General features: G+C 35.9%; 6 protein-coding genes, 1 long non-coding RNA gene and 3 pseudogenes across 9 annotated transcripts; 7 read left to right on the top strand and 3 right to left on the bottom strand.

Moving 5' to 3' along the window:
• The first annotated feature begins 34,378 nt into the window (after nt 1-34,378).
• Nucleotides 34,379-36,318, top strand: LOC120165085 (V-type proton ATPase subunit G1-like). The gene is made up of 4 exons (XM_039174674.1): nt 34,379-34,410; nt 35,326-35,433; nt 35,661-35,761; nt 35,988-36,318. Exons 2-4 carry the CDS (start codon nt 35,352-35,354, stop codon nt 36,129-36,131), a joined length of 327 nt encoding a protein of 108 aa, XP_039030605.1. The 5' UTR covers nt 34,379-34,410; nt 35,326-35,351; the 3' UTR covers nt 36,132-36,318.
• Nucleotides 36,319-37,524: 1,206 nt separating this feature from the next.
• LOC120165086 lies at nt 37,525-38,855 on the bottom strand (annotated as a pseudogene).
• Nucleotides 38,856-61,732: 22,877 nt separating this feature from the next.
• On the bottom strand, nt 61,733-64,028 carry LOC120165088. Its single transcript, XM_039174676.1, has 4 exons — nt 63,914-64,028; nt 63,144-63,290; nt 62,750-63,043; nt 61,733-62,598 (listed from the first exon to the last, which is right to left on the bottom strand). The coding sequence occupies exons 2-4, from the start codon at nt 63,276-63,278 to the stop codon at nt 61,966-61,968; spliced, it is 1,062 nt and encodes a 353-aa protein (XP_039030607.1). The 5' UTR covers nt 63,279-63,290; nt 63,914-64,028; the 3' UTR covers nt 61,733-61,965.
• A 12,458-nt stretch (nt 64,029-76,486) lies between these two features.
• LOC120165104 (serine/arginine-rich splicing factor RS2Z32-like) lies at nt 76,487-79,239 on the top strand. Of its 2 annotated transcripts, none has more exons than XM_039174686.1 (7): nt 76,487-76,567; nt 77,036-77,153; nt 77,683-77,722; nt 77,865-77,960; nt 78,199-78,398; nt 78,481-78,567; nt 78,773-79,239. In XM_039174686.1, exons 2-7 carry the CDS (start codon nt 77,047-77,049, stop codon nt 79,155-79,157), a joined length of 915 nt encoding a protein of 304 aa, XP_039030617.1. In that variant the 5' UTR covers nt 76,487-76,567; nt 77,036-77,046; the 3' UTR covers nt 79,158-79,239. The 2 variants fall into 2 exon arrangements, with proteins under 2 accessions (XP_039030617.1, XP_039030618.1); XM_039174687.1 differs by having other exon boundaries at nt 76,554-76,567; nt 77,467-77,722.
• A 3,345-nt stretch (nt 79,240-82,584) lies between these two features.
• On the top strand, nt 82,585-91,302 carry LOC120165083 (annotated as a pseudogene).
• On the top strand, nt 89,524-96,995 carry LOC120165084. The gene is made up of 9 exons (XM_039174672.1): nt 89,524-89,528; nt 91,945-92,118; nt 92,329-92,437; nt 94,167-94,326; nt 94,737-94,885; nt 95,046-95,197; nt 95,392-95,506; nt 95,662-95,804; nt 96,709-96,995. Exons 2-8 carry the CDS (start codon nt 91,997-91,999, stop codon nt 95,788-95,790), a joined length of 936 nt encoding a protein of 311 aa, XP_039030603.1. The 5' UTR covers nt 89,524-89,528; nt 91,945-91,996; the 3' UTR covers nt 95,791-95,804; nt 96,709-96,995.
• A 5,397-nt stretch (nt 96,996-102,392) lies between these two features.
• LOC120165089 lies at nt 102,393-123,206 on the top strand. Its single transcript, XM_039174677.1, has 8 exons — nt 102,393-102,484; nt 102,932-103,624; nt 103,737-103,795; nt 103,875-103,968; nt 117,477-120,849; nt 120,904-121,238; nt 121,275-121,604; nt 122,737-123,206. Exons 2-7 carry the CDS (start codon nt 103,042-103,044, stop codon nt 121,568-121,570), a joined length of 4,740 nt encoding a protein of 1,579 aa, XP_039030608.1. The 5' UTR covers nt 102,393-102,484; nt 102,932-103,041; the 3' UTR covers nt 121,571-121,604; nt 122,737-123,206.
• A 2,271-nt stretch (nt 123,207-125,477) lies between these two features.
• On the top strand, nt 125,478-126,163 carry LOC120165101. The gene is made up of 3 exons (XR_005519783.1): nt 125,478-125,530; nt 125,648-125,815; nt 126,032-126,163. It is a non-coding gene; the product is annotated as an uncharacterized LOC120165101 (long non-coding RNA).
• A 672-nt stretch (nt 126,164-126,835) lies between these two features.
• Nucleotides 126,836-128,427, top strand: LOC120165103 (ATP synthase subunit d, mitochondrial-like). 2 transcript variants are annotated; one of them, XM_039174684.1, is made up of 3 exons: nt 126,836-127,120; nt 127,356-127,437; nt 128,282-128,427. In XM_039174684.1, exons 1-3 carry the CDS (start codon nt 126,950-126,952, stop codon nt 128,410-128,412), a joined length of 384 nt encoding a protein of 127 aa, XP_039030615.1. In that variant the 5' UTR covers nt 126,836-126,949; the 3' UTR covers nt 128,413-128,427. The 2 variants fall into 2 exon arrangements, with proteins under 2 accessions (XP_039030615.1, XP_039030616.1); XM_039174685.1 differs by having other exon boundaries at nt 128,238-128,366.
• A 110-nt stretch (nt 128,428-128,537) lies between these two features.
• LOC120165102 lies at nt 128,538-135,066 on the bottom strand (annotated as a pseudogene).
• Nucleotides 135,067-144,179: the final 9,113 nt, after the last annotated feature.

The raw sequence follows: 144,179 nt of genomic DNA, 5'->3' as shown, positions 1-144,179 counted from the left end.
ATTATCATTCACGACTAATGACGCCTTGCACATCTCACGATACAAGAATGCCAATATCGCCGAACCCCAGCTATATTGCCTACAATTCTCAAAATTTGTTAAAAAAAGAAGATACTGAGTGTGAACATAACTACCGGATTTATCAGGCATCAAAATTCCCCCAATCAATTGTAATATATATGCTCGTGTTGCATATATAATTTCGTGCTCCGTACTATTTGATTGAAGTTGAAATTCATTCTTCAACCATGACAACCTCACCCGCCACCCTTTACACTCTGGTGGTACGGGAGCTTTCCCAAGAAACAAGTTGCAAAGTTGTTCCACCTTATTAAACTCATGTGACATTACCACCGGCATCCCATTAGTTTGGACCCCGAGTTGCATTGCCACATCCTCCAAAGTTATAGTGCATTCGCCACACGGCAAATGAAACGTGTGCGTTTCTGGTCTCCAACGTTCAATCAACGCACTGATCAAACCTTGGACCAACTTGTAATCTCGCACAAATGTTATATACCAAAATCCAGCCTCTTGCAAATTTTCTTCTATCAGTGGGTGTGGCTTGGGCACTTTATGTAGTCGAAGACGAATGACTCGCTGCTCGTCCTCCTACAATTAAATATTTCAAAAAAATTATCACAATCATAAAATAATATTCAAATATTTATTAATTATAATTCATTAAACAAATATTTTATTCACCATTATTCCCAAATGACTTGAAATATGTTCATTGTCAAGCCTCAACCGTGGAATTTGGTCAGCCATTGGAATGAATCTGTAAAAAAAATTAAACAACAATATTTAAAAAATCATTTAATATAATCTAATATAAACTAACTAACTAATTTACAACACTAAACTTTAATATAATAACTTATAATATAATAAACTAATAAACTAACAAACTAAACTTTTTAAAATATAAGTTAAACGTAAACACTAAACCCTTAAACAACTAATAAAATATTTTTTTATATAACTAAAACTAACTAATAAACTATTTTTTCATTATAACATACTACTAATAAACTTACTAACTAATTTTTTATATAATATATATTCAACAAACAAATATAACTTAACTATTTAACTAACACAAACTAATTAAATAATTTTTTTATATAACTAACTATTAACAAAACAAACTAATTAATTATTTTTTAACTATATAACTATCAAACATATACTAATTAAATAATTTTTAATTTATGTATACTATAACTTAAACTAACAATCATATAACCCTAAACTAATAAACTAATTAACATTTATAATAATAAACTAATTTAAATATAAAAAAAATTTACCTTATCTCCCTTTCTTCTTCTTACTTTCCTTTCTCCCTTTCTTTCTTTCTCGGCTGCAATCTCTTCTCCCTTTCTTTCTTTCTTTTATGTGAGATCTTTCTTTTATGTTCTTGCGATTTGCACACCCCATATATAACCGGCTGCCTCAATTATTTCACCAACAGCAATGGTTCAATTATTGTACCAATCACGGCTCAAATGGTTCACATGCATGCATCAATAGCTGTAGGCATGCAGCGGGGAGCAGGAGGGGAGCACGTGAAGGAATCTTGGCTGCATGTGCATGCATGGTCTCGTGAGCTAGGACTACATGGCGACCTAAGGTCGCCGGGACTACATGGCGACCTACAAGGTCGCCGGGACTACATAGCGACCTACAACTACAAGGTCGCCCAGACTGCATGGCGACCTCTCGATCTCTCCATTGGCTCGCATGGCTCGTATATGCCTTGTATGGCTCGTATGTCACCCCTCCATTGGCTCGCATGGTTCGTATATGCCTTGTATGGCTCGTATGTCACCAGTATGGCTCGTATGTCACCCCGTATGTCACCTGGATTGCATGGCGTCCTACAAGATCGCCTGGATTGCATGGCGTCCTACGAGATCACTGTAGAATTCACCTCATTTCAACAATTAATCTGGGATGTGCATTATATCGTGAATAAAAAAGTTCGAGAAGATTATCTCGTGAATTCAGCAGCTTCTTCCTCCACCTTTTTCTTCTTCTTCTTCTACAAACTTTTTTCTATAACTCTCTCTTATAATTTTAACTTCAATCTCTCCTATTTAACACAAAATTTTTGGATTTCAACCACATATTTATCCACCAATCCACAACATTCAATCCACAATTTTTAAAATTTTCAATGATTCATGCATGGCTCCTGCACCCATTGTTGTTGTTGCCTACACCTGCTGCACCACTGTTGCTGCTGCTTGCACCCGTTTGGCCCTTACCTATCTCTGTGTATATCTGCACCTGTCTCGCCCCTACTCCCATACTGGTATTGATAAACAGCCCAAGAAGCATACACAATGACCCAAGCAATGTCAACAATGTGAACCCTGAGTCCCTGACCTCCTTGCAGTTTTTATCCGGATACCGTGATTCTGTTCGGCTTCCTCATCGGTTTTAGAGGTATCAGTTGATTTCTTGGCGTATGTATCAGGCGAAATCGATGAGGTTTGAGGCCGCCTTCGCATTTTTTAACTGATAAACCTGCTCAAAATACGATCAAAAGGTCAGTTTCTTAAAATGCTAAATTTTGAAAGGAGAAAAAAATTCCCCATGTCACTGTAAAACACAAATCAGCATTTTTTTAACACTTCTAACCATTTGCTTAACAATTAGATGTACGAGAACCAAACTGCTCACTTTCATAATACACAGACTAATTCTTGTTTATCCAGAGTACAGTTTGAAACTCTCCATCAATTAAAATCCATGAGATCATTGCTTCCAATCTCAAAAACCATAAACAAACAGAATCAGGGCATAAAAAGAAAAGGGTATTTACAGATAACTAGAATTATAAGTTTTAAAACTATATATGAATCCAAGTCAATGAAACTACACGATTACATGAATATAAGGCCAATCTAAAAGCAAAAGATTTGAAGTGGGATGTCATAAAAAAAAGTTTGAAACAAAGAAAGAAGAGAATTTGTTAAAACAAAAAACAATATTTTTTTAGGAAAAGGAAAGAGGATAGACTTACGATGGAGATTTGATGCAGAAAAAACAAGGCTTCGGTTCAAAGACGAAGCTTTCTTTTTAAGTACCGCGAAAGCTGGAGGTTGGGATTGGGTGCTGTTTGGAGCCTACTGTTTTATAACATCTACTCGTGGCCGTAACACGTGATACTAACAATCAATGATTTATAGTCGTTGTGCATTGTCAACTCTATTTACTACCGAAATCATGATTAGATTTTTATAAATTATACACTAGATTAATTTATTTTAATATTATTAATAATAAATTAGTACAGTACGATCGTATGGTAGATTTTTTTAAGTAATAACATAAGTTTGAGACTTGATGATTACAAATAGAGTAAACTAGATTAAAAAAATCGTCTTTTGTAAAATTCGATATATGATTTGTCAATCAATATATTAGATACTAATGGTTAAATTAAAAAATTATGAACAAACATATTTGACTGGTTGACTAAACTACTCATATGTATTCTTCATATTATTTATTTCTCCTCGTATTATGATTATATATAAAATTTGTCAAAAATATATATTTTTTAGTATTAGAATTTTGATGCCTATAAAAGTTGTATTATATATATTTTTATTGATAAAATATTAGATATATTTTTTATAAAAAAATACACATTTCTTCTTTGTTCTCGTATGTTTGGTTTTTCTTTTGCTTTTTATAATAATCATTATATTTTTTAATAAACTAAATTAGTTAGAAATGTTTGTGGATCATATTGAACATTTTTTTCGAAATATAAATATCAAATATGATAAAATATAAATATATGATCAAAGTATAGGAACACTTTATAAATTTTAAGATCGTTTGTGAAATTATTTTTGATATATCAAATATTTATACTTGAATTATTATAATTTAAATATTGTTTTTATTAAAACTTGAATTATGTTTTCTATAATTAAATAAATAATACAAATGGAACCAAGTCATTAAATTTTTAAAATGTTATGCACATGAAATCATCAAATGCAATTATTGAAAGCTGAGAGGTTGGTTAAGATGAAGGGTAATAAATAATAATAAAAGTAGGACAATGGAAGGTGAGGTTTTTAGGTTTAATTTTATATATAAGTTTTAGTTGAAACAATATTTTATTATTTAGAATTTTATTTTAACTACTATACTATATAATTATTTTAGATAATTTGTTTTATTTATTTTTTAAGATTTTAGAACTATATTTATTTTCGTTTAACTAATCGTTTTAGTTGTTGAATTGTATTTAAATAATAGTTTTAGACACAAAATCTTTCTTAATCATTGACAACACATTTTATAAACGCAACTAATCGAACTCGGAATCTCAAAGGAGAATAATAGTCTCGTCTACTACTGAGATCACTTAATAGGTTTGACTCTTTTACGTTAATTTCAAGAATTTTTGTCCTCGTTATTTTTGAGATTGTATCATGTAATGTCGCTTTGTTTTTACGCATTTGAATTGTATCTTTATGGTACCTTTATGTTAATTTTAACGCTGTTAACGCACTTTATGTATGAATTCATGCAAGCGTATAAGCATTTACCTTTAAACGATTGAGAATCTCTAAATAGATGTTATCTTATATTCATCTCATAATTGTAAAAAAAAATATCCATGAATTCATGCCTGTGAATGGAAAGTTTGCACATGTTTAGACATAAACCCATCTTTTTAAATCGATTGAACAATTAATTTAAATTAAATATTATAAAAAATTATAATTCAATTGTAGAAATAGAATTTTTGAACTTACTTAAAATATATTCTATTATTGGTATAATGTTAAAATTAGCCCCCAATGTTTACTAAAATGATCATTTTACCTCATATTCTATTTTTTTGGAGCACTTTGGCCCCTAACGTTTAATTTTAGGGCAAAAAGGCTCCTGACATTTGATAGAATAATCACTTTGTCCCTTGTTATTTTTTTTTTGGCATTTTAGCCCTCAATGTTTCATTTTAGGTTAAAAGGATTCTTATTTTGGAGCATTAATTGTGTGTCAACTAATGATTTTCATCTATAGGAGTTTTTTGCCCCAAAACAAAACAATGTGGGCTAAAATGCTCAAAAAAAAGAATAAGAGCTAAAATGACTATTTTCATAATATTGGGGGCTAGTTTTGGTATTATGCCTTTATTATTTAGAGAGAATGACATAAAATTTGTTGGAAACATGGAACTTTCTCAGCATCTTCGTGCCAAGACATGACATTGACATTACTGGAGCTTGATTGGATAACTTACAAAACCAGAAACTACCCTCCCATTCCATTGCATTATACGAAATTTGTCCATTGCGCATAATATCCCCCATCAACTTTATTATTTTACAGAACTACCACTTCCAAGGCCTACAAGAAAAACCCAAAGAGCATGCAAGCTAGAGAGAGAATTTCTTGAAAAAAATGGTACCCATCACTACCATCTTCTCCTTCTTCCTCGATGCTTTCTCTTCCTTCTCACCCCTGCTCCGGTTCCGCAAATGTCGGGGTCCGAACTCGATTTCTTCCATCCCGATTTCTCGACTTTTCAGCCGTTGCAATTCGGGTATGCATGTTCATGAGAGGTGGAATTCACACCCTTTTCTTCTTTTAGTTTAGAGCAAGATATATCAAGAAGTTTGAGAATGTAAAAATGGTTATAATCCATGTTTTCAATACGAATATTTACTATACGATATATTCCGAAATATTGCAATTCTACTTTGACGTCCACATGTTAATCTATTGTTGCGACTTGCGTATATATATATATATATTTGGGTAAACTACGTTTAGTCCTAAACTGTTACTTTTGTTCTGTTATAATACATAAATTTTATTTTTTTTTAAATTATTCCTGACGTTTAGTTTAGATTTTATTTTGATACATCATTGTTAAAAAGTTAACCGTGATGATGACGTGTCACCGTAAGATATTATCATGTCATCATTAAACAAATTAAAAATGTCATATTAGCAGTTCAGTTAATCTTTTAACGGCAGAGTACCAAATTAAAACCTAAACTAAACGTTATGTATAATTTTGAAAAAAATAAAGTTTACATATCAAAATAGAGCAAAAATAATATTTCAGATACTAAACATGTAATTTATCCTATATATTTTACTTTCAATTTGATGTCATCAATAAATAATATTTATTTTTATTAAAATACTTGAAAAATAATAATAAAAGTGATTATTCAATCAAACATTAAGAATAAATTTTAATATTATGTTTTGAAACAAAGAATAAAATTTGAAGACTAATTTATTATTATATTAATTTTATTAATTGTTACATCATTTATCATTCATTTTTACTAGAAAAGATAAAATTATTTTTTAAAGTTGAACAATCATTTTATAATTTTTATAGTAGAGGACCTACCCAAAAAATACCTTACAATTAAAAGACTATTTTTATATTTTAACCAATAAAAACAAAATATATATTTTTAATTAATCATTGATATCTGATTATTAATCAATTAATTTAATAATATTGAAAAACAAAAGCGACCTTCTCAACTCAATTTATTTTATTCGCAAATATAAGGTTCGTAATCGACTAATCCGATCTTAAGTCGTGGATTAGAAGTATCTTATCGATTTTCATTTCAAGCAATAATCAATCTATCAAAACATAAAGATGATGTGTGCGATCGTGATATAGAGAAAAATGCATATTCAAAAAATGTTTTTTTGGAAAATATTTACTGAAAAATATTTTATGATGTTTGAAGATGTTGTGTAAATCAATTTTCACTAGTTGATAAATTAGAAATTATTTATTGCAAATATAAAATATAATAAATAATATTATTTATTATAAAAACTTAATATTATTATTTTAAAAATATTAGAATAATTTATTTAATACTATTTATGCCAATATTATTATTAAAATATTATTTCTATAATTTTATAAATAAAAATATTAACTCTAGTATATTCTATTAAAATAAAAATATGATAACTTATATTGAATATATATAAAAATAAAAATATTATATTATATTTTAAAATTATTAATAAATATATTTTAAGGAATTTTTATAATATTATTAAACTATTATATTAATAGTGAATACATATATATAATATTAAATACATAAATAAAAGTATTCACTATTAATAATTCAATAATATTATTTTTAAGAAATTAATAAATAATATAACTTTTATTAATAATTTATTATATATTATTAAAATAAGAATATAATAGTATCATATATTATTATAATATAATTGAGTATATTATTGTAATAATAATATTATTATATTATTAAAATATTAATAAATTTATTTTAAATATGTTAATAATTAATATTTTTATTAAAATAATATTAAAATATCATATTAATATTAAATTTTAAAAAAATATTATTTTAAATATTTATATTTTAAAGTGAAAAATTTTAAAAATGAGTTACGGACCAAAAATTTATTAAATAGAAAAATATTTTACATTAATTAATCTGTAAAAAAAAAATTCTAATAAATATTTTAAGTAAAACAAATGCACCCGAGATTCATTCAAAATCGCTTATTTAAGAAGGCTAGAATGGAACCTCTATAGAATGAAATCGGAGAAACAATCTTCTTCCCCAAAGACTCCAAGCAACCAACAAAGTCTCTTAAATGAACAAGAACCTGCCCACTCGAACTTTTCTTCTTCCAAATGCTGTGCTAGTTTTGTTGTGATCTGTAGAGAGATTTTCATGGTCATTTCTTGCTGTTATTGTTGCTTCTGCTGTGGAGATAACTCTAAATTCCCCCCTTTTGATTTTTTCCTGGAAAAAATGGTCGAAATCTTAATTCTTAATATGAGTTTTAGATTTTATGTTGGTTTATGGTGTTTCTAGACTTGGGCTATTAATAATCTGATTTTGCTCTTGGAATTTTGTAAATTCATTTAGTTTAGAATTTTAGAAGTTCTCCACAAAACATAAAATACTGAATCGTTTCCTACTTGTTGCTTGTGGTATGTGATCATTCTTGTTAATTTGCTCAGTTTAATTTATGCTTTCTTATATAACTTTTTTTTTAATTTTATGTGACTTTAATGTTTTCTTGGGCTCTTTGGAAATGGGATCTTTGAATTCAGAGCATTTTCTTTGTATTAAGTTTATTTTTTGTCTCTGAAGTAAACTGCAATCCAAAGCAACTAAATAGCAGTATATTAACAAATGCTTTTGGAACTTTATTGATCAAGGAAAACTTTCAATCCATTTCATAAGCAAGAAATAGGAATAATCTTTGCATAAACCAGAAAGTTAGGAAAGTCAGAAAGGATGAGGAAAATAGATAAGAAGTTCAATAGAAATTGCAACAATCAGCCTGCCCTTCTTCTCTTGGAATTTGTTTTATTCTCTCTCTAGTCTCTCCAAGCTTCTTTGAACGAACGGCTCTCTTCAAGCCAACTTTGCTCAATTGTACGGTCTTCCCCTGCTTGCTGATCTTGTTGATGCTGCAGAATTTGCATCATTCATAACAGTCTCTTTACTTGATTGTTGTTTAGTTTATAGGTTGAATGATCAGGCTTTTATTGTTGTAACAACCCGGAAATTTGAAAAAAAATATATAATTGTAATTTGAGGTTTTAATTAAGTAATTTGGTAAAATTTGGGGACTAAATTAAAATATTTTAAAAATTTGTAGCTTATTTTAGAGTCAAATAAAATTTAGATACCACACCTTGAATTTACCCAAGCAAAATTGGTGAAGTTTGGTATTATATACGGTCAGAAACCAATTGCTCCTAAATTGAGCCTAAACTTCATTCCCCAACGTCAACTTCCGACAACGATCCCGACGCCGTCCGATTTCGATCGTCGTTTTGAAACCACCGTCATGTTCATCATCGAGCGAGGAACAAGCCCCTTAAATTAATTGAAGCGAAACAGTGCCAAACGCCGGGAATTTTCAGTCAAAGTCTCGACCTTTTTTTTAGCTCAATCGCAGAGAAAATCTTAAATTCATCGCCGATCGTTGCTCCGTTTACGACACCTCCAACACCATTGTGTTCCTTGTGCCGTTTCGAATCTGCCGGTGTCATCCACAGTCTCCGTCATGGCGGCGCGTAGGGAGGTGAAGCGGTCAAAGTTTCCAATTTGATGAAATCGAGCTCTCCACCGTTCAAAAATTTGAACCGATCATTGTAAGTATCTCGAAATCGCTCAAAATAATTTTTAGAAATTTTTCCGTGAATTTTACGCTGCCATAAACGATCCACGCGCCACCACTGCGCGTGGGGAATATCAAAATGACCGGTTTGACCGTTATTTTCAATATTTGACCGGTTTTGACCCGACACGACCCGTTGACCCGACCCGTTGACTGTTGACCATTGATCGTTGATCGGGTGACATTTTATTAATTATTTTGAAATTGGTGACATATTGGAAATTAATTCGAAACTATGCTATTTTTGTAATTTTTGAAAAATGACATTTTAGTAAATATTTGGAAAATGGTGCTATAATGATAATTAATTTTAAAATGGTGCTATTTTCGTAATTTTGAAAAAATATTAATTTCGTTGACCACTTTTGACCAGAACTTTGACCGGCTATTAAACAACCGGTAATCTTTTCCGAGAATACCTATCTTGACATTTTTCGACGTTCCGAATCCGTTTTTGCGATCCGTTTTACAAAATTCAAACCTGAAAGTATTCGAATCGTTAGTCAAACCCATTGACTTTGATTTTGACCTAGAATTCAGAATTTCGGAAGGTCATACTTTATGTTTTTCGACGTCCTGAATCTGATTCTGAAGTCCGTTTTGTCAAATTCTGACAAAATCCCTGAATCAAGCATGTGAACCCAAGGCTTAATATTTTAGTATTTGGATTATTTATTTGAGAATTGATTAAGGAATTGATTCAATAAAACATTTTATGAAGGTACTCGTGTTTCACCTGAACGAGGATCAGTTAGGTGTGGAGTTGTTCATTCGTTAGATCAGCCTGAACCGCGTACTACGAGAATTACCCATAGGTTTCCGTATATTATTTAAATAATATTTAGATTATTTATATTAGTATTCCAATATTGATTTTTCCAATTCGTAGGATCTACGCTGCAGCAGAGCGTGATCAACAAACCCAGTAATAAGCTTTCCTATATGATTTCTCAGACTGTTACAGGTGTGTTTCATGACAGTGTTATTTTACTATTTTAAAAATATTATTTGAATTGTTTTAGATTGGTGATAATTCATAATATTGTTATGACATGATACATGATACTTGATTCCTGAATATTGATTTCCTGATATCTGATTTCTGTATTTCGGTATATGTTTTTTTTAAAAGCATGAATTATTCACCAATTTTACTTGAATACATACTTGTTTATTACTGACATTGGGGGAAATATTGTTGGAGGAAGAATACTTGCAGGCTCCTCGGCTTTGTGCTCAGGGCCTTACTGGACGTGACGGGGTGTATGGTTCTGGGGAACCTACACATTTTGTTCGTGACAGATGGGGGTAGTGTTCGTATTTTAAATAAACAAACATGTTTGATAAAATGATTTTACTGAAATATTTTATTAGTATGTTTTTATACATTGTTTGAAGCACACTGGGCTTTTTAGCTCATTCTATAGTTTTTACCCTTTTTCAGATAACAGTAGACCGTAAGCTAGCAGATTTGGCATCAGAGAAGATAAACTACTTATTTTGTACGAACATATATCTCTATATATTTTTCGGTTATATTTGGTGACATGTATTTGCTATCATTTTGGATATATTTGTATTATTAATACATTTTTTCTGTATTATATCTAATGTATTGTAAGATATTTAAAAAAAACCTCTGAATGGGACATGTGACCACTTAGGTTTGGGTCTAACTTACAGACCGGGTCTGGGGGTTACATTTAGTGGTATCAGAGCCTTCGGTTTTAAACACTCGGACTGTATATGAGTCCTAAATTTTAGATTTTTAAGAAATAAAAAAAATGTCACCTTATTTTATAATTTAAAATTTTCTCGAGATCCCTGATGCTAATCTGACATATGTTTTAAACTCTTTCTGTAGAGCCTTATAGATCCAACGATGAGTGCTGCTAGATGTCGTAGGACAGGACGTGGTCGTGGTCGAGGGCGAGTCGCTCGACATTCTGTTACGATCGACGATCCGATGTCTCCACGTGATCCTCATGTTCCTTATGTAGATCCAACCCTCTCTCATGATGACCAGTTTACTCCTGTGAGAGATCCTCCTGTCACTGGAGATGAGGATACTGACGTGAATGAAGACGTCATTAATAGAGCTATATTTGATGTTTCAGAGAGCTGCCAGAGCCCCTAGTAATATGATTGCGGTTGAGATTTCAAATTATTTGGTTGTTGCTGGTGTAGTTCTATTCGAGGGTATTACTGGTGGACCTCCGACAAACGTTGAGTATTGGCTGGAGGACACAGAGAGGATTATGGATGAGATGGACCTCAGACCTAAGCAAAAGTTAAAAGGGGCCCTAACTATGTTGAAGAAAGAAAGCTTCAGATGGTGGCAATCCATTTCTAGTAGTGAAAAATAATATTAAAAATGATATTAAAATATCATATTAATATTAAATTTTAAAAATAATATTATTTTAAATATTTATATTTTAAAGTGAAAAGTTTGAAAAATGAGTTACGGACTAAAAAATTTATTAAATAGAAAATATTTTACATTAATTAATCAGTAAAAAAAATTTCTAATAAATATTTTAAGTAAAACAAATGCACCCGAGATTCATTCAAAATCGCTTATTTAAGAAGGCTAGAATGGAACCTCTATAGAATGAAATCGGAGAAACAATCTTCTTCTTCCCCAAAGACTCCAAGCAACCAACAAAGTCTCTTAAATGAACAAGAACCTGCCCACTCGAACTTTGCTTCTTTCAAATGCTGTGCTAGTTTTGTTGTGATGTAGAGAGATTTCATGGTCATTTCTTGCTGTTACTGTTGCTTCTGCTGTGGAGATAACTCTAAATTCCCCCCTTTTGATTTTTTCCTGGAAAAAATGGTCGAAATCTTAATTCTTAGTATGAGTTTTAGATTTTATGTTGGTTTATGGTGTTTCTAGACTTGGGCTATTAATAATCTGATTTTGCTCTTGGAATTTTGTAAATTCATTTAGTTTAGAATTTTAGAAGTTCTCCACAAAACATAAAATACTGAATCGTTTCCTACTTGTTGCTTGTGGTATGTGATCATTCTTGTTAATTTGCTCGTTTAATTTATGCTTTCTTACATAACTTTTTTTTTTAATTTTATGTGACTTTAGTGTTTTCTTGGGCTCTTTGGAGATGAGATCTTTGAATTCAGAGCATTTTCTTTGTATTAAGTTTATTTTTTGTCTCTGAAGTAAACTGCAATCCAAAGCAACTAAATAGCAGTATATTAGCAAATGCTTTTGGAACTTTATTGATCAAGGAAAACTTTCAATCCATTTCATAAGCAAGAAATAGGAATAATCTTTGCATAAACCAGAAAGTTAGGAAAGTCAGAAAGGATGAGGAAAATAGATAAGAAGTTCAATAGAAATTGCAACAATCAGCCTGCCCTTCTTCTCTTGGAATTTGTTTTATTCTCTCTCTAGTCTCTCCAAGCTTCTTTGAACGAACGGCTCTCTTCAAGCCAACTTTGCTCAATTGTACGGTCTTCCCCTGCTTGCTGATCTTGTTGATGCTGCAGAATTTGCATCATTCATAACAGTCTCTTTACTTGATTGTTGTTTAGTTTATAGGTTGAATGATCAGGCTTTTATTGTTGTAACAACCCGGAAATTTGAAAAAAATATATAATTGTAATTTGAGGTTTTAATTAAGTAATTTGGTAAAATTTGGGGACTAAATTAAAATATTTTAAAAATTTGTAGCTTATTTTAGAGTCAAATAAAATTTAGATACCACACCTTGAATTTACCCAAGAAAAATTAGTGAAGTTTGGTATTATATACAGTCAGAAACCAATTGCTCCTAAATTGAGCCTAAACTTCATTCCCCAACGTCAACTTTCGACAACGATCCCGACGCCGTCTGAATTCCGATCGTCGTTTTGAAACCACCATCATGTTCATCATCGAGCGAGGAACAAGCCCCTTAAATTAATTGAAGCGAAACAGTGCCAAACGCCGGGAATTTTCAGTCAAAGTCTCGACGTTTTTTTTATCTCAATCGCCGAGAAAATCATAAATTCATCGCCGATCGTTGCTCCGTTTACGACACCTCCCGCACCATTGTGTTCCTTGTGCCGTTTCGAGTCTGCCGGTGTCATCCACAGTCTCCGTCGATGGCGGCGCGTGGGGAGGTGAAGCGGTCAAAGTTTCCAATTTGATGAAATCGAGCTCTCCACCGTTCAAAAATTGAACCGATCATTGTAAGTATCTCGAAATCGCTCAAAATAATTTTTAAAATTTTTCCGTGAATTTTACGCTGCCATAAACGATCCCACGCGCCACCACTACGCGTGGGGAATATCAAAATGACCGGTTTGACCGTTATTTTCAATATTTGATCGGTTTTGACCCGACACGACCTGTTGACTATTGACCGTTGATCGTTGATCGGGTGACATTTTATTAATTATTTTGAAATTGGTGACATATTGGGAATTAATTCGAAACTGATATTATTTTTGTAATTTTTTAAAATGCTATTTTTGTAATTTTTGAAAAAAAATGACATTTTAGTAAATATTTTGAAAATGGTTCTATAATGAAATTAATTTTAAAATGGTACTATTTTCGTAATTTTAAAAAAATATTAATTTCGTTGACCACTTTTGACCGGCTTTGACCGGCTATTAAACAACCGGTAATCTTTTCCGAGAATACCTATCTTGACATTTTTCGACGTTCCGAATCCGTTTTTGCGATCCGTTTTACAAAATTCAAACCTGAAAGTCTCCGAATCGTTAGTCAAACCCGTTGACTTTGATTTTGACCTAGAATTCAGAATTTCGGAAGGTCATACTTTATATTTTTCGACGTCCTGAATCTGATTTGAAGTCCGTTTTGTCAAATTCTGACCCAAAATCCCTGAATCAAGCACGTGAACCCAAAAAGGCTTAATATTTTAGTATTTGGATTATTTATTTGAGAATTGATTAAGGAATTGATTCAATAAAACATTTTATGAAGGTACTCGTGTTTCACCTGAACGAGGATCAGTTAGGTCTGGAGTTGTTCATTCGTTAGATCAGCCTGAACCGCGTACTACGAGAATTACCCATAAGTTTCCGTATATTATTTAAATAATATTTAGATTATTTATATTAGGATTCCAATATTGATTTTTCCAATTCGTAGGATCTAGCGCTGCAGCAGAGCGTGGTCAACAAACCCAGTAATAAGCTTTCCTATCTGATTTCTCATACTGTTACAGGTGTGTTTCATGACAGTGTTATTTTACTATTTTAAAAATATTATTTGAATTGTTTTAGATTGGTGATAATTCATAATATTGTTATGACATGATACATGATACTTGATTCCTGAATATTGATTTCATGATATTTGATTTCTGTATTTCGGTATATGTTTTTTTTAAAAGCATGAATTATTCACCAATTTTACTTGAATACATACTTGTTTATTACTGACATTGGGGGAAATATTGTTGGAGGAAGAATACTTGCAGGCTCCCCGGCTTTGTGCTCAGGGCCTTACTGGACGTGACGGGGTATATGGTTCTGGGGAACCTATACATTTTGTTCGTGACGGATGGGGGTAGTGTTCGTATTTTAAATAAAACAAACATGTTTGATAAAATGATTTTACTGAAATATTTTATTAGTATGTTTTTATACATTGTTTAAAGCACACTGGGCTTTTTAGCTCATTCTATAGTTTTTACCCTTTTTCAGATAACAGTAGACCGTAAGCTAGCAGATTTGGCATCAGGGAAGATCAACTACTTATTTTTACGAACATATATCTCTATATATTTTTCGGTTATATTTGGTGACATGTATTTACTATCATTTTGGATATATTTGTATTATTAATACATTTTTTTCTGTATTATAACTAATGTATTGTAAGATATTTAAAAAAAAAACCTCTGAATGGGACATGTGACCACTTAAGTTTGGGTCTAACTTACAGACCGGGTCTGGGGGTTACATTTAGTGGTATCAGAGCCTTCGGTTTTAAACACTCGGACTGTATATGAGTCCTAAATTTTAGATTTTTAAGAAATAAAAAAAATGCCACCTTATTTTATGATTTAAAATTTTCTCGAGATCCCTGATGCTAATCTGACATATGTTTTAAACTCTTTCTGTAGAGCCTTATAGATCCAACGATGAGTGCTGCTAGAGGTCGTAGGACAGGACGTGGTCGAGGGCGAGTCGCTCGACCTTCTGTTACGATCGACGATCCAATGTCTCCACGTGATCCTCCTGTTCCTTATGTAGATCCAACCCTCTCTCATGATGACCAGTTTACTCCTGTGAGAGATCCTCCTGTCACTGGAGATGAGGATACTGACGTGAATGAATACGTCATTAATAGAGCTATATTCTGCATGTTTCAAAGAGCTGCCATAGCCCTAGTAATATGATTGCGGTTGAGATTTCAAATTCTTTGGTTGTTGCTGGTGTAGTTCCATTCGAGGGTATTACTGGTGGACCTCTGACAGACGTTGAGTATTGGCTGGAGGACACAGAGAGGATTATGGATGAGATGGACCTCAGACCTAAGCAAAAGTTAAAAGGGGCCCTAACTATGTTGAAGAAAGAAAGCTTCAGATGGTGGCAATCCATTTCTGGTAGTATTCCGAGGAACCAATTAACATGGGATCTTTTCAAGACGCGCTTCCGGAGTCCCTACATCGGAGAGAGATATCTGCAGGAGCGACGCCAGGAGTTTCAAATCTTGAGTATGGTAATATGTCTGTTATGGATTACGAGGTGGAGTTCATCCGATTGAGCTGTTATGCTCCTGGACTTGTTGACACGGAGATAGATCGATGCTTGAGGTTCGAGAATGGACTCAGGTATGAGATCAGGAGTCGAGTCGCTACCCACCGAGAGAGGAATTTTGATGCTTTGGTTGAGATAGCCAAGACTGTTGAGGAAATAGAGCGACTGGGTATGGAGCACAAGAGAGATATTGATCGAGCTCAAACCCGATTCAGGAGGCCTTCTGGTTCTGTTGATTCTTCAGCACACCCTAGCAAGAGAGGCAGGGGTGAATCCTTTCAGAGAGGTGGTAAGAGTGGCATACATGTTGTATTTGGTTCTTCAGTTGTTCAATCTTCTAGACATGGTGGTTCTTTTGGGTCGCAATCCTTGCCAACATGCGATTACTGTGGGAAACATCATTTTGGGGAATGCAGGATGAAATTGGGCACTTGTTATAAATGTGGGTCTGGTGACCATCATTTGAAGGATTGTCCAGAGATACCTCGTTCTGTTCAGACACCAGCTCGTACTCCCGCTCGTACTTAGAGTACTATTCAGACTCCAGCGGTGAGTCATAGTCAGGGCAGAGCACCAGGATCAGCTAATAGAGGCCGAGTATCTCAGAGTAGGGGTACAGTCAATTCTGATGCTAGACAGCCTGCATTGGTTTACACTGTCAGACTTCAACAAGATCGTGATGGGCCTAATATGACTGCAGGTACTGTTACTATTCATTCAGTTCCTTACTTTGCATTGTTTGATAGTGGCTCTACCAATTCCTATGTATCACATTCCGTTTCTGAGGGTCTAAATATTCCTGTTGAGAATACTGAGCATTCGGTGATAGTTCAAAGTCTTTTAGGCAAGTCCATTATGTTAGATCGTATTTTTAGAAAGTGTCCTATAGAGATCAATGGGGAGATTTTTCTGGCCGACCTATTGAGTTAATCAATTGACGGAATTGGGCAAGAGGGGGGTGAATTGGCAATAAAAATTTTGGTGGAATCTTTTGCAGAAAATTGAAAGAAATTGCACAGCGATTTAGAGTGGTTCGACTTTCTCAACCAAAGTCTATGTCCACTACCTTAGCTATCCACACTATGGATTTTCCACAAATTCACTAATTTGTCTTTCTTTTGAGGACAAAGAGAAACCTTACAAACCCTTAAGAATTATACCCCAAATTCTTGAGAACACTCTCTCCCAAAGAGAACAATACAAATTTGCAAACTTACAAGGAAATCCTCACAAGGTAGATTGTTTGCACAATTCTAGAAAAATAAAAGAACACTCAAGAATGAATATAATTGAGCACAATAAGTGTTCTTGAAAGCAAAATGAATATTGAATGAAAAATAGGCTTGAAATGTTCAAACTTGAGGTTTGATGCTTTCTCTTTGATTCTCTCTTGATTCTAGTTGCTTGATGTTTCTTGTTATTGATCAATGGCTTCTAAGCTTGCTTAAAAACACCTTGAATCACTTCTGAACGTTGGGGATCATTAAAGAAGATAATATGACCGTTTTAGTGTGAAATCAATAAAACAGTTTGGAGCGTGGGGGAATCGGTACCCCTTAAAGGGAATCGGTTCCCTAAGTGTAAAATTCAAATATTTCGACCGTTACACAGGGGGGAATCGGTACCCCTTGGGGGGAATCGGTTCCCTCCGAGCATACTGGAATTCTCGGAGCCAAACCATTCAGGGGGGAATCGGTTCCCTCTGAGCAATCTGGAATTTTTGGCTTTGAGATGGTTCGAAATATTTTTGTAAAATCGTTTTGAAATTATATCGAATATACTTAGAAAATCTTTTTGGAAAATCTTAAAATTCATTTAACTTAATTTGTTATATCGAAATATCAAAATGTTTTCAAAAAATCTCTCCCTTTTTGATATAACAAAATATTTTAGTAATTTTAAGATTTTGAGAATTACTCTCCCTTACTTTAACACTTCTCCCATTTAAAACACTTAACACTTTTCCCCCTTTTTGTTAAATCAAAAAGACATTTTAAAATAATTTAAACAAGGTTATCAAATTATTTAGCCAATTATATATAGTTTAAGCTTCTAAGATCACAAGCAAGAGAAACGTTAGCCATTAGTTTCATAATCAATATTCATAATTAATGTGACATGGCAAAATTGGTCATATATCTAACATGATGTAAATGATGCAATAATGAATAAATTTAACCACACAATATATAAGTTCAAACATCCAAACAAATCCAAAGTCTAACAATCCAAAATATTCAAAATGTTGAAACAATAATCTTTTAGTTCAAAGTTATAAAGCTAAACACAAAATTAAACACCCGGATCAGGATGAGGAAAACGAGCTCGCATAGCGGCCATCTCGTGTGAGAGTGCATCAATACGTTCATTCATTGAAGCGTTGTTTGTGTGCATCTCTCGGAGGATTTCTAATTGTTGAGCTCCCATTGTGGATAAATGTGACTCTATAGAAGTAAAGCGTGAATCCATGGTAGCATATCGGAAATCGAATGTCTCCATAAAAGATTAAAAATATGGAGACATTTGATGCGTTTGTTGTGCTTGCTCCTCGGGCTGCTCCTCAGGCTGTTCAGGCTCATCTTCGGCTTCATTGATGTCTCGCATTAATTGTTGAAGCTCAGGATCGTCGTCAGCTTCTGGTTGAGCTCGTGAAGAACTAGCTCCCGGATTATTTTCAGACGATCATACCCATTCACTGGTTTCCTTATCCTTTATCCATCCCGCTCTCGTTAAAGAAAGAAGATTAATTTGTTTCTTTATAGGAAATGAGGCATCTAGACCTACTCTAAGCCCGGCTTTAGAAAATAGATTACTCAAAATGCAACCGTAAACTAGAGATGAATAGAGTTTCTTGTTAGGAACAAGATTTACGGTTTCAACAATTTCAACAAAAATGATCTGAGGTAGGTTTATTTTAATATTGTTTTCGAAAAAATGTAACCACCAAAGATCCAAGGCTCTAAGAGTAGAATAACGACCTCCGGATGGTCGAAACCACAAGAAATCATTATATGAAGAAAACGTTCATGAAGGTCTAAGACACTCGCACTATCTCTTCTTTTATAACGAGAACCTAAAATTTGTTTTTCATTTGAAATACCATCATTATCTAATCCGAATGCATTGGCTATGTAAGCCGAGTCAATATATAAGAATTGTCCTAGGAGGTAGGAACGAACTCCTATGGTTTCGGTTTCAGTTCGGTTTTTAACACAAACGGCATTAGAATAGAAGATACGAACAAGTTGATGGTAGACAATGGGTTCAAGTTCAAAGAGTTTGTCAAATTTCTACTCTTGTAAAAGAGGAAGATATTTAAAATTAATATCTAACATAGCTTGACGAGAAGGGATACGTTCTTCTCTAATTTTGTAAGACTCGAAATATTGATAATACCAAAAATGATGATTTCTAGGACCAGGATGATTGAAGCACGAGTTTTGAATAGACAAATTAGGATAAATGGGATTAGGATTAGGAATTGGATTTTCAGGAATAGGAGGAGGATTTGGAGGAGGGTTGGATTGACGGTTTGAGCGACTAGAAGATGACCTAGCACGTTTAGGATTGGACATTGTTTAGGAAATCGGAATAGATGGATAACCTGTAATTTAGAAAACGCATGTATGCAATTCAATCAATCCCAAAACTCAATTGAGTCCTCAATATTTCAAGGTTATCTAAATCAATCCTAATGGGCAAAGTTTTTGAAAACTTTTGAAAAATACAGTTTTGAGAAACAATATATGTATAGTTTTCATAACAACAACATAATTCAATTAAAACACAATAATTTGAAAAACAATTTTTTTTAATTTCAAAAATTTCTAAATTTTTGGAAAATTCTTGTGTTTTTGATGAAATTAGTTGTAATATCTAGTTTCTAATCACTAAACAATCAATGTCCAATCATTATTTCTATCTAGAACTAATTAAAACTAGTCCTATGTTCAAAATCAATGAAATAGAGAGTTTTAGAAAAATTTACCTTGAAAGATGAGATTGAGTGAATTTTGATGTTGTTTGCACGATTTTAATGATGCTAGCAAGTTTAGAAGATGATATTTGAAGTGAATTCCGATTAAAATCGTTGATTTGAGGCAAAAATGGAGATTTGAGAGAGTAGAGGGGAAGAACGACGGCAATGAGAGAAAGAAAGGTTTTGAACCAAAACCAAGGGTTCTGCCCGATAAAACCAGAACCCCAGGGGGTATCGATTCCCCTGTGGGGGGAATCGGTTCCCCTTCAAAGGGGGAATCGGTTCCCTCATAGGGGTATCGGTTCCCTCTGCACCAAAATGCTAAAATCCGATTTTAAACACACAAAATGCTAAATTAATTTTCTCTAGTGATATTGGTAACTCATATATTGAAAATTAATCATGTTCAAACAATCAAATTAATCTTTAAACGATATTTAAACTTAAAATTAATTTTTCATCAAGAATCATAAACTCCCCCTAACTAATAGCAATGAATGCAATAAAAAATTAAGTATTTTTCATTTAGTCTTAAAAGTGCTAAAATTATTTTAAACACTAAGTGAAGATAGGTTGGTCAAACCTAATTCTCTCCTAAGTGTCCAAAATCTTTCCTTGTCTAAAGGTTTTGTAAAGATATCCGCTAATTGGTGCAAAAGTATCAACAAATTCTAGAACTACATCTTCCTTAGTGACATGGTCTCTAATGAAGTGATGTCTTATTTTGATGTGCTTAGTTCTAGAGTGTTGGATGGGATTTTTAGTGAGACAAATAGCACTAGTATTGTCACACTTGATAGGAATGGTACCTACTTCAATTCCATAATCAAAAAGTTGTTGTTTCATCCATAAAACTTGTGCACAACAACTACCAGCTGAAATGTATTCGACTTCATTGGTAGATAATGCAACACAATTTTGTTTCTTTGAAAACCAAGAAATTTCCAAGGAATTGGCAAGTACCGGAGGTGATTTTCCTATCTAATTTGCATCCTCCATAATCCGCATCAGAAAAGGCATGCAAGCTAAAGCTAGAGTCTCTAGGATACCAAAGTCCTAAACTATGAGTGTCCTTAAGGTATCTAAAGATTCTCTTAACAGCTAGTAAATGTGATTCCTTAGGACATGATTGAAATCTAGCACATAAGCAAACACTAAACATAATGTCCGGTCTACTTGCAGTTAGATAAAGCAAAGAGCCAATCATTGACCTATATAATTTAACATTTACACATTTACCTCCTTCATCTAAGTCAAGCTTTGTTGAAGAGCTCATTGGAGTGTCGTGAGGTTTGCTATTTTCCAATCCAAACTTTTTGAGCATATCTTTGACGTACTTAGCTTGATTGATGAAGATGCCATCTTTTCTTTATTTGATTTGGAGTCCCAAGAAAAATGAGAGCTCCCCCATCATGCTCATTTCGAATTCACTTTGAATTAACTTAGAAAATTCTTGGCAAAGAACATCATTAGTAGAACCAAATATTATATCATCAACATAAATTTGAACTACTAATAAATCTTTACCTTTATGCTTTAAAAACAATGTAGTGTCAACCTTCCCTTTTGAAAAACCTTTTTCAATTAAAAAATTTGACATTCTTTCATACCAAGCTCTAGGAGCTTGTTTTAAACCATAAAATGCTTTTGTCAATTTAAGAACATGATCCGGAAATTTTGAATCTTCAAAACCTAGAGGTTGTTCCACATACACTTCTTCCTTTATAAAAACATTTAAAAATGCACTTTTAACATCCATTTGATATAATTTAAATTCATGAAAACATGCAAATGCTAATAACATTCTAATTGCTTCCATCCTAGCTACGGGAGCGTATGTTTCATTATAGTCTATGCCATCTTCTTGAGTATACCCTTGAGCAACAAGTTTACCACTCTCATCAAGCTTATTCCTAAATACCCATCTAGTACCTACAGTAGATTTATTACTAGGCCTTTCAACTAATGTCCATACTTTACTTCTCTCAAATTGATTTAATTCTTCTTGCATAGCCATAATCCAATGTTCATCTTTTAATGCTTCTTTAATATTCTTAGGCTCTACGCATGAAATAAATGCAACATAATTACAAATATTTCTAAGAGAAGATCGAGTTGTTACCCCTTTGGATGGATCACCTATAATCTCACTATCCTTGACATAGTTGTACTCTCTTGGATAAGATACTTCCCTTTCTTCAATGGTTGGATTCTCAAGAGGATCATGAGTTACCTCATCTTTTGTTTCTTCCTTTGATGATGATTCTTCAACGTCATGTCTAACTTCATTTGTATTTATAATACCTACATCATCATTCACACAAGAATCCTTCCTCGAAAAGGGATTATCATCGAAAACAACGTGTATAGACTCTTCTACAACTAAAGTTCTTTTATTAAATACTCGATAAGCTTTAGAATTTAAGGAATAACCCAGAAAAATTCCTTCATCACTTTTAGCATCAAATTTGCCAAGGTTTTCTTTACCGTTGTTTAAAACAAAACATTTACATCCAAAAGGATGAAAATAGCTAATGTTAGGCTTTTTATTTTTGAAAATTTCATATGGAGTTTTCTTTAAAATAGGCCTAATCATTACTCGATTTACAACATAACAAGCGGTATTTGTGGCTTCCGCCCAAAAATATTTTGGCAAATTATTTTCACAAAGCATGGTTCTAGCCATTTCTTCTAAAGTTTGATTTTTCCTCTCGACAACTCCATTTTGTTGAGGGGTTCTAGGTGCTGAAAAATTATGACTAATACCATTAGAATTACAAAACTCAGTAAATCCAAGATTTTCAAATTCAGCGCCATGATCACTCCTAACACTAGTTATAGAGTAACCTTTATCGTTTTGGATTACTTTTGAAAACGTGATGAATTTTTCTAATGCTTCATCTTTAGTACTTAAGAATAGAACCCAAGTATATCTAGAATAGTCATCTACCAAGACAAATGCATATTGTTTTCCACCCAAGCTAGTAGTCCTAAATTGGCCCAAAAAGATCTATATGGATCAATTGTAATACTCTACTAGTTGATACGTCATTAATGGATTTAAAAGAAACTCGTTTTTGTTTTCCTTTAGCACAAGCATCACAGATTTTATCATTATCAAATTTAAGCTTAGGCAACCCTCGAACTAAATCACCTTGAGTTAGCCGTTGCAAAACACTCATACTAGCATGTCCTAGTCTCCTATGCCATAACCAACTATCATGTTCATCCTTAGCAACTAGGCACAAATTAGTCATATCAATAGAATCTAAATGCACCATGTATATATTTCCTATTCTATGACCAACAAGCATAATCTGATTAGATGCAATGTCAATGACTTTACAACCATTAATATCAAACATGACATTGAATCCCTTATCACAAAATTGACTAATACTCAATAGATTATGCTTTAATCCATTCACATATAAAACATTCTTAATTTGTATGGAAGAGGTATTACCAATAGTACCAATACTTTCAATATGACCTTTTGAATCATCACCAAAAGTCACTTCTCCTCCATTTTTGGCGTTAAGCTCAATGAACCGATTTTTGTCTCCGGTCATGTGTCTTGAGCATCCACTATCAAGGTACCATGAATTTGGATTTGTTTCTCGTGCCTTGTAGCAATGCTCCTTTTCCTACAAACATAGATTAATTTCTAATTTTTGGTACCCAAATTCTTTTGGGTCCATATTCATTAGTTTCCAAAATCCTAGTCCCCTTAGGTATCCATTTGTGTAGGATATCCTTATCTTTAGTACTAATGAGGTCTTTAGGAACCCATATACTTCTAACGATTTTTCCATTAGAGGTTCTTTGGGGACCTCTATGATTGTAGTTTTTAAAACTTTTTCTAACAAAGTTGGATTTTGAATTTTCTCCATTTTTAAAACGTTTTATTCCAACTTTATCAAAAGAAGTTTTAAGATCATTAATTTTCTTTTGATGATCATCATTGACCTTTGAAAGTAAATTTTGCAAATCCAAAATTTTCTTTTCAAACTCTTCTAGTTTGATTTGCAAATCTTTGATTTTACTTTCAAGATCGTTGTTGGTTTTGGATATGAGTTTATTTTCATTTTTTAATTTTGAAACATCATTTTTATATTTTAAAAACAATTTCTCATAATCCGTAGCCAACCCATTATATTCCTCTAATAACTCATCATAGGATAAATCATCAAAATCAGATGAGTTAGAGGTTACCTTAGAATCTTCCCCGAATGCCATCAAGCACAAGTTTGCTACTTCTTGTTCCTCTTCATCGGAACCTTCTTCATCGCTCCATGTAGCCACATGAGTCTTGTGCTTATTCTTTGATTGACTCTTTCTCTTCAGTTGTGGGCAATCATATTTGACATGCCCCGGCTTTTTACATTCATAGCAAATGATCGGGTCCTTCTCTTTTGGTTCATTTTTTAGGCCTTCATTTCGTTTGAATTTTCTTCCTCGGTAAGGTCTCATCATTTTTCTGAACCGTTTGGCAAACAATGACATTTCCTTGTCATCGTCATCCTTGTCATCGTCATCTTCATCCAAATCACTCTAATTTTTTTTGTGGATTTGAGAGCAACTCCAATGTTTTTCTTATTCTCCTTCTCCTTTGGTGTCTCTTCAATCTTATCAAGGTCCACCTCATCTTCAAGCATCATTTCATGAGTGAGGAGTGAACCGATTAGCTCTTCAAGAGTTAAGGATGTTAGATCCTTAGACTTGATGATTGCCGTCTTCTTTGATTGCCACGATTTTGGGAGGGAGTAGACTGACTTCCTCACAAGCTTTTCATTTGAAATGATCTCTCTATATGATTTGAGACCATTGACAATCGTTGAGAATCTATCTGTCATAGCTTTGATATCTTCATTTGGTTTCATCCTGAAATTTTCATAGCTATGCGTTAGAATACTAATTTTAGATTTCTTTACCTCATCGGTACCTTCATGAGTGACTTGAAGTTTATCCCATATTTCTTTGGCAGTTGTACAAGATGAAATTCTTTCGTATTCATCTGGTCCAAGAGCATAAAATATGATATGGATGGCTTTGGAGTTGAGCTGGAATATTTTTGTCTCTCATTCACTCCATAATCTTGGATGAGTGAGAGGCTTGAAGTATCCTTCTTCTACGACATTCCATGCTCCCATGTCACTTGCTTGAATGAAGTACATCATCCTATTTTTCCAATAGGCATAATTAGCCCCATTGAAGAAAAGAGGCTTGTTGACGGGCATCGAATCGAGATCGGAGTCGAAGTTTGAAGTAGAGGCCATTGATGACTTTGATTATCGATATAACTCTTCCTGAATCGACTCAAGAGGCGATTAAACCTTCAAATGAGTTAGGCTCTGATGCCAATTTTTGAGTTAATCGATTGACGGAATTGGCCAAGAGGGGGTGAATTGGCAATAAAAATTTTGGTGGAAGCTTTTGCAGAAAATTGAAAGAAATTGCACAGCAATTTAGAGTGGTTTGACTTTCTCAACATAGTCTACGTCCACTACCTTAGCTATCACACTAAGGATTTTCCACAAATTCACTAATTTGTCTTTCTTTTAAGGACAAAGAGTAACCTTACAAACCCTCAAGAATTATACCCCAAATTCTTGAGAACACTCTCTCCCAAATAGAACAATACAAATTTGCAAACTTACAAGGAAATCCTCACAAGGTAGATTGTTTGCACAATTCTAGAACAAAGAAAAGAACACTCAAGAATGAATACAATTGAGCACAATAAGTGTTCTTGAAAGCAAAATGAATATTGAATGAAAAATAGGCTTGAAATGCTCAAACTTGAGGTTTGATGATTTCTCTTTGATTCTCTCTTGATTCTAGTTGCTTGATGTTTCTTGTTATTGATCAATGGCTTCTAAGCTTGTTAAATACACCTTAAATCACTTCTGAACATTGGGGATCATTAATGAAGATAATATGGTCGTTTTAGTGTGAAATCAATTAATAAAACAGTTTGGAGCGTGGGGGGAATCGGTACCCTTAAGGGGAATCGGTTCCCTAAGTGTAAAATTCAAATATTTCGACCGTTACACAGGGGGAATTGGTACCCCTGAGGGGGAATCGGTTCCCTCCGAGCATACTGGAATTCTCGGAGCCAAACCATTCAGGGGGGAATCGGTTCCCTCTAAGCAATCTGGAATTTTTGGCTTTGAGATGGTTCGAAATATTTTGTAAAATTGTTTTGAAATTATTTTAAGATTAAAACTTAATTTTACACTTGAGTAAGGATTAAAAATGACATTTGAAAGATTTGGAGTATTATTTTGATATTCGAATAATTATATCGAATATACTTAGAAAATCTTTTTGGAAAATCTTAAAATCCATTTAACTTAATTTGTTATATTGAAATATCAAAATGTTTTCAACACGACCTTATGGAGTTACCTTTGGAAGAGTTTGATTTGATTCTCGGCGTAGATTGGTTGGATAAACATCGAGTAAATATTGATTTTAAGACCAAGAGAGCTATTCTGAAGATCCCCAGATAATCGAAATATTGTAATGATCGGGGAACACCGTGGATTTCTGACGAATGTTGTGTCTGCTTTGGTAGCTGAGAAGATGATCAGGAAAGGTTCCGAGGTGTTTCTTGCATATATATTGGATACCAGGAATTCTCAATATGATATTGAAGGCATCCGAATTGTCAAGGAATTTTCTGATGTTTTTCCCGAGGAGTTGCCTGGATTACCGTCGGATAGAGAGGTTGAGTTTGAAATTGAAGTATATTTTGGTTCTACTCCAGTTTCAATGGCTCCTTATCGTATGACCCCAAAGGAGCTTAAGGAACTGAAAGTCCAACTTCAGGAGTTGTTGGATAGGGGATTTATCCGACCTAGTGTATCACCGTGGGGAGCCCCAGTTCTCTTTGTCAAGAAGAAAGATGGGATATTGAGACTTTGTATCGATTATAGGAAACTGAACAAGCTCACGGTTAAAAAAAAATATCCTCTGCCTCGAATCGATGATCTATTTGACCAATTTCGAGGGGCTTCTATCTTTTCAAAAATATACTTGAGGTCTGGTTATTATCAACTCAAAGTGAAAGACTCGGATATTCCGAAGACTGCTTTACGTACCGGTATGGGCATTATGAGTTTTTAGTGATGTCATTCGGGTTGACAAATGCCCCTGCTGCATTTATGGATCTAATACATCGGGTGTTTCGACCTTATTTGGACCAGTTTGTTGTTGTGTTCATTGATGACATACTGGTGTATTCTAGAAGTGAAGAAGAACATAAGGAGCATTTAAAGATTGTTCTACAGATTCTCAGGGAGAATAAGCTTTATGCTAAGTTGAGCAAGTGTGAGTTCTGGCTCAGCGAAGTGACTTTTCTTGGACATATCGTTTCTACTGATGGTATTCGGGTGGATCCAAGCAAAGTGAAGGCTATTCTGAACTGGAAGCAACCCAGGAACATTTATGAGATTCGTAGTTTCTTGGGCTTAGCTGGTTACTACCGTCGTTTCGTTGAGGGGTTCTCCCTTATTGCAACTCCTCTAACGAAACTATTGAGGAAAGATGTTCTATTTGTTTGGTCTGAGAACCAACAAGCTAGCTTTGAGAAACTGAATATTGTTCTAACTCAAGCCCCAGTACTGATTCAACCTGAATCTGGGAAAGATTTTTCTATCTACAGGTGATGTTTCTCACTCTGGATTAGGTTGTGTTTTGATGCAAGATATGAAGGTTGTCGCTTATGCTTTGCGTCAATTAAAGTCGCATGAGCGTAACTATCCTATTCACGATCTGGAGTTAGCTGCCGTGGTTTTTGCTTTAAAGATCTGGATACATTACCTATACGGAGAAAAGTATTATATTTATACTGATCATAAGAGTCTGAAGTATCTACTTACTCAGAAAGAATTGAATTTGAGACAACGTCGCTGGTTGGAGCTTCTAAAAGACTATGATTTAGAGATAGAATATCATCCAGGGAAGGCTAATATAGTGGCAGATGCCTTGAGCCGTAAGACGATATCAGATCTCAGAGCCTTATTCGCCAACTTGAGTTTATTTGATGATAACAGTTTGTTAGCAGAGTTGCAGGTTAAACCCACTTTGGCTGAGGAGATTAAGACCAAACAACTTCTGGATAGCTCATTTCTCCCCATTATTGAACAAGTTAAGCAGGGATTGAGTTCAGAGTATATTGTGAATCAGGATGGTATTTTGTGTTTTCACGGTCGTTATTGCGTACCTAAAGATGATGAGTTGAGACGGGTTATTCTTCAAGAGGCTCATAGTAGTCCTTATGCTATGCATCTTGGCGGGGACAAAATGTACAGTAATCTCAAGGAGCGTTACTTTTGGACTGGTATGAAAAAAAATATTCCAGATTTTGTGGCGAGGTGTTTGACTTGTCAGCAGGTTAAGGCAGAACACCAGCATCCATCTGGATTGTTACAGTCAATTAAGATTCCTTAGTGGAAATGGGAGCGCATTACGATGGACTTTGTTACTGGTCTTCCTCTGACTCCTTCCAAAAAGGATTCTATTTGGTTGATTGTTGATCGACTCACCAAGTCAGCGCACTTTATCCCCTATCCGGATTAATTATTCTCTGGACAAACTCGCTAAGTTGTACATTTCTAAGATCGTTAGACTTCATGGTGTTCCGTTATCTATCATATCTGATCGAGATCCAAGATTCACTTCCAGGTTCTGGAAAGCTTTGCACGAGGCTCTGGGTACTCGTTTGAATTTCAGTACATCTTTTCATCCTCAGACTGATGGACAGTTTGAGCGAGTAATTCAGGTGTTGGAAGATATGTTACGGGGTTGTGTGATTGATTTTCATGGTAGTTGGGAAGATTTCTTGCCATTAGCTGAGTTTGCTTACAATAATAGTTACCAGGTAAGTATTCGCATGGCACCGTACAAGGCTATGTATGGACATAGATGTCGTACTCCTATATATTGGACAGAGTTGCATGATAGAAAAATTTTAGGTCCAGACTTGGTTCGAGAGACTGAAGATACTGTCAGATTGATCTGTGATCGCTTAAAAGAGGCATTCAATAGGCAGAAATCATATGCATATAAGCGACGTAAGGATATCGAGTTTGAGGTTGGAGATCAGGTTTTTCTCAATGTATCTCCATGGAAGAAGGTATTGAGATTTGGACGTAAGGGTAAACTAAGTCCGCGATTTATTGGGTCTTATCGTATTTTTAAGAAAGTTGGACCTGTTGCTTATCAGCTTGAGTTGCCTCTCCAGCTTAGTCGTATTCATGATGTTTTTCATGTGTCTATGTTGAGGCGATACCATCCAGATCCAGATCACATCATTCAAGTTGATGAGATAGAGCTAAGACCTGATTTTTCATATGAGGAGGAGCATGTTCAGGCTTTAGAGAGGGATGAACAAGTTCTTCGGAATAGGCATATTCCAATGGTCAAAATTCAGTGGAGTAATCGTAGTCCCTCAGAAGCTACTTGGGAGACATTGGAGTAATGGAGGCTCAATTTCCTCATCTATTTGCATAAGGTAAATTTCGAGGATGAAATTTCTTGTAGAGTGGGAGAATTGTAACAACCCGGAAATTTGAAAAAAAAATATAATTGTAATTTGAGGTTTTAATTAAGTAATTTGGTGAAATTTGGGTACTAAATTAAAAGATTTTAAAAATTTGTAGCTTGTTTTAGAGTTAAAGAAAATTCAGGGACCAAGCCCTGAATTTACCCAAGGAAAGTTGGTGAAGTTTGGTATTATATACGGCAATTGGTTTCTGAAAAATCAAAAACCAATTGCTTCTAAATTGAGCCTAAACTTCCTTCCCCAACGTCAACTTCCGACAACGATCCCGACGCCGTCCGAATTTTGATCGTCGTTTTGAAACCACCATCCTATTCATCATCGAGCGAGGAACAAACCCCTTAAATTAATTAAAGCGAAACACTGCCAAACGCTGGGAATTTCCAGTCAAAGTCTCGACGTTTTTTTTAGCTCAATCGCCGAGAAAATCTTAAATTCATCGCCGATCGTTTCTCCGTTTACGACACCTCCCGCACCATCGTGTTCCTTGTACCGTTCCGAGTCTGCCGGTGTCATCCACGGTCTCCGTCGACGGCGGCGCGTGGGGAGGTGAAGCGGTTAAAGTTTTCAATTTGATGAAATCGAGCTCTCTGCCGTTTAAAAATTTAAACCGATCTTTGTAAGTATCTAGAAATCGCTAAAAATAATTTTTAGAAATTTTTCCGTGAATTTTACGCTGCCATAAACAATCCCACGCGCCGCCACTGCGCGTGGGGAAGCTCAAAATGACCGGTTATTTTCAATGTTTTACCAGTTTTGACCCGACTTGACCCGTTGACCCGACCCGACCTGTTGACTATTGACCGGGTGACATTTTAGTAATTATTTTGAAATTGGTGACATATTGGGAATTAATTCGAAAATGGTGCTATTTTTGTAATTTTTTTAAAATGCTATTTTGTAATTTTTGAAAAAATGACATTTTAGTAAATATTTTGAAAATGGTGCTATATTGGTAATTAATTTTAAAATGATGCTATTTTCGTAATTTTGGACCACTTTTGACCAGAACTTTGATCGGCTTCAACCGGCTATTAAACAACCGTTAATCTTTTCCGAGAATACCTATCTTGACATTTTTGACGACCCGAATCTGTTTTTGGGGTCCGTTTCACAAAATTCAAACCCGAAAGTCTCCGAATCGTTAGTCAAATCCGTTGACTTTGATTTTGACCTAGAATTCAGAATTTCGGAAGGTCATATTTTATGTTTTCGATGTCATGAATCTGATTCCGAAGTCCGTTTTGTCAAATTCTGACCCAAAATCCCTGAATCAAGCATGTGAACCAAAAAAGGCTTAGTATTTTAGTATTTGGATTATTTATATGAGAATTGGTTAAGGAATTGATTCAGTAAAACATTTTATGAAGGTACTCGTGTTTCACCTGAACGAGGATCAGTTAGGTCTGGAGTTGTTCATTCGTTAGATCAGCCTGAACCACGTACTACAAGAATTACCGGTAAGTTTCCGTATATTATTTAAATAATATTTAGATTATTTATATTAGGATTCTAATATGGATTTTTCCAATTCGTAGGATCTAGCGCTGCAGCAGAGCGTGGTCGACAAACCTAGTAATAAGCTTCCCTATCTGATTTCTCAGACTGTTACAGGTGTGTTTCATGACAGTGTTATTTTACTATTTTAAAAATATTATTTGAATCGTTTTAGATTGGTAATAATTCATAATACTGTTATGACATAATACATAATACTTAATTCCTGAATATTGATTTCCTAATATCTGATTTATGTATTTCGGTATATGATTTTTTTTAAAAGCTTGAATTATTCACCAATTTTACTTGAATACATACTTGTTTATTACTGACATTGGGGGAAATATTGTTGGAGGAAGAATACTTGTAGGCTCTTCGGCTTTGTGCTCAGGGCCTTACTGGACGTGACGGGGTGTATGATTCTGGGGAACCTACACATTTTGTTCGTGACGGATGGAGGTAGTGTTCGTATTTTAAATAAAACAAACATGTTTGATGAAATGATTTTACTGAAATATTTTATTAGTATGTTTTTATACATTGTTTGAAGCACACTGGGCTTTTTAGCTCATTCTATAATTTTTACCCTTTTTCAGATAACAGCAGACTGTAAGCTAGCAGATTTGGCATCAGGGGAGATCAACTACTTTTTTTGTACGAACATATATCTCTATATGTTTTTCGGTTATATTTTGTGACATGTATTTGCTATCATTTTGGATATATCTGTATTATTAATACATTTTGTTATGTATTATATCTAATGTATTGTAAGATATTTAAAAAAAAATCTCTAAATGGGACATGTGACCACTTAGGTTTTGGGTCTAACTTACAGACCGGGTCTGGGGGTTACAATTGTTCTTTTGATTAATTGGTTTAGAAAGGTTGTGCTCTGTGGGGGTTATTCGTTCAATAATTCCAACTTAGCAATTCAGTACAAATTTCTTTATGTTTCTGTCTTAAACTGGAAGTCTTGCAGCAAGTTAATTTACCTCCTTTTCTTGACATATTACTTGATTAAATTGCTCAGTCATTCAAATAAAGTGACGGATCATACGGTTTCATCCTCGTCCTCGAATGATGATCGTGCTAATAATCTATGTGATCATATTTCATTGATTCTGCTAAAAAGATATGGCTTAAGCTGTTTGATTTAGGGTCATAATAGTACAAGCCTTGTATGGTGGAAGCTCATGCTAGCATGTTTAACTTTGTCATATAATTCCGAATTGCTGATGAAATGAGAGTGAAGTGACCAAACAAGGAAAGCCCGCTTTTGCTCCTAAAATCAGAGATATAAAGTTAAACTTGAGAAGCTACTGTCTTTGAGCTTTAAGTTGCAAAGAATTATGAAGTTCAAAGATGGAAATTTTTTAGTTGTAGTTGAGAATGGCCTTGTGGGAAAATATTTATTTTACCTTTGTATTGCTTCCGATTTGATGACACGAAAACTTTCAAAAATTGGTTTGACATTTGCCCTTCTTTTTGTAGCATGTACTGTTCTAATTCTAATGCTAATTTAGACAGCATTTTTGAAAGTATATGCATTGGTAATTGGACAGCAATTTCATTACAGCTATCATAAAAGTGACTCAAAGCTGGTTGTCTTTTGGTGTTGCTCTTGGGAGTTGTTATACTTGACTGATGGTCTTTATGATGGGATTTTCCGGTGAAGTTAACATTTTCCCCCAAAGCTTCTTCTCGTCGGAATCGATGCTTACAAAGATGTCTATGCACTAGGCATGCACAGTGAATCCCTTGATTGCAGTCTTTATGGTTTTCTGGAGTTGCTTTTGAATTACGCTACGTGATCATGCTTCACATCGATGGATTTCCTACCCGGTTTATATGTGTTTTGTTTCGTTCCCTTTTAACCATATGCATAACATCTTTGCTTGTTTCTGCATGACATGAATTACCTTATTCAGCTTGTATCGATGAAGAAGATAACTGATGCAGTATACGGCAGTTGTTTTGGGCGCTAAAATCCATCTACGGAGGAATTGTACAAAATGAAATGGGAAGCAATAAACTGGATAATATTTTGGACAACTTGAAGACTAATGACTGCATTCTTCACAGTTGCAGTAGGTTTCTGGCAATGCTTGGCTTATTGTTATCTTATCAGTTGTATAATACTACGTATTTGATTGTTATAGGTATATGATTGAATTCTTCTTCATCATCATCATCATCGTTCTTGTCGGATCGACCGTTTGATTATCGATTATATGTTATGTTTGGAGAGAACTTTCAGCTTTTGTTAATGGCTTAATTAGAAAATCAGTGCTCAAACTATATCGCTTTTTCTAGATAGGTGCCCAAACATTTTTTTTATGATTAATTCAAGTGCCTATCATTACATTACGTCACCATTTCAGATGCTCGGGCCTTTCAAAAATTCACGTTTCACGTTCTGATAATTTTGACAATTTTAATCGACAGTCTCACGAAGACATTGGGAACACTATTGTCCTGCTGATTTCCTATCTCTTAAAGAGGAATTGGGTTTCGAAAGTTGGCCATACCTATCGTGAGGTGAATAAGGTAGCTGACAAACTTGCTTCGATGGCTAGGGGGAAACCGGTTGGAACAATGTTGTATCAGGAAATCCCGTGTGAGGTTGCGGCATTATGGATGATGATCAAGGCTCATAAGCTGATCTATGTTTTTCTGTATTAGCTATAAAAAAAACTACTATCGAAAGTTGCTATAAGAGATAAACTTATAAAATTTTAAGAATTTAAAAAACATTAATAATAAAAAGTTACATAAATTATATAAAAATTTAAAATTTTTAAGAAGACGATCGTCCTCTTCAAGTCCCTTTGACCCATCTCTAAACAAAAGTAAGGTTTTATCAGCTCGATACATGAACGTTTTTATGTTGTATTTTGATTGGCCAGCTCACCAGCCCAATTATGAAATTATAATATCAATTTCAAATGTTTGAGAGTATAATGTAGATTATAGATTACATTTTGTTATAACTTAAAATAAAATAAATAATTTAATTCATTTAAAATTAAATATATAATGTTTGATAAATTTAGATATCAAACTGATTAAAAACATAGATTTATAAAGAAACAATAAATTCATATATGAAATAATATATTATTTATATTTTAATATACAAATACTTGGTTTGAATTAATTAGTTACATTTATAATATTTTAAAATTTGATAGATATATTTAATAGTTAGTTAATAATTATTATTTTTCTTAAAATTCAATTTAAATTTGACAAATATAACATTATATGAAAATTAATTTACAGTAGTATTTCTTATGAAGACAAATAAGGGTATAGTGGTCATTTGGCGAAATCACCTCTTTTAAATAAGCCACCAAGATTTATTCGCCCCTAAATTGTCTGGTTAAATCTCAAATCATTGCTTTTTTCTAGGGTATGTCTTCTCTTCCAATCTTTCTCTTTACTTCTTCCTTACAGTTTGTTTATTTTTTCTCTCTCGTTGCCCATAATGTTGATATTGTTGTACTCTACAGATCATTTCTTTTTAACTTAATAATTCGCTGTATTAAACGATTTGGAAATTATATAAATTTAAAAGCTCTCTTTTTTTTATAAAAAAATGTTGATCTGACTATTTAGTTGATGGATAATTTTAATTCACTTAGAATTTTTTTAGTGAATTCCTTTTGTGGATATTCTTTTCCTGCCCTTTTATGGACTTAGATTTGATGTGCAAGGTACTAATTTGCTTATAAACTAGAGTTTTGTTTGTTGCGAATTCTGATGATCCTGATCTTTTTATTGATTTTGAGTTAACTGAGAATGGGTTTTTGAGAATTTTGAAGGAGATTACTGAGATTGAGTTAAAGAGTTAACTTTTTTATTTGGTGGCATTGTTGTCTATCATTTTGGGGATCAAATAATGTTAATTCATGAGATTTTGATGCATCAAAGGATTTCGATGTTGAATTTGACTTAGATTGAATTGCTTGCCTTTGGGTTTATGGCTTTAATCGTGGAAAATGCTTTACATGGATGCCTTAGAATACACATCTAATTCATTGGTAGGCATGAAAATAAGGTCCTTGGAGTCTTTGAAATCTCTTTGAATTTGGAATGGACCTAAAAATGCTAATTGAAATTTCTGACTTCTGAGCTAGGGATGTCGATAGTGTGGTGTGAATTGGGTATTATAAAGTCTTTGTGTGTGCATGTTAATGTTTATTAGATGACCTTCTGTTGTTCCAATGGATTTTATTCTGTATATTATGTTACTTCATTTTATAGCTATACAATTACTAAAGTACTATTTTTGCACCCCCACCCCCAAAAAATATCTTAATTTCAGAGTTACTGTAACCAAATTCAGCAAATATGGAAGCCAACAAGGGCGGTATCCAACAGTTGCTAGCTGCAGAACAAGACGCTCAGCACATTGTCAACGCTGCAAGAAATGGTAGCACTATTAATATTTTCTGTATTTTTCTCACTTCTTGGAGAAAGTAATTATTATTTTTCTTAATTGTTTTGAATTGATGCAATCTTAGTGAATAATAAGATGTGAACTAAATGTAGAAGAGAAGTTGACTTGTCTTTCATGGTTGCTTTTCTAATAGTAGCAGTTGTTGCTTTTTCTGGAGGATTTGATGTTGACTCACTTCTGTTTTTTTTTCTTTTCGTCAGCAAAAATGGCCAGACTAAGACAGGCCAAGGAAGAGGCAGAGAAAGAGATTGCTGAATACCGTGCTCAAGTGGAGCATGAGTTTCAGAAGAAGGTAGCCGAGGTATGAATTCGTTGATTTCGTGATCTAGCGTGTTTCAATGACAGCAATGTGCCGAAATTCTATACATGATCAACTGACCCTTGTTTGGCTTTTATCGCAATCGTTATTCAAAAATGGATCCTTTTATTGAATCTGTCTGTCTCTTAAATATCTCATAGTTACATAATTTCTGTAAGTCTTCAATAAAAATTCCGATTCTTATCCGTGGTTGTGGATCATCATGCAGAGTAGCGGAGACTCGGGGGCTAATGTGAAGCGGCTCGAGATCGAAACGGATGCAAAGATCAATCACTTGAAGAATGAAGCTGCAAGGATATCTCACGACGTTGTACAGATGCTTTTGAAGAATGTGACAACTGTGAGGAACTAGGGATCTTCTATTGAGAATGATGGTTTAGTCGTCTACAACCTTCAATCAGGCCATTATGTCAAAACTCGGAGCTCATAATTTTATGTCATTATTTTATCACTTTTTGTTGTTTGTTTGTGCCATGTTTATGTTTTGGTTGATGATGTTCAAGTTCTGAAATAAAGTTTAATGTGTGCTCCCAAAGAAATTACCCCTCTTCAATGTTTTTAGAATGCTATTTCTACCATTCTTTTAATGCTTGAGAATGATGATATTAGTATGATCTTTTAATAGTTTCTGTTTAGAATTTTTTTAGTAGTTTCTATTTAGAAATTTTTTAGTCATGCTATGCACATTATAAACGTTGTTTAAATTCAGATCTTTTAAGGAGAATAACATTTACTTTTACTATAAGGTCGCTCAATAAGTTGTAATGCTATTAATATTTAAAATGCTAATTTTGAAGAAGCTATGATGGGACGAGATGGGTAAGCTTATTAGTTTGGGAGTAGGTATCCTTCATGTTATAGTTGTTTGACCTCTCAATTAGAAATGGCGATTTCATTTCAATCCATAGATGTTTGGCACTCATTCAAATCTAACAGATTATGATATGATCAGATTGATATTTATTTTAAAAATTTAGATTCGAATTTTTTAAGGGTGAAGTTGGGTCAAGTTTGAGTTTAGGTGAAAAAAATCGACCTTATTCAACATAATATTAATATAATTATATCTTATATATTTATAGATAGTTATAATAGTATATCTTTTATATTATTATTTTTAATTATGTCTTCATTTTACCTAATAAAAATGATATATATTAGTCGTGTCATGTGCGATTTTTGACCTAAGAAATAGATCGTGTTTCGAGTTGATGGAGCTTTCCAAAACTTGGGTCTAATCGGATGCGATGAAAGATTTCAAATTTTGGGCAGAGTTTAGATGAGAAAAAAATATGACCCTGCTCGTTATCGTCTCTAATTTTGATGTGCTCAAATGTAATTTATAAGTAAAGGACCAAACATTTTTTTTTTCTGAAATGAAGAGTTGATGGTCCATAGAAATATAGGTAAATTGTCTAATTACACATAGCAAAGTCGTGAAACCCTGATTCATTACATCGTTTATGGATTACATAGGGAGTTTTACACAACGGGTAATTGAACAATATATTAAAAAAGGTTCCATAATCATCTCAAGGCGAAATTGATCTGGGGATGATGAATGTTGTGCCATGGATCAGCCCAAGTGAGTCGCCAAGTTTTCCAATGGTCCGGTTCCCGGGTAAGCTGATTGTTGAACACAAAATCCGACGAACGCCAACATTGTCAAACAACCTATAAACAACAACAACAAAGATCAATCACAATCAACAAACTAAAAGGTCTTCGGGTTGGTTTAGATCGAATCGGATTCGAGTATATTATCTGAAGAAAAAGGGTTTGAAGTTTGTTCCATTCTTGATCTCCTTGACCTTATAATCCTCAAACTTTTTAGGGTCCTTGGAGTATCCCAGGGGATCGAAAGCACCACCGGGGTACTTCTTCTCGGTATCTTTCTCCATGCTACGTTGGTGCTCTACGAAGGCGATGGTGAGGAACTCGATGACCGATATCATTGGAAGAGTTCCTCATGGAACAGGGTTGCTTAAGTAAGTGGCTTGCCCACCGGGAATCGCTGCCCATTCTTGAGCCTTTACCCAATTTCCATACCCCAAAGCCTTGGGAACCAATATACCAGGCTGCAAAATTTTACATGCATCTCAATTTAAGCATTTCAAAATAAAAGTAGAGGGACTAAATCCATAATTTGACCAAGAAAACACGTACAACTGCAAGCATAGCTCATCTGCAGTGATATATCTCAGATTCCTTGTACCTATCGAGATTCTCTGGCACCTCACCAAGTCTAAGCGGGTCAAACCCAAAGTCACTGAAAACCAAACATATAAAGCACAGATTTATTTGTAAGAAATATTAAGAGCAAGTAATTTATTGAGTTGATTTAAAAAAATTTGAGTTATTCAAATTCATGAGTATTGTTTTATAACTTTAATTTTATTTGAAACTTTTTAAGTCTATTTTATGAAATTAGAAGTACATCTGAAAATGTTATTCATATATATATATATATATATATATTAAAAACACAAAATTTTTGTACGGGTGCACACAAGTAAATATGAAGGGAATAATTAGTAAAATAAATAACTAATAAAATAAAATTCAGATTTTAGAATGGATAATTACCCACCTGAATAAACTGTACATCCGCCACTAGTAATCGAAGTTATTAATTTCAGTAAAAAATTCAACATTTTTTAATGGAGTCGAAGTTACTCACTTTTAAGAAATACTATAAAAATAGAAAGGAAAAAAAAAGGAAAACAGACAATTCGAAACCGTACCCTGGGGCTGAACCATCAAGATAAGGAGGCCTAGGCTGGTCAGGCATCCAGTCGGCCGTCATGCTAACACGGTGGCTGACAGTGGCGCCGAAACTAGGCAACCGCGTAGCGCTGGCGAACTTCGAGTTAGAAGACGAAAGGAAGAAAGGGAAAGCAGTGGTGTGCCACAGCTGATCAGTGTGTTGGCGGCCATGGTGGTTGATTCTTTTCTTTTTTGGAATTTGGGGACGTAAATGAAAAGAAAAGAAAGAATATGGCAGTTAGTAGAAGAGAGGGGTGGATAAAGGTGATAGTAGGAGTTCGAGAGTAATCTAAAACTGGAATTTAATTTGCTAAGTGATGGTAGGGATTCTCTTGTCATTGGTTCACATGGAGTTTGTCCATCTTCGGTTGAGCCGATATATAGGGTAGGAGACAAGCGGATATTGTGTTTGTTTGAAAGGTGGCGGTTGACTTGTAGATTTTTGGATAATACGTGGAAATAATATGATAATGTACATTTCATACTATAATTTTTTTTTTCTTTCTCATATTACATTTTTTCTATAATCAAAATAAATTATTTTAAGTATTAAACTGTAAATTTTTTTCAATAAAATAAATCGTGTCCACTCATACAACTTTGAAGAAATATAAAAAGAACACATAACAAATGCAAGAAACTGTAGTAAACAAGATGGGCAGGGCATTATATCTTATCGTTTTAAAATAGTTGAGGCAAATTTTTTTTTGAGTAAAGTGAATTTCATTATATACCAATTGCATCGTGTATTACATCAGTTTTAATACGATCAGGCTCATCATAATAGAACCAAAACAGATTGGGAATCGACAAAGTCCATTGAGCAAGAGAGTGAGCAACCCGGTTGGCCTCTCGGTTGACATAAAACACCTTGAGCTGAATATTAGAGGCCAAAATCTCTCAAGCTTCGTTGAGAAAAAATCTGATTGTGGAAACATCCTCGTTACGATTGGTGAGTTTGTTAACAATGGAGATTGTATCACCTTCAATGATTGCATTGTTCCAACCATTCTTAATCGTAAATTTTAGCCCTTGAGTGACCGCTTTGACTTCGGTTTATTATATAGAAAACAGGGGAGGAAGCTTTCTACACATCCCACCAACCATTATACCATTATTGTCTTTAGCAATGACTCTGATGGTCGCGATGTTGTTGGCTAAACTACAAGATCCATCCACATAGATCTTAATGATAAGAGTCGGAGATCGGTTCCATGTCTGAGAATGATGGTTGGTCATTTGGTTGTGTGTCCATGCATCTTTAACTTCAAAGAATTTCGAATAGAAGTTTCAAGCCGTGATAACAACATCATTGTCCTTATATAGCTCTCCATCACGGACATACTTGTTGCGTCTATTCTAGATATTCTACAGTAGCATGCTTAATCTTGCCAAACCCATGAGATCAAGTTGAGAGGCAGCCCAATTCAACCAAGCTTTGCATGAATCACCCTTCCACTCAATGATGGAAGATTTGAGGCATGAGATAAGAAGATTGGGGCAATCTTTAAGGGGATGCATTAATGTTTCCGTCACACCTCCACAAAAATAGGCAACCTCCTTTCAAAAGGCTAGCGTTCATGAGTTTTTCTCCTGTCAGAACATAATTGTGACTAATCCTCCACCCAAAAATATTGATTTTCGGTAAGATAGGAAGCTTGGTAAGGGTCTTCCAGATTCTTTCATTGTCTCTAGATATTCATTTCCTAAGAAAGAGCCAATTGTATCCTAATTTTACCCAGAAGTATCCAGAACTATGATGGATCCAAATGAGTTCATCTTCTCTAGAATGAGCAATGAGAGTCCCTACCACGTTGTTCGCATCATCAGTTGAAAAAAAAACCCTTTTAATCTTACCTTCACCCCATCTAGGCACTCAAAGGAGCATGAAGTCCATGCATTTGGCTAGATTGTCATTGTTGTCAAAATAAGAGCTTGTCTAACTAACAGAGGGAAAATCTCCCCATGAGTTAAAAAACATTCTTGTCCGACCAGTATATCCAATCCTTCAAAAGTATCATTCTTTTAGAGACTCATTAGCTTTAAAGATGATTTCCCAAGAGTGAGATGCATGATTCCCAAACTTGGCATCAAGGAATTCCTGATTAGGGAAATACTTCACTTTCAATACTCTCCCTGCAAAAGAGTCTGAATATTATAGAATCCTTTAAACCTGAGTACTAAGAAGGGCTAAGTTGAAAAGCTTGAGATCTTTGAAGCTTAGACTCTATTCTCTTTTTGTTATACATATCTTGTCCCACGAGAAGGATCGGATCTAGGAAGTGATGTCTCAATGACGCCCTCTGGAAGCAAATAACAGGTCATGGCGTAAGTGGGAAGGGCTTGAGCAACCGACTTAAGAAATACCTAATGACCACTAAAAGAAAGGAAGTTCTTGGTCCATCTCTGTATATGTTGAGCGGTTTTGTTTCGTACAAAGTTGATGGTGTTAATATTCTCTTTTCCTACCGAAAGTGTTACCCCTTTGTTAGGCTTATTTTTTTAGCCTTTAAGGTAATGGATAAGCTCATGAGAGAGAAAATTATCATATATTTTCTTTCCTGGCAAAAATGCACACTGGTTGATTGCTATACATTTAGGCATTAAAGGCCTAAGATGATTAACAATCACTTTTGACACAATTTTATAGAAAACCATGCAAAGACTTATAGGTTTGAAATTTCACATTGTTCTAGGGTTGTTTATCTTATGGATAAGGACTAAATTTGTTCTATTAACATATTCAAAATCAACCAAACCATTCAACAAGTCAAGACAAAGTATAATAAGATCAGACCCTACAATATCCCAAAAAGACTAAAAAAAGGAACTAGAGAGACAATCAATATTTGAGGCTTTGTTTGGGTTGATTTAAGAGAAGACAAGAAGAACTTCCTCTGTGGTGAATGTCCGACAAAGCTTGGAGTTATCATCCATTGTAACACATCTCTCCATGACGTTAAAGGTTGAATGATTGTGTAAATATATTGTGTTGTGGCACGTAATTCTATGCAAGTATACACAATCGATGCAAGTATACACAATCGATGCAAGTAATATAGTAGTGAGTGAGTATCGTCTCCACAAGGATTGGAGGTATTTTAAAAGCAAGTTATAGAAAACAAAAGTTTACATGAACTAAATCTAAGACTAACTAAATCTAAGTATATAAGTATAATGGTATAAATAAATGAAAGTATGGTTGTAGTAGATGGTATGTATAAATGGTGATAGAATGTTGTGGCAAGAATGGAGTACTGAAGTGAAATTATTGTGGCCAAAATTGATGAAATTGTAAAGTGTATCGAGACAAGAATTTAAGTAAATTGCAAAAGTATGCTAAGGCAGTAAAATAAATTGAACTATGGGAAATGAGATAAGACTGATAACCTCACACAATCGAGCCCTTCTAGTGGTAAATGGTATGGATTTGCTATGGTAATAATATTCTATGCTAAGGATGTTCTCTTCTTTTATGAGTATGTTGCCTGACAAGATTTGCTAAAAAATTGCTCTTAGACTCTCTCAAGCAAGGAACCTGATAAAACTAATGTTATGACAATACCTCTCAGCGTAAACTACAATACTAGCCTATCGACTAAGTCATATCCCTTTTAGTTGAATAAAACCCTCTTCTTATATCTAAGGTAAGTTATAACCTCCCCATCCCTGTTTGGCTCCCTTACTCACGTAGATCTAACCTAGCTCTCTCGATACTAGGTATCTATACTTAGAAAATGACAATCTCTCAAAAGCTCTTATAAGACTAAGCATGTTACGCTACAGCAAAAGACAATCTCTCAAAAGCTCTTACAATGCTACAACACATAAAAATAAAAACAATGAGCAAAATAACATTTAAACATAAAAACATCCAAACCATCCATTAACATAAAATAAAATCATCCAACACCAAATAAGGTAATACATGGTATGGCTAAGTTCATCCAAAATCATTCAAGTTTAGTATAGGCACAAATAGATAGAAAATAAAGCACAAGGAGAAGAAAAACTCCCAAATGAGTTGATGCAGTGACCTAGCTCTACCACCATGCATCGCCCTAGCCCGCTAGCCTCTCCCGAGGTCTAGTTGCTATCTTCTTCAAGCTCGACTATGGAAAACACCACGAAAAGGGATGAAAGGGAAGAATGAAATGGAAATGTGCAACAACCTCTCTCTTAAAAATGTAGGGTACCTTGGTATTTATAGAGGTAATATTTTTAGGGTTTTAGGTCTAAAATTCCCTTTATACCCTAGGTGACATCCTTCTCACGTGAATGGGTGGTTATTGTGGCAGGTGGTCCCAAAATTTATAGCAAGGGTGGTGAGTTACGTGTGGCTGGACAGGTTGGTAAAGATTTTTTTTTCTATTTTGTCTTTTCTACTCCAGATCTACTATCCATCTTTGCTACGACAAGTTTTTTAGCTTTCATTCTTCAAAATCCTGCATCATCAATTTCTTCAGTGTGCTACAGTGGCTACATCTTATTCTTAAGCTTTTATCACCTGAACAACACCACAAAAACAAGATCTTTCCCTCAGCAGCACCAATTTTCGATAAATTTGTTCCACAATAAGACTTTACCACCAAATACAATCAACATGACCTAAATGCACTCTAAATACTATGACATATGCTTTAAAACAAACAATAACCTAAGTAAAAAGACACGAAATATAGCCTTTTTATGAGGTTATCATACCCCCAAACTTAAGTTAGTGCTTGTCTTTAAGCAATGGATAATAATTAGTAGAAAAAATGCTATGGAAAAAGTTTAGTTAAGGCAGTAGTGTTGAGATAAAATTTCAGCCCTCAGAAATAATTGGCTTTAACAGGCTAGACAAATCAGGATTTCAAAAACCTTTCTCTAGAGTAAGACCCTTTGTATTGTCTGTGCGCGATTATATCAAGTCTATGCTTAACGAAGTTAGAAAAATTCTAATCAAGTCCCCTATTCTGCTTTAGCATTTTTTACACAACTACCATCCCACACTCTAGATGAATTGGAGCAAATGTTCCATCCCCAAGCTAGTCAGACAGAGTCATCATGTGACTACTTTCATTCACTCGTATGCTATAGCTCCATATATTGAAACACGATATCCAGACACTACTATAGCAAAGAGAAGTGTCCCTCTACAGTTATGACGAATCTTTTATTCACAATTTAACACAATTCATAAACATACAATAGTTTAATTCAAACATATATCCATTAAGTCCATTATTCACAAATTTATGCTACAATAGGTAAAAGTTCTTTCATAAAAATTTTCTAAGTTCCTTAAGCATAAAAAAACATACAATCGTGTATCAAAAGTTCACAAAGAATTAAGCTCTAAAGTTAGTCCTATCAATTCTCCCCCAAACTTGAAGTCTGCATTATCCTCAATGCATGAAGACTAAATTAACTAAGCTACACTACTTGAATGTAGAAACTAAGAGAGGTATATCATTGTGGTGGTGTCTTGCCTTCATAATGCATGGTGTGTCTTCTCTTTGGGTTGGATTCTTTGGTCTTGGTCAGGGTTACAGCCTCAGATGATGCAGTAAAGGTTTTAGCTACACACCCGACTAACCTCTTTAAGTGATGTTCGGTTAGGCACGGTTCTACATGCTACGGTTGAACAGGCTAGGGCAGAATCTCTTCAGTTTTATCAGTAGAATATGGCACTATTTCTTCATCGGTCTTGTTGGCATCATCATAATGGGTGGGACTTTGTTGCCCTAGAAAAAATTCTCATCATCCTCAGCATCGGACGAGGGGCGGATGTCAAGTGACTCAATGTCATAGGGCTCCATGGGCTCGGTAGCATTGGAGTAGTTATCCTCATCAGATTGCTCGGCTTCAGCAAGTGGGGCAGTCGTCTGCCAGGTATACCGGTCTGTGCCTTGCAGGGCTTGTTTAGGAAATATTGTGGAAGTATTTTTCTCCTCCAAAATGTCTTCAAGGAAAGGAGATAAATTTTCGGTGTTTAAAGGAAATATCTACTTGAAAAAGGAGGACATAACTGCATCCCATTACCTTACATAGCTAAAGAAGGTATGCATTTTGGTCTCTAGCTTCTCCACTCGCTCCTTAGTTTCTCGCGAGGAGGTCACTGTAGTTGCCATTCTTGTCGAAGCAACAGTTTTTGTACCTCTTTTTATGATCTCTTTGGGATCATCCTCGTCAAAACCCATCAGTTTTGGAATCAACTTCATAGTTATGCCAACCTTTGTGGGGATGTTTGCTTCAAACATCTCCTCATTCACCTTCTTCTTTTTGCATATAGCGGTGATCAAGTTTGGAAAGGTTAATTTACCCTTTTTGCTTGAAACAGTCGTAAACGTTTTGGACAATAACTTTAATGATATTGTACGGACACAAAAAATAATGGAATACAAAAGAAGCATCCGATACAACGAGACAGTTGTATGGTGCGATGTAGCTATTTTGACCCTTGAGATACAAAAGCATATTAAAATGTAGTTTAATAATACCGTTGAGATATATATGCCTCTCTCTCCCTTCCCTTCCTCTCTCTCAAGGCGTTCTCCCTTGTCGGCTTCCCGTTCTCACTTTCTCGCATTCGCATATTTCTTCCCAAACAAACACTACACAGATAAAAATCACTCTCTTTTAATATTTTTCTATTCAACTCTGCTTTTTGAAAACATATAACCTTTCAGGAGCTGAAGATCACCATCGTTGCGATGCAGTTGGATCCGCTTCACTAAGACCGCAAAATCCGGCTCGGTAGGTTTCTCTTCGCAAAAAGAGCCAATAATATATTCATTGTCGTTCTGGATTCTAGAACTTAGAAACCCTAGTAAGAATCGGTGTTTTTTTATTTAGAGATGAAGTATTATTTTTTTAGAGTTGGGTAGTTTGGGGGAAGAAGAATAAAAACAGTGACGTTGATGCCGCAAGTGTCGTTGCCTTGGGACTGAAAGGATATTTACAAGGATAGGAAGCACGAGAGGACGGAGTTGCAGCCTCTGCATCTGTCGGCGTCTCGATGGAGAGACGTGTTTTCAATGTCGTCTTATCAGCATGGTTCCTTTAGAGAATTCGCTGGCTGAGGATACCCTGTCGTCCGTCATTTCCTTCCTTTTATTTTTAACCCTCATTTAATGTTAGGATTTTATATCATGATATTTTCCCCATTTTTTTTAGTTTCTGGGTGGGATTAAGACTGAGTAGATCTATTGGTCTTTTAGGTTTTGATAAAATCATTTTGTAATTTTTTTTTTCTTCTAGTTCATTATTATTAATGGGAAATGTTTCCTTCAATTTCTGGTGTTCTCGTTTTGCTTTATCAAAATCACCATTCTCGGGTTGTTTGGGATTCATGAAAGAAGATTTACATTGCTTTGTTGAAAGAATCAACTTTTTTTCTGGTACTATTTTCCGTTTGCTTTTGGACTTTTGGAGGTAGGAAATATTTATTTTTTTCTTATACTTTGTTTAAAGGGTTACTTCTAGTTATATCCCTACAAAATATTTTTCTATTTTTTTTATAAAAATTTCCTTTGAGGCTAAGAGTTGTGAGATTGAATAATTATATTTTTTCTCATGAGATACGAAGTAATACATAAACATAGTACGTGCTAATCTTTTTTATGATTTTTCTTTTATTGTTTAAATATTTTATAAGGTCATGGTAAGCAGGAGAATTGGCATATGTTTCCCAGAGACATTGGTGGTCAAGGATATGTGTCATGGTGGTCAAGTGACAAGATCTTAGATGGTGAGACCTATAGTCAGTTTCTCGAGGGGATGGGAAATATAGTCAAAGTAGCTGTCGAGACGACAACAAATGGTCTTGTAGCCTAAGAGATTCGAGAGGTCATTCTTGGGAAAATGACAATGGCTCCCCAAACACTCTTGGGAGGTCTCATGATTTGAATAATGAACTGAGGTTTGTGGATGATATGCTGACATACCCTTATCGTTCTAATTCTGACTTTGTAAACACATAGAATCAACGTAAAAAAGATCAACATGATAATATAACATGTGGCGTCAATGGGTTAGGCATAGGAAAAAGATGTGAGAGAGAACTTTATTGGCTAGGTGGATTGAAAGCCTCATAAGTGGAGCTGCTCTGGAAGCTTGTCTTCATTGTGCCCTGGATTTGGCCTTTCAGGTAGCTCAAAGAGCTTAGGAGGTTTAGATTCTGGTGAAGTGAAGCTTGAATTACAACAAGAAACTTTGAATCACATCTGCTCCACCTTCTGATGAGACAACGTCCAGGAAGAAGCCACGGCTTGGATGGGATGAGGGTCTAGCAAAATATAAGAAAAAGAATGATGAAGGCCCTGATACAAGCATTAATACTAGTGGGGCTGCGATTTCTTTTGGTAATGTAGAACCTAACATTTCTCTGAATTCTAACTTGGTAGATAAATTCCCTAGAGTACTTGGATTTTCTTATTACTCTTCTCCTGCAACTCCCTCATCTGTTGCTTGTAGTTCCTCACTAGATATATCTTAGATTTTCTTATATGTTTATTCAGTATTAAGCTGACATGTTTAAAACATGTTTAATATCGAATAATATTGAAAATCTGCCTGGTGAACTAGATTGTTGCTTACAAGTGGTCTTCGAAAAATAATTTTTGTTATGTTTTGATTATTCTCCTCATTTACCAGCTTTAGTTTGACAGTGATTAACTTTTATATCAGCATGACCATTTATCTGATCATTTGTTATCGATCTTCACTTTTTGCCCCTTGCCATTCTTTAATAGCTTAAATATGATAGGTTGGATGGTCTAATATTGTTCATGATGGTATTGTAGTCCCACACGACCATTTAAATTGATGTTTAAAACTTTTCTTAGTACTCTACATTCTGGATATACATTTTGTTGTGCTATTTATTTACTGGCTTTAGTTTTGAGAGTTATGTGATTCTTGTCACAACCATGACCATTCATTGGTTTCTTATGTCGTAAAAACCTTTTATACACTCATACATTCTCTACCCACCATTTCCCCCTCAAAGCTAACTATATATTATTAATCTGTCTTCATGAATATAAGGTGATTACTCTTTTCCTTATTTCTATTCCTATGTTTCAGCTTTTGATGGTATCCATTTAGAACCTGGTTTTTATTTCAAATGAGGGGCAATGTTAAATATTTGGCAAGACTAGTTATCTTCTAAGAATTTGACCTTCTTTTCATAAACACGTGTTGTAAGATAACTTTGTTTTCTGTATTTGGGCCTGCTTCATTTTTTACTTTTTTTGTCTTCCAGCTTTGGAATCCTATTCAAATCAGGATATTGTTAGTTCCCTTTAATTGAAAATTATCTAATTGCTGGATTTCAAATACATAACCCTTCTCCTTTCATTTTGATTGTGGTATGAGTAATGTTAGAAATTTGGTCATTAAAAGCCTTGATTTAGTCATAATCCATGAGATATTCTAGGATATGTTTTCTATGTAAACATAAAAAGTAAAAGCTGTAAATCAAGACAAAGTAGGAAAGTAGAAGCTGACAAATATTGGCTCTAATTTGTTTCTTTTTTTATTGTAATTTCCCTCTGTATAAAAGGAAGCCTTGTACTCATTTAAGAAATAAGACACATATTATTTTTTTCATTTTTTCTAAGTTGGTATCAGAGTTATAATCGTGTATTACCCCTAAAACACAACAGCTCTAAAATCACCATAGCCATGTCTGAAGTTGCGTTGGAAATCACCTCAATCCCTGTTGTTGCCACTCCGAAAAAAATATCTGAAACCCCACAACACCACTCCAACTCTCATTCAGTCCAAATCACCACAATCCGTTTAAATGGTGACAACTTCCTCCGATGGTCACAATCAGTCCAGATGTATATTCGTGGGCAAGGAGAGAAGAACAGTGGAATTCCTATTGCAAGTGAAGCTGACTCAGGTCCCTTCAACACAGAACAGATTGATCAACTCTTGAAACTGATAAAATCCAATTCCTCATTCGGCATTCCTAATGTTTCTTTGGCACAAACATGTAGTAATCCTAAAGCCCTTTCTTATCCAAATTCCTCTCCGTGGATAATAGATTCTGGAGCCTCATATCACATGACTAGTTTTTCTCATTTATTTAATAAATATTCACCTTGCCCTGGAAATGAAAAAATTAGAATTGTCGATGATAGTTTTTCATCTATTGCAAGAAAAGGACTCATTAAACTGACAGTGAAAATTAATCTCAATAATGTTCTTCGTGTCCCTAAATTAGCCTACAATCTTTTGTCTATTAGTAAACAATCTAGAGATTCTAATTGTTGCATTACCGTCTTTGAATCACATTGTGAATTTTAGGACCATAACTCGAGGATGATGATTAGACGTGCTAGGATGATTGAAGGTCTTTATTACTTTGATGAAGTCTCTATCAATAATAAAAAAGTTCAGAGCTTTAGTAGTACTAGTTCAATTTCTGTTCGAGAAAAAATAATGTTGTGGCACTATAGACTAGGACATCCTAGTTTTCTTTATTTGAAACACTTATTTCCATAATTATTTAAAGGGATTGATTGTTCTTCTTTTCATTGTGAAAATTGTATTTTTTTCAAAAAACCGTCGTTCCCTCTATTTACCAAAAGATTACCAGGCCTCCAAACCTTTTTATCTAATTTATAGTGATATTTTGGGGCCCTTTTAAAGTTAATACTATTTTTGGTAAAAGGTGGTTTGTTACTTTTATTGATGACCACATACATTTATGTTAGATTTATCTAATGAATAAAAAGTCTGACGTGAAAGATTTATTAAAAAAATTACAATCTGATTGAAAACCAATTCCAAACCAAGATTAGTATTTTATATTCTGACAATGGAACATAATATTTTAATGAGCACTTAGGTGATTTTTTGAAAGAGAAATGGATTTTTCATCACTCTACATGTCGGGATACCCCTCAACAAAATGGCATTGCAGAACGAAAAAATAAACATTTACTTGAAATAGCACGTGCCATAATGTTTTACATGTATATTCCCAAATACTTATGGGGTGAAGCAGTTTTAACAGTCGCTTACTTGATAAATAGGATGCCTACTAAGGTGTTAACATACAAAACACCACTTGATTACCTAAAATCCTTTTTTTCCTGGAACAAGGTTTTTTTCTGATTTACCTGTCAAAGTTTTTGGATGTACTGTCTACGTTCATGTTCCATGCCAATTTCGTTCAAAACTTGACCCACGTGTTATTAAATGCATTTTTTGGGCACTCTTCAAATAAAAAAGGGTATAAGTGTTTTGATCCTTAAACAAAAAAAATCATGTGAGTATGGATGCGTCGTTTTTGGAAACAAAACCTTATTTCACAAAAAAATCTCTTCAGGGGGAAACAAGTGATGTAAAAGATAATTTTTGGGACATTTCTATCCCACTATCCAATGTCATTTATCCTACACAAAAACCACACATTTATGAGAGTGGTCTCTTTGAAAATCCAAATTCAAGTGTTTCTAATAATGATTGCTTAAGAGAACCAGGATCGTTGGTGTCTAGTGAAGGAGATTCTCGTTCAGGATGAGAAGTACTACAAACTAATCAACGTGATTTGAATTCTGAGCTTCAGGTTTATACTAGGAATAGGTTTCATTTGAGAAATAAAGACTCAAATATTAACCCTGTACGAAACCAATATGAAGATCTGAGTTCTGGTGTTGAAACTTCAGGTAATCCTATCCCTACTACACCTTTGATTTCCTCCACTTTGTCCAAAAATTCACCTAGTATTCCTGATCTTGATGTCCCTATAGAACTTAGGAAAGGTGTCCGAAATTGCACTCAACATCCCATTGCAAAATATCTTTCCTATCACAGACTATAAAAAACCATAAAGCTTTCACATCTAGGATTTCACATTTGTTTGTTCCAATGAATATACAAGAAGCACTGGATGATCCGAATTGGAAATTAGCAGTCATGGAGGAGATGAATGCTCTAAGGAGAAGTGATACATGGGTGATTGTTGATCTACCCAAAGGAAAGAAAATAGTCAGGTGTAAATGGGTGTTTACAATAAAAAGTAAAGCTGATGGAAGCGTTGAGAGATGCAAGGTGAGATTGGTGGCTAAAGGCTTTATTCAGACATATAGGATTTACTACCAAAAGACTTTTGCTCCTGTTGCAAAAATAAATTCTATTAGAGTGTTATTATCTCTTGCAGTGAACTCCGATAGGCCTCTACATCAACTTGACGTTAAAAATGCATTTCTCAATGGTGATCTGGAAGAAGAGGTGTATATGAGCCTACCATCGGGATTTGAGAAGAAACTTGGCAGTAACAAAGTATGCAGATTACATAAGTCATTATATGGACTCAAACAGTAACCAAGAGCTTGGTTTGACCGCTTTGGAAAGAAAGTTATCAGTTATGGATTCTTGTAGAGTCAAGCTGATCACACAATATTTTATAAACATTCAAAAGATGGTAAAGTTGCAATTTTGATTGTTTATGTTGATGATATTATTCTCACTGGTGATGATGAAACGGAATTAGCTATTCTGAAGAAAAGACTAGCAAATGAGTTCCAAATTAAGGACCTGGGAACTCTTAAGTATTTCCTTGGGATGGAATTTGCAAGATCTATGGAAGGCATGTTTGTCAATCAGAGAAAATATGTTCTTGATCTCCTTAGAGAAACATGTCTACTTGGTTGTAAAATGATTGAAACTCCGGTTGAGCCAAACTTGAAGTTACAAGCTGCTAAGGTTGAGGAAGTAAATGACAGGGAACAATATCAGAGACTTGTCGGGAAGTTGATTTACTTGTCTCATACACGGCCTGATATTGCTTTTGCAGTTAGCATGGTAAGTCAATTCATGCACTCACCATGGGCGGAGTATTTTGAGGTCGTCTATAAGATCTTAAGATATTTGAAAGGAACTCCAGGAAGAGGCTTATTGTTTAAGAAACAAAGACATCTTCAAGTTGAAGTCTACACAGACGCGGATTGGGCAGGAAGTGTTACAGACAGAAGATCAACGTCTGGATACTGTTCCTTTGTTAGAGGAAACCTAGTTACATGGCGGAGTAAAAAACAAAATGTGGTAGCTAGAAGTAGTGCTGAAGCAGAATTCAGAGTCGTTGCCCATGGGATCTGCGAGGCGATGTGGATAAAAAGGATTCTTGAAGAATTGAAGTTTTCTTACTCGACTCCAATGAAGGTCTATTGTGACAATAAAGTTGCTATTTCTATCGCTCATAATCCAGTTCTTCATGATCGCACGAAACATATAGAAGTGGATAAACATTTCATCAAGGAGAAAGTCTTGATTTAGTCATAATCCGTGAGATATTCTAGGATATGTTTTCTATGTAAATATAGAAAGTAAAAGCTGTAAATCAAGATAAAGTAGGAAAGTAGAAGCTGTCAAATATTGGCTCTAATTAGTTTCCTTTTTTTGTTGTAATTTCCCTCTGTATAAAAGGAAGTCTTATACTCATTCAAGAAATAGGACACATATTATTTCTTCATTTTTTTTTAAGTAGTAATGCTCATTGATTGCCAAAATGTTCTTGATTATTGCAGGCATGGAAGAAAAAACATTTGGTAAAGCTGCAAATATTGATAATGAAATCAATAATGCATGTGGTTCTCCAAGTTTTGGGTCTCAAAATCAGCTCTGTTTTGATATAGAGAAATTGGATATCAACTCAATTATTGATATGGGCTCTTCACTTATTGATTCATTTCAGTCTGATGATCATAGTCCAGTGGGTTCTATTTTTTTCGGTCTACTACTATAAATAAATTTCTATTATGGAAAGGTGACATTTTGAAAGCATTGGAGATGACTGAATCTGAAATCGATTCTCTTGAAAATGAACTCAAGTCGTTGAAAGATGACTCCGGAAGCAGGAGCCAATTGCCATCAACGGCTAGTTATCTTCCTGTTCAGGAAAATGGAAAATCTTGTGAGGAACAAGAGGCTGCATCCAGTATGATCCTTCGACCTGCGATTGATCCTTCTACTAACGTTCTTGAGGAGAAGCTGCATATACGTAATAGTGTCCTGGAAGAAGTTAATTCTGATATAAAAGATGGGGTCGTTGATAGTCCTTGAACAACTACATTTGATTTTATGGCATCATCATCTTCGGATAAAGCAGTTTCTCTGTGTGATATTGTGAAGGTTCATGATTGTTCTAGTAATTCTAGCTCTGCTCAAGTGACAATAATGGAAGAGATGATTTTAGCTACTGATTCTTGTAGTGAAGAGGAAGCTGCAGTTATTCCTGGGGAAGGCAGTGTAGCTGTAAAGATTGATAATGGAACACATGCTCCAGAATCTTCTAACTCTGGTACTGGCGGTGTAAATATGACACGCAATGTAATCTTGACCACTAATAAGGAATTGGCAGGCAGAACTTGTCTTGTATTTGATAAATTATTGCCAAAAGATCATTATGGCATTGAGATATCTGAAATTTCCAATGTGTTTTTGGGGCAGATGAACCCATCAATCAGGGAGAAAATTGCAATGCGGAAGCGCCGCTTAGGATTTAAGGAGAGAGTTTTGACGCTTAAGTTTAAAGCCTTTCAGCATGCTTGGAAAGAAGATGTGTTTTCACCCTTGATGAGAAACTATCGTGCAAAGTCTCAGAGGAATTATGAACTAAGCTCACATTTGGCATATGGCGGCTACCAAAAGCATCGGTCCTCCATTCGTTCTCTAGTTACTTCTTCTGGTAATTGTTTGAGCCTCCTGCTTTAGTATTATTTTTATGCATTTCTGGTTCTTTTATGATTCTGCATATGGTTGAATTGATTTACTTTAATTTAAGTAAATTTAGCACTTCATATTTCATCTTGCCTTTCCATCTTTTGATCATTCGTTTACTTGGATGCATTTAAGGCAAAGTGTTTGAGGATTAATTCTTATAAAATTAAAGTGTGGCTCATATTATTAATTTAATCTTATTGAAATTTTAATGAAAATGCAATTATCATGGAAATGCTGCTGAAGGTCAATAGTTCATCGTCCATTGATGAAATTGAGTGCATCTATTGTCCAATTATGATTTCATGATAATTTGTTATTTTGTGGTGTTCTAAGGGGGCTGATGTTACTAAAACTAACCTACCCCATTCCTTTACAAGGTTATATTTGTTGAATGTAAGGTGGATGTATTGCCTATCACTTTTTTCCTATGCCAATTGTATTTACAATGGATGTTTTTTATCTTCTTCTTTTCTTTTTTTTGCCTTTTCCCCCATATGGGTGTATTGTTTGTCACTTTTGACTTATATTTCCCTTAATTAGTGCTGCTGCTAATTCTATATACGAATAAATTTATATTTTCTGCATTTGCTTTGTGTTCTATAAGATTGTTTATCAAGGATTTAGCAGTACTGATGCATATTATTAATGGATTACTTATTTGGTTCGTTTTTCAGCTGGAAATCTCATCTTAGAACCTAGTGTCGAGATGATAAATTTTGCCAGCAAGCTGCTTTTGGATTCCCATGGCAAGCTTTACAGGAATGCCTTGAAGATGCCAGCATTGGTTTTGGATGAGAAGAACAATTGTTGAGGTTTATTTCTACTAATGGATTGGTTGATGATCCATGTTCTGTTGAAAATGAAAGAACTTTGATCAATCCTTGGACATCGGAAGAGAAAGTAATTTTTATGGATAAGTTAGCTGCCTTCGGAAGGACTTTAGAAAAATTGCCTCCTTTCTGGATCTTAAGACAACTGCAGATTGCATTGTGTTCTATTACAAAAACCACAAGTCTAAATGTTTTGAGAAAACAAAGAAGAAGCTTAATCTGAGTAAGCAGAGGAAGTCTTCTTCTAATACCTACTTGTTGACATCAGGGAAAAAGTGGAGCAAGGAATTCAATGTTGTGTCCATTAATGTTCTTGGTTCTGCTTCTGCTATAGCTGCTCAGGCCAAAAGTGGCATGAAAAAGCATCAGACATCTTCTAGTAAGATCTTTCTTGCAGGTCGTTATTCTAGAGCATCTCTAGTTGATAACATTGCTAATAGGTCAAGCAGTTTTGATATTATTGGGAATGATCGAGAAACTGCAGCAGCTAATGTTTTAGCAGGTATATGTGGTTCGTAATCTTCAGAACCAATACGTTCTTGTATCACTGGTTCTGCTGATCCAGGAGATAGTTACCACTGTGACTGGAAGTGCCCCAAAGTTGCTTCTCTACTCAAGAGGCATTCAATATCTGATGTTACTCTGGATGTTGATGAAGGTACTGATTCAGATCAGAGTTGTGGGGAAATGGATCCTACTGATTGGACAGATGAGAAAAATCTGCCTTTATGTAGGCTATCTCATCTTATGGTAAAAATTTTGCAATGATCTCCCGATGTGTCCAAACCAGATCCAGGGATCAGTGCAAGGTTTTCTTTAGCAAGGCTCGCAAATGCCTTGGACTTGACTTTATACATCCGAGAAATAGAAACACAAGAACATCCACTAGTGATGATGCCAATGGTGGTGGGAGTGATATGGAAGATGCTTCTGTCCTTGAGCGCTCAATTGTTTACAGTGATAAGTCGGGGTCCAAAGTGGAGGACTTGCCTTCCAATATAGTCAGCATTGTTGGGAAATAAACGAGTAAACAAGTAATTTCCCTATAACCAGATTAGTGAGAATGAAAAATAAAAGCGGAAAAATAATACCCGAAATTGATAACGGAGTTCAGCCAATTGTGCTTACGTCTCCGGACTGCTGCAGATCTTTTACTAAGAGAGAAAATTTACAGGTGTTTATAGTTGAAACTTAAGGACTTAATCATGTAAATACCCTAAAGTCTAGTGACTAATTATGATTATCCCATTACAATATTTCAACAAACATCTACCAAACTTTGAAAAACTATTTTTCAAAGAAACATTTACCAAACTTTGAAAACCATTTACAAAGAAACATTTACCAAACTTTGAAAACCATTTTTTCAAAGTTGGTTGCCAAACTTTGAACTTTTAATTTGGTGCATTGCTTGACTTTCAACAATCTCCCACTTGAAGACTGATTTTAATCTGTCTTCACACCTCGATCAATGCAGTAACATTTCTGGTCTTGTTACTCCAGCATGCCAACTGAAGTTGAACACAACTTCAGTTTGTCCGTGGTCACCGTCTTTATCAACATGTCTGCCGGATTTTGAGCTCCACTAATCTTTTCAAGTTTCAAAATCCCATCTTCCAGAAGAGACCGGATAAAATGATACCGTAATTGTATGTGCTTCGTCCTGGAATAAAAAGATGGATTCTTTGCTAGATGGATAGCAATTTGACTGTCGCAATACAAGACATTGTTTTCTTGTTTCTTGCCTAACTCTTCCAAGAAACTTTGGAGCCAAACCATCTCCTTGCTGGCTTCCGTAACAACGACATATTCTGTTTCAGTTGTGGAGAGAGCAACTATCTTCTATAGTTGAGAAACCCAACTCACTGCGGTTCCTCCTAGAGTATAGACATGCCCTGTAGTGCTCCTTCTGATGTCAACATTTCCGGCTAAGTCAGCATCTACATAGCCTGTCAGTATCGTATCTCCACCTTTGAAACAAAGTGTTTTGTTTGTGTTACCCCGCAGATATCTGAGGATCCATTTGACTGCTTCCCAGTGTACCTTGCCAGGATTATTCATGTACCTGCTAACAGCTCCCACTGCTTGAGAAATATCTGGTCTGGTACAAACCATGGCATACATCAGACTTCCAATTGCTGAGGCATACGACACCTTCACCATGTGTGCACGTTCTTCCTTCGTCTTTGGTGACTGTTCTTTGGAGAGTCTGAAATGAACACCTAAAGGTGTACTTACTGGTTTAGCATCTTGCATGTTGAACCTGGAGAGTACTTTGTTGATGTACTCATCCTGTGATAATATCAAAGTCTCCGACTTTGTGTCTCTCTTGATCCTCATCCCAAGAATCTACTTTGCAGCTCCCAGATCCTTCATAACAAACTGCTTCGACAATTTTTGCTTCAAGTTTATAATCTCTTGCATGTCTGAGCCTGCAACGAGCATGTCATCAACGTACAACAATAAAATAATGAAGCTATTGTCGAACATCTTGATGTAGCAACAATGATCTGCTTAGCATCTGGTAAAACCATTGTTACCCATGAAGCTATCGAACTTCTTGTACCACTGTCTAGGAGCTTATTTTAAAGCATACAAGATCTTCTTCAACTTGCATACCAGGTTTTTGTTTTCTGCCTCTATGAAGCCTTCTGGCTACCTCATATAGATTTCTTCCTCCAAATCACCATGAAGGAAAGTTGTCTTTACATCTAACTGCTCAAGATGTAAATTTTCTACAGCTACAATTTTTAACACTAGTCTGATTGTAGACAGTTTTACAACTGGAGAGAAAATTTCATTGTAATCAATACCTTCTTTTTGCTGAAAGCCTTTGACAACCAATCTTTCTTTGTAGCGTTTGGTCCCATTGTGCTCTTTTTTTATCCTGTAAATCCACTTGTTATGAATCGCTTTCTTGCCTGGTGGTAATTCAGCTAATTCCCATGTCTGATTTGACATAAGCGAGTCCATCTCATCTTTCATAGAAGACTCCCACTTGACTGAATCCTCCACTTGCATTGCTTCATCATAGCACTCTGGTTCACCATTGTCAGTCAGCAACAAGTAGTGCAAAGAAAGAGAATACCGCTGGGTTGGTTTAGGAATTCTGGAGGGGCGTCTTAGTTCCGGTGTGCCTGGTTCTTCTTGAACTGCTTCAGGACTGATTTGAATATCATTTCCAGAAATCTCCTCGAACTCAGCAAATTCCTTTGTTTCAGCTACGGTATTGGAGCTGCTTGATTCTACAGTTGACCTGTCTTTGTACATCATATTCTCATTGAAAATGACATCTCTGCTTCTAATGATCTTCCGATTTTCTTAGTCCCAAAATCGGTAACAGAACTCATCACCGTCATAACCAACAAAAGCACATTTGTTGGACTTAGCATCAAGTTTACTTCTTTCAGCAGAGTCTATGTGTACATAAGAAATACAACCAAACACTCTTAAGTGTGAGATTTATTTCTTTCTTGCTCCAAACTTCCTCTGGTATTCTGTCATCCAAAGGAACTGAGGGTCCACGGTTGATCAAGTAAGATGAGTGTTGATAGCTTCAGCCCATAGAAATTTGGGCAATCCGGCATATATCCTCATGTTTCTGGAACGTTCATTCAGAGTTTTATTCATGCGCTCTGCTACGCCATTCTGCTGCGGTGTCATGGGAACTGTTGTCTCCATCTTAATCCCATTGTTTGCGCAGAAATCTCTGAATCTATGATTTCTGTACTCTCTTCTATTGTCAGACCTCAACCGCTTGACTTTCAGACCAGTGTCATTTTCCACCATGGCCTTCTATTTTCTGAAGGTATCAAAGACTTATGATTTCTTCTTCAGAAAATAAACTCACGCATTCCTTGTAGAATCATCGATGAAGGTGACATAATATAATGAGCCTGCAAGAGATGGTCCCCATACATCAGTATGAACCAACTCTAACTTTTCAGCCTTGGGTGTCTTACCAATCTTTGCAAAGCTGACTTTCTTTTGTTTGCCAAATATGCAATCCTCGCATAGTCCGACATCTACATTCTTTAGATCCGGCAGCTTCCCTTTTGACAAAAGTGTCTTCATCCCTTTCTCGCTCATATGGCCAAGCCTTTGGTGCCATAGGTTTGATTTTCCATCAGCATCTGCTACTGTAATGATATTCTCTAAATTTGAGGTTATATAAAGAGTACCAGTTTTCTTACCACGAGCAATGACGAGTGCTCCTTTGGTAATCTTCCATTCACAACCTGAAAAGGTTGTGCTAAATCCTTCACCATCAAGCTGTCCTACAGAAATCAAATTTCTTTTGAGGCAATGAATATGTCTCACTCCTTTCAGCGTACAGGTGGTCTGGTTTGGCAACTTTAATCGGATGTCTCCTTTTCCGATGATCTTCAAGGTTTCATCATCGGCTAGATGAACCTTCCCAAAATCACCAATGACATAGTTCTCCATGATTTCTCGGCATGGGGTGGAGTGGAAATATGCCCCTGAATCCAAGATCCATGATTCAATCGGATTGTTGATGCTTAGAATCATGGCATCACATGTCTTCTCTATCACGTTGGCAGATTCCTGTGCGCCGATATTTTTCTTCGGTGCTCGGCAATCTCTTTTAAAGTGACCATTCTTGTCGCATTTATAATAGGTAAAATCTTTCTTTCTCGTTCTTGATTTTCCCGTTCTGGATTTGGATCTGCCACGATTTGAATTTTTTTCTGAAGTTCTCCCTCTGGACTCCGTGTGCAAGGCTGAGGAGGTTGATGCTTCACCCGATGCTCTCCGTCGAATTTCTTCGCTCAGTACCAGATCCCGAACGTCGTCGAATTTCAATTTACTATTTCCCGACGAGCTGCTAACTGCTGTAACAGTAGCATTCCAACTGTCTGGTAGAGATGATAAGAGAATTAAAGCTCGAACTTCATCATCGAATTCAATTTCCACTGAACTCAATTGGGTTGTAATTGTGTTGAGTTCATTTAGGTGTTGTGCCATCGATGCCCCTTCCATCATCCGCAAATTGAATAATCGTCTCATCAAGTGCACTTTGTTTGAGGCTGATGACTTCTCATACATACTGGAGAGAGCCGCCATAAGACCCGACGTGGTCTTTTCCTTTGCTATGTTGAAAGCAACATTGCGGGATAACGTCAGTCGGATAACTCCAAGGGCTTGTCTGTCGAGAAGAGCACAGTCTTCATTCTTCATGCCCTCTGGTTGTTTTCCTGAGAGAGGTTGATATGGATTTTTCTGGTACAGAAAATCTTCAATCTGCATCTTCCAAAAGCCAAAGTCCGCACCATCGAACTTTTCAATTTTCACATTCCCTTCATCTGCAGCCATCGCTCCCACTCGAATCTGGCTTTGTTTGGATCGTTTCTGACAATTCTTGCAAACCATCGTGTATTAGAACACTTTCGTCGACAAATTCATATCGCCGACAAATTGTTTACTATTCACAAAATTCACTATTCGTGTAAATAGTAATAAATAGTAAACTCGCAAAAAAATGACAAAATTCACAACCAAAAGCTCTGATTACCAGTTGTTGGGAAATAAATGAGTAAACAAGTAATTTCCCTATAACCAGATTAGTGAGAATGCAAAATAAAAGCGAAAAAATAATACCCGAAATTGATAACGGAGTTCAGCTAATTGTGTTTACGTCTCCGGACTGTTGCAGATCTTTTACTAAGAGAGAAAATTTACAGGTGTTTACAAAACACTTACTACTCACAATAAAACTCTCTAGTATTTGGAGAAATAAATGATTTTTGGGATGTATTTGAAGCTAAATGAGCTAGGGTATTTATAGTTGAAACTTAAGGACTTAATCATGTAAATACCCTAAAGTCTAGTGACTAATTATAATTATCCCATTACAATATTTCAACAAACATCTACCAAACTTTGAAAAATCATTTTTCAAAGAAACATTTACCAAATTTTGAAAACCATTTTCAAAGAAATATTTATCAAACTTTGAAAACCATTTTTTCAAAGTTGGTTGCCAAACTTTAAACTTTTGCATTGCTTGACTTTCAACAAGCATGAATATGGATGAATGTGAAACTACCAGCAAACTGATTTTACAAACTGACCTGAACTTATCAGACGAAAACAAACGGAATCATGTTGTGTGCCAGGTGATTTCTGAATGTGGTACTGATAATATGGATGTTTCCGAGTCATTGCAGGTTCAGAAAACGTTGCTTTTGGTGACCTAAATGCTGGAAGAAATCAGGTTGCTGATCAGGGTGTTTCTGATGCAGTATCAGCATCTCTTGGGGTTGCAGTTCATCCTTGCCATCCGGTTGATGTTGTGGTCGAGTCCGGACCTGCTACTTGTTCTAATGAGGACTTCGGAAAATATTTCATGGCACTGGAAATTTCATTGTCCACAAGTGATGTGGATGAACATGATGCAAAGTGCAGTGCAGATACTAGCAGCCAAAGTATATGTAGGCAGGATTCAAATAGATCCAGTGATGAATCTGTTGGTAAAAACTCCTGTTCAGGTTTTAGGTTAAGCGCTGGAGGTTTGTCCAATATGGATTCTGTCGAGAAGGCTTCTGTTGGTAAAACTCTTCTGCTGAAAGCTCTGCATTACATGATTCCAATTCCCTTCAATGCGAGAAAATTTGCAACCTAGAAAGATTGTCATCAACACTCGATTATCAGGGAAATGAAACCAAACAGGCTTGCGAATCCATTGGTGAAGATGAGCCTGATCGTCTATCTCGAAAGCCTTTATTGAATCTTAATCTTACCAGATCCTAAGGGGTTATCCCTTGCAAATTTCAACTTTGAAAGAACCAAATGGTGATGTTAAAAGCCTTTCAACATCCAAGAGGGGAGTTGCCGGTCCATATTTGGCTCAAGATTGCTGTCTCCAGAAGTGCAATAGCTCAAAATCAACTGTCCAGCTTCCACTCCCGGTGCAGAACTTGAACCAATCCAAGGATCATCCAAAATCCCAGTCGCCTTGCAGGAATGGTAAGGTCAAGCTTTTTGGTCAGATACTCGGTTCTAATTCCCGAGATGATAAGGTTGCCGATTTTCCAAGACAAAACACAACTCCGTCGAGTTTGAAGTCTACAAGTAATAATGTTGATGGAAACTCAAAATTCAATCAAAATAATCACCGTGCTGTGAAAATGTTCCGAAGAGGAATCATGGTTTCTGAGATGGGAACAGGATTCAAACTGGGTTGTCACATTTTCCGGATTGTGCTATTTTAATGGCCAAACATCCTTCTGCATTTGTCAATTATCCCACATCCTCATCTCAAACGAAGCAGCAGTCATTGCGGACTGTTGTTCACAGTACTGACCAAACATCGAGTGGCCGTTATTGAACCAAGGTTAATCTTTTCGATCCTTCATCTAATAATTTACATTAGTATTATAGTTTATGTTATATATATATATGTATATATATATATTGACATGTTCATCTGTTCGTGTTGTATTTGTATTCTTTTTTATATAATGTCATGTTTTGTTTTTTTCTTATCTAGGCTAAAAAAATGTAGAGTTTGCTTCGACTGTTAATGGGGTTTTTTTTAAAATTTAAAATATCATCTTTCGTGCACTCATTTATGTGATCTTGGAAACAAAGGATCAAATGTGAACATTATATCTGCAAGCTTATAAAGGCAGCCGGCAGCCACCTTTTATTAATATATTTCCATGGAATATTGCACTTGCCAGTGTTTACCAAGTCAATCCTTTAACAGCCATGGTTTCAGAGAGAATAACAACCATTAAAAGTGTCTGGTACAGAGAAAGGAACACTAAAGCATCGAACAGCCGCCAACTGTAGTTTGAAAACATGCAGAACTGCAATAGTTCAACTTACAAATGAGCAAACTGATTAGCAAAACATGTCTGTTGATGAAGAAGGCATAGCCACCTGAAGACGAACAGGATTCCATTTGACGTCTTTCCCGCAACAGCCATTCTTGGAGGCAACACCTTCTAGCGGATTTAGAGCAGCGACAGAAATAGAGGATTCCTCGATACCAAATTGTTTTGTTGCTACTGCTTTCAACCGGTATCGTTCTGCCCTAGAGCCAATAATCTGGCCTAGTATAGATGCCCCAATGGTGAAAGCCATAGCTGACTTGGGCATCAAGATAGATTTCCGGAGCATGGCTATGAACGGAACAGCTGCATGAACGGCTACAAACCAAGATGGTGAGAATTTTTTAGTATGTTCCCTCCATATCCCTAGTGGAACATTTGCCGCCATGCCTAGCATCCCTATCACCAGTACTTTAGTAGGCAACGCTTGAGGGCGAAGGTTCTTGGCGAAAGTGGTTTGTGCAAGTGCTGCCCGGGCTGCTACCACTGCAGGAGGGCACCTAAATTTCATCCCCGGAGGTGGTTTAAAAACCTTGGCAACAAGTGGCAAGACACCACTAACAGCCCTGTATGACTTTGCTATCGGGCAGTTACCGCTTTGCAGCCACTCATTGCCCAATGCTTCGTGATGGGAATTTCCTTCCTGAAACATCAAGCATAGAACAATGTCAATAAAGGAAAGTTTCAGAATAATAACATAAGATCTTCCAGACATTAGATGATTGTTCTCAGTTTAAAAATGTAGGTCTGAACTCCAAACTAATGTTGCATTCCACAAATGGAAGATCGATTACCTTTGAAGAGGAGTCTTTCTTGGATGATTTTGATTTTCCGTTTCGATTGTTCCACTTATTGGAAAATGCATCGAAACTGAAGGGCCCTCCCGGTCCGAAGGACGAGAGACTAATGGTGGCTGCCTTTGCAGCCAATGGATTGAACTTGGGTGGGGCTGTTTCAGGCTCTGCCTTCTTAGCATGCAAAGAAGATCGTTCTGACAGAGGAACCACTCCATCCCGTCCATGGAAAAGCCTGAATGCCGTGTCAAAATTGGGTTCGTCTTCGAAAATTGGACCTTTGGCTCCCCGTACCTGAAGTCGAGAAGTTAAAGCTAATGTGATTCTGTGAACTTGAATCAAGAACATGATGCAAGAAACACAAAGCTCATAACAAAATGAACCATAGTCTTACCGGCAGCGGAACGAACATGGCCGACGAGAAAGAGAAGTTTGTCGGCTCATTAATGTTTCTCAAAAATGGGCATCTGAGGATTTCCATCTTAGAAGTTGCGGAATCCTCGTGTAAGCTTCTGAAGGGAAAATTCATTTTAAAGTTGACCTGCACAAAAACATAGGAACTATTAAAAAAAATCTAAGAGTAGATAAAGCCTAGATCCCAAATGATTACATCTCTTAGCATCAAATGATACATACACGAAGAAATTAAAACCGAATACAACCACTAGCAGAACAAATCGATGTTAATTTTATCAAAAAATAAAATCAAGCACGCTTGATCAAATTACAGCAGTCGGTCCGATCCAGAGAAAAAATGAAAGAGTTCAAGCTTTCAAACTATAGAACTGCCAAAAACACAAACAAATTCAGAACCATAACTCTACCAAACACAAGGGTCTCACTAAATCTTCCGTGAATGAATGCAAAAGCATTGCAAATTACTCTAAACAAACTGATATGAGCGATCTTAAGCTAAAGTCAAAACAATCAATAATGGAGGATAAAACGAAACCTATAAATAGCAGTTTAACAAAGACTTGAAATCTTATAACTAGAACAACCACCACGGAGACCAAAGAACAAAAGCCCGTGTACAGCTTAAATGAGCCATGATGTGGATCAACAAATTTCAATAAAAACAACGAATTCCCTTTCGAAAATAATAATCGCATGGAATTATGAAAATTCTATCACAAATCCAGGAAAAAGAAGTGAAAAATTCACCTTCTGGCAGGTAGCCCAGGATGAAGGAGAACAAAAATAAAGAGGGGAAAAAAGGGGAAAACAATGGAGACAAAGGAAAGAATCAAAGGAGGAAGAGAGAGTTAGGTGCAATAAAAAGCATTTAGTAACAACTTGGAGTCGGAGAAACGTTCACAATAGTTTGTCAATAAAGAGAGGTAGACGAAACGACGCCGTGGTCAGCACACGCCTATTGGGCTGGTCAACTCTTGCAATGTGAATGGTTTGGCGGCCATTTTTTATTTGTTTATTTTCAATAATGGGGTCTTTTAAATAATTCATTATTCATTATTTTAGTTATTTATTTTATAAACAAAATCAAAGCGCTAGCTGTAACACACTAAATGCCTAGAAACAAGTTCCAACAAATATAATAATAAATGCTTAATTTTAAAATAATTGCTCAAAATCTACTAATTTTCTTAAATAAGTGCCTAAATTATATTTTTACTTATGCATGAGCATAATGTTACAAATATTATCTATCTAGATGTTCGACCCATCAATGATTTTAATTTTTTCATTAAGTGACACGTGTCATAATATGATGATTTTGAAATTTATTTTTTAAAAATATTATGATATTTAAAAAAAAAATTAACTTTTGTTATATTATAAAACAACCCAAAATCTTAAATCTTAACTTTAATCTGTCGCCGCTGTCCTTTCCGACCACCAATATTATCTCTATCATCCTACTACTCGTTCCTCATCGTAGTTTCAGTCGATTGACCGACAAAATCGCGATTTTCATCCTTGGGTTCGTGAGGTATAAAATGTTGATTCGTCATCTATCAGTCACGATTTCATGGGGGTTTTGGTCATCGAGGGAGGGGAGATCGGGTGGAGCTTCGTCGACGGTAAAAGGCAGCTGTCAGTGTGGATTTAGGGGTTGAAATGAAGGTTTTCAAAGTTTTGGGCTTATTTCAAAATTTATGTTTTCTTTTTAAAAATATATATAATTTTAATTTTTTTAATTTTAAATAAAATTTTTAAAATTACTAAATTGTGACACGTGTCACTTAATAGAGAAATCAACATTGTTGATGGTCCTGACATCTAAATGACTAACGTTTGTAATGTTACCCATTTATATATAATTTATGCACCAGGATGAGTCAAAAATAATTTATGCAACTATTTAAAAAAATAGATATAATTTGAGCACTTATTTTAATATTAAGCGATTAATAAACAAACAATAATAAAGGAAAGAGAAAATAACCTCATTGACAAAAAATGCTTTATAATATACGATTTTAACCAACTTTTTTTGGATTTGCCAAAATGACCAACTAAATCGCAATGCGATCGATAATTCGCAACGCGATCTCCGGTATCGCAAATCAGTTTCCAGATTCGCAACGCGAACTTCGACTATCGCAATGCGAACTTCGACTATCGCAATGCGAACTTCGACTATCGCAATGCGAATATGTAAATCGCAATGCGATAGTCAACTATCGCAATGCGAACTTCGACTATCGCAATGCGAACTTGGACTATCGCAATGCGAAGATGTAAATCGCAATGCGATAGTCCACTATCGCAATGCGAATATGTAAATCGCAATGCGATAGTCGAAGTTCGCGCTGCGATAGTCGACTATCGCATTGCGATTTACATATTCGCATTGCGATAGTCGAAGTTCGCATTGCGATAGTCGAAGTTCGCATTGCGATAGTCGAAGTTCGCGTTGCGATTTATTCCAAATTCGTTGCGATAGTCCAAAATCGCAACGACTGGTGGTATTGCATTTGTTTCTTAAGAATTTTCTCTAAAAAGATAGTATTCGCGCGGACGTGTCGAAGACACGTATTACCATTACCATTACCATTACCATTACCACGACCACGACCACGACCACGACCACGACCACGACCACGACCCGACCCGACCCGAGACGAGACGAGACGGCGGCGGCGGCGCGCGAGAGTCCCCCTTGTTCTCTATCACTCAACAAGGAAGTGGGAAAGCCAATCCTTAAATATCATTCTCAATAGTGTTTCCAATACTATGTGGGATTGAGCATTACCAACACTTGTTTCCAATACAATGTGATTATTCAGGAAACAATTAACAATCATGCACCTTAAAACAACTGAATCAGCAACCAATTGCATTAGTATTATACGATTAAATATGTAATAATTAAAAGTCAATCTACAATCAATTGCGATTATTGCAATTTTAAGCAAAACATTCAAAAATAATATCACTATTTAAGGCTCAATCCCACATAGTATTGGGAACAAGTGTTGGTAATGCTCAATCCCACATAGTATTGGAAACACTATTGGGAATGGTATTTAAGGCTTGGCTTTCCCACTTCCTTGTTGAGTGATAGAGAACAAGGGGGACTCTCGCGCGCCGCCGCCGTCCGTCTCGGGTCGTGGTCGTGGTCGTGGTCGTGGTCGTGGTCGTGGTAATACGTGTCTTTGACACGTCCGCGCGAATACTATTTTTTTAGAGAAAATTCTTAAGAAACAAATGCAATACCACCAGTCGTTGCGATTTTGGACTATCGCAACGAATTTGGAATAAATCGCAACGCGAACTTCGACTATCGCATTGCGATTTACATATTCGCATTGCGATAGTCCAAGTTTGCAAGTTCGCATTGCGATAGTCGAAGTTCGCATTGCGATAGAGATAGTCGACTATCGCATTGCGATTTACATATTCGCATTCGACTATCGCATTGCGATTTACATATTCGCATTGCGATAGTCCAAGTTCGCAAGTTCGCATTACGATAGTCCAAGTTCGCATTACGATAGTCGAAGTTCGCATTGCGATTTACATATTCACATTGCGATAGTCGAAGTTCGCATTGCGATAGTCGAAGTTCGCGTTGCGAATCTGGAAACTGATTTGCGATATCGGAGATCGCGTTGCGAATTATCGATCGCATTGCGATTTAGTTGGTCATTTTAGTAAATCCAAAAAAAGTTAGTTAAAATCGTATATTATAAGGCATTTTTTGTCACTGAGGTTATTTTCTCTAAAGAAAATCATAAAGAAATAAAGCTAAACCGGAGAAGACAACCGATCATTCTCTCCTTACAGATGAAACAATGCTGACGAGCAACAAGGAAAGTAGGAAAAAACTGAGTAGAACCTTTAAACAGCGTAGAAGCCCCCGAGGACTAGGGTGGTTCGATCCATCTTCTATCATCCGCAATTTAGACCAAGATGCGCCTTGGTGCCTCCTCAACCCATGGCCATAACTAGTCTTCCACACCCTCCACGGATGTCGACGCCAAGAGGTGGGTTGTCTGATTACTCCAACAGGGGACACGCTTGAAGGAACATGTATGTAACCCAACATCAAGCTTTTGTCCCTCTCAGATCGAAACGCCAATCTCTAATCTGTCAAGCATTGTCGAACTCAATTTCAACATCACAGACCTTGAGCCACCTTCAATAATGGCATGAGTGAAACGCAAATCGAGCGTTAACTGGATTGCGTGGATGGCAACCACCGCTTCTGTAGCAAAAAATGAGGTAACCCTTTCGAGACTTCGTCTACTTGCTCCTAAAATAAATCATTCAGAATCACGTACAACCATTTCTGATCATGCTTGGTTGCTTGCGTGCATGTATTTGATGTCAAAATTGGCTTTGACCATTGGAGGTAGAGGCGATTTCCATCTGGTAGGGGAGCCATCGATGGGAGCACGTAGTCTGGAATGGATTGTCATTATTTTCCCATGTTTGCTTATTGAATAATTATCGAATAACCAACTAAGCCACTCTGTAACTGTCTATAAAACTTCATGAGCCGACCACTGATATTGCAATTCATACCAGACCTTATTAGAAAAAGGGAAGCATGTGCACACCAAATTCGACGTGGTCTAGGCATTTCGAGCAGTAAGGGCTAAGAGAGAGCCTTCGATAATGAATATTCTGCATTGTAGGAACAAGGTTATTGACAAATTGCCAAACTTGCAGCTTGATCTTCCTCTGGCAATTGATAGCCCATAATTTCTTATAAATCTTAATCGAATTATCTGTGGTCATCCCTTTACCATGCAATAAACGATACCCGCTACGAACCGTATACAGACCCGTTCGCTCACTACTCTAAACTTTACAATCAGTCATCGTGGTTGAGGAGAGCAAGATTGATAAATTTTTATAGCTTCTTCTTCAATAAACGTCTCTCAGACTAGCTCCTCATTCCAAATGTTCATATGCCTTGAAATTAGATCCGACACCCTTTCAACATTCTCACTTCTTGGGCTCGTAATACGCGAGGGAGGAAACTTCGACAGCCAAAAATCATTCTAAATAGAAATAGCTTTCCTCGAGCCAACCCACTAATGAATACCCATCTTAAGCAACCCGCGAGCGCTCCAAATGCTTCACCATACATAGGAAGGGTTTGAACCCAATCTTACCGTTAAGAAATCAGCAGATGGATACTATATCACCTGAATTAATCTACAAGCCAGAGAGATAGGGAACCCGAGGCAGTGATAAGTTTTTAACCTTGCTTTGCCAACAAAGCAATGCTAAATTTTGCTAAATCTCGAGACCCCAAACCATCATTCTCCTTCAAATTACAAAGCATTTTCCAGGTACACCAGTGGATACCTCTCTTCTTTGCTGATTTTTGCCACCAAAACCTAGCCATTAGACATTCCAGTGCATCACACAAACTTTCAGGCAAAAGGAAGTAATTCATCGCAAATAAAGGAATCGACTGAAGAACTGACTTGAGGAACACCTCCTTCCCACCCTGAGATAAGCAACGAATGCTCCATGAATTAACGCGAGCTATAATACGTTCCTTGAAGTGCAAAAAAGCTTGTCTCCTAATACTGGCAATCCTAAATATTTTTCAAGGTTCGAAGAGCTAAAGACCCCCAATATTCTTTTAACATCGTCGCGGTTTGCGTCAACAACGTTTGAGCTAAAGAATATCCTTTGTCGCACCAACTTTCGCTTCACCAAAAATAAGACAGTCATATGCAAACATAAGATGGGTTGTATGTCTATTGATCCGCACACAATTCAACCGACCTAAACTAGTCGATTTCTGGATGAGCGAAGAGAGTCATTCACTACAAATAAGAGACAAATAAGGGCTCAATAGATCACCCTGAAGAAGACCACGTTCAGGGAGAAACGCCTCACCCACTACGCCGTTTAGAACGATGGAATAAGCGATTGAACATGCACAAGGTTGCAAAATGGAAAACCCATTCTCTTTAACATTGCCTAAAGAACACCCATTCCACCCAGTCATAGGCTTTGCTCATGTCTAACTTGAGAGCGAAATACCCTCTCTTCTTACAACGCTTGTTGACAAAAGAATGGAGCACCACGTAAGCGAATATGATGTTATCAGTAATTTACCTTCTTGGAAAGCACTTTACGCCTCATCAATGCGAATATGCAACAACCCCTATATACGATTCACTAGCATCTTCGAAACAATCCCGAAAAGAATGTTACACAAACTAATTGGCCTGTTCTGAGAAAGCTTCGAAGGGGATTAAAACAATGTGAGTCATGTTCACATCCCATATATCATGTCTAGCATATAACAAATCGATGTAAAATCGTGCAATCTCCTTACCAAATATGCGCCAAAAGCGCTAATAAAAGATCACATGCTTTAAGGAGACACATCCTTTACTGCCGTAGTGACCTCTTTAAACATAAACTCAGATAAGAGAGAAGCATTCATTTCAGTTGAGATCACAGGCGTTATCACATTCAGTATGTGATCATCGACATCCCTATTTTTAGGCAAAAATAAATTTTGAAAGTAGCTTCTCGCATGCGCTTCGATTGCACATTCATCATCAAAACGTTCCCCCGAATCGGTCTCTAGAGATTGAATTCTGTTACGACATTTTTGTTGCATGGCAAACCTATGAAAAAAAGTCATGTTGCTATCACCATTACGTAGCCAAATCTCTCTAGTTCTTAGCTCCCAATAAAACTCAGATCTATCCGTTTCAACATTCAAATTAAGTAGTGCATTAATAATCCCATCAAGCACATCGGTAGAAGGAGAGAGTTCCATGAGATATTCTAAGCGTTTATTCAAATCAGCCTTAGTGAGTCCTTTTATCGCTCCGTAATTCTTTAAACCACTTGTTTAGACCGATTTTCACGTATTTCAGTTTATCAAAAACTGATCTCGATGACGCCTCCCACAATTTACGAATTTCATGTTCACATGATTCCTCCAAAAGCCAAGCCGGCTTGAATAAAAAAATTGCCATTGACGACCCAAAGTTGCATTCGGATTAGTGTTCAGAAGCAACCAACAATGATCAGACAGAATGTATGAGGGGCAAATGTATAAAATAGGGAAAGAGTTCCCACCACCCCGAGTTCGTAACACTCATGTCTAACCGTTCACAAATATTGGTTTCCACACGTCGTCATCTCTCCCACATAAACCATGACCCACTAAAGCCAACATCCTCCGGCCCACAATCAGTCAAAGCAGAACGAAAATCCTCTATTTGTTGACATTACGATCAAAACCTCCATATTTCTCGGAAGAGAGCAGGATCTTATTGAAATTCCCGATGACCAGCCACAGGGAATCAGATATTCAACTGACTCAAACGATTCTAAGACTCACGCCGTCTTGATTTCTCAGGAGCACCATAGAAACCAATACACTGCCAAGTAACTACATCATTCAAGCACGAAATCAGGACATCTATGTGCATGTCCGAAAAAGAGCGCAACCGAACATCACAATCACCTCTTCATGCCATACATAGACCACCACAACTTCCACGAGATCTTACATCAATACCACTAACATAACCACACAATTTACGCACATTTTCCATTCTAAAACTCTGTAGTTTTGTTTCTATAAAAAACTACAGATGGATTGACGTCTCTCAGCATATACCGGATCCGTCCTACTGTTTGATGTTTCCCCAAACCTCGAACGTTCCAACTTAAGAGCTTCATTGTCATCGACCGAACTGATTATGTAAGCCTATTGGTGGTAAAATGTTGTCTCCATACAAATTAAAACCACTTAGAGTAAACCCAGACGTCGGAGATTGACATTGGCATTTAAAACCATCAACTCTCCCCATAGGAGTATTCTCCTCCTCCCCTCTCATAGCAGCATCCTCATAACCCGATTGAGCCATTATACCAACCTGCCCTCCTTTCCATTTATCACGTGGGGAAAAGTGCATATTCATATAGGTTGAACCACCCTCCCACAGGCCCCCAAATGATTTGTTGATGTCAACGTAGCGGTTACACTTCCACCCCATTTGGATGTCCAAAATTTGTCAACTCGCAAACCCCTTTCATCTTGTAGCCACAGACTTTTCTCAATTCTCCTTTGTCTCAGAGGAGCACACAATGACACATCCCATTGAAGAACGTGCTCTTTCTTATCTTGAAGAACACGAATTGGGCAGAAACTCTCACCGTGTCCTAGTTTTTCACATAAAATACAAAGCAACCTTAATTTCTTGTATTGAAATAACGCATAAGCATGCTTACCATTTGACAATGCCAACTTTTTCTTACGCTTCAGAGGATAACGAATGCCAACCCTGACCCGTGCACGAATTAGTCCCCTCTATCCCGATGATATGGCTGAGGCATCATAGGTTAGGAGTTTGCCAATAAAATCCCCTAACTATTCGGCCACTCCCACTAAAACAAACCCTATTGGTAGATCCACCATTTGAAGCCAAAAATCCACTGTTTGTAAAGGGATTAGCATTGGGTCCTTGCCCACTCCAAGCCTGTGCTGCACCTGTAAATGTGAATTAAAATACCAAGGTCCGTCCATCTCAATCCGATCAACATCAATAACATGGTACAATTGAAATAAAAATTTTCCTTTATCCAATTTCGTAATAGTACCGGATGTCAAACATTTGCTAGGGTAGTCCTCATCACCTGAAAATTAATCATACTATAAAGAAAAATCCCATAAAGCAGTTTTCAAAAGAAATATCAGTGGTCGTCTCTCCTGCATTGAAGGGTAACGCAGCTTCTCTTCCTCCAATTGTGACTAATTTGCATATGTCCTACCTATGTTAAGTTGACTACATTCCAATTAAATTACTTCACATGGTAGAAAGATAAAAAAAAAAATTGATATCATTAGATTTAGTTTCTTACTGATCTTAAAATATTTAATTTTTTAGAATCTTTTTTATTATATAAGTGATAAATTTATTGCCATATTTGGTTATACAAGTATTAATTTAAGGGGAGACTTAGTTATTACATCAACTTTGAAAGTGAATTGTCATAAAATAAAGAATAATTAGTATAAATCTAACCTAAAATTTAGAAGAAAAAAATTAAAAAATAAGATAAACTAATCTAGTTACCACTGAACTTTAGTGTTTGTATCTATTTTATCACTAAACTTTAAATTAATATAATTATACTATCGAACTTTAATTTTATCTTTTATCATAGATTAGGCTGTTAATTTAGAAACAAAACGATGACGTGATCGATAATTTGATGATGTGTAACACTCCGAATTTGAATCGATAAATCTGAAGAATCTAAGATGTCACATTGAATCGATAATTTTTTTAGTTATATTGAATCGATAATTTTTTAGTTATCTAATCCTACTTAAAACCAAACCACATTTAAGATCACTAAACGTTAAGTATAAAAACATTTAAATCAGACTAAAACCCCATGACTTATACATCAAGTACAAAAAAAAACCTTATAGACTCGACTCTACAAGGTTCTATACTATACATGTCTATTAAAGTAAATATTTATTGTACTCTAGAGAGATTAAATGAGACTCTTTTGATAATGATGTCGTTGTCCCACCATATAAACCGAAACAAGAAATAAGCCTACAAACCGAAACCAAAAGGGCAAAACTTTGCCACACCGAGACTCGGCAGAAGTGCGTGGAAGCCTCGTCAAAGAAGAGAAAGCCATCGGAAGTCGAAAAGCCATCGCCGAACTAAGGTAAAAAATTAACCTTTTGCTATAGATCTACATTATTTGGGAATTTGTTTTCAGGATTTTGGATACGGTTCGGTGATCCTGGGGACGAGGAGAAGTTTCTGGGTGAATTTGATTTTTCCGGCCACCGGAGGCAGCGGCCGGAGTGGCGGAGTTGTTGCTGTAGTATGATTGGCGCTCGGTCAGCTATCGAGGAAGGGGAGAGCATTTGAGAGGATTTTTGAGATTTTTTTTTTGGTTTGGTAAAAAATGATATATATATATATATATTTGGTTTTTTTTTTTGCTATTTATAGTCGAGGGACCTTTGTGCAAATAGGAGATAGTTAAATTATTTTCGCAATCTCTCAAGTTTTGATGTGTAATTCATTTTGGTCACCTATTTTAATTTTGCCTCTGAATTTTCAATTATTTCAATTTGATCCTTCGCTATATTTGTTATATTTTACGATTTAATCCCCTAACCTTTTGTTTTCTTTGGCAGATCACTTTCTAATATTAATTCAAGCCATAAAGATATAATTAATTCAATTCGGTCCTTTTTTTATTTGTTTTTTAGCATTTTTTAAAACAAACATATTTCTTCCTTTTAACATATTTTCTTTTTTTTCTCTTTTAAAATTTATCATTTTTTTTAGTTTATTCGTTTTTTTGTTTTAATATTTTCTTAATTTTATTTTATTTCATTTTATTGCTTTTCACTTTTAATATTGTGTATTTTTTTTTTCATTTATTTTAACATTTTTTATTTTACCATTTACTATTTATTTTTACTTTTTAGGGACAACTTTAACCAATCAAAGGTGTGTAATTTGAATCAAAATTTTAATTTCAATTTTTCGCAATTAAGGCAATCGACAAATTAAATGATACCAAAAGGGCAGTTCAATGGTGCTAATCCTTCCTTAACTGTAACCGACTCTTGAATCCGACATATTTCCGGTAAGACACATATCAAGTAAGATGGTGTCCGATCAACCTTAATATTTTTTAAAATGATCGGTGGTGGCTCCAACCCATTTATTCAAGTCGAAGCCCAATTCCGGGCCCACCCAAAAGACGGTTACGACAAGAAGAAACTAATGTTGTTGGAGAACTTCCCAGGGCTCAAAAGAAGGCTCTTGATGAGCTTAAACAACTCATTCAAGAAGCACTTAACAAGCATGAATTCAGTGTCAAAGAAGAAGAAAAATTGTAGCTGAGAAAAAACAGAAGAAGAAGAAAAGAAAGAGGATAAAGAGGAAGATAAACCTATTATTGCTGTTGAAATTTCAGAAGAGTCCAAGGTAGAAATTTAGGAGGAGAATTCAACAGGATATTGTAACAAGTGTTGGTGTTGGTGTTTCCACTGATGTATGAAGAAGAAGAAGAAGAAGAAGAAGAAGTCATTAAAGGGTGTGGGGAGATGTCGCCAGAGTTTTAGAATTAATCCAAGGAAAGCAAGAGACAATAGGTATGCAGAGGAAGAAGAAGAAGAAGAAGAAGAAGAAAAAGGAGAGAGAGAGAGAGAGAGAGAGAGAAATATGTTGAAGAAGAGATAACGTGGGTGTTTTACTAGTTTTAGTAATTTAACCTTCAATTTTTCCTTAAGCAAAACTACGTTTTTTTTACTTTTTGAGTATTAAAATAGTCGTGCAAAAATGACATCGTTTTGGTGAAGGAGCCACGTCAACAACGTCACGGTCTGAAGATGCCATGTCATCATGCCATTAACAGCGGGATGACATAATTAGAGTGAAACATAAACGCCAGTGATAAAATTGGTAAAATTGAAACGTAAGTGACATTTCGAGTCTGAGCTTAAAGGTGAGTGGTTTTTGAAGTAATTAACCCTAATTTGTAATATCAAAATTTTATTTGATAAAATTAAAATTAAAATTTTAAAAATGGATATTTAAAATATACTTAAAATGGGTTTACGAACCTTCAACCCAACATACCATGAAATCCCAAGTTCGCTTATCGAAAAATTGATTCCCAAATCAAAGTCAATCTAACATTTTAATCCCTAAATTATGACCCGCATCTTAAATTAGTCTCTAAACTTTTGAATACTTCAAATCCATCCCCAAATTAATCCATATATGTAATTAATTTCACCATAGTTAAACCTAAATTTTGTTTTTTTTAACATATAATAATATAATATGGCCTAATGATTTTATTAGCAAGGGGTGTGATTAGCATATACGTATAGTTTGAGGTGAAATTGGAATGTTAAAAAAGTTTGGGGACCAATTAGAATGAAGGCCATAGTTTGTGGATGAAATTCAAATGCTTAAAAGTTTGAGGACTAATTTAGAATGAGTCTTAGTTTAGGGGTGAAATTAAAACATTTAAAATTTTAGGGACCAATTTAAAATGATGGTCATACTTTGAGGACATGTGATACATTTAACTCTATAAATTTAAAATATTATTTTAAAAAATTAAAATGCTATAAATCTTTCATCAAGAAATTTATTCCTTGAAATACTATGACATTAAGTGTGTGTTATATGCTTAATATTTTTATAACTTTACATTTTTACCATTCAATTATAATTAAATTATACGAATCAAATTACTTCAATGGTTAAATAAATAGTTATTATTCCTAAAAATCTCTGATTCGAGCCTAGTAATTACAACAGAAATGATTGAACGTTCATTGTCAAATAACTGAAAATATTTAGAGCCTATACTATATTAAAATCACCTTAACTTAATAAAAAATATAATTAAATTTATATTGATTCAATTTTATTGTCCTTTCCTTCTTAATTTATTATAAACTAATGCAAGATCAAATTCTCATTTGGATTGATGTTTTTATTGGACAAAAATTCTTAAATGGTTATTTATTTCTTTACTTAATAAATTATTTGATTAAACGGGTGGGAACCATGACATATATAAAAAAGAAAACGTTTAATATAAAAAAATAAGTGTCTAAATTATATTTAAAATTAATTTTTTTGTCTAAATTTTTTTCTTAAAAATAAGTGTTTAATATTTTTTCTATTATATTTTTAGGTGTCTACAATTAAAAAACTCGTTAAGTGGCACATATCACATTTATATTTTTTATTTTTTTAAAATAAATATTTTTTAAAAAAATCTAAACATGGCAAGTGTCATTTAACTTTTTTTAAACGATAATCACTTAAAATGTAGTGGAAAAAACATTAGACGTACTTTTTAAATAAAAAAATTTATGCACTAAAAGTCAATTTTAAGTATAGTTTGAACACTTAATTTTTATATTAGAGTAAAAAAAATAAATGATATAATTTCTTTAATTTTATTGAGGTCTTAAAATTGAAAATATCTTTATTTTATATTTTATATGTTCCAAACTTTAAATTAATTCAATTAAAAATTTAATGCGCATGTCAAATTCTGAAATCTAAAATATTCTCTTAATGTATAATTATATGGATTTTAATGGTTAATGAAGATTAAATTTGTAATTTATTTTTTTGGGTTAAACTGTTAATAAATCTGTATGGGGGTATTCTGGTGATTTCATGAAATCTGTTTTTTGACTGACCCTTATCCCTAGCCCTATTTATATATAGAAAACAACGTTGAATTAATCTCTCTCTCTCTCTCTCGCTCTCTCTCTCTCTTCACATCGAGAACTCTAGGTTTTTTCGCCTTTTTCTTCTTCGCCCCGTCTGAAATTTCATCGTAAGCTTATTTTATTCATTAGATTTCTTATGTCTTGTTTCGATTTGAGTTATCCCTAGTTAGTTTGTTTAATTTTTTTATTATTTGTCCATAGATCTGAATGATTCTGGAGCTTTTAAAATTGTGTTTGCTGCTTTTTATGTTAATTGCTTTACTAATATTACTTATTTTTCAAGTTTTATTATTTTTTAATGATAATTTGTAGATGTATTTTAGGCTTGCGTTGTATGAAATTGAAATCTGAAAAATTAAATATAATTTTTCCAAAAAAAAATCTTGCCAAAATTCTGTTGCATTATAATGCTGTAATTTTAAAATCAATTACGATTATGTGCTCTACCACGGTAGCCTTTTGAGATATCTTGATCTCTAGTTACTTTTGATTGTTCATTGTAAGAACTAAGCTGCTTTTATTATATAAGTCTGTGTGATTGTATTTTTGAGTTCTTATACGAAATAATACTATAGGGAAAGAAGCTATGCCGAGGTATGATGACCGTCGTGGTGGCACTCGTCTGTATGTTGGCCATTTGTCTTCGAGGACAAGATCACGCGATCTTGACGACATGTTTAGCAGATATGGGAGGTAATCCAAGTCTTTTGTTATCTTGAATGAAGTAATCTATAACATTTATAATTGTTGCATTTAGCTGATTGGTTTAATGGTTGCATGTCGCTTAGTAAACTTGTTTCAGGTGTCTTAGTTTTTATTTTTCTCTGTTTTGGTGTTATGTTTTTTCCTGTTGAATTAGTGTCTTTTGGATAGGTTCAGGGTCGGATAAAATAGAGCCCTTGTCAAGCCCTTGTTGTAATGCTTGACATCCGGTCTTTCTTATATGAGTGAGAATGTTGTGACCCTCCACGTGTCTGTATGGTTAACTTGAATGATCTTGTTGAAGGTCTGTTGGCTTTTGCCTAACCCGGAGGTCTATGGTGAGAGGGTGACCTTGGTGGATTTGGCGAGTCTTTCTATATTGTTATTCGTGTTTTTAGCGAAATGGCAACAGTCTCAAAAAGTGGTGTTTTTGGTTCATCTGTGATGTGAGTGGCAAACTATCAACCCTTTGATAATTGTGTCATGATGGCCTTACTGTTTCTGGCACCCGTTTACGCAGAGTACGAGATGTGGATATGAAGCGCGACTATGCATTCGTTGTATGTATTTCTCACACCTTTACCTTCATCCCAAACTTTTTCTTATCTATAATATCTTCACTATTTGTATAAAATATGACCATTCTTGCTTGGAACCTTTTTCTTGCCTGCGTTTGTATATTGTTCGCATTGTTGTTTATAGGAATTCAGCGACCCAAGAGATGCCGATGATGCAAGATATGCATTGGATGGTCGAGACATAGATGGAAGCCGAATTGTTGTTGAATTTGCCAGAGGAGTAAGTTTTCTGCTGACTTTTTTAACCTTCAAGAGATTTTGATCTTTCAAAGGTTAACCTTATGGTATCAAAAAGAATCCTTTTATGTTATTTGCTGCATGGTTTTTGCATTGAAATTGGAATAATTTTCCCCGTGTTATTTTGAATGTTATGCTGGTCTACATCATTTTATCTTGTTTTCTACTTTTCTTTTATCATTATTGTTTGAACATTGGATCTGATTTGATTTGCAATTTAGGTGCCACGTGGTCCAGGTGGATCTCGAGATAACCCTGGAAGAGGTGGTCCCACTCCTGGGTCGGGACGTTGCTTCAACTGCGGAATTGATGGTCATTGGGCTCGTGATTGCAAAGCTGGGGATTGGAAAAATAAGTGTTACCGGTGTGGGGAACGAGGTCACATAGAAAGAAATTGTCAAAACAGTCCAAAGAAACTAAGGTTGTCCCCTTCTCCCTTTCATCCACTTTTGTTATTTCAACTTGTTTTATCTATTATGCTGACAATAACTATTTTGTTGCAGCCACAGACCACGCAGTTACTCACGCTCTCCTAGCCCCTACCGCGGTAGAAGCAAAAGCCTCAGTAACAGCAGGGGACGCAGCAACAGGTTTGTGTTTAGCTTTCTTTGGCATTGAGTTCTTAAATGCAAATTACCTTTGACATTTTCCTCTAGTTCTGCCTTGGGTAACAATCCAATTCGTTCTAAAACAAAATTAAACATTTTTGTTGAAGTATATATTTAAATCAAAAGAATATAGCAAATCTGCAGTTTTTTTCAATTCTCTGTATGCTGAATCTTGTCCTTTATGCAGTAGATCAAGATCTCCTGTTAAGAGAGACCGAAGCTATGACCGTGAAGATAGAAGGTCAAGGAGCTCTAAGCACCACAGGGGTTCTCCTTCCCCTTCTCAAGGGAGGAAGCATAGTCCGGATCCTGAGGAAAGAAGGCCACGAGTGAGAGGTAGCCTTTCCCCAAGGGATCGCCGACAAATTAATGGTTCAGATTACAGTGCAAGTCCTAGGGGAAGAAGCAGAAGCCCTGAAGCTGAAGCGGATGCCGAGGACAGGGCTCTTGGGAATTCCACAAAGGAAAATGGTGAGAGCGGCAGCCCTTGTCCTCCACCAAGGGATGATCGAAGCCCTATTTATGATGACGAGGATAATAATGCTTCCACCAGACGCAGTGAATCAAATTAAGGCAAGCGGTGGTTTGAATTGGGTGTTATGCTTATTAGTGACAATTTGTGTTTTTTGCAGTAACTTTGAATTTTATTTTATATGTTTATAACTTTTTTAGTACTTGAATATTTTAAGCTCGCCTTTTTAAATATACTTCCCATGAAAAAATGGTCGTAGCTTTGTTTTTGGTATATATATATATATATATATATATATATATATATATATATAGCGTTTGGTATTTCAATGATATTGATACCGATTAAACTAATATTTCAATACTCGGTTTGCCTGTCGATCTAAACTAGCAGTCTAATGATAATCAGCCAATGGCTTCTACAATGAAAACTCACGTAAGATTAGTTTAAGCTAAGTATTATAACAAAATATTGAAGGTTATGCAAATTTGATAATTAAGTTTACAAAACTATAACAAAGTATTTTTTTATGTCGATTTAATTCTTCCTGCTTCACATAATTTCATCCTGAAAAAGTTAAATTTTATTTTGTTAGTAAACTAGAAAAGAGTAGAAAGGGAAATGTGTTTGGTAAAAGTTCTTAATTTTTATTTTTATATCATCAATTTATTCCATCTTAATTGGGAAATTGCACTCTTATTTTAAAGGAAAATAAATATTATTTACAATAGTTATTTTATTTTTATATAATCTTTAAAATAATAAATAATTAAAAAGATCGAATATAAATTTTTTGATTCATGTACAAAACTTCCACTCTTGTTGAGCAAGGGTTGATTTCTATTGAATAAAATCAAAATTTTTATTTTTAAATTTTTATATTTAATATTGGTATTTAAAACATTTAAATATGGATATGAAAATATAAAATTTTATGCGTGCTTTATTTTTTTTAATGAAGCAGATTCAACATCAAATGGTTCTCATAACTAACTTTCCCTCCAACTATGGAGTATGAGTGTAAAAAATATTATTTAATATATCATCAACTTCACAAACTGTAATTTAAATGATATCAAATCTATTTTTAAATAATAATAATGCATTTCATATCTTATTTTTTAAGTGACATATTTTAAATAAGGATGATTCTTCTACGTTCGATGAGCGGCGATGAAACACCATTAATGATGAGTACCGATAAATTAATTTATAAAATGTTAAAATTCTAAATGACTCAACTTATAATTATAATTAATTGAAAATTTAAACGTAAATTATTTAAAATAGAAGGTAAACTATACAAGTGACCACCTAACTATTGCCCCTTTTCATTTTGACCATCATTTTTTAAATTTTATCAATCAGGTCACAATACTATTTAAATGCATTCAATAAACCACTTTAATCACTGTTACTTATATATTCTATCAATTTGGTCCTAATTTAATAATTAAAATAAATTTACCCTCAAATATATCAAAGTAGTTAATGGAGAGTAATCCAATTTAACGCCGGCATATACAATTTTTCTTTTCTCTTTATCGGCTTTTATTATTTCTAATAATAAAGTAAAATAAATATGTCAAAGTTTTGTGATGAGACGTGCCAACATTTCTCCATGTTCTTCGTTTTCTAGCTTAAAATACAATATTTTACATTGATACATGCAAGACAATTAGTGTAAAAAATTTCATGTGTTTAAATTATATCTTTCAATGATTTTAGGAGTTTAAATTAGATGTTTTATTTTATTTTGTAATTGCTTTTAAACTGTTTGTTTAAAAATATTTATTTTTTATTACTCAGCTATCAAGTATTATAACTTTACTTTTACCTAATTCGTCACATTATAAATAAAACCTAATTGTTTTGGATTAACTTTTAAGAGTTTACATTTTGATTTTACTTAATATAGATGCATTTTTGAAATCAAAGCGTTTGATATTTAATTTTTTTAATTTCTCAAAAATGAAACCAATTTTTTGTAAGTTTTATTTTCTTTTCTTTCTTGTTTGTTTTCCTACAAATTGAAAGAACAAGATGAATAAATACTACTTAGGCACCATTTGATTTGAGGGTTAAGTTTATATTAATTTATTAAAACTAAGACCAAATTGATAAAATATATAAATAACATGGACCAAATGTGTAATAATATCAAATATTTTAACTGTCACATCAGCTTTTCTGTTAAAATTAACGGTAAGTGACTTAATTGAATGTATTTAAATAACTGAGTGACTTGATTGAAAAAATTTCAAAAATGGTAGTCAAAATAAAAAGGCAATAATTAAGTGGTCATTGGTATAATTTACATTTTATTTTAAATAATTTATTTTTAAAAATTTCAACTAATTAACGTTGAGCATTTTAGAATTTTAAATTTTTATAAATTAAATTAATAGTATCATTGTTAGTGGTCCTCGTAGTATAATTTTCTTTTAAATATTAACCCAACAAGAAGAGAATAACAAATAAAAATAATGTTACTTTCGGTTTATGGTGATCAGATATTAGAATCTTTTTGCTAATGGGGTATTAGCGTATATTCCTTGAACACCATTACAGATAATAAAAGTAAAAAATAACAGTAGAAAAGGAGAAGCGTGAGTTAACGAACTTTATACCTACTCGTTTTCACTATTAATATTTTGACGGTCGAATTTAATTATATTAATTTTGTATATCATCTTAACAATACATATTTGATGACTCGGATTTTTTTCCACATAAAGTAAATAATTAAATACTTTTAATTGATTCAAAATTATATATGTACCAACATACTACTCTATAAGAAATTGTAAAAGTGTATAATACCACTTTAAATATAATATAATTTAAATAAATTACAATAATTTGTTATTATCATAAACCATATAATATAATAATTCAATGTTTATAAAACTTGTAATCAAAAAAATGTTTATAAATTTATATAAGTATAATATAATTATAAATATCACATACAATTTAATTTTCACTATCATGTTATAATAAAATTAGTGATTTTTTATAAGATATTAATTACATATCAAATCATAATAATTCGATGTAAAAAGTATAATTTGATTTAAATAATTTTAGTGATCGATAAAAAAGGGATAAAGTAAATTTTAGCCTTTGAAATTGATATATTTTTTTACCTTACTTCATAAATTTTATTTTAACACATTAATTCCTAAATTTGACTAATTTTTTATTTTAATTTGATTATTTGATATTTAATATTAAATTATATCATAAAAATATAAGTTCAAAGACTGATAAAAAAAACTATAAAGACTAAATTAAACAAATTATGAAGTTGAAGAATTGAATTTTACTTTGGTCTCAAATCAGTAACTTTTACCAAAGAGGCGCCAAGAGCTTATAAATATTTGATTCTCGGTGATAAACCCAAGCTGTTAAATTCCCCCTTCTTCGTTGCATCATTTTTCCGGCCAAACCCTCACAGTCCTTCCAATTTTGCCTTTCCTTTTCCTTTTTTCTTTTTTCTTTTTTCTTTTTTCTTGTTTCTTTGTTTCCCTCCGATAACACCCGTGGACCCCCACTCCTACGCCGACTCTAGAAACCCAAGAACCACCGACGTCTCCCTTTCCCTCTACTTCATGTCAGGTTTTCCCTGAAAATGGTGAGAAAAGGTTTAAGGAAAAGTGAAAATTTTAGATTTCAGAAATGAATTCCGTGTATTTTCATTCATGATTCCATTGTTCTGGTAAATTTCATATATATTCATCAGATAATGCAATTATTTATTGATAGATGTATAATTTTTCTAACAGCATAACCGTCTGGTCTACCTCAGCATCCAACTATGGTATTCCTTGTTTGATCTATTAATTGCCTTCCAACCCAGTTACCATCCTCAGCCCAACTTCCGTGCCCATCTGCTGAGCCCCTCATCTGCCCCAATAACAGGTAACTCTCGAATTCCCAATTCATTTTTCAATTTCCCATTTTTCATATCTGTAATCCCTAATTCATCTCATTCTCTTCCCAATTTCTCATCTAAAGTCATGACAATGCCCCCTTCTGCAGTCGATGCTTGTCCTCAAGGATCGAAATCAAGAAATTGCGACTTCAGCACGTTGAAATCCTCCCAGGTAGCGTTCTCCAGTCCAAAGTTCACCCACTGAATTAATAACTGAGTGATGCGTTTATCTAATACCAGGAGAGGATAGACACGAAGTTGACCCTCAGTATTGACCTCGGGTAGATCTCTAGAGGTAACTACTTCCTGTCCGATTTTCTTTTTCAAAAGGCTAATATGGAAGACATGATGTATTTTTGAATTTTCAGGCAATTTCAATTTATAAGCCACTGACCCAATTTTTTCTATAACCTTGTAGGGTCCATAATACCTGGCTGAGAGCTTTAGATTCTTCCTCAGTGCCACCGATGACTTCTTATATGGTTGAAGTTTAAGGTAAACTTCATCCCCCACTTGTAACACTCTGTCACTACGTTTTTTGTCTGCATAATGCTTCATGCGCTGTTGTGCTTTGTCAAGCTGTTCATATAGTATTGTATTCATACCATCTCTCTCCTGTAATAATTTTTGTACATCTGCTACCCTTGAGTCTGTTGACCAAGTCATAGTATGAGGAGTATACCCATAGAGAGCTGTGAATGGAGTTGTTCCCAAAGCAGTGTGGAAGCTGGTATTATACCACCATTCTGCTTGGGACAACCATTCACTCCAACTTGTAGGTTTCATAAAACACATTCCCCTCAAATATTGCTCTAAACACTGATTTAATCTTTCTGTCTGACCATCAGTTTCTGGATGGTAGGCTGTAGTGAAGATAGTATTAGTTCCCAATAGCTTAAGTAATTCTGTCTAGAAAAGACTTGTAAAAATCTTATCCCTGTTAGATAAAGCTATTTTTGGCTGCCCATGTAATTTGTACACTTGGTCCAAATAGACTTTAGCTACCTCTGTTGCAGTAAATGGATGTACTAGAGGTATAAAATGTGCATATTTGGTAAATTTGTCAATGATAACCAATATGCAGTTATACCTGTTAGAGGTTGGAAGTCCTTCAATAAAATCCATAGTGACAAATTCCCAAGCTTGTTGTGGAATAAGAAGTGGTTGAAGTAAACCTGGTTTCAAAACATGTTCATCCTTAATCCTTTGACAAATGTCACACTGTTGCACATAGTCCTTAATCATCCTCTTCACTCATTTCCAATAAAAATAGGACTTCACTCTATGGTAAGTAGCTTGGATTCCTAAATGTCCACCTTGGGGTGAGTCATGTAAAGTTTCTATGATCTGTTTTCTTAAGGAACTGGTCTGCCCAATATAAACCTTACCCATGTTCCTTAAAACCCCTTTGGAATAAGTCCATTTTGTTGCATCTAGAACAGAAACAACTAACTGAGTAATCATTTCTGTAGCCACTAAATCATTCTGATAACTCTGCTCAACCTCTTGGACCCAAGTTGGAATAATAACAGTAGTTGTTTGTTGCAATTCCACCTCATTCGTATCTCTTCTAGATAAAGCATCTACTGCCAAATTATGTATACCTTTTCTATATTGAATAACATAATCCAATCCCAACAACTTTGTGATCCATTTCTTCTGTATGGAAGTAGTTAACTTATGTTCTAACAAATGTTTCAAAGCCTCATGATCTGTTTTAATAATAAAGGATCCCCCTTCCAAGTAATGCCTCCACTTAGATATGACCATTAGTATGGCCAGATACTCCTTCTCATAAATGGACAGATCTAGTTGTTTAGGTCCTAAGGCCTTGCTGAGATAAGCCATTGGTCTGCCTTCTTGAGATAAAACTGCTCCAATTCCCTTAGAGCTTGCATCTGTTTCCAAACAGAAACCTTTAGTGAAATTAGGCAATGCTAAAACAGGTGCCTGACACATTACAAGATTGAGTATTTCAAAGGCAGCTTTGCTTTCTTCTGTCTACTGAAACTGATCCTTTTTTAGCATAGTGGTTAAAGGTTTAGCAATCTCACCATACCCTTTAATAAATCTCCTATAATATCCTGTCAAGCCTCTGTCAAGCCTAGGAATCCTCTTAAAGATTTTAAATTTTTTGGCAATTTCCATTGCTGCATTGCCTGAATCTTTGCTGGATCAGTAGCTACTCCTTGGCTAGATATAATGTAGCCTAAATACTCTACCTCTCTTTGACCAAAGAAACACTTGGTTCTTTTTGCAAACAACTGATTCTGCTTTAAAACTTCCAAAACAATTCTGAGATGCCTAATATGACTTTCCAAATCAATGTTGTAAACAAGTATATCATCAAAAAAAACCAATACAAATTTTCTTAAATAGGCCTCAAATACTTTGTTCATTAAAGCCTGAAAGGTTGCTGGAGCATTTGTCAACCCAAAAGGCATAACTTTGAACTCAAAATGACCATGATGAGCATAAAGGCTGTCTTAGGAATGTCTTCAGGAGTAATTCTAATCTGCCAATACCCTGACCTCAAATCCAGTTTAGAAAAATAAACTGTCCCACTCAACTCATCTAATAAATCCTCCACCACAGGAATAGGGAACTTATTTTTTATAGTTAACCCATTCAACTGCCTGTAATCTATACACATCCTCCAACTTCTATCTTTCTTCTTAACTAACAGACAAGGTGAGGCAAATGGACTTTTACTTGTCTGAATTATAGAAGAAGATAACATTTCTTTAACTTGCTTTCAATCTCTGACTTCTGATGGTAGGGAATTCTATATGGTCTGATGTTTACTGCCTCAGCACCCTCTTTTAATATGATTGAATGGTCATGTTCCCTTTGGGGTGACATTCATCTTGGTTCTTCAAAAATAACTGAATATTCTTCCAGTAACCCTTGTAATTCAGCATGTACTTCATTACAACTAACCTCCCCACTTAACATAAAGATTTCTCGTGTGATATCATTATTTTTTTCCATCAATTTCTGCAGCTTACTGTTTGATATCAATATAACAATAGTTGAACTCGACCCCCCTTTCAAAGTAACATCTTTCCCATCCTTCTGGGAGCTTAAGGTCATATTGTTAAAATCCATTAATAATGGACTATATTTTCTCAGCCAATCCACCCCTAATACCATATCACTACCTTCCAGAACTAAAACTCTGAAATCATGTTCAAACTGAGAACCTTGCATTCCGCATCTTAATTTTTTACTCATAGCAGAACTATATAATTTTTCTCCATTAGCAACTGTAATGGTTAAAGGATAGTCTTCTCTAATTCCACTCCCTCTTTAGACCACTGACCAGTTATAAAGTTGTGAGTACTTCCATTATCTACCAGAATGTTCAAAGGTTTTCCTGAGATATGACCTTGAATTCTTAGAGTGTTATGACCTGCCTGTCCTGGTATAGCATTAATAGAGATTTCAAGTTCACCTTCCATAGATTCTGCTGCTTTATCCTCATTGTCTTCTGTTTCCACATTCACAAACTCTTTTGTATCTTCTATCTCCTCCATATAATTCAGCTGCTTAACTTTACATTGATGTCCTGGACTGAATTTCTCACCACATTTATAGCACAGTCCATGTGTTCTTTGTACTCTACCAAAGACTGTTTACTCTGATTAGTATTTGAGCAACTCCTCTTTGAGGTTGATTCAGAGTAGGGTTAGGAGATTTGTAGATGGAACTATGCCCTATAGGTGTCATTCTAGGTTGAAACCTCAACTTCATGCTTTCCACCTCCCAATTCAACTCAACCAATTTTGCTAGTCTGAAAGCAGCAGCCAGAGTGGTTGGATTATAAACTTTCACTCTGTGCTTAATTTCTTCTTTCAACCCACTCAAAAAACTAGAAACAAAATACCCTTCCTCCAAGAATGGGTTGTACTGCAACATATAAGATCTCAGCTCCTCAAACTTCTCATGATAATCTTCTACAGAGTTATTTTGAATCAGCTTATTAAACTCCTCCATAATGTCATTACAATTCTGATCACCAAATCTATGACATATATCTGCTACAAACTCATGCCAGTTCACCTATGCTTCTGGGCTATATAACCATCAAACCAAATCTCAGCCTTTCCAATTAAGTACATTGTAGCTAATTCTATTTTCTGGTATTCAGGTACTTTAAAGATGGAAAAATATTTATGACATTTCCTTACCCAGCCTCTTGGGTTTGTCCCATCAAACATCTGAATTTCTATTTTTGGCCTGAAAACATAATTTGACTGACCCTCTCCACCAACAGATGACTCTATTTCCTTCTATTTTCAATTTTTTCACATCCATAATATCATTAAGTGGACTTTCACACTTTTGAGGAATAACAGCAGGTCTAGATGATAATATTCCAGGTTATCATTCCTGAAAGTATATTTCTCATGCTCATTAAAAACTGTTATTAAGCATGGTTGCTCACCTCCTTTTTTTGTTTGATCTTCAGCTGCTTGCAATCGGCCTTTATCAGACAAAGGTGAATCCTTTTCCTCAGCTGCCTGGTTCACCATCTGCAATATTCTCTGCAAATATCCTCTATTCTCAATCACTCCAGTTTCCAGTGTTTGTATCCTTGCTTCCAGCTCACTTTTCTGACCAGCCCACCAAGATGGTAAGGCCTCTTCATTCCCAGCTTCCACTGATTGTTCTGGTGTCTCTATGGTTCCACTCTTCTTCATCTGATTACCAATTGTCAGGTTTTCCCTGAAAATGGTAAGAAAATGTTTAAGGAAAAGAGAAAATTTTAGATTTCAGAAATGAATTCCGTGTATTTTCATTCATGATTCCATTGTTTTGGTACATTTCATATATATTCATCAGATAATGCAATTATTTATTGACAGTTGTATAATTTTTCTAACAACATAACCGTCTGGTCCACCTCAGCATCCAACTATGGTCTTCCTTGTCTGATCTGTTAATTGCCTTCCAGCCCAGTTACCATCCTCAACCCAACTTCCGTACCCATATGTCGAACCCCTCATCTGCCCGTAACTCTCGAATTCCCAATTCATTTTTCAATTTCCCATTTCTAATATCTGTAATCCCTAATTCCTCCTTTTCTTCCCAATTTCTCATCTAAGGTCATGACACTTCGACTTCCCTTCCGCTACCATCCACGGCGTTGCTTTCTTCATCCTCTCTTCCTCTCACGTCGGTCAACTCTCCTTCGACACCCGCTCTCTTTCCATCCACCAAGTCCTCGACCCCTTCAACCTTTCCCCACTCCCTTTCTCCCTTTCCTCTTCCCCTGACCCGATCAAAGGAACCCAGCTTTCCATTTCATTCCCGAACGACCCTGGTTTCAATTCCTTATTCATCGTTTTCTCCACTTCCCCTTCCTCTACCGCCCTCCAATGGCTCTCTCCGCCCCAGACTTTTAACAAGAGACACCCTTTCGTCTACACTCAGTGCCAGTCCATCCATGCCCGCTCCATTTTCCCATGCCAAGACACCTCCGCCGCCCGAATCCGTTACACCGCTCTGCTCAACATTCCCTAGTAGTTGTCTGCCGTTATGTCCGCCAGCCACGTAGAAAGGCGGCCACCAGTTGCCGACGAAGGATATTCGCATATTTTGCCGCAAGGATTTAATTCATTATGGAGTTCCGAAACAAGGGTAGTCGAGCAGTTTCACATGAACCAGCCGATCCCGCCTTATTTGTTCGCTTTTGCGGTTGGGGAGCTAGGGTCAAGGGAAGTTGGGCCTAGGACTAAGATTTATGCTGAGGCGGTGGATAGTCTTTTGGATGCTCCTTCGCCAGGACGGAGGAGATGATCATGCAAGGGGAGAAGTTGTTTGGAAACTATCCTTGGGAGAGATTCGATTTGCTTGTTCTGCCGCCGAGTTTCCCCTATGGCGGAATGGAGAACCTGAGGATGGTTTTTTTAACCCCAACCGTGATTAAAGGAGACGCCACTGGGGCGCAGGTGGTGGCTCATGAGCTCGCTCATAGTTGGACGGGAAACTTGATCACTAATCGGAACAACGAACACTTCTGGTTGAATGAGGTAATACTCCGTTTTTTTAAAACTATTCTTTTTGCAAGTATGAAGGATTTTATGTTTGAGCCGAATTTATAAAATTTTAGTAGCCAACATTTTTAGGGATACCAAGCATATTATCAATAGAAAATACTTAAAAATGATAATTTGAAATTTTCGAAAAGGACGATCGTCTTATATTTTGTTCGATAAGCCGGGATTTTTCCATTTTGTGATGTCTTTTGACCTTTGCAGACTAGGTAATTTTGGTTTGTTTCTTTTGTGGTCACAGGGATTTACAACGTATGCAGAAAGGAGAATTGTTAAAGCTGTGCTGGGTGAAGATAAAGCTGTACTGAACACTGGAATTGGTTGGAAGGGTTTAAAGGATTAAGTGGAGAAATTTAAGGATAATTTGGAATTCACCAAGCTCAAAAACAGTCAGGAAGGAGTTGATCCTGACGCGATATATTCTGAAATTCCATACGAGAAAGGTTTTCAGTTCCTGTGGCGCATTGAACGCCAGGTATCTTGAAGCCTTTTTTCTTTTAATGGTTTCACTTTGTTTGTAAATAATGTTGGTGCATTATTTTGTGTTTTTACTGGAATGCTTAGATTGGAAGACCGACCTTTGATGCATTTATCCTGGATTATATTGATGAATTCAAGTTCCAATCAATTGACACCAAGACATTTCTCGACTTCCTGAAATTTAAAGTCCCTGGAATAGAGGAAGATATAGACCTGGTGTTGTGGACTGAGGGAACTGGTATATCCCACCAGATGCATGCGAACCAGTATCCGATCTATACACCAAAATTTTGTCATTGGCAAGTGAATTCAAACTTGGGAGGATTCCGGGGGAAGATGAAGTTGCAGACTGGAAAGGGCAGGAATGGGAGCTCTACTTAGAGAATCTGCCTAGAGTTCTCGAGCCTTCTCTGGTAGTACTTGTTTTCTCTTAAAACGACCATTTCTTCTGGTTTATTAGATTGCATGATTTTATAATGCTTTTTTGAACTTCCAGTGTAAAGATTACTTGTTCCTTTGAACTTCCTTAGATTCATATAAAGATGAAATTTTAATTAGTGGATGCAATTAAACTACTATGCTAGATGTGTGCTATTGTGGGCATGGAAGGAAAATTAGGTTAGGAACTAGCATGCCAAGAAAAAGGTGTGGGTTGAATCCATTGAAGAATAAGAAGTGGCATGTTTGAATTGATTCGACTTGTAAGGAGAAGACTGTAAGAATTGCCTCCACGGTATCGGATGGAGGATATCATGTCGATGAGCAATTATGCAAGAGGGACTGATTTTTTTTGGGAACTCATTCGGATATAGTTCGAAAAGAGCCAAACAGCACAACATATGCTATTAGCCGGCTAACCTATTTATTAGGAAGGGACTAAATGTCATGTAGTTCTCTTATCCTTTTTTTAATCAATGACTGAAAACGTGTACTGAGATTAAAACATATTGATGTCAATTAGCTGCCACGGGAAACTTTTCAAGTTGCTTGGTTTCTTTGGCTGCATTGAGGGAGCAAGATCCTTTTGTAGGGGATGGATTTGCTAATGTTGTTGAATATAAAGCTATACCGTTTTCTGTGATGCTAGGCTTTTTCTAAGGTTTTAGAGTTTTTGGATGTAATCTGCACTTTATTTTCCCTGGTAAACTTGAGGCTGTTCTTAGATATGAAGCTTTCATGCAGATCTTTTAATTTAGTCCGAACCTTTTAAATTTTACCGTATCTTGTGAGCAGTATGTCTTTTCTTTTTTCTTGTTTGGTTGTGTGGGTTGGTTTCACCAGAGCTCGTTTTGTTGGTCTCTTCACTCGATACGTTCGACACTTCAAATCATTGTATTTTGTTGTCAACTCAATCTCTGGTATACGAAATTGTTCATGCAGGTCTTAGCCTTGGACGAACGCTACAGACTAGCGGACTCAAAGGATTATGAAGTGAAAGTGGCTTTTCTTCAACTAGCGATCTTATCCAAGTGCAAAAAAAAAATCTATGGTGAGGTGGATAAAACTTTGAAGGAAGTTGGGAGGATGAAGTACCTTCGCCCACTTTACACGGCTCTCGTACAAGGTGATGGGAAAGAGGAAGAGAGGAGTCTGGCCAAACGCGTGTTTTCAGAGGCTCGTGAGTGTTATCACCCCATAGCTCGAGGAGTTGTCGAGTCGATCCTCGCCAAGCAGTGATCTAAAATGGTGCATTGACACACTATGTAATAAATGAAATGGTGCATTAACAAATTTTCCATTCCCTCTCCTTTCCATCCTCCACTCCATGCTTGGTGGTGAACCGATTTTGTTGATAGATGCTCATGGCTAAATATCTTATGCACTTGTGCTTAAATTTCTCTCTTGTTTTCACCTGTGAAATATTGTTTTCTTTTTTGTTAAAATTATCAAACACAGTTTAAAAAAATAAATAAATAAAATTAACAAACATTTTTTAGGATTGAAGATTAAACAATGAAAATATTAACAAAATTAAAGAATTAGAGCGTTGAATTTTTTTCTCATCGATGAAAATATATTTTAATGGACAAGAGATCCTTTAAGCCTGTTTATTATTATTATTATTATTATTATATCAAAATTTATTAAATCAAATTCATGCACTTTTTTGTATTTAATTGAAAATATGTAGTAAATATGAAAAAGTATATGTTTATAAGGCAACACCCGCATGGGAAAACGGAGGAGGAACCAATGTGGCGCTCAATTCGCCAGCTGCTCCCTTCTTTCTCCGTCCGTACAACCCGCACCCAAACGCTGCCTTACTCTTCCTTCCTCTCTCTTTCTTCCCTTCTCCCTAAACCCCAACCCTCCGCTTTCTTCTTCGCTTCCTCTAAAACCCTACGCTCAGTCGCCACTTCATCACCCTCCACCTCCATCTTGTGGACGTTCAGCGTGGGCTGCGGCGTCAGCCGAAGTATCATCGCCAGATGCATTTCATCGTTCTCGACTCCGCAACCGGAAATGGTGGTTGGTTGGAACGATGCGGTTTCTTGCTCGAAAGTCGGCGATGGCGGCGATGATGGGGCGGTGGAAGAAGGCGCTAAACGCTCTATTCCTGTTCGAGCTTATTTTTTCTCTACCAGGTTTTTTGTCAATTCATTTTGCTTTTTCTTTTCAATTAATTATTGAGCTTTAATGGGAAATCATTAGAATCGATTTGTTTCCAAAGCTTTTACTTTTGGTGTTGTATATTGGGGTAAATATTAGAACTTCTAATTTCTGATTCTTAAATCCTAAATAAATTTACTTAGCATACACTTTACTTATATGATTTTGTCCCCTTTTGGGTGTAGTGTGGATTTGAGAGGATTGGCGGAGCAGAACAAGCAGAATATTATACCGCCGACGTCACGAATGACTAACTATGTTGTTCTGAAGTTTGGTGATCTTGCTAGTTCCCCTGTAAGTTAATTGTAACAAATTTATTCTGTTATTAAGAGTGCTAAGATCAATTACTTTAATCAATTACAATTTTGTTTTATGATGATAATTTTTCTGTAAAAAATGCATTCTAATCAGTAATCACTGATGGAGGTTTTGTTTCTTATGTAATATTTATTCATATATTTCATCCACATAACTGTTGTAATCAGGGGGAAAGGAGAAGCTAATTAGGAAAAGATGGCGAGTTCCTATGAACCATCAATGAACATTGAAATGAGATTCTTCGTCTTGAGTTTAACACTTGGAACTTAAAACTTGCTACTTATATGTATTATTGCGGCAGTCTTTTTATTTAAACGTGTTTAACTGCCTATGTATTTGGCGTCAGGAGGGCTAGGACGCTGTTGTTTTCACTATGCTGCAAATAGGGATGGACATGGGTCGTGTAGGGTTGGGTTTTTGGCTGATCCGAAAATCTAAAGCTTCTACCTGACCTGTCCCAGATTTTTGGGGGTTAAAACCCTCTCTGACCTGAAACAAATAAAAAGCCCTCATATTTTATTCAAAAAATAAGGGGATTATATATGTATATATATAGAGTGTCATTATAATAACCTATTTTCCCCTTTTTATTCTGTAAAAATAGGGAGGTAATTGGAAAAAAATGGAGAGGGGTGTTATAGTAATTATCCTTAAATACATAGGAGAAAATTATACTAGTATTCCGGGTCTTGTATTTTTCACCCTAAATCCAACTCTGTCCTGAACCTGTTTTTTTAAAATCCTACCTTACAGGGTTGAGTTAGAACCTGTCGGGTTTGGGTCCCATGCCCATTCCTAGCTGCAAGTTCATGAAAAGCTTTTTCCATTTTTCCTTATAGGGATGACATATTTGGGGATTTTGCGAGTAAATTGAAAAGCTTTTATTTATTTTGTTATAAACCTATAATAATATCATTTCTCTTGGTTATGAAATATTGGAAAAGTTAAAGAATAAGGAACTTCTTAATTATTCATGCATGCATTAGTTTAAACAGTAAAAATGAGGTGTGCTCTTGCTGTAAGCCAGATTTTATTTTGAGATTTGTCATAATGTTATTTATCTGTGTGCAGCTTTTTTGCTCTCTTTCTCTTTCTCTCTCTCTCTCCCTCTCCCGTGAATTGACTTAAGCGGCATATATCTCTAAGCCATCTGAGCTACATTTAGAGCTTAAATTACCTAATGTCAGCTAGAGAAACAGATACAATATCTGATTTGCTTCCTATAAACGGTTTTCTGTAAAAATGTTTCCGGATAGATCATAGATTTTTAAATTGGCATGAAAATTTTGAATAGATATGAGATTTGGCCATCATTTTATGAGGCATTCCACACTCTTGACTATTTTTCTCTAGACAGCAATGGCTCTATCATTTTTTTTTTTTGATAAGAATGACAGGCCTCCTTAAAAACCTCCTTCTTGATTAAAGAAGGAGGAAAAGAGTGCCTTAGAAACTTTATTACTCCTCCGAAATTACATAAGATTTAACATAAACACCATACTGAAAAAACACAACAGACTAAGCTACTCAACAGACAACCAAAAACCTAAACCAAACGATACAACGCACTGGAAACGACTAAACATCAACCAATTCCCATCTTTGCTAACCTGTCAGCCTCCCCTTTACACACCCTTGGAATCAGTCTAATTGAGTGCACCCTGTCCGAGATAATTTAGTTGAATTTGTAATTTCTTTTATTCAGGGTCCTGGTGTTTTCATAAGTGGAAGTGACTGCTGTTTTATGGTGGTGTTCCAGTATGGTTCCATCGTGTTGTTTAATGTTCGTGAATGTGATGTGGATCAGTATCTGAAAAATGTTGAAAAACATGCATCGGGATTGCTTCCTGAAATGAGAAAGGACGGTGAGTTCATAAGTTCCACTTTTTAAATACAACATATATTATATTATCTGTATTTCTTGCCGGTTTCTTTCTTTCCTTCTTATGCATGTCCCATTCAGCCATTCTTGCATTCACCAGATACATTGTGGTTTCTCGTATATATGTTTCAATACATGCACATGAATACACATACAGACAAGTTATTAGAGATAGTTTGGGTTTCAACCTCGTATTTTACCGTCATTTTCAGTGGATTCCTTCTTAATAACTCATTCATTTGATGCTGTGTTTTTATCATTCAATTTTCTGACTAGACCCTGTTTTAAGAGATTAGATCTGTTGCTTTCACAAGGAACAAAGAAATGCAGACGGTATTGCAATAAAGGAGTTCTGTTTGATGTTTTTGTTTCTTTTTGATATGTTACGAGCAGAATATGAGGTGAGAGAGATGCCTGCTCTAAATACATGGATGCAAGGTGGATTGGATTACATCATGTTGCAGTTTTTAGATATTGATGGAATCCGTACCATTGGAAGTGTTCTTGGTCAAAGTATTGCTCTCGACTATTATGTGCGCCAGGTGCGTAGTGTTTGATTGCCCGTGTCTGCTTTATGAACATTTAGCTTGATAATGACAGTCGAAACTTTTTTCCTTAGGCTGATGGGATGGTTGCGGAATTTACCGACAGTCTGCTTTATGAACATTTAGCTTGATAATGACAGTCAACTTTTTTCCTTAGGTTGATGGGATGGTTGCGGAATTTACCGACATAAATCGTGGGATGGAAAAAACAGGAACATTTACTATGGACAGAAAGAAACTTTTTCAGATAGTAGGAAAGGCAAACTCTAATCTTGCTGATGTGATTCTTAAGCTCGGGCTTTTTGAGAGGTAACTTTTTTACCCATTAAGAAGGTAATCAACCCCCATTATGTACCGTGACCATATAAATTTCTCTAAGGCTTCTATTTCCAAATGAATTTGTAATAATTTCACATCATTTTTTTATTCATCTCATAATGGGATAAAAATACGAACAAGAATGACTATTTTGGAGCTCATGCATTTTTTCTGGGTTTTAACAGATCAGATATTGCCTGGAAAGATGCCAAATACGCCATAATCTGGGAATTTCTGCGAGATGAATTTGAATTAACTCAAAGATTTGCAGGTCTTGATTTCAAGTTGAAGTTCGTTGAGGTATGATATTTGCTCTCTTAGAAATGTCTGTCTTTGCAAAAAAGCATAGATGCGGAAATATCCCATATACATACACAATGAAAACAATGGTGATAAATGATATCGTACATGTTTAGCTTCTATCATGTGACATCCCTTTGTTTCTGCTTTTGCAGCACAACATTCGGTTTCTTCAAGAAATTCTTCAAAATAGGAAATCAGATTTTCTGGAGTGGCTCATCATTGTGTTGATAAGCACCGAAATCGTCATCTCTCTTTATGACCTCATCAAGAGGTCTTTATGACCCTTGGATTCAAGGTTAGTAATTTTTCACATTGTCAAACTATTTCTCATCAAAAGTGGCTTTTGGCAGTAGATTTACTTTCTCTAGTTAGTTTTTGCTGTAACGATTAGATTAACTACGTCTACATGACCATTTTGATTCTTGTAAATGATATGGGTTCATAGGAATTTAGCTTTCATATATATTGTTTTGTTTTTTTGAGGGGAAAAAATAAAAGAAAATGAACTTCAATTTTATTTTTGCTAATTTTTTTCTGTAATTGATGAGATTTGAAACCTATAAATTTGTTGGAAAAAAACCTTATTTGGATCTTGGAATTAAGAATAATTTTAATGAATTATACACAGGAAACTGTTTTATCTTATTTTCCTTCCAATGCTGAAGTGAAACATTGGCATTAATCAAATTGGTTTAATTAAGAATTTGTTGGTACCTCGTTGGTTAAAGGAAAGGTTGTTATTTCTAGAAGTTCCAGGTTTGAGCACCATAAACTGCACAGGGTATTTGAGCATTTATTATCAAATAGTTGAGAGTGTTTAGAACATATACTATCACTTGTAAGAGCCCTAGATTAATCAAAAAATTTACATGATCCGGAGAGAAAGTAATAATAGGTTGTTTAAGGGTTTATGCAATAGTGAGTCTAATATATTTGTTCAGGAAATAGTTAGTATAATGCTAAGGAAGAAATTTATTAATTGAATTGATACAGTAAAAATGTTCATCGTTGTTCTGTGTTGGAAACATTCAGGAGTAGTTGATTTTTTTTTTTTTTTGTATAACCACTGGTATCCGATATATTGAATTATACTTTCTGCAGCAGTTCTACTTCTTGGATAATAAATATAAATTTATAAAAAAAATGTATCGGAATTGTTGTCAGATCATTTGGGTTGCTGAATTTAAAACCAAAACCAGCTTTGCAGATTAAGGTTGCTCCCCTTGTTGGATTTCTCGCTTCAACTTCTGCTACTGCAAATTATATGCATACTGTTCCACAGATCCTCCATTCCATTGTTCATGCACTTCTTTTGGGCCCTAATCCATTGAACCATGAAGTGCATGCTTCATCGTATCATCGAAGGCTCTATAACAAACATCGTGAGCGAGGTTAATGATCCCATGAACTATCTCAAGACGATATTGACATCATTGTTGGTCGACATTTGAATCAAAGGAAAGACGATAATGACATCATTGTTTGTTGACATTTTAATCAAAGGGAAGAAAATATTGACATAATTGTTCTTCGACATTTGAATTAAGGGATATTTAGTGTAACCCCCAGGCCCAGTCCTTAAGTTAGATCCAAATCAAAGTGGTTACATATCCCATTTAGAGATTTTTTTTTAAAACAACTTATAATACATTAAATATAATACATAATAAAATATAAATAATACATAACAAAATATAAATAATACAGATAAATCCAAAATTATAGCAAATACATGTCACCAAACACAACTGAAAAAAAATATAGAGATATACGTTTGTATGAAATAAGTAGTTGATCTTAACTGATGTCAAATCTGCTGCTTACTGTCTGCTGTTATCTGAAAAAGGGTAAAACTATAGAATGAGCTAAAAAGCTCAGTGTGCTCCAAACAGTGTATAAAAGCATACGAATAAAATATTGTAGTAAAATTGGTTATCAAACATGTTTTAAAATATGAACACTACTTCCATCCGTCAAGTCCAAAATGTGTAAGTTCCCCATAACCATACACCCACCGTCAAGTTCAGTAAGGCCCTGAGCACACAGCCGAGTTGCCGGTAAGTAAGGCCCTAAGCACACAGCAGAGGAGCCTCCAGGTATACTTCCTTCAACATTATTCCCCCAAATAAATCATGTTCTGCTCATAACGGATATATATATCAAAATTAAAACATAATTCAGGTCAAGTAGCATATCAGAATCCATGTCAAGTATCATATAAAAATCCAGGTCAAGTATCATATCAAAATCCATGTCAAGTATAATATCAAAATCCAGGTCAAAAATCAGATAAACTATTCATATGATAGTTTTAAACATTAAGATAACACCGTCAGGAAACACACCTGTAACAGTTTGAGAAATCAGATAGGGAAGCCTAGTACTGGGTTTGTCAATCACGCTCTGCTGCAGCGCTAGATCCTACGAATTGGAAAAATCCATATTAGAATCCTAATATAAATAATCTTAATTTTTATTTAAATAATATACGGAAACCTACGGGTAATTCTTGTAGTACGCAGTTCAGGATGATTTAACGAACGAACAACTTCAGACCTAACTGATCCACGCTCAGGTGAAACACGAGTACCTTCATAAAAGATTTTATTGAATCAATTCCTTAACCAAAACTCAAATAAATAATCAAAATATTAAAAATACTAAGCCTTTTGGTTTCACATGCTCGATTCGGGGATTTCGGCTCAAAAATTGGCAAAACGGACTTCGGAATCAAATTCAGGACGTCAAAGAACATAAAGTATGACTTTTCGAAATTTTGAATTCTTGGTCAAAATCAAAGTCAACGAGTTTGACTGACGATTTGGAGACTTTCGGGTTTGAATTTAGTGAAACGGATCCCAAAAACGGATCCGGGGTGTTAAAAAATGTCGAGATATGTATTCTCGGGAAAGATTAACGGTTGTTTAATGGTTGGTCAAAGTTTTGGTCAAATGTGGTTAAGATGTGAACAACCATTTTACGAAAATAACATCATTTCCAAAAAAAATTACCAAAATATCACCATTTTCAAAATAATTACTAAAATATCATATTTTTAAAATAAATCAAGAAATTATTTTTTTAAAAATTACGAAATTAGCACCCTTTTCAAAATAATTATCAGAATAGCACCCTTTTCCAATAATTATCAGAATAGCACCCGGTCAACGGGTCGGGTCGGGTTGTAACCGGTCAAACCGGTTATTTTGACCTTCCCCACACACAGTGACGGTGTGTGGGACGTCTTTCCAGCAGCGTAAAATTTACGAAAAAATTTCTAAAAATTATTTTGAGCGATTTCAAGATACTTACAAAGATTGGTTCAAATTTTTGAACGGCGGAGAGCTCGATTTCAACAAATCGGAAACTTTGACCGTCTCACCTCCTCACGCGCCGCCGTCGACAGAGACCAAGGATGACACCGACAGACTCAGAACGACACAAGGAACACGATGGTGCAGGAGGTGTCGTAAACGGATCAACGATCGGCGGTGAATTTAAGATTTTCTCGGCGATTGTGCTAAAAAACCGTCGAGACTTTAACTTGAAATTCCCAGCGTTTGGCAGCGTTTCACTTCAATTAATTTAAGGGGTTTGTTCATCGCTCGATGATGAACACGATGGTGGTTTCAAAACGACGATCAGAATTCGAATGACGTTGGGATCGTGGTTGGAAGATGGTGTTAGGAGAGACAATTTTGGGAGCAATTGGTTTCTGATTTTCAGAAACCAATTGCGCGTATATAATACCAAACTCACGAATCATTCTAGGGTAAATTCAGGGCTTGATCTCTGAATTTTCTTTAACTCTAAAATAAGCTACAAGTTTTAAAATCTTTTAATTTAGTCCCCAAATTTCACCAATTTACTTAATTAAAACCTCAAATTACAATTATATATTTGTTTTTAAATTTTCGGGTTGTTACATTTAGTGTTGTCAACGATCTCAGTTGAGCTCAAGTATTGTTGAGTTCGACTCGATTCGAAAACTTGCAAGTCTAAAATATTATGAATTAAAGCTCTTAAAAGCTTGAAAAATCTCAAAAAGAAAAAAAATCTTAAACGTAACTCGATTAAAGCCTTGAATTCAAACGCAATTTGAATCTTAAAATTTATGAAAATCTTATTTTTTTTAAAAAATCAACACATAAATATTAATATTATTAATAATTTATTTTGTAAAAAAAATAAATTTTTAATATATTATATTTTCGAGTTGCTCACGAGTTTTTCGAGTCAATTATTAAGTATGTCGTTTCAGCTCGTTAAGAACTCGAGTCGAGTTCGAATTCGAGTAGAGTATTTATCGAATTTTGACTGAATCAATCTTAAATAACTCATTATCTGTCTCGTCTCATTTACAGCCCTTAGGATATTGACATCTTTGTTGGTCGACATTTGAATCAAAGAAGACGCCATTACCGTTTCCGAAATGACCAACAGGGAAGTTATCACTGTTTAAACAAGTCGATCATTGGACAATCTCATCGGCCAATGCATTGAAGACAGCGTAGAAGGCCATTGTTGGATGCCGTAAGTAGACCAGATCCCCCACCATGGGAAGTATAACGTTCGAGCCATGAAATCAAATGGCGAAAAGTTCAATATTTTTTAATAGAATATAATATTTGAATTTTTAGATGAGATATTTATCTCTAATTTTAAAATTCTGACTTAATTTGATTTTAGATATAAAGTTAACAATTGTTAATACATTACATATTTATTAGTATTATCATTTTAAAACTATGCGAAACAGTTGACCCTATTCATCTTGGATAATTTCTTTACAGTTTGATTTTCACTTTAATTCATCAAATGTACCGTAAAGGAAAAAAAGTCATTATCCTAGTAAAAAAAGATAAACTACAGAGTTGGTCACTTTTATTTCAGTTTTATAAACGTATGGTCACTAAATTCAAATAACTTAATTTGTAGTCACTTTCGTTTCGTTTTAATTATAATATAATCATTTTTGTTTTGTTTTAATTAAGATGTGATCATTTATCCTAAACGACCGTTAAAGGTTTAACAATTTAATGACGTTGTACGTTAATAAAATGATTTAATTTTTGTTTTAACCTTTGAACTTTAGATAAAATTTCATTATGAACTTTTTTATAAATCAAAAGTTGTTTAGGGACAAGTTTGCAATTTACCATTTTTTAATATGCTTTTATTCTAAATTCCCCTTTACGCTGCACACCCCATCTCTTCCTCCTCCAGCCATGGCAAAGCCGCCGTCAAACATCAACCTCCTGACCATTCGATTCGAAAGCAACCGCATACTCTGCTCCGACTTCCGCCACTTCGATGCTCTCCTGATGTTCATGGAAACACTTTACAACGTGGACTGTGTGCAGCGAATTCTTGAGCATTTTCTTGCCATGGACCAAATCACTGGTGGAGGCTCTCCATGTTCGGCTGATGATGGTCAGATTATTGGCTCACCGTCATTAACACCACTTACAATGGTAGCCAAGCTAACTGATGGGTACCTTGCGGAGGTTGTCCCTGATGTTCATTTGAAGCTCCCCAAGTTTTAGGCTCTTGCTGCTTCAGTTCCCGTGTACGATGGTCTATATCGTGCTATAGACATTTATCTCAAGGTACCATCCTAACTGCACATAATTGCTAATTACGTTGTTTTCTTCGTTTTTTATGCTGCAAATACGTAAGTTACGTTTTAACCTCTATCCAAGTTGAGTTTAGAGGCCCTTTTAATATGTTTCGAGAATGATCAAATAACTTTAAAGAGAGAATATCTGTTAAGTAAAATCAGGTGTTCGAATTCTAGCAAGGTCCTTTAAGTAAGGTCAGAGGTTCGAATCTTGACATTTGCGAATGGAGTAAATTGGGTTGGGAGGTTGCCCTCGACCTCTGCAGTACTTAATATGAATTAGTCGGTTAATAGATCGGATACCAGTGATTAATTAAAAAAAAGATAAGATCTGTTTCCTTTGTCTAATCTTTCACTGAATTATTTTATTTGGCATTTTAACGTAAATTGCTCTTGTCTGCAATGTTAACCGAAAAGCCCGACCTTGTATGTACCGGTTATTAGGAGCTTAATATTATCTTATTCTTAAAATCAGTTGTTGCATCTTAAAGAAGGATACACAAAAATTCTTCATTGCTACAATTGTTTTAAAACGTTAACTTTCTCCTATGTTTATCAAAACTTGCAGTCACACCCACGGTTGTCGGAATCCGACAGAGAACAACTATGCCGGCTGAATGCTGATGGACTGCCAAAAGCTCTCCTTGGAGACCTGTACCCATGCTGCACAAAACGAGAGACTGCCACTGAGAATACTTGTCCAAGTCATGTTCTTTGAACAGCTTCAGCTTAGGACTTCAATCCCCGGTTGCTTTTTGGTCTCGGATGGTCAGGAAGTTGATGTTCGACGGCGGTTTTGCCATAGTTGGAGGAGGCGATGGGGTGTAAGGGGAAATTAAGAAGAAAAGCATATTAAGAGCGGTAAATTGCAAACTTGTCCCTGAATTGCTTTAGATTTACAAAAAAATCATAATTAAATTTTATGTAAAGTTCCAGGGTTAAAACAAAAATTAAACAAACATGCCACATCATCAAATCATTAAACCTTTCATGGCCGTTTAGGGTAAGTGGCCGTATCTTAATTAAAATGAAATGAAAGTGATTACGAATTAAGTGTTTTGAATTGAGTGACCATATATTTATAAAACTGAAGCAAAAGTGACAAACTCTGTAGTTTACCCAAAAAATGTCATCAAGCCCCCCATAAAATCCAACGGAAATATGCCACGTGCGATGATAACAGTAGTGGAATATGCGTTTACTGTCTTTGGATCTCTTTGGAGAACACTGGAATTATATTACTATATTTTTCTTTTCTGTTTGCCGAAAAACCAAACGAAACAGAAGAAAGTACTTTCTCTCTCTCTTTCAAAACCCCAAACCCTCGAAGCCCCCACACACGAGATCTTTCGAAGGTAAACTTAAATTCTTAACCTTTTCATCTTTTTTTTTTATTTATGATACGAAGATTTCATCTTTTGATATATATTGTTCCTTCCATTTCCCCTGCGATTTCTCAGTTTAATGCTTATGTCAGCCTTATCTTAAGTTTTATTGTTCGAGTTGATCGATTTTTTTTCCATTTCGTTCATTGGAATTTTTTAATGTTCGAGCTCTTTTTTATTGATTTTGAGAAATGCTCAGATTAGTTATTGTATGGATAAAACTAAAGAGAAGGGTGGCTATTAGTAATGCTACAGAATTTTTTAGCTGTTGTTAGTGAACTGTTGTCGAGTTTATAGCTTAATTTCTTTCTCTTTTGTTTTATTGCTGTAATTTTATGTGGTATGAAAATGTGTATTTTATCATTTATTTTTCTTTTTTTTAATTTCAATTTCCGGATTATTTTGAACAATACTCAGGTCGGTTATTGAATGGATGAGGCTAAAGAGAAAGGCGGTTCCCTGAGTGTTGCTACAGAATCTTCGTTACTGTTAGTGAAACTGTTGTTGAGACAGAGGGTCAAATTCCCATGGAGGAAGGAGGGGAAGAGGGTCCTAGTAATGGAGATGATATAATGGTGGAAGTTCTGGGTTCTCATGTTTATGTAGATGGTATTTGTACTACTGATGGGGGAGATGGAGGTATGATTGGGACTGGTTCAAATGATGAAGCGGTTCATGGTCCTGGTGACTCTGGCGGTGTTATGGAGGGTAATCTGCTCAACTTAAATAGTGAAGGCGACGAAGATGGTGATTTGGGTTCTAGGAGTGAGGTTTCTGGTGGTGAAGCTGGAAGGGATGAAGGTGAGGGAGATGCAAATCGAACTTTGGAGGTACAAAAAGTTGGTGATTTGTATGGTAATGACTTAAACCGTGGAGAACAGAAAGATGTCGAATGTTCATCCGTTGAATCCAAAGATTCAACGGTGCAAACTAAAGTTGTTGAGGAAGCTGCAATGATGATTGATGCGGACAATTTGAATACTCTGGATGGTTCTTGTGAAACTATATCTGACGCAAAGAAGGAAGCTGCTGATGTTGGTGTAGATGCTAACTCATCAGATTTGAAGACACAGATTACTGCAAAAGATGTTCACCATTCCGAGGCTAAAGGTATGAAAATTAGTTAATTTGATCATAATTTGAAATTTCAAGTTGAAGGAGAGCAATGAAGTTTTGAGAGTAGGTGGGTAGCACTGAAAAATATTGTACAATGTCCATGCAGATGTGGTTTATTCATATCAATCAACTGAATCGGTTGTTGAAAGTGGATTGGATGAGAAGGTACTTCAAAATTCTGATTCTGCCAATGGTTAATAACCCTAATGTGTAAACCTAGCCTAACTTTTTTTTTCTTCTGCAGGTTAACACAAACAAGGAAACTGACAAGCAAGGTGCTGATTTTGAACAAAGGCATATGGAAGTTGATATTCCTCGTAGCTCTGAAAATCATGCAGGTGAAATTTCTAGAGTCGATCATGTATTATATATATAGGCAAGATCCATTGACACATTTTTTGATAAGTAGGTAGGCCTCGTTAAAAACCCCCTTCATGATTAATGGAGCACAAAGTGCTCCTTAATCAGCGGAAGGAGGAAAAGAGTGCCTTAATTCATTAAAATCCGAAAGGTACATAATGTTTAAAAACAAAAAACACCCTTTACAATAATCAACCCGAATCCTAACTAAAGCCTAAAAGAAAGCTGTGTAACTTGCCAATACCAGCTTTAGCTAAACTATCAGCCTCAACATTGGCTGATCTAGGAACCCATCTAATAATACCATTAAGATCTCTTAACAAAATAACAATGTCTTTCACAAAGGCTCTGTAAACAAAAGGACAACAATCATAATTTTTAACACACTCCACTGCTAGTTTACTGTCTGATTCAACAATTAAGCGTTCTTTAAACCTCTGATGAATCAAAGCGAAGAAAGATAAACCCTTCTTTATTGCCATAATCTCAATCAACAGAGGTGGACCTGGACCAGCTGCCTCTTGGAAAGAACCCATCACCGAGCCATCCTCAACTCTTAGAATGCCCCTAACACCACTTTTCCTCCAATCTCCATTCACTGCTGCATCGACGTTCAATTTTATAATTTGGAGGAGGAGACCAATTGGCATTTTTGATGATCGAAAGCCTTGAATTAGAACAACAGTCCCTAAGAGTTGGATCAGAAATAAGAGAGTCCTTTAAAATAGCCACATTATTGAATTTAGCTAAGAACCAAGTAGCCAACCTACATCTTGCCATAAAAAATAACTCCATCTGATCAACCCTTCCCCCATCAAACACAATGTCATTCCTAGTTTTCCAAATCGTCCATATAACCACTCCTGGAATAAAGGACCAAATTTTAGAATTTAGGACCATTTCTTCCCAAGCTACCATAAAACTTTGAGCATTATCCTGCAGAACCGAACACACTCCCCAAATTTTCAGAAATTTGTTCCAAAGATTCCATGCCACAGTGCAAGTGAAAAATAAATGTGCTGAAGATTCAGCCTCCTCTTTACAAAACGGGCATGCAACATCAACAATAACTGAAACTCCTCTCCTTTGTAATTCTTGCTTTACTGCCAATCTATTATACACCACCTGCCACATAAAGACCTCCACTCTAGGAGGCACTAAACCTCTCCAAATATATTTCATCCAAAAGGAGTCTGTTGTCGAAACAGGACAACAAGACTTCACACTAGACTTGACAGAATAGATACCTTCCCCATTCCCTTTCCAAACCAACCCATCTAACAAATCATGGGAAAGAGTGATATTGTGAATTATCGCCATAAGATCAAAAAACTGTTCGAGCTCCTAGTCACTTGATTTCTTCTCAATTGAACATGCCAAGACCAAACTGAAGACCGAAACTCTCCAAACTCATTAAGCTTCCCATACCTATTTAAAGACAGAATAAACAGTCTCGGGAAAACTACTTTAAGAGGGAAATCAATCGCCCAACTATCAAACCAAAAACTAATGCTCGCTCTATTCCCCACCCGTACTTTAAACATACTTCGAAACTTAGCTCCAAACTAATCCTCTTTGAAATGATTTTGAACTACCGATTTCCAAATCCAAGAAGCATGTGCAGGAAGTTTATCCTTGAACAACAAAGATCTAACGTCAGATTGTACTTACAGCAGATAACCTTCTTCCACACAGACTCTCTATCATTAGCAAACCTCCACGGCCATTTTCCTAAGAGAGCTCTATTCATATAATTAAGATCCAAAACACCAAGACCTCCAACACTTTTGGCAGAGCACACTGTCGACCAATTAATCCAGTGAATTTTCTTTACCTCTACCCCTCCTCCCCATAGAAATCTGGCCATGATGGAATTAAGTTTAACAATCACCGAAGAGGGAATTTTAAACAAGGATATGAAATAGGTGGGTAAAGAGCACAAAACAACCTTCAATAAGACCACTCTCCCTGCCATTGACAGAGTCTTCGCCTTCCATCCTGCTAACTTTTTATAAAACTTCTGCACAGCCGGATCCCACATCAATATAGAATTTCTCTTAACACCAAGCGGCAGTCCCAAATATTCCGAAGGGAAATGGCCGACTGAACATCCAATTGCATTAGCCCACTGCAATACTTCTTCCTCACTGATATTTATACCAAATAGTTTACTTTTAGTAAGATTCAGTTTGAGGCCTGACATTACTTCGAAAACCCGTAGAACCCTCTTAACATTAAGAATCTGTGTCTTCGATGCAGAGCAGAAAATTATTAGATCATCTGCGAATTGCAGATGAGATAAATTATAAGAAGTCTCATCTTTGCCAACAACCAGACCATAAAACAAACCCTCAGTTACTGCCTTTGACAGCAGTAAGTTAAGCAACTCTCCAACGAAATTAAACAGCAACGGAGAGAATGGGCACCCCTGTCTAAGTCCTCTCGCCATACCAAATTCATCCGTAGGTACTCCATTAACTAATACAGACACTGAGGCTGTTGTAACACATTTCCGAATCCAGCAGCACCACTTCGATCCGAACCCCATTTTAGTAATGACTTTAAACAGAATATTCCTATCAATCGTATCGTAAGCCTTCTTAAAGTCTACCTTAAACACACAACTCTTTAATCCTTTTTCCTTCACAAGTCAATTCCTTCATTCGCAATAAAAGAACAATCCAAAATTTGTCTACCCAGAATGAAAGCATATTGTGAATCACTAATAATATCATCAATGCAACCTCTTAACCTTCTCGAAAGACACTTGGACAGAATTTTATACACCCCTCCTACTAGACTAATAGGTCTGAAATCATCAAGCCCCCCAATATTAGAACCATTTGGAATGAGAGTAATGAAAGAATGATTAATTCCATTCTCCCAATCTTTTTCCAAGTAAAAATTATGAAAAAATTCAGAATATCACCTTTCAAAGAGGGCCAAAATTTCTTAAAAAAACCCATATTCAACCCATCTGGGCCAGGAGCTTTGTTGCTATCACACGAGTTTATGGTTTCCCAAATCTCATCTTCCGTAAACTCCTTCTCTAGCATAAGACTCTGCTCCATAGAAATTCTTGAAAAATCAACTTTATATCCTCCACTTCCAAAGTTGAACTACAATTGTAAGCTTTGTAAAAATGCTCTCTAACAGCTGACTTGATAAGGACAGGATCTTTGATAATTTCACCTTCAACATTAATAGCATTCCAAGAATTCATCCTCCTCCTAATGGTGGCACATGTGTGAAAAAATTTAGAATTTCGGTCTCCAACTTCAACCCACTTCTCTCTTGACTTTTGGAACCATATTTGTTCCTCAATTCTGTATAGTCTCCAAAGCTCATTCCTCAAAAACCTCAACTCTGTTGGACTACCATAGTCTATGGAATTTTGGTTTTGCTGAAACTTATTTTCTAGCTAGTGAATTTTGTCTTCTAGATCAGAGATATCATCACGTGGAAATTGTTTCCTATCCCCAGACCAGCTCTTAATAGCAACCTTTGTATTCTTAAGAATACTCAAAATACCAGCTTTTTTCTTGTCCATCTTGAACTTCTTTATGGACTCTGTAATCTTCTCCTCAAACCCTTCCTCAGACATTAGATAGTTAAACAGCCTAAAAGGTCTTTTCCCCCAATTGTCTACCCCACTCTCCAGAATTATTGCATTATGATCAGAGATAGATTTAGGTAATAACGACTGAGTGATACCAGAAAAAGCTGCAGAGAAACTAACATTAACTAGAAAGCTGTCAAGTCTGACAACAGTGGGATAATCCCGGTTGCTGCTCCATGTAAAATTCCCCCAATTAAAGGCAGATCAATTAACCCCGTTTGCTGAATAAAAAGACTGAAGATTTCCATAGAATTCCTGTTCTGAGTACGACCCTCCTTTTCTTCTTCTATTAAATAGGCATTGAAGTCCCCTCCCACACAAAAAGGAATGCTGAACCCATTTAAAAACAGTCCCAGTTCTTCAAAAAACCCAACCTTTTCTTCTTCCACAAATGGACCACCACAGACATTTATGAAACCACATCTAAGTTGATTGGATTTGAACTTCCCGAAAACAGCAATAAACCTGCTGTGAACATACTGATCTTCTTTCTCAAAAAAACTATCATCCCAACAGCTTAAAATACCCCCTGAAGAACCTGCTGCTGGTGACTCAACGACCCCTTGCAACTTATTCAACCCACTTCTCCTTAAGAAAGATTTTGGTAAAATCTCAAGTTTTGTTTCTTGTAAAAAAAGAAACGTTGGTTTTTTCTCAGAAACTATTTTTTGAACTGCTTTCTGTTTTTCTTTTTTGCCCATCCCCCTAACATTCTAAGACAACATACATAACTTTGGCATCATATTTCTAATTGATAATACCAAACCCAATCCCAGAATTAACCCACGAACTCAGGAAGCCCCACTCAAGCCTTTATCCCTTAAAAGATATACCCAAAATCCTACTGATCTCCCATGTAGCCATAGCTTCCTCCAACAGCAAAGAAAAGGCTGATGAGGACAATATAGAAACAGCATCATGATCTAATGCCTCCGAAAAATCAGAATGATATCCTCTTGGAATTAAAGCCCTATCCAACTTAATACTGCTCTCCCCCCTGATACATCCAACCATATATTCCTTTCCTTGGATCTACTATAAACTCTCTTATGACTTTTAATAAACTTTCTTCCAACCGGGGCACTTTTCATGGATAAAGAGCTTTCAGAACGAGTATGAGAACCAACTCTTATCGTTAACAACTTTAAATCTTCATCAAACCCCAATTCAACATCATTTCCTGGTGGATCCTTGTTACCAACCTCTATTGACATAAAACACTTATTGTCGTTAGCTTTGTCTTCATCCCCTGATCTGCTTGAGGAGCTATGAATCATTTTTTGACTTGCATACCCAAGCCCAAAGATATTAACTGCTGGCCCAGCAGGAATTAATCTCTTGATGGGAGATGAGAGTGCACTGCTCCTCCCTAATTGGGTCTGTGAGCTTCTAATTCCTTCCTCCTTATTTCTAATGCCCAGCCCAGTAAATTCTCCCTTTTTACTACTCCCCAATCTTGGAAAAACTGACACACCTTCATTAATGCCTTTCCCTTCCAAGTTTTTTATTGGAAACTGTAATTCTCTACCTGCTACACCAAACCCAACAGACGCTCCCTGATCAATCCAAATATCAACTTTCTGACGAGCTTCCTCAACTAGTCGAACTGGACCTGACATGTCAGAAAATTGTGTGTTGTCATCTTCCTCCTCTGTCATGTGATTGCCTGTGCATTTTTCATCGGAAAATTTTTCCGGCAAATTGCCAAGAAAAAAATCTAAAACCTGTGAAGTAAAGCCCAGCTTAGAAGTCATCTTGAATGATCTTCCATATGATCCTAAAGTAAACACTTCAGGGACGTTAAACGGACTTGCCACCCTAAGCAAAATTTTTACCGTCGTGAGATCTTCCCTAGTTTTATTCGAATGATATATACCCTCCATTGAGCCCCATCTTCTTGCTAACTTCTCCAGAAAATTCTCTTGCAAACATAGTAGAGGAACACCATACAACTCAACCAGACAATAAGCCATTGGCACTCCACCTTCATTCAACATAGGTGCCTGTTGAAAATAGGGCTAATGCAAAGTGAAGTAAAAAGGAATTGGGTGATGAAAAAAATTAAATGACAAAGGTAAGAAAAAGTGAAAAACTTCACTGTAGTATATTCAAGTAACAATAGATTACAAGTTTAATATGTATATATAGTAGATGAGAACAAGTATTTAATTTAAACTAAACTACTTAGTAGTTATCCTTATCTAACTTTCTAAGAGTTAATTTAAACTAAACTACTTAGTAGTTATCTTTATCTAACTTTCTAAGAGTTAGTGTTATATTAAAATACTAATTAATTATCCTTATCTATCGCATAACCTACACTCCCCCTCAAGTTGGGGAGTAAATGTTGAAAAGACCCAACTTGGATATAATCTCATCAAAGGTAATTCTTGGAAGTGCTTTGGTGAGAATATCTGCTAACTGATTCTTCGTTGAAACATAATTGAGTTTCACCGTTCCACCATTCACCTTTTCAGAGATGAAATGTCTGTAAATTTTCACATGCTTTGTTCGGTCATGATGAACTGGATTCTTTGCAATACTTATTGCAGATTTACTGTCACTTTGAAGTTCAAACCATTTGTTGGCACATAACCCCAACTCAGTTAACATTCTTTGAAGCCAAATTCCTTCGCAAATTCCAAGTGCCATTGCTCTAAATTCTGCTTCTGCGCTACTTCGAGACACCACCGCCTGTTTTTTACTTCTCCAAGTAACCATATTTCCCCAAACAAATGAACAATAACCAGTTGTAGATCTTCTATCCGTTAATTCACCTGCCCAGCTTGAATCCGAAAAAATTCTTACTGTTCTATCATCACTTTTTCTAAAAATTAACCCATGTCCTGGTGTCATTTTCAAGTATCTTAGGATTCTATTCACCACCTCTAAATGTTATTCTCTTGGATCATTCATATATTGACTCACTATACTGACAGGGAACGCAATATCAGGTCTAGTAAGTGATAAATAAATTAGTTTACCTACTAGCCTTTGGTATTGTTCTTTGTTCACAGGACTTCCCAATTCTTCTCTCCTTAGCTTAAGATTTGCTTCCATGGGTGTTTCTGCCGGCTTACATCCCTTCATTCCAGTTTCTGATAGTAGATCAAGGATATATTTCCTTTGATTGATCACTATTCCTTCTTTTAACCTTGCAACCCCCATGCCTAAAAAATATCGTAAAGTTCCCAAGTCTTTGGCTTCGAACTCCTTCGCCAGTAGCTTTTTTAATCTTTCTATCTCCATACAATCATCATCTGTTAGAATGATATCATCCACATAGACAATCAAAATTGCATTTTTGTTGTTTGAAGTTGTTTTGACAAATAAAGTGTGATCCGACTAACATTGCTTGTAACCATCCTGAATAATCACCTTTGTAAATCTGTCAAACCAGGCTATTGGAGATTGCTTAAGTCCATACAAGGACTTTAGTAATCTACATGCTTTTCCTGTATCGCTCTTCACACCCGGTGGAATTCGCATATATACTTCCTCCTCCAAGTTTCTGTTTAGAAATGCGTTTTTGATGTCTAACTGATGAAGTACCCAATTCTCATTAACTGCTAATGACAGTAACACTCTCACAGTGTTTAATTTTGCTACCAGAGCAAACGTTTCATGATAATCAACTTCAAAAGATTGAGTGAATCCTTTCGCCACTAATCTCGCCTTATATCTTTCAATGCTACCATCAACTTTGTATTTTACCGTGAATACCCATTTGCAGCCGACTGGTTTTTTATCTTTCGGAAGATCAACTATAATCCAAGTATTGTTATTTTCCAGTGCTTTTAATTCCTCTTCTACTTTTTCTACTTGAGATCTTTCAATGCTTCTTCCACCGTTTCTGGAATAGTAATGCTATCTACACTTGTTGTAAAGTTCTTAAAACAAGGCATTAGCTTTCCGTATGCAACAAATCTCTCAATTGGATAATGTCTGCATTTTCTTACTCCTTTCCTTTGAGCAATCGGCAAGTCATTATCATCAATTAAAGCATTTAATTCAGTGGAAGAACTCTGATTACCTTCTTCGTTCTCCAAAGGATTCTCGTTCGGTTTCGGTTCATGACAGTGTCCATACTGTGTGGGAGACTCGGGATTAGGTTTAGGGATTGATTTAGAAATTGGTTTTTGTCGTCTCTTGTAAATCTGCAACTCAGATTGAGGTATTTGAGGCGAAGTGATATGCTGATCATGCCAAGGTAAATGTGTTTCGGTGGACTGGTTTGGCAAGGATACGTTTTCTGGGTTCAATAGTGTTGTTTGGTTTGGCTATAGCGATTTTGTAGGCTTATTTGAATGGTTTAACTGGTTTGACGGTGTTGGTTGATCAAAAAGAGTTGGCTGCAAATCAAGTGACAATTGTTGTTAGTCAATAAACTGATATTCATTATATGACTCCCCCTGAATAGCAGTTTTAAGGAAAAAAAGTGTTTTTTCAAAGAAAGTAACGTCCATAGTAATAAAGAATTTCTTTGTACGAGGATAATAACACCGATAGCCCTTTTGAGTCGATGAATAACCCAGAAACACACACCGAAGTGCTCGAGGATCTAATTTGGACCTGAAAGAAATATTGTTATGAACGAACACAGTACAACCAAAAACTCTAAGAGGTAACAATAAAGTCATCGATTTAAAATTGGGAAAAACTGAAGAAAAACATCTCTCGGACACTTAAATTGTAACGGTTTACTAGGGAGACGGTTAATCAAATAAGTGGCAGTTAAAAGGGTTTCCCCCCAAAAATAGTTAGGAACATTTGTGGAAAAAAGTAGAGACCGAGTAACCTCAAGAAGATGTCTGTTTTTTCGCTCAACAATCCCATTTTGTTGAGGAGAATTGACGCACAAAGTAAGATGAATAATCTCGGTTTCCTGAAAGAAATAACCCAAAACATTGGCAAAATACTCACTACCATTGTCAGAATGAAACATTTGGATTGAACACTGAAATTGGGTTTCAACCATCTTATGGAATCATTTAAATATTTCACAAGCTTCAGATTTGGTTTTCATGAGAAAGGTCCAGGTAGTACGAGTGTGGTCATCAATAAATGAAATAAACCACCGAAACCCATGTAAAGATGCGACCCGAGATGGTCCCCAAATATCACTATGGATCATGGTAAATGGTTTGGACGGTTTATATGGAGAAGGTAGATAAACACTCATAGTTTGTTTAGCAAGTGGACAAATATCACAAGAAAAAGATTTTGGACTCTTATTGACAAACAAATGTGGAAATAATTTTGCAAGATAAAAGAATCTGGGATGGCCTAAACGAAAATACAATAACATAACATCGGTTGAAGGTTCAAGTAAAGGAAATTGTTATATAACATGGTAGGAAGTAGATGGGTGGGAAAATAAAGTTGCTGGAAGTAGGTAAAGATCCCCACAAAGCCTAGTACTGCCAATCACTTTCCCCGAGCTAGAATCCTGAAATTCACAAAAATCAGAGTTAAATTTCGTGATACAGCATAAATTGGCAGACAACTTGCTAATGGAGATAAGATTGCAAGTGAGATTGGGAACATAAAGAACATGAGATAACAAAATGTCCTGATTTATTCGAATAGACCCATGACCGGCAACATCGGATAGAGAACCATCAGCTGTTCGAATATGAGAGATAGACGAGTCGGCATGAAAAGTGTTAAAGAGCCGAAGATCACCTGTCATATGATCACTTGCACCAGAATCCACAACCCAAGTAGGAGTGGTGGATGTATTAGCCAAAGTAGCAGAAAGAATTTTACCTGCAGGTACTGATTGGGAATGAGTGTTTAACTGACTAAAAAAATGCTGCAACTCTTCCATTTGTTTTTTAGTAAACAAACTTCCTTGTAAATCAGTATTCACAACACAATTTTCTTGAGTATCACGTTGTTGATGCTGTTTTGAAGACTTCCCATCAGTAGGCTTGCCATGTAATTTCCAACAGGAATCCCGCAGATGTCCAACCTTCTTACAAGAGTCACACTAAGGTCTCCCCTTCTTTGGCCGAGTAGTAGTTTGAGAGTGAGGGATATAATTGTCACCATTCAATCGATGACAGGTGATAGAGGCTGAAGAAACATCAGAATGGGGTGAATTAATGAGGAATTCCGAAGTAACCTCCGATGAAGAATTGGTGGAATTCATGATCGACGACTAGATTTAGGGTAAAAAGAAAAAAAATCGACTAGATTTAGGTGAAGGATCGGTTACTTAGCTGATACCATGTTGAAAATAGGGCTAATGTAAAGTGAAGTAAAAAGGAATTGGGTGATGAAATAAATTAAATGACGTTTACAACTGATGGATTTGGATTTGGAGAGGTGTGGTGAAGAATTTCTTTACAGCCGATGTATTTGGGGATTGTATTAGGAAGAATATGCGTCTGAAGACAGGGAAGGGGAACTTTGTGCAGTTCTAGAATGATGTTTGGCTGGGTGATGTACCTTTGAAAATAAGGTTTCCTAGACTCTATGTTCTCTCGAGCAACAAGTTGGGGAAAGTAATGGAGTTTAGGGTCAATAATAGCGCAGGCTGGGTGTGGGACATTCAAATGAGGAGGAATTTGGCGGATTGGGAGGTTGAACAGCTGCTACAGTTGCTGTCCTTATTGAACAATTTTCCTATTACGCCATGTGTAGATGATTGTTGGATTTGGTCAGGGAATGGAAAAGGCTGTTTGTCAGTTAAATCTTGCATGAACTTTTTCCTCGATCAAGATGGTACTCAGCAGGAGGAGATATGGGAGAGGCATATTTGGGTTGGGATAGCTCCTTCTCGGGTGGAGTCATTTATTTGGCAAGTTGCTCATTAGCGAGTGGCGGTTAAGGTGGAGTTACTGAAGCGTGGTGTGGCAGGGATAATCGATTCTTTATGTTCATTGTGTGGTCAAGAAATGGAATCAGTTTCGCATCTATTCTTGCATTGTGAGGTCGCCTGGAGTTTGTGGTCTAGATTCTTGAATTGTTGGAATTTATCTTTCGTGATCCCTAGAAATATCATCGGCTTTTTTAATTTGTGGGATGATTTACTTCCGAAGTCTTTGATATGGAAATTTATTCCAAGGGCGTTGATGTGGTCAGTGTGGAAATGTAGAAACGAGGTAGTTTTTCATAAAGCAAAGATAGATGTGGTGAGACTGTTCTTTATTGTTCGTTTTAGAATAGCTTCCTGGTTTGTTGCTAAGCACAAGGATGTGAATATCCCTTTAGATTCACTTGTGGGCGATTTAAAACTTGCTGATTTAGTGGGTAGACAAGGAAATGGTATTCCTAAATCAATTTGCTGGGTTCCTCCTCCGGATGGTTTTTTAAAGCTTAATGTTGATGGAGCGATGGCTAAGGGCTGGGATAAGGGAGGTATTAGTGGTCTGATCCGGGACAGCAAAGGGGCGTTGCTTCATTGGTTTTCTGAGAGTATTGGGGGTGGTCCTCCTATCTTGGCTGAATTATTGGCGATTAAGAGAGGGTTATGTCTTCTGGATGATTTAAACTCTATTATTTTTCAAAGGACTATTCTTGAATCAGATTCAAGCACTGCTCTGAAGTGGATCTTGAATCCGGGGTTATGCACTCCTATGTTTCAAGTATTGGTGAAGGATATTGTCTCCCTTTTGTCAGGGAAGGATATCATTTTCAAGCATATTTTGAGGGCTGCAAATTGGGAAGCTGACAAACTAGCTAAAGATGGGATAGGGTGATGTTATGGCGTATGTCTGTTTGGGTTGAGGTGTAGGAGTTTTATTTCTTATGCTTAGCTGTTGTGTTTAAGTTTTATGTATTTTTGGGTTGTGTTTGCAGACGCTTTGGTCTGTTTTTGTTGTTCTATTTGTTTCATCTAATATATTTTAGGCACTCTTTTCCCCTTTTTCGTCCTTCATGTTACTTGCACAACATGGAGGGTGAAAAACGGGGTTTTTAATGAGGCCTAATTTTCTATAAAAAAAATAAATAAATTAAATGACAAAGGTAAGAAAAAGTGAAAAACTTCACTGTAGTATATTCAAGTAACAATAGATTACAAGTTTAATATGTATATATAGTAGGTGAGAACAAGTATTTAATTTAAACTAAACTACGTAGTAGTTATCCTTATCTAACTTTCTAAGAGTTAATTTAAACTAAACTACTTAGTAGTTATCTTTATCTAACTTTCTAAGAGTTAGTGTTATATTTTTTTTTTGATAGGAATAGTAGGACTCCTTAGGAACCTCCCTCATAGTTTACATTTGATGTAAACTGATTGAGGGAGGAAAAGAGCACCTCATTTTATTGAAAAACCAGAATTACATAAGATACACAAAACATCCTGATCCTGAGAAACACAGGATAAACATAACACTCTAACCCTCGAAAATACACCATGACCATAATACAAAAAGCGATGGGAAAAAAACACCCATCAGCCTAACCCCACACCAACACTATCGTAACGAACAACACTAAGCCTTCAACACTCATCCGATTCCCTGCTTAGCTAACCTATCTGCCTCCATATTGCAACACTAATTAATTATCCTTATCTATCGCATAACCTATAGTGCCAGCCGGTCGGACCAGAACCATAACTCCTCACTTTTACTCGCCCTTGCCTCCTTCATCAATTCCTCAGATTTGAAAGTAACAACACAAGCATTCCACATATACCCCTAGCTTGCAATCTGAACTTCAAAACCTTCATTTGCCAATGCTCTTTGGACCAATTCCATATCGAAATTAAGTTTAACAATACCCGTGAGAGATCTTTTCACCCAGTTTGAACTTTGAGTGGGAATATGCATTTCCCAAATATTCTTTTTCCCCCTCTCCCTGTCAAAACTATCATCTCTAATTCCCATTTGCTCCAAATGACACTTCTGCGTGCTACTCGGCAACAAGACATCTTTGTATGATCTATCGTCTCTTATACTTCTCGGAATCTCGACATCATCACATGGCTTAAATTTCCCTTCTGTGACCTTTCCTTGAGCAACAGTTAATGACCGAGATGTACTAGAAGCCCTTGGACTATTTTTCTGATATTTTGCGACTCCAACAAAAACTTTCCTCCCATCTATCCACAACCCATTCATGTTTTTAACTGCCTTCCTCATTCCTGTCTCATTACTAAACTGAATAAAGGCGAACATGGAAGATTGATACTTTGGTTTGTTCATCACATTTGGTATGAAGACTCGCACCACATGACACTGGTTAAGAAAAAGATTCCTTAACTCTCTTGCTAAGATTGTCAACGAAAACAGTCCAACTCTCGCCGGAGGAAGACTGACCTTTTCCACTTTCTCTCTCCTCTTTTTTGACCTTTACTCTTTTTGGATCGTTGGATAAGTGAAAACAGATGGTTGAGATTAACAGTAGGAAATGAGAAGATTTTGACGGGAAAGGAGGAGAAGTGGATTATCCTTAATTTAAAAGTTTTAACTCACCCATTAAATTCATTAATCCAAGGATCCACAAAAAGTATTAGAAGGTGTATTAGAAGGTGTTGTTAGATGGGTAAATAGGACAACCAATTTAGAGGCTGATGCCTTAGCTAAAGAAGGAATTGGCTGATTTTGTGTTCTTTAGTTTGGGTGTTTAGAGCTTATTTGTTTCTGTTGAGGGTGTTTTGTTGGTTGTATCTTATGTAATTTTATTGTTCAATAAAATCCTAAGGCACTCTTTTTCTCCTTCCGCTGATTAAGGAGCTTCCCTACAAGCTCCATTAATCAAGAAGGGGGTTTTTAACGAGGCCTGAAATTCTTATAAAAAAAAGGATCCACAAAAAGTGTAAAACTTTGAAGTTTTATACTGTGTAACCTAACACATGCACATATATATGGTTACAACAATGTTGATTTGGAGAAGTTTTATCTTGCTCAGGAAATGACCGAAGCATAAAGTCTGCAACAGTAATTGATGGAGCAGAAAAAGTTGATTCAAGTCTTGGGGCTGCAATGGATGTTGAAAAGCAGGTTCCTGATTCAAAAAATGATGGTTTTGATGCTGATAAAGATGTTAAAGTGGAAGAAAAGTCTGTTGAAATTGAGACAGTGGGTGTTGTCTCTGAAAACCATGAAGCCTCAAAATCTGATAACAATATTTCGAGCCAAGTACATTCCTCATATTCTTTGGGAAATGAAGATCTGCTAGCTGAGAATGCAGCTTCTAAGGATGATTCCAGGGTAGCACAAGATATGAATGTTGAAGAACAAGTTTCTGGTGACGAACATGATGGTTTAGACCAATTGCAAGAAATGGAAGTTGAAGAACACGATTCTGATCCTGAACAGCCAATCAATTTCGATGAAAATACTGTTACACGAATGGCTCTGAGGTCTGCGAGTGCAATAAAGGTGCATCAAGCTAGGTACCCGCTGCCGTCAGAGGAAGGCGAATTGTCTGTTTCTGATTTAGTCTGGGGAAAGGTGAGGAGCCATCCATGGTGGCCAGGACAGATCTTTGATCCTTCAGATGCTTCTGAGAAGGCGGTTAAGCATCATAAAAAGGATACCTATCTGGTTGCCTACTTCGGGGATCGGACATTTGCTTGGAATGAAGCTTCTGTTTTGAAGCCATTTCGACCACATTTCTCTCAGATTGACAAGCAGAGTAATTTAGAAGCATTCCAGAATGCAGTCGATTGTTCTTTGGAAGAAGTGTCTAGACGGACAGAGTTAGGATTAGCTTGCTCTTGCATACCTCAGGATGCTTTTGATAGAATAAAATTCCAAAAGGTTGAGAATGCAGGTGTTCGGCAAGAATCAAGTATAAGAAATGTTGATAAGTCTTTGAGTGCTAGTTCTTTCGAACCTGATAAATTAGTTAACTATATGAAAGCATTAGCAGTCTCTCCAGCTGCTGGGGGTGATCGACTTGACCTTGTGATTGCTAAAGCGCAATTGTTAGCTTTCTATCGTTTAAAAGGTTATCATCAGCTGCCTGAATTCCAATTCTGTGGAGATTTAAGTGAAAATGAAACAAATACCTCACATTCTGAAAAGAAAATGCATTTCGGTGAGGTAATTGAGCATAGTACTCCTTTGGATACCGATGGTGAGCAAATTTCCAGTGGCCAGGAAACCTCAAAAACTAAGAGAAGCTATTACCTTAAGCGTAAGCATAATCTGAAGGATGGGTTGTATCCTAGTAAAAAGGAAAGAAGCTTGACTGAATTAATGGGTGAGACATTTGATTCTCCTGATGCTGAAAATGGGCCTGACGGGATGGCTAATAAGCTTCCTTCATCATCATTTGGAAAGAAAAGAAAAGCTGTTGATTCCTTTGGGGACTCGATGCAAGACGAGAGGAAGACAGTTTCTCTTGCCAAAGTGTCTCAAACTCCACCTCATTTCCCAAACCCTTCCTTTAAGATTGGTGAATGCATCCGCAGAGCTGCAAGTCAAATGACGGGATCTCCATCGATTCTGAAGTCCAGTGGTGATATGTTACTGAAGATTGATGGAGGCAGTGAAAATCCCTCTACAGATGGAATTGATGTTCCCATCGAGAATTTCAATGATGCACTGCAAAAGATGACGAGTTTTATGTCAAATCACTCATCACTAGAGGAGTTGTCATCACAACTTCGCGAGGCAGCATGCGATCCAAGGCGAAGTTCTTTTAGTTTAATGGCCAACTTCTTCTCTAACTTCAGAGATTCAATTGTTGTGGATCAACCTCCTGGGGACAAAGTAGGTGACAAAAGGAAAATGTCCCCCATTTCTATTTTTGGTTCTCCAGAAACTTTTGAGTTTGAGGACATGAATGATACTTACTGGACTGACAGAGTAGTTCAAAATGGTTCTGAAGAGCAACCGTTACATGGAAATGGAAGGGGACGATTTCAAATAGTGCCTATTCAATTAGAGAAGCCACTTCAAAAAGGCCGTAATACTCGAAAAAGGTATTCCGTTGGTAATAACAATTTGACCACTCAGAAACCCCCGGGCTATGTTGATGAGAGGGCTCCCGCAGAACTTGTCATGAATTTCACTGATGTTAACTCTGTCCCTTCGGAGACAAAGCTAAATAAGATGTTCAAGCACTTCGGACCGTTAAAGGAATCTGAAACAGAAGTTGATCGCGAAACCAGCCGTGCAAGAGTTGTTTTTAGAAGATCGTCTGATGCTGAAGTTGCCTACAATAGTGCTGGAAAGTTCAACATCTTTGGGCATGTGGCTGTAAATTATCAACTCAACTACACTGTATCTGAATCATTCAAAGCTTCATTGTATGCTCCAACCCTAGCTGAGGAGAATCCACTCATGTCTTCATCTCTATGTGGGGATCATGCTCTTGTTGCCTCAACCCTGGGCGATGGAGGTTCACACTTTCCTCCAAGCATAGGCGAGGAAGCTTCATTTATGGTTTCAACCCTCGGTGAGGAAACTTTACCTATTGCTACAACTTTCCATGAGGAACTTCAGTCAACCTTTGGTGAGGGCAGTATGGCCATTCCGACTACCTTAGGCAATCAAACGTCAGACGTCGACACAAGCATGTATGAGGAGACTTCACCCATTGCTACAAGCATGTATGAGGAAACATTACCCATCCCCACGAGCATGTATGAGGAAACATTGCCAATTGCTACAACCGATGTTGAGGGAACAATGGATATTGCAACAACTATTGGTGACCAAACTTTGATGGTTGCTACAACTGTAGGTGAGCAATTTTCAACAGCGGTCACAACTGTTAGTGAGCAGACCTCAACGGTTTCAACATTTGAGGAAGCTTATCCCTTCTCCACAACTTTGAGCAAAGAAACTTCAACCATCACCACAAACTTGGGAGAGGAAACTTCAACGGTTAATGTAAGCTTGGTTGAGGAAAATTCAGGATTCGGTACCGAAGGTCAAGAAACTTCAATGGTTAATGTAAGCTTGGGTGAGGAAAATTCAGACTTCGTTACTGAAGGTCAAGAAACTTCAAGCATTCCCACAGCTTTTGGTGAAGAAACTCCTGCCAATCCTGTGACCTTAGCAGCAGAAAATCCTAGTATTCCCAGAACCTCAGGTGAAGAAACTCCAGCTATTCCCTTGGTCGAAGAAACCCCTAGTGTTCCCAGAACCTTGGGTGAAGAAACTCCAGCCATCCCTGTGGCAGAAGAAACCCCTAGTACTCCCACAACCTTAGGTGAAGAAACTCCAGCTATTCCCTTGGCGGATGAAACCACTAGTATTCCCAGAACCTTGGTTGAAGAAACGCCAACTATTCCACTGGTCGAAGAAACCCCTAGTATTTCAAGAACGGAAGAAACACCAGTCATTTCCCTGGCAGAAGACTACCCTAGCATTCCCAGAACCTTGGATGAAGAAACTCCTGCCATTCCCTTGGCAGAAGAAACCCCCAGTATTCCCAGAACCCTGAGTGAAGAAACTCCAACCATTCCCTTGGCAGAAAAACCCCCTAGTATTCCTAGAACCTTAGGCGAAGAGACACCAGCTAATCCTGAAACTTTCAGTGAAGAAACCCGGTCCATTCCTCCAACCTCAAGTGGAGAAAGTCCTACAATTCCTCCAACTTCCAGGGAAGAAACTCCTACTCTGCTTCCAACCTTCAATGAAGAAACTCCTACCAGTCCCATAACCTTGGGTCAGGAAACTCAGACCACTCCTACGATGATTGAGGAAACCACAATCATTCCTGCAACCTTGGATAAGGATGCTGCAACGCTTCCTGCAGCCTTGCATGAAGAAACTCCGTCTATTTTGACGACTTTGGTTGAAGAAACTCCAACTACCACAAACTTGGGTGATGAAACTCCAACCCGTCCCACAACCTTTGGTGAAGAATCTGCAAATATGCCGACAACCTTGGCCGAGGGAACTTCGACTATCCCGACAACCTTGGGTGAGGAAGCTTCAACTGTTCTCACAACTAATGGTGAGGAAACATCAACTGTTTCTACAAATACTGAAATGGAGTCGTCTCCCCCTGAAGTGGCTGGAAGCAAGGAACATTCAACTTAGTATCTCCACTGCAAAATTTACTTGGAAATTTCAGGTATTACTTCTCTTATCTGTATGAAAGCGTTTAACTTGATGATGTTAGAATAATGACAGCTCTAATCTGGCTTTGTACAAACCATTATGGAGACAATGAGAGTGCAGATTCAGTGAATTTCTTTTCACCTCCTACACTTAAACTCATTTAGTGGACAAGTATGGTTACTATTTTTGGTATTTACGGGCAGATAATAGGTTTAAGATGTGAAACAACTAAATCTGTATTACTATGTATGCCACTACTAAGTTCAAATGGCAGGAATAGGAGCAGCTGTTATTTTACATTTTTTTTATAAGAATTTCAGGCCTCATTAAAAACCCCCTTCTTGATTAATGGAGCTTGTAGCGAAGCTCCTTAATCAGCGGAAGGAGGAAAAGAGTGCCTTAGGAATTTATTCAACATAAGAAATTACATAATATACAACCTAGAAAACACCCCAAACAGAAACAGGGAAACAGAAAATAATCCTAAACAACCATAAACAACAACACTAATTCAGCCTATTCCTTCTTTAGCTAAGGCACCAGCCTCTAAATTGGTTATCCTATTTACCCATCTAACAACACCTTCCAATACTTTAAGCCTATGAACAATGTCTTTAATAATAAAAGCATAAACATCTGGACGTAATTCAACTTCCTTAACCCAATCCACTGCCACCTTGCTGTCACTTTCAATAATCAAACGGTCCTTGATCCGCTCTCGAAAGAAGCATAGAACAACAACCCCTTTAGAATAGCTTTTAACTCCATAAAGGTCGGAGGCCCCGGACCAACAGATTCCTTGAAAGAGCCTAAGGTTATTTTACATTTTTGGATACCAAAGTTTAGATCTCCAGGCTAGTTGGGTTGGGGATAAATGTTTTAATTATTCTCTTTTGAATAGATTAATCGTGAGGTCGGAGTTGATTGTTTATATTAGTGCTTCTTGAAACCATCTCATTTTTAAGGTGCATAAAGCTGAAGGATTGATGCATCATGGGATTGTACAAAAATATAATTTATTCAGTTTCTGGTGGTTTGAAGTTGGATAAATGAACTACCAATCATGCATAATGACTGACGTTTTATAATTCAAATTCTTCTGTTTTGTTAAGCTGTAAAATCTTATTCTTGATTATTTCTTGCAATCGATATAGGGGAGAACATACCCTGAGGTTCAGGTGTCAGCGTGTGGCTCTGGTAGGCGTTTGATTCAACTTGTGACTGAAGAAGGCAACCGATGGCCCTTCAGCTTGGATTTGTTTTTTCTTGAATTATGCTATAAGCTGCATGCGTGTAGCGTTACACGCATGCTCCGACTAGTGGAATGTAATAGCATTTTTAGATGATTTGACGTATCCATGGAATGCTGTCCTTGAAGACTAGGAGAATTGCATTGTAGAATCATATGGCTGCGCGACGGATGATGAGTTTTTGACTTTCAGCCATTATGCGACTTCGCCGCAGCATCAGCTTCATCCTTCCCTTTCTCGTGCATTTCAGTCGGCATGGGAAAATACTGCTATGATCAGTACGGGTGGCATAATGGTGTATTTACCTAATTTTGAATGCTAAAACATGATGTATGGGGGACTGCAAGGCTTTGGCTTGAATAGAAATCTAATAGAGAGCTAGTTGTGCCAATGCTTAATCCAATATAAAATCCTTCTAAATGGCCCCATTGTTTTAAGAGGTTTACACATGTTTTTGTTAACATTTTGATTAAAAAAATGCTTAATATCAAAACAAGTGCTCAATTCATACCGTTTTTACCAAATAAGTGTTTAAACTAATTTTCGTCTCATTCATGTGTCTAACGTTACACCAGTTTAGGTGCTCGGCCTGTCAGTGAAGTTAATTTTTTTCGTTAAGCGACACGTGTTACAATTTAGTGATTTTGAAATTTATTTTTTAAAATAAAATATTAAAAATATTATGATATTTATAAGAAAACATTAACTTTTCTTATATTATAAAATAGTCCTAAAATCCAAAATCCTAATCTTAATTTGTCGTTGTCGCCCTTTTTGGCCATTACCATCGCCACCGACGTAGTTCCTGCCATTCTCCTACTTATACACCGTCGTTTTTTTTGTCAATTGACCGTTAGAATCGTGTAGAATCGTGATTTTAATCCTAGGATTCGGGTGGTTTTAAACGTTGATTTGTAGTCGATAGGCCGTCAATCGATCACGATTTCATGGGAGTTTTGGTTGGCGGGGGAGGGGAGGTCGGGTGGAGCTTCGTTGACGGCAAGAGGCAGCATTCGACGTGAGTTTAGGGGTTGAAATGAAGGTTTTCAAAGTTTTGGGTTTATTTCAAAATTTGGTTTTTTGTTTGTTAAAAATATATAATTTTAATTTTTTAATTTTAAATAAAATTTTAAAATTATCAGGTTGTGACACGTGTCATTTAATGGGGGAAATTAACACCTTTACCGGCCCAAGCAACTAAATGGGTAACGTTTGTAACGTTAATTAGTTTAGACACCTATTCGGGAAAAAAGTATAGTTTGGACACTTATTTTGATATTAAGCCTTAAAAATATTGTTTAAATAAATAAGACAACCCTTTGATAAGGGAAAAGTTTTCAAGTTTTAAAAAAATAAAGAATGAAGATTTGAACAAATTTACATATTTAAAATCAGAGAAAGTAAGAATTAAAACAACTAAAGTTTAGCCTTCATACATGAAAAGAAAAGGTTGGTATTGTTTATATATATTCTTATAAAATATTTATAATTTTAATTATCAAATGATCATTTTTAGATAATAATTGATGTTATTGTGTTAATAATTTTATTTTTATATGATTTTTAAATAAAATAAAGTACTCATTTAAGAATTCAAATTATGTTCAATTTAATTTACATCTAAGAACTTTAACACACAATCTATAATTATTATTAAATGAACTTTTTTTTTTTAAAAATAGCTTTTACATAAAATGTTTTCTTCCACATACGAAAAAATTAATTACATTTTAAAAAAAATAAATAATTTTATTATTTTAGAGTATTTTTCTTTAGCAAGTTATTATAGATGTCTCATCGGCGTTTGAATATAAAAAACGACTTTATGATATTTCCATTTTAAGACAACAAATTAGACTGTTCCCATCTAAATTCATGCACAAAACACTAATCAAATTAATTAATAATAATTACAAATTAATTGTCAAAATCTTCGTTTTCTATAAATATATTTTAAAGTTCTTCACTTTCCCTCCCTTTCTCTCTGTTCTTTTTCTCGGTTAGTTTCTTTATATGACTTCCAACTCCAAATCCAATGCAAAGGAAAAGATAATAGAGTAATCTTGAAGAATAAAATGTCATCCAAAAGAGAGATTTTCTATGGATTTCAATTCCCTGGTACGTTATTCATTCTGAGTTTTTATTATTTTCTTTGTCTGGATGTTGAGAAAAAAACACTGGAAAGTTAAACATGCTTTCTTCGATTCTCTGTTTCTTTATTGGCTTTGAAAGGTTTGGATTTTACTATTTTTCTGTGAAGAAAAAAAATCTTTATGTTTGGTAGGCTATCGTATTTTAAGGAAAGTATATAATGATGATCTTCAAGTTTTAGTCGAATTCCACTACAGAGAAAATGCATCAGGATTGAATTTGATCTAGTTATTATGAAAATTTTACTTTAAGCCATTAAAATTGGGAATGCTATTAAGATTTAATTTGAATATCGGATTGTTCTTTTCCTTTCTTACTGTACATTCACTGACTAAATCAATTTCTTGATGGAATATTATTGATTTAGAAGAGGATTCAAGCGATAGAAAAAAGATTGATATTGATGAATTCAGGCTGATTGAGGCTTCAAAAGAAGAACTAAAACAAAAGGAAGAAGAAAAAAAGACTGACGGATTCGAGTCCAAGTATGATATTCGCAAGAATTTGGCCTGGGACAGTGCCTTTTTCAGAAGTCCAGGTTGGTTTTAAGCTTTCAGAATGACTGACAAAATTCCAGAGTGATTTCAACATCATTGTGAAGGCCTTTTTCGCTTTCATTGTCGTTATTGTTGCGAAATTTTGTTCATGTTCTTAGGAGTTTTGGATCCTGAAGAGTTGTTTGAGACTTTGAACATTAATGCTGGAGATAAGGGACTCAAGGAACCAAGTGGTTTACCTTCGGAATCTGTGGCAGCGAGTAGGATCGGTGATTGCATTGCCCGGAGAAGTTTAGCTTGGGATGCAGCCTTTTTCACCAGTGCAGGTATACTTATTTACACCAGGGTCCAGGTATAAATGAGTCCTTAGCAGCTTAGCCTCGAAAGGAAGGAGTCACAGAAATCTGGATTCAAGCTGCTTTGAAAGTGTGACTTCATGAACCAATTTGCTAAGCTCGGGTTCCTTGTTATAGCATATTTGTCTTACCATATAATTTTCCAGATCTAAGACTTACTTTCCACTCTTTTCTTTTAATGCTTAGGGGTATTGAATCCAGAAGAGGTGTGTTTGGTAAACAATGGATATAGGAAGTCTGAAACAGTACCACATATACTTCCGGGAATCGAACAAGAGTTTTGGAAATCTACTGAATCAGACTCTACATTGGATAGTGATTACTCCTTGTTAAGTCTCGAGATTGATCTTTTTGATGATATGAGAGCTTCAATACAAAAGTCAAGCAAAGAATCCAATATGTTGAATTCCAGGAGCAAACTTCAAAGTGAGACTGGCATTCCAAATTCCCATTGTAAGTATCTACTGCTTTGAACTATCTTCAGTGGGAAGTAAACGGAGGGAAATAATTTCTGTCTAGTTTTCAGGTTATACATTACGGTTTGCTTCTTTCTTTTTGCAAGTAAACTATGTTGCATGGAATTGGGGTTGAGTGTTGGATTTGGGTATATGTCAAACATGTTTACGTTTTTTCATGTATTTGGAAGGTCATATTACTATCTCCAATCCATAAAATTGAAGAACTGGACTTACAGTACCAAGTAACCTATATACTATAGGCTTAGCTAGGATTAGCAAGCACAAAACTAATGCTTTTCTAGTTAAAAGTAATAACTTGAAGTTTTTATGATTGTTATGAATTGGTTCTTGGATTTTCTTTTGCCTTGCGCTTATCAAGTCTGCTTCTTCTTTGCAGTTGGCGGGATACAACTTCAACGAGGGTTTGCAGTTGGATTAGAGGTGTTTAAATGAAGCCCAAAATAAGCAGATCGAACCGGTCGGGTCAAATTTTAAAATTCCAATTCTGTCCATCACGAAGAATCGAAATTTCTCATTTAAAGATCACTTCATCTCCCAACCGAGAAGCAGCAGCCATTCTTATCAGTCATCACCCAGAAGTTGGAGGAAAAAGAATCGCGTTTGGGAAGTGTGAGAGTGCGAGAAAATGAGCGGATCAGGGAAGAAAGTTGTCGATGTGGCGTTCAAAGCATCAAAGAACATCGATTGGGAAGGGATGGCGAAGCTTTTGGTCTCCGATGAGGCTCGCAAAGAGTTCGCCACTCTTCGTCGCACTTTCGATGAAGTTAACTACACTTTGCAGACCAAATTCAGCCAGGTTAGGTTTCCTCTTCTTTCTCATCTCAGATTCTTTTTTATGCCTTTTTGAAAATTAATTGAGTTAAGATTATATTAGATCTTTAGGGTTTTGATGGATTTTGGTAATTTTAAATTTTTTTTAAGAATAATCGTTTGTGAAGACTTATTTTTCATTAGGTTGATTGTTCCTTCTGTGCTCATATTACTTTTTCTCGCAACTGTGATCTCGGTAATTATCTGATTTTGTTGACCAGGAACCTGAACCTATTGATTGGGAGTTTTATAGAAAAGGAATCGGCTCGCCCTTGGTGGATATGTACAAAGAGGCTTATGAAAGTAAGATTGTTTGATGATTGTCATGTTTTGTGTTTTTGTTTTCTATACTCTTTATGCTTTGATCTGCTGTAGTTTCCTAAAAGCATAAATGGTTTCTTGCCTCGTCACATGGTTGCATCTTCCTCAATTTGTTCTTTGGATTCACTTTTGCTTAAGCTCCTTCGTTTTTCAATGTTTGAGTGAAAAATCAGGAAAGGTTGGAATTGAATTTGACAGCCATTCTCTGTTTGTGGATATATATCATCTTTCTTAAACAACTTCCAACTATGCATGGTTTATCTATAACGTAAGAAGGAATCGATTGCCAAATAAGGGTGATGCATTTATTGGTTGTTATAGAATTCGCTCAGAAAGTTCTTAAATATGATTCTCTTGTAAAATGCTGCAACAGCTTTAGGAACATGCTTAGATCTTTCATTTTCATAATACTATTATGGTACTCTGATTATCCAGAGTACTCGAGACTCTCATTACTCTACTTTGGATGTTTGATATAAAATGAAGTTCAATCTGACCTTTGTTACGGTAAAGGAGAAATGTTTACTCAAATCACCGAACCAGATTACTTTCAAATTTCATACAGTAAGATGTCCCCTGATCACCTCCTAGGAATTAACCATAGTAATCAGGCTGCTTCAATTTCACAGCGTCCTTGGAACATTGGTTGGGTACAATGCATAACTCGTTAAGTAGTGTAGTTTCTTTGCCTTGATTATAGCAATTTTTGGACCTGCATTGATTATTGTGTGTGTTTCGGGGGTTATGTATTCATCAGTCATAATTCTTTTTTTTGTCTACAGTGTGTTCTCTATCCTCATCTTTACACATTTTATATGCTACGAAGGTGTTGAGATCCCCAAATTTGTTGACACAGTCACTCCTCAATACAAACCAAAATTCGATGCCTTGGTGAGAATCATGGAGATGCTCGGCCCGCTTTTAACTTTGACTCGGGGTTTGTTTTATGTTATGTGATATGGCTATTTACTTGTGGTTTCTAGTTGGAGATAATTACCGAAAGTGCTAACCATGCTCAGATGCACAAAATTTTCCAACAGCATTCAGTTTGTTTTTACCACCTCCAGACTATGTTCTTTTCATTCCAAGGGTTTGGGGCATACTTAGATTTTGGCCAATTTCTTTTGTGATAGTTGATCCATAGCCGCTTCTTCATTTTTGACCATGGCCTTCCTTGCCAACTCGTAGCCAGCAAAGTTCGTGGCCCCTAAGGGAGCAATCCAGAAAAACCGGGGTAGGGCTCCTTTAAAGAGACCAAGAGGTCCCTCGTGACGGAGTATAGAAAATGCTACCACTGGCATCGATATTGGCCGCCCCCCTGGAGCAGTCATCATTCTAGTTTTCATGACATCAAAAGGTGTAGTGACAACAGCAGCTAACCCTCCCACGGCAATAGTTTCCCATGGTTCCAGTTCCCGTTTGAGAAGTTGTTGTGCGAGCTAAAACAAGATGCAGAACCGAATAAAAAATCGCATACACACCGAGAAATTACTTGAGTGCAATGAAAGTACTCAAGTTCACGACAAAATTCAATACCTTTTTGGATTCAGCATAAACACCCATCCCGGCAACATAGAATGGCACCTCACGACAAAGAGTAGCGCCAGTTCCACGGAAAAAACCTCTGCGACCATCCTGGTTCCAAGTGCCGACAAAAGCTTCTCCAACGTTGTCAAAAAGGCCAGCCTGCAAACGTTGGTTTAGTACCTCACAAGGAATCCGCACTGCTGTTCCCAAAAGTGTGCTGCAGAATGATGCCATGGACTGAACCTGCATATCATGTAAATACAAGTTTTAACTCGATATCTCATATATCAATAACAGATGTTTAATAGGAATCATTCCTTTCCGAAACTTGTAAACTAGCTGTGCAAGACCAGTTCCTTCTGCATGCAAATAAAGAGAGACACCAAGCCACAAAAGCACATTCAGATGCACTCACATACCAAGGTAAACACAACTTCAAGTTAGATGTTACTTTTCAAAGTTATATCAAAGAACATATTCGTAATCGAATAATAGTGCAACAAGAACTACCTGGATTTCTGGAAGGTTTGGAGCAACATTGATTAGTACAAGCTTACTTGCTTCAAATATTCCTGTTCGCAGGCCATGGCTGCAATGTCGAAAGAAAGCCAATCAGAAAGATGACACAAAACAAAAGAAAAGAACAAGGTAAACAACAACAAAAATATAGAACCTTGAAAACTGTCCAAGAATTGCAGGGATTGAACCCCTATATAACCCCTGTACTCCAATTTGTGGAAGCTTTGAAATAACTTCTGGGAAGGTCATGATTGATGCTTGCACCCGAGTCTGATAAAACAAAAAAGGGAAAAGCGGAAAAAAAAGGATCAGTAAAAGGCCGGTTGATTGTCACAAGATATATTCCACAAAATAGAATGGCATAGCCTAAGAAGAACAGAAAAATGAGTCGTTTCAGCAACAAAGCCGCAAGAGGACATGCATCTTCAAGCATAAACACTCTTTTGACTCCTTTTTGCTCAAGTGTTTCTGAGTGTTGAAAGTAGAAGCGCTGAAAAGAAGCATTTCTTTATTTATTTTTATCATGAAGAAGGACATGTGAAGAGTCTGAAGGGGAACTTAGACCTAGAAAAGGAAGATGCCTTTATCAAGTGAAGGAGACAAAGAACTCTGACAATAAATATTAAAGTAAACAACATTACACAATAGGCAGATGGCAAGAAGACTCGTAGAACCATTTGTGCTATAAGTAGTAAACATTTCATGACTTGCACAATTTAGCCGAAGCCTGAACCATATTTATCAAAGAAAATGGAAAAGCTCAGGTATTGGGGAACAATATCAAATCATGGAGTACATGAATGGCTTCCAAAAAATATATCTAACAAATAAAATGGTTGTCCAACAACATTAATGGGTTTATCTTGAAGAAAAGCAAGCACCAAAAATTGCAAAAAAAAAAAAATCTACGAGAGAAACCAATATATCATAAATATCACAAGGGAACTATTTCCACCATATGTGAAAGTACATTAATGGTTATGAAAGTGAGTGCCACACATGAGCTTTCCGCACTCCATACTGACAAATAAACACTAACATGCAGAACGCATATGTCTTTGCAAAAGATATGATGGTTACAGAGTCCAGTAGGTGTTCACGAAGGGTACGGAATGATGTAAAAATTCTGGACACTCTGATATCAGTTACAGGGAATGAAGTGGAAATATATAAAATTTTGTATCTTATCATGTAACAACAACACTAAGCTGAATAACATGCCTTTATAGTATCAACTGGGTGCAGTAAAGATGTGGAGAGCGCACTTGCAAGACCTCCAGCCAATGCAGATTTAAGAACACTTCCAGTATGTATTTCCACAGGTGGTGCAACAGCAACAACAGTTGCAGCTTCAAACCAGATATTCCTTTATGTAATATAAAAAGAAATTTAACATCGGAAGTTAGTCACCAGAAACTTAGGTGGCGTTTGATTCGCATGAATCCCTTGGAATTAGGAGGAATTAGAATCCAATTCCACCACTTTCTCATGTTTGGTTCAAGTTTTCCAAGGGAATTAGAATCCTTCATGGCTTCAACTTTCCATCAAATAAGGGAAAGTGAATTCCATCCATTCTATGATGAAATTCAATTCCCTTATTGGAGGGAATTGAAATTTGACCATACTATCATCATCAATATTTTGGTAACTTATTTATATATTGAATAAAAATATTTTTTTTATTTCGGGTCGGGTTTCTAATTCATATATTCGGGTCGGGTCGGGTCGAGTGAAACTTTATTTTGGTCGGGTCGGTTTTTTTAAGTGTGATATTCGGGTCGGGTCGAGTTTGGGTTTAAGGTGAAAAATACCCGACCCGAAAATATATATAATTTTACCTTATATATTTAGGAATAATTACAATAATACCACTCTATATATAATTTTTTTCAATTAAGTCACTGTTTTTATTGAATAAAAATAATTTTTTATTATTTCGTGTCGGGTCGGGTCGGATTTCTAATTCATATATTCGGGTCGGGTGAAACTTTATTTTGGTCGGATCGAGTCAGTTTTTTTAAGTGTGATATTCGGGTCGGGTTGGGTTCGGGTTTAGGGTGAAAAATACCCGACCGACCCGACCCAAAAAATATATAATTTTACCTTATATATTTAGGAATAATTACAATAATACTCCTCTATATATTTTTTTTTTCAATTAAGTCACTGTTTTTATTGAATAAAAATAATTTTTTTATTATTTCTGGTCGAGTCGGGTAAACTTTATTTTGGTTAGGTCGGGTCTCGGATGGAGGTTCCCTTATTCTCGGGTCGGGTCGGGTGGGGTGGACCAAAAACCCGACCCAACCCGACCCATGACCATCCCTAATTAAGATGATTTTAACTTATGATGTTTATTAGCATGATTTTTATAATTTATTGAAATGAATAATCAATCAATAAAATTAAAATTTATTTTTTAAATTTTTTATAATATATTGCTACATGTAATTTATAAAACAAACTAAAATTAAAAAAAAAGGGTAATCCTGTCATTTTACATTACTGAAATCAAATTCATATGACATGTCTGCGAACCAAACAGAATATGAATTGGATTCTAATTCAATTTCCTGCCAACCAAACAGAATATGGAATTGGATTGCAATTCCTGACAGATTCAAATTCCTTCAAATTCCAATTCCCTCAGAAACATTCCAGCGAACCAAACGCCACCTTAGTGCAAAAGGAGTGCATGTGCAAGCAAAAACTATATGTTCGCCAAAGGAAAAAAAAGGAAGGTAGTAATTGCTACTACTATTCAGCTTTTGTAATAACCTTTAAGGCCTGGTACCAAAACTTTATACTAACATATGCATTGATCAATAGGAAACGATAACATTTTCAACAAGGTGTCCAAACCAAGAACCACAAAGCAGTATTGCAGTAAACAATCAATTTCACAAACCAGACCTACAAATTCAAATTTGGTAACCATGATCCGATCTATAGTGTTATGTTCTAAACGATGCAGACTGAACAGAAGGCAAGCCAATAATTAATAAAACTAGACCTTGAGCTTCGACTAGACTTCCTATAGATTATTCAAATGGAAATATTAATCTCACCGAGGATCATCTTGAAGTAGGCGATCGGAAGGCAACAAAAGCATAAAATTGCGGAAGTGTCCATATGAAATAGATTCTTCAGTATCTGCATTCAAAAATCGCATCATGGCAACAGCATTGTCCTCATTTGCAGGAAGTCCAGCATTTTTAAGTGATGCCAATATTTCAGTTTTTTGGAGGGTCCCAGACTTGCTTAAACAGAGAGAAGTGTATGCTCGGAGAATAGTTGGCTCCTTCTGTTCCATCAAAGACAAAAACTGCTTCCAATTGAATGATTTTGAAAATAAATGACTTCTAGAGCGACGCATGAATTCCCGAGCATATCTCGGTGGCAATTTTCTTTTTCTCATAGCAACTTCAAGATCATCCAAGGTTACTTGTCCATCATCATCTCTATCCAATTCTTCAAAGAACCTCCTCCCTAAAAGAATAACGCAAGAGTAAAATTAGTTCATAGCTATTTTACTGAACTATAGTTAATCAAATTAGGCCATGGTAAATTACCCAACCTGAAATTAATGCCATGAGAAGGATAGGAGCTCATTTAGCATAAAGTTTGATAACTGACAAGTCTATTAAAGAGAAGGAAAAAGAAAAACTATTAATGACCAGTCTCTTAAGCCCCAAATTCAGTTAGGAATAAGGGAAGGGTTATAACCGAAACCAGAGTCCAAAACTAACAAGTTCCTACAGAGTTTAAAGAAAACTATGATTGGAATTGCGCTCCTTATAGTCAGACAGCATAATATATTTCTTTGCTGATAATCCTTGAACCAAACCAAGAAAACTATGGCTAGAATTATACTACTTATATAGTCTACAACATCTATTGATGTTGCTATTCAAGGAACCAAACCAAGAAAAGAAAATGATATGAAGGTAATTGTTTGCCTAGCTGGTTGAGAAATCATACCTTCAGACTCAGTGTATCTGAAGAAATCCTGGACAGAGAATAACTTCTTCTTGTCAGGATGATCTTGTGAAGAGCGGCCCAAAAGTGGTAGAAGCTCAATCAATTCCGTAAGTGAGACAATGGATAAGGTGGATTTCAAACGCTCCACATTTGATAGAGGAATGCTAAGTATCCCACTGGCCAGCTTCTGTCGGGAACTACCAGCTGTTTCTACCCTACTCCCAGTACTAACTCCATCATCATCCTCTTTGTTCACTTGAGACGCAACTCCAACCATACCTGATGGAACACCTCCCACTCTAGCAAACTTCAAATTTCCCAAAAACCCATTTACATCAACCTTTTGACCTTCCCAAATACTTACCACTGATTTAAAGTAATCGAACACAGGCAGTGGAGATGGAATCTGGGGGTAATCATGATGCATATGTTTACTTTCCTGTAGAAGCTGATCATACTTCTGAAGATTTTGAGTCAACTGATCAAGAATAAGCCCTATAAAACATTCAAATGGTGCATGTTTTCATCATTATGTTCCAAACCCTCATTCTTTGCACTAAACTGAGCCCTTGCCTCGCTATGCCTACATTCAACTGGAGCCTTTGATTTCATGTCATGAATACATGAATGTCGAAACCCTTTATCTTTGTCACCCATTCTCCGATTTATTTTCCTACCGGAGTTAAATGAGTTCGGTAAAGCCTGGACAAAACTGTTAACCAACACTGACCAAGTAATTGCAAACTGAAAGCAATTCATGGAAGACCCCTCATCTCTATCCACATCCTTTTCTTTCAACCCCTTCCTAACCACCTCAACCTTCTCATTGTTCTTGTCATTTAAAGGCGAAAACATTCCGATAAAGGCCTTGACGGGAAGTTTCACAGTTAGAGCATTTTCTCTCTCTTCACTACCAACACGACACTGCCCATCATTAACACCACTACCAAAACTGCCATTTCTCTTCTTCATACCAAAGATTTGAACCTTACCATTCCTATCACTAACATTCGATTGGGCAATCACTTCAACATTATCTCCTTTATTATTTGACACCCAAAAACAACTTCCAACATCTTTAGCGGTTTTCTTAATGGCCAATTCAAGAGGTAAAAGTGCTTCCATTACAAATTGAACCGAATTCGAAATCGATTCCAATGGATCAGTTTTAGACAACATTACTCTAACCACCTCAAAAACTCCCCTCTCTTCAATACGAACTCTGTCGTCTCTATGGATATTCAACAAGAACCATATACAACCCCTCCAAAAAAAAAGTTGAGCCAACTCAAAGGATGAAAAGAGCTATTCCTACTTTAATCGAATAAAAAATCAATTCGAACAACCCGAAATCCTAGCTTCCCTATAATATGAACTATATCTTTGGCCAATAAAATGATATTTGAACTAAAAGGAGATTTTACTTGGAAGGAGGATCTGCTGAAGAAACCGAAGCTTCCTTCTTAAGCAAATCAAGCTTATCCATACTGACAAATAGCCAAGTGGCACTCGTTTCTTGTCTATTTCGTGGAAGAAGATTCCATCTTCACAAATTGTTATAACTCTAAAATGGGTTCGTTCCGTGTTTTTTTTTTGTAGTAACAAAACAAGGAAGTGAAACAAAGGCCCGTTTTGAAAAAGGAAGTGGAAATTGAAGGACTAAATCAGGATTTTAAGGGGGGAAAGAACCTCTATTTTTCTTTTATTTTTTACAACTTCTTTAAGAAAAAATAAAAAGCGAGAGATATGGTGTTGGGATGGCGAGAAGAACCAAGGAGAAGAACAAGTCAAGAAGAAGCATAGGCCTCTGTTTTTTTTTCTCCAAAATCAATAAAATAAGCAGGCAATGGATAAAACGCTGACGCGAAGCTTTGTAGGAAGGAAGGACCCTCGTTCGGTTGGTCGGCCCTTCATTTCTCGAAAGTATAGCAGTCATTTATTTATTTTTATTAAATTTAAAAAGAAATCCAAATGTTTACCTTATCCAGTTTGGTAACTAATTTGGATAATATTTTATATGTTTGTCTTCTAGTGGCAACCTTAGTATTTATAACTTAAGATCACATAAAAATTATATAATGAAAGATTAAAATATTTAACCAAAACTCGAATAATGATATATACAAACAAACCACAAAAAAGAATCAAGTTATTAGAAGATCACTGACAAAATCGTAAATCAAAGTTGAGCAACGTGAAAAAACTATACACGAAAGTAAATTAAGTATCCAAATTCAATCCGAGAGTACAAAATAGAGCAGATCAGTATAATAACAGTTAAGTGACATCTTGTTTTAGCAATATCGAATCAACCCTTAAAAAAGATGAATAAAAAATAACTGTAAGACAACTGAAAACGTACCTGAAATGTATACTTATTTAAAATTAAAAACAAGAGAAAAATAATGATGAAATATTAAAAAATAAAAAAATACCAACAATTAATATTAAAGTTGGTGTTACTGTATATCAACAAAGATAAAAGGAAGTATAAATAGCACACCACAAATAAGAGATATTAGAAAAACTAAAATAATTTTAGGATTTAAACAATTTTTTTAAGATTTGTATTTTATGCACTGAATTTCATCATAATTTCACAATTAAAGTGTGTTTGAGTGATAGTAATACTAAGATTGACGACCTCCTAAAAATCTGTGTATTGCACCCCACATTTTATTAATTAAAAAATAGAAATACCAGTAACAAATCACTGTGATCATCTCTAGATGATATCCAAACCAGAGAGAATTGTTACTTTAGGATTTAAACAATTATTTTCGTTTAAGCAAAATTTTGGATAACTACTATCATATCAATCAGAGTATCTCCTTGTTTGCAAAAGCATGTTATAAATTTGAAAACCATATTTAAATCACGAGAAGTTTTATCGTGCGGCAGCCTTAATATATGGTTAAAGAAAGACGCTATCGGTTTTGTTATTATTTCTTTAACAAAATCGATAAAAAAAACCTAAAATATTATTTCTACCTAAAACATTAATATTTTTTAACATTTTCGGTAAAGTATCCAATAATAACAAAACCGGTAAAGCGGCCAATAATAACAAAACCAGTAAAGCGGCCAATAATAACAAAACCGATAAAATAATAATGTTTCTGGTAATTTTTTACCGGTTTTGTTAAAAAAATAATAACAAAACCAGTAGCGCATTTTCTTAGTCGTATATTAAGGTTGTCATACTGAGATTTTCCCTTAAACACCGACCAAATACTAATTTAGTTTTTTTTTAACAAAAAAATATTAATTTAGTTGAAAAGTACAGATTTAAAATCGAATACACCTAATTTCGTCAATTTTCATTCGATTAATATTATTATGTTATATAATATATTTACGTTTTACAAATTATATTATATAACATATATATTTATTTTATTTCTACATTGTGTCAGGCCTAAACGTTTGGCCCATAATTGTTACAAAAGTTGCCGCCCAATTACAAGGAACCCGTTACAGCAGAGGCCCACAATGGACCCGAATCCAACACCCAGCAGCCCATAAGCCAAACAACCCGAGACCCGATCCATTGGAGTGACTTGACCTGGAAGATTAGGGTTTCTAGAACCATAGCTCACCCATCTTTTACCCCAGCCGCTAGCAGTAGTGACCGTTAGATCTAAATGAGATCCGACGGTCCACAACGGACCAGTATGTTAGAACCCTAGCGTCGCACGCCTCCTTTTCAAAGACCACCACTCCTCACGCCTCCAACGGCCAGCTTTCTCGGTGCAACAACATCGTGGACTCACCAACAACCACGAAGTCAAGAGTTTAGTTAGAATAAGACTAAAAAATAGGGGCTAAAAATAGAAAACCTTAGGCTATAAATAAATGTAATCAACACGAGCAATCGAAGAAGATTACACGAAATACATACGAAATACCGAGAGGAAAATATGAGAAAAATAGTGAAATCGAAGCACTTTTTTTGTATCGATTCGAAGAGAAATAAGAGGTAAAAGTTTATACCTTGCTTTCGGCTTTTAAGGCTTGCATATGTATATTTTATTCCTTTCGTTTGGATTCGAAAAAATCAAAGGGCCGATGAACTTGGGGGAGTTTTTTGAGACATTCGATCCCAGATCTAACTTCCCCAGAGGCCGATTTTCGAAAACTAAGTGGATTTTTGAGTTGGGGGAGGAAAAATGCTTTCGAAAATAAAATAAAAAATTTACGCCACCGATGAACGACGGCCGGCGAGGCGACGGACCACCGGAAACTGGGTTTCACAGTGATTTTCTTCCTTTCGTGAAGAACACACATGAATATTTCAGAGAAAATGGGGCAAGAGGCTTTGATCTGTTTTGAGGCTAAGGGAAAAAATGAAAAGTGTTTGTTATGTTTGGTATTTATACCAACCCGAGTGACCCGTGTGTGACCCGATCCAGGCCTCTTAGACCCGCGTGTTTTACCAAAATAGTGCGCAAATTATATTTTTTAGTCCCCCTCATTTTTAAAAGCTCATTTAAAAGTCCCTAAATTCAGTTTTCATGCTAATTGGCTTTTAAATTCGACCTCTAATTCATTTTTCTTTCAATTTAGTCCCTTCATATTTTAATTTCTTATTTTTTATTTATTTAAATATTATATTTTATTATATATATATATATACATATGATTTTTCTTTCTTAATTTGTCTATTTCATCTTACATTAGTATATATATATATATGTATATTTTTTAGTTTCATCTTTTTTTCTTTTTGTTTGTTTTTTTATTTTTTTATTTATACATTTTTTATTTATATATATTTTATTTTTTTTAATTTTTTTCACTGTTATGTACACATGTTTTTTTATCATTTTTTCTTTCTTCTTTTTCTTATTTTATTTCAACATTGTTTTTCTCATTTTATTTTTACTTTTCTCATTTGTTTGATTTTTGGTTTTTTATCTATTTTTTTATTTTATTTTTTTATTTTGTTACTTTATCTTTTTTTACTTTAGGTTTTTTATTTACCTATTATTTTTTTTCTTTTTACTTGGTTTTATTTATTTTATTTATTTATTTATTTCATTTTTTTATCTAACACTTTTCATGACTTCTTAAGAGTACACTTCTAAATCTGTCAGAGGTAAGTAATTCAGATCATATTTTACCTTTTGATTTAAATTACAATTTTCTTAATTAAAAACAACTATAAATTAACTAGTACCGAAAGGGCAGTTCAATGGTGTTAACCCTTCATTGACTGTAACCGACTCCCGAATCCGACATATCTTTGGTAAGATGCAGATCAGGTAAGAAATTAAGGTGTCTGATCAACCCATTTTTATTCTTAAAATAAATGATCGGTGGTGACTCTAACCATTCCATTCAAGTCGAAGCCCAATTCCGAGCCCACGCGAATGACGGTTCTGACAGCTTGGCGACTCCATTGGGGAAAGGTAAGTGAGTCAGGCTAAGGTAATTTCCAGTTGTCTTTTTAATGAAAAGGGTAAGTTTAAATTTCAAGGTAAATTTTCGATCCTTACTACTTACTTTTGATTATTATTTTTCAAATAAATAGTTGTACTAACGATTTCTTTCGATGATTTCAGCCTTTAAAGCTTTTTTCCATCTAAGGCTCTATACCCGAGCTCCAAACCCGTTTTAAGTGGGGGTAAAACGACGTTCTCGTGAGAATTTATTCTTCGTATGGGCCTAGCAAGTAACCTTCAAAATTCATATAGCTTATGTATTCGTGTGAATTTATTCTCCGTATGGGCATAAGGGAATGTATCATCTCGAGTTTAACTTAGTCCACAAGAGCCTATAATGGGTTTAGGACTAAGGGTCTGGCAAGCCCAATGGGGCAACAACAAGGAGAACTCGAGTATCATTTTTAAGAACCTAAATTAGGAGACTGTAGGGAATTAGAGCTTACCCCGAAACCCCATTTCAAAACCTAGGATATTTTTACCCTAACCATGCAGTTTGTTTTTCTTTCTACTTTTTCCTTTATTTCATTATTATTATTCTTATCTTACTAACGTTTTCTTTCATGTTTGTATTTTTAGCATCTGCATCATAAAAGAGGCTATTGATCCATAAAACAGTGTTAGTTATACAAAAATAATCTGTATTAAATGGACAAAGGTGTTGTAATGCAATAAATAAAAAATGTTGATGTACGACTGTGGTCTGAGAAGACTCAGAAAGAAAAGGGAGACGATCTTCAGGGAAGATATGTGTCAGAACTAGTTAGCTATGCCTCTGTCAGCCTAAAGCATAATGATGTCCAAGAGCTACAGAGCATTTGGGACAGTTGGAAGGGTGACCGAAAGTAGAAGTTCAGCCAGCGGTATGGTGATATCGCACTCTTGCTCTATGTCAAGACATATAAGCCCTTAATCAGAGCCTTGATTCAATTCTGGAATCCGGGGTACAGTTGTTTCACATTTAACTGGGAGGACATGGTGTCTACGATCGAAGAGTACACTACACTGCTACACTACGAAAGCATCATATTGGAACGAGCCTATATCAAGCATATCAAAAGTCAGCCCTTCAAAAATGGGTTGGCAAGAGTTGCGGGAGTAAACGAGAAATGGGTAACTGACCGGACTCAACGCAGAGGTAGCGGGGAAAGGGTTCCTTGGTCTGGCATCAAGAAAATGATGAAGAATCACCCTGATGATTGGAAGATAATAGATCTTTTCGCACTAGGCCTTTATGGTTTGGTTATATTCCCGAAGACTTTGGGGTACATTGACGCAACTATGGTGGAATTGTTTGAACAACTCCCGAGGTGAGTAAATCCGGCACCGGCAATCTTAGCTGAGAGCTTCCGCTCTCTCATCAATCACTACAGAAGGACTGGCGGAGGAAGATTCATAAGGTGTGCTCAGCTTCTCCAAGTCTAGATTCACAGCCATTTTTGGAAGACTAACGGGGTTGCCTACCGCCGATTCAGCACCACTTATTCACCTTTAGAGGAGTTCATCACTCTAAAATGGCATGAATGCGCCTCAAAAGAAAAATGTATGAAAGTCTTTACACATCTTCAGGACCAGGATATTGCTTGGAGAGCTCCGTGGTTGACCCACAGTGATATTCGCTTCCGGTGTGGGCATTCAGACACTATGACCCTACTTGGACTATGGGGTGGAGTTGGATATTCTTCACTTCTGGCACTTCGACACTATGGGGCACGTCAATTTGTCCCAGTAACATACGGACTATCTGGATCAGAATTTGTGTACCATGGTGACAACTACAAGAAAATGATCAAGGAAGCAGCTGAGTCATGGAAGAGGGTGTTCCGAATGGATGTTGTGGCTACCAAGGATATGCTCACTCTTGACTATTTGGAGTGGCGAAGGTTAAGGAAAAATGACAACATCCCGGTGCCAGATTGTGAAGACACCCGGACCATTGAAAAACATCTCAAGCTTGTCCCTTCTAAGCTAGAGATAGCAAGGGAATAGTTTGAAGATGTAAAGAATAAACTAAAGCAGAATGTAAGGGAACTTGAAGCTGAACGATACCATTGGAAATTAGATGTCGATACTCAGAAGGATCGGGCAGACAAGCTGGAGAAGGAACAAAAGAAAGTTCATTTTGAGTTCGAAGACTTGAGAAAGGGGTACCAAGAGCAAGTCCAGAATAACTCCAATCTGAAAAGGACTTCTGAGTATTGGAAAGACGAAGCCAATAGCTTGAAAATGAATTTCAAAGGATACGATGAAAGAGAGACTCTGAAAGAATAGTTGAAGACTGCTCAGATGTGTTTGATAGACAGTCAACATCAGAACAAGCGCTTGAGAATCCAGGTAGTTGATTTAGAGAAGTCTCTCCAAAAACAGCAAGAACGGGACAATAAAATCATAACTGAGTTAGAAGCCATTGTGGATGGATTCAGGAAGCAAGAAAACGAGCTTCAGATAATGCCCTTTGATAGAGAGTTACAGTGGTGTTTCTGTTGGGAGCAAGCTCAGCAAAGGGTGAAGGATAGAGATACAGTCATCTGTGATTTCTTGGAGCAAGTACAAGAAGGCAACTCGTCATTTGCATGGCTTAGCAAAGGAAGCCGGAGTGGTTCGACAAGGCATCCAACCAGTGATAGATAAAGGAAGAAGATTTATCAACCTACTAGAAGTTGTTCGGGGTCTAGAGGATTTAGTCTGGATGTATCTTTAGATTGTTTTTATGTCTCTTAAAAGATAAAACAATTTTGTTTAAATAAGGATTATTTATAATAACATACACTTTTCTGGATCAATGCCTCTAAATTACATACATCATGCATTTCATACTTTGCATTTTTTCCATGTTTATTTTTATATTTTCCATGTTTTTATATTCATATTAACTAACAGAACATGTCTCATCAGAAGAAAGAACAAACACATAGTTTACCTCTCCAAGCTCTAGACACGCATCATCCGCACAATACCCGAATGAAGAAAAGACAAATTGAGGCTAAAATCGCTCAACTCGAGGAGAATATGCTGAAATTACAGAAAGAATTGGAAGATAAGATAACTCAAAATAGTAAGAGTACCCTGGATACCATCACGAAGAACCAGGAGTCCTTGGTCGACCAGATCGTGGCCAAGTTATATAGTTTACAACAAGCAAGTGCACCAGAGGTAGGTTCGTCTGAGGGGGTAACTATACCACCAGCCCCACAAGTGGTTATCTCACCAAGGATCTTGTCCGGATTGCAAGGGGACTTATCGGCAGCAAAAGGGAAAGCCTCATATGTTGCAAAGATACAAACTTCTACAACCAACCATGACAACCATCCGGACGATTACCATATCCCGGATTTAGATTAGGAAGATAAACAGAAGAAAATGGAAGAAAAGATTAAGATGCTGGAAGACCAAATGAAAGTAGTCAAAGGGGACCATGACTACTATGGGGTGAATGCATTGGAGCTAAGCCTAGTCCCGAATTTGATGTTTCCACCAAAATTCAAAGTCCCAGAGTTCGAGAAATTTGACGGAAATAGTTGCCTCTTAGCCCACATCACTATGTTCTGTCGGAAGATGACAGGTTATGTGGGAAATGATAAACTCCTGATTCACTGCTTCCAGGAGAGGCTGTCTGGTTCAACTATCTGGTGGTACAATTAGCTAAACCGATCTCATATCAAGACATGGAAAGACTTGGATAAGTCCTTTTTGGAGTAGTACAATCACATTAATGATATGAGACCAGACCGAGTTATGTTGCAAAGCCTGGAGAAGAAGCATAACGAGAGTTTCTGATAGTACGCACAGAGATAGAGAGATTTGGTTGTGCAGGTTCATCCACCATTGGATGAAAAGGAAATCAGGAAGCTTTTCGTACAGACCCTGAAGGCTTCTTACTTCGGGCACCTGATTGCAATCACATCAGGAAGTTTTTTAGACTTAGTTCTGACCGGTGAGATGATCGAGTTGTCCATAAAGCAAGGTAAAATTGAGTGAGGGGAATCCAGTAAGAAACCTCCCATGAAGAATAAAGACAGAGAGATCAACAATGTCAACACCTATAATTCTAATAACGGTGTTATGATCTCAGGCACGAAAATAACTACAGTTGTACCATCAGGTACTTCTAAACAAAATCAGAGGGAACCAATGAATGAAAGGGAAAGTGAGCAATTCGATCATATTCCCATGACATACAAGGAACTATACCAACAGCTCTTTGACACTCATGTGATGTCACTTTACCCTATGGAGCCAATAAAGCCCCCTTACCCCAGATGGTATGACAAGAACGCTCATTGCGAATACCATGGCGGTGTGCCGGGGCACACGATCAAAAATTATCTCGCATTCAAGAGACTTGTACAATGAATGCGAAATAAGAATTGGATCCATTTTAACTCTGGAACACCAAACGTTGCACAGAATCCCTTTCCTAATCATCACGAGACTGGGATTAACTCAGTCACTACCGAGAAGGGAAGGAGAATAAAAAATGATGTCTCGAAAGTAAAATCTCCTTTGGCTTGGGTATGGAGCCAAATGGTAAAGGCAGATCTTTTACACCACAATTAGATACAATGAGAAATGGAGATGGTGACCACTATTGTTACCACAACGAAGAGGGGTATGAGGTGCAAGATTGCCCAAAATTTAAAACTTTTCTCTAGCTCATGATGGATAGAAAAGAGCTGGAATTGTATCAAGAAGTTCAAGATTCTCTGGAAGTAGAAGTTTGCGCTACTGAAGAATCATTCGAAAGAAAATACGGTAGGGGTAGCCCTTTGATAATTACCCCTAAAGCAAAGACAACAGCAACGATACAAGCAAATATGGTGATCACATCACCACGACCTTTTTTTTACAAGGACAACCGACAAGTGCCATGGAAGTATGAATGTCAGGTGAGCACTTTAAGTGAAGATGATAGCAAAGTGGGGCAGAGACCACTTGAGCCCTTCAAGGAAGATGTGATGACAATCAATGAGCCCTTAAATAAGGAAGAAGCTAGAGAGTTCCTCAAATTTTTGAAGCATAGTGAATACAACATTGTAGAGCAGCTACATAGCCTACCGACACACACCTTAATGCTGACACTACTATTGAACTCAGAGGCACACTGAGAGACACTGTTGAAAGTTTTGAATCAGACGTTCGTGCCACAAAACATACCAATTAGTAAGATGGATCGACTAGTAAACAATATTCAAGCTGATAATCTCATCTCATTTTCATATGATGAGATTCCATCTAGAAGGAGAGGCCGAACAA

This window comes from Hibiscus syriacus, unplaced genomic scaffold, assembly GCF_006381635.1.
Source record: "Hibiscus syriacus cultivar Baekdansim isolate YM2019G1 unplaced genomic scaffold, ASM638163v2 tig00111569_pilon, whole genome shotgun sequence".
NCBI lineage: Eukaryota > Viridiplantae > Streptophyta > Magnoliopsida > Malvales > Malvaceae > Hibiscus > Hibiscus syriacus.
Note: the sequence above shows the minus strand (reverse complement) of the source record. Positions and strands in the feature narration are given on the sequence as shown.

Coding starts and splice junctions, on each gene's coding strand:
- LOC120165088 (XM_039174676.1), bottom strand. CDS start 63,278: ATGAATTTTCCCTTCAGAAGCTTACACGAGGATTCCGCAACTTCTAAG. Junction 63,044..63,143: donor CCATGTTCGTTCCGCTGCCG/GTAAGACTATGG, acceptor TCTCGACTTCAG/GTACGGGGAGCCAAAGGTCC. Junction 62,599..62,749: donor AGAAAGACTCCTCTTCAAAG/GTAATCGATCTT, acceptor TTGATGTTTCAG/GAAGGAAATTCCCATCACGA.
- LOC120165084 (XM_039174672.1), top strand. CDS start 91,997: ATGGTGGTTGGTTGGAACGATGCGGTTTCTTGCTCGAAAGTCGGCGAT. Junction 94,327..94,736: donor TCCTGAAATGAGAAAGGACG/GTGAGTTCATAA, acceptor TGTTACGAGCAG/AATATGAGGTGAGAGAGATG. Junction 95,198..95,391: donor AAGCTCGGGCTTTTTGAGAG/GTAACTTTTTTA, acceptor GGGTTTTAACAG/ATCAGATATTGCCTGGAAAG.
- LOC120165085 (XM_039174674.1), top strand. CDS start 35,352: ATGGAAGCCAACAAGGGCGGTATCCAACAGTTGCTAGCTGCAGAACAA. Junction 35,434..35,660: donor TGTCAACGCTGCAAGAAATG/GTAGCACTATTA, acceptor TCTTTTCGTCAG/CAAAAATGGCCAGACTAAGA. Junction 35,762..35,987: donor TTCAGAAGAAGGTAGCCGAG/GTATGAATTCGT, acceptor ATCATCATGCAG/AGTAGCGGAGACTCGGGGGC.
- LOC120165104 (XM_039174686.1), top strand. CDS start 77,047: ATGCCGAGGTATGATGACCGTCGTGGTGGCACTCGTCTGTATGTTGGC. Junction 78,399..78,480: donor AACAGTCCAAAGAAACTAAG/GTTGTCCCCTTC, acceptor ATTTTGTTGCAG/CCACAGACCACGCAGTTACT. Junction 78,568..78,772: donor AGCAGGGGACGCAGCAACAG/GTTTGTGTTTAG, acceptor TCCTTTATGCAG/TAGATCAAGATCTCCTGTTA.
- LOC120165089 (XM_039174677.1), top strand. CDS start 103,042: ATGGAGGAAGGAGGGGAAGAGGGTCCTAGTAATGGAGATGATATAATG. Junction 103,625..103,736: donor TCACCATTCCGAGGCTAAAG/GTATGAAAATTA, acceptor ATGTCCATGCAG/ATGTGGTTTATTCATATCAA. Junction 120,850..120,903: donor ACCCCTAGTATTTCAAGAAC/GGAAGAAACACC, acceptor CATTCCCAGAAC/CTTGGATGAAGAAACTCCTG.
- LOC120165103 (XM_039174684.1), top strand. CDS start 126,950: ATGAGCGGATCAGGGAAGAAAGTTGTCGATGTGGCGTTCAAAGCATCA. Junction 127,121..127,355: donor TGCAGACCAAATTCAGCCAG/GTTAGGTTTCCT, acceptor TTTGTTGACCAG/GAACCTGAACCTATTGATTG. Junction 127,438..128,281: donor GTACAAAGAGGCTTATGAAA/GTAAGATTGTTT, acceptor TATGCTACGAAG/GTGTTGAGATCCCCAAATTT.